The sequence below is a fragment of the Pararge aegeria genome, chromosome 5 (assembly GCF_905163445.1).
Source record: "Pararge aegeria chromosome 5, ilParAegt1.1, whole genome shotgun sequence".
Lineage (NCBI taxonomy): Eukaryota > Metazoa > Arthropoda > Insecta > Lepidoptera > Nymphalidae > Pararge > Pararge aegeria.
Window position 1 is genome coordinate 18,155,655 of NC_053184.1, and position 104,635 is coordinate 18,260,289.

Below are 104,635 nucleotides of genomic sequence, written 5' to 3' on the forward strand. Positions count from 1 at the left end.
ACGCAGGTTGGCGGGCTTAGTAAATGCAATGAAACTTTTCGTTTAAGATGCCTTTAAACCTTTCCTTTGAGGATACCGAACGAACCTTTAAGGTTTAAAGTTTCTTTGCCGTGTGCTACATAAAGACTTCAGTAAAAAGTAGAGTAGATAACTCTTTGTAAAAAATTTACTCCACTTGTAAAAGTTTAATAAAAAACGGTGAAGATAACTTAACTGTTCTTGAAGATAAACTTGAACGAACGACATTCAGATAAATGAAATTCCGCTTGGGTACTGCTATCAGTTGAAATTGAAATAATTATGAACTAATATAAATTATTGGAATCAACTCAGTCGGAATTATCTGCATATTCAGGTCAGTGATTGCGGTCTCAAACAGATACTTTAACAAACAATAAGGGTCTTTACATGATTTACAGTTAGGTTTAAATAAATAGGTTTAAAATGTCTGCCTTCTCCTTTCTATTGTTAAAATGTGAGGTTAGAGTTTGGGGTTTGATTTGGCATATTTTTAAGTGCCCGGAAATATCTTTGTTTTTTGAATGACCGCCACGGTTCAAAGGTAAGGTTAATCTTCTTTTAATCGCATTATGCAGTGTCTATCAACATCCGCATGATGTCATTCCGAACTCCTTTGGAGAAGTTTCTTTTCGCATCAAGCTCATTCTAATAAAAAGAATTTTGACATTGTAATTTATGAACAATTACATTTTAACTCTAAATGCTGCAGCTTAAGTTGGATGTGGACTGACTTTTGGTGTGCAAGTGGGGTTTTTGGTGTGCAAGAATGAAGAAATCTGTCATAGCCTTATATCCTCCACCTCGTGGCTTAACAATGAAGGCCGATATATCCTGATCGGTAATTTTTGCAATAAAATAATTTGAAGATAAAGAGTTTTAATGAATCCATTGATAAAATTTATATTTTCATAATTCAGGTTCTATATTTTCTTTCAGACGTGGCATTTACCTATACAGAGTTTTGGAAACATCCGGCAGTTCCTTGAACCGTAACAAAAAAGAAAACTTCGATAAAAAATAAAAACATTTGATGTTATAAATTCATCATGTTCACGTTTAAAATGTTCGAAGTCATTTTATTTTATAAGTGTAAATTTTTGTTGCATTTATATGATATGATGCGTTTTTTGTAAATTTGGGACGTTACTTGAGAATATAATAACTTTTCTTAATTGGGTATTTATAGCCAAACATTTTATATATTACTCGTATGTCTTAGTAGACGGGTTAATGCCCTTTTCAAATGAGCGTCTTTAAGCACGCTGTTCTAACAATGTAGATAATTTATTATTGATCAAATTAGATACCCTATATGCTATAGGAATAAGTAATACCTATAAACAGATTTATCTTTCGAGTGCCGTCTTATCAAGTTATCGTTTCACAGTGAAGTATACATTGTTTATCTTTGACAGTATTTTGTAGGGAGATTATGCTTACATCAAAGCTACCTATTATAATCTGAGTATTGACCTACCTTCTTTGTAAATTTGATGATAAGTTTACGCCCGACCGCATTCATCGTAAGTGGCGATGCGGCCGGATAGCGGGCAAACGAGCAAGAGGGTCACCTGATGATAAGTGATCACCGCCGCCCATAAACATCTGCAGCACCAGAGGAGCCACCGATGCGTTGCCGGCTTTTAAGGAATTTGTTTAACCCTAGATTGTCGTGAAAGGACCAATGTAAGATATTAGAAACGCGTGTTTTATGTAACATTACCGCACTTGTATTTTATTTATAATGTCCTGCCTAAGTTAAGTTTGTACCTCATTGCAACAAGTTCAAGACACACAAGTTCTGTGTATGAAGTAAGACCATTTTTAATTTATCCCAGTACTAGCTGTTGCCCGCGACTTCGTCTGCGTTTGATTTTGTTTTTTGAAGTGGCATTCATTTTTGTTTTAGTTCTAAAAAAAAATTAGCTAAGCGTTATATGAGGGGTTTGCTGCTGTCCGCTGAGGAGTTATGTCCTCTATCTCCAACCACATTCATCAGATCTACACAAAGTTTGGGCAAAATTAAATAACCTCTATAGTACAAAAATAATTATTTCAATCGGTTATAATTAGTCGGAGTTATGGTGTAAACTCGTCAAACACTTTCATCTTCTCACACAAAAGAACCAAGTTTAATTTCGGGATAAAAAGTATCCTATATTGCTTCTAACACTTCCAAGAAAATGTGTACAGAGTTTCATGAGGATCGGTTTAGTAGTTTTTGCGTGAAAGCGTAACAAACAAACTTACATTGACATTTATAATATTAGGGAAGGGAGGTGGAGGGAGGGATTAGTAGGGATAACCAATTCTTTTTTAATACCAACAAAGTAGTTTTTATGCGGCTTCAAAAGGGAAATAATTCATTCTTAAATGAAAATATATTTTAGACCTTCTTAGTTATAATAAATGAACGATAGATCAAATTATTTAAAAATTTTTTCGTATTTAAAACATTATGAGTGTTTTAGATACGAAAATATTCCCTTGATTATATTCTTAGTAGAGGCTGAACGGAAGATGCTGGCTGAAAGTCAACTTTCATTGGCGCGCGAAAAAAAAAATCGTCGCGCCGTTTGCTGTAATTTATTGTGTTCATATTTTTGCTTTGTGTTTGAGTTTTAATAATTTGAAATGGTCAGCTTAAGTCGGAAAGAAGACCAATAGTAAATTTGATTCAGCTGGAAATAATAATCGAGGCACGAATAAAATATATATATAGAGATAGCCTTTTGTAACTATCATACAATGGAAAAAGTATATGAATGCTTAGCCTGTTTTGTGAAGAATCTGTGATGAAATCATCGTATAAAACACGTATGCATTAATCATACACTCTCGGTTTTCTTATCGCGCTCGATTGCAGCTGTAATATCGCCTCGTCTGTAAAACTCAATTAAGCATATTTGAAAAATAATCAACTATTATACTAATTCCACTTTACCAAAACTTAGTACATTTTTCCGTAGCTCTTTGAAAGAGATCTGTGAAGAGAAAGAGATCTGTGAAGAGAAAATAAGGTGTTAGGAATGTAATAAAATGGAGAAGAAAAATCAGTAGTTTTGAGGAAAATTACAAGATTTAGTAAAATTAAAACATTTATTTCAAAACGTTTCATTAATGTTACATACATCGAAAACTAAAGGGAATGTTATACCATAATTAACACACATATATCATAACATCATTAATAGGTATATGTTCTTATCTTAGCGTATCAACAGCAGTAGCAAAATAATTATGCAGGACGGGTGAGAAATATTCAGCTAGATTTCATATAAATAATATAGTCTTTGTAATAGATTGACATCACAATCACATCTGTAATATGAACACACAATATATATTTTTTTAATAGTTACATTTATTAACAAATTAAACAATAAAAATAAATAAATAAATAAATATACTACGACAATACACACAACGCCATCTAGCCCCAAAGTAAGCGTAGCTTGTGTTATGGGGTAAGATAGCTGATGAATATTTTTTTTTTTATGAATGAAATACACATAAATACTTATAATATACAGATAAACACCCAGACACTGAAAAACATTCATGTCCATCACACAAACATTTTCCAGTTGTGGGAATCGAACCCACGACCTTGGACTCAGAAAGCAGGGTCGCTGCGCACTGCGCCACTAGCTAATATGTCCAATAACATCGTTATTTTAATAATACTTTAATTTTATGAATTCATAGATACGGTGAGCGCTGTGAATTTAATTCGGTAGTCCCGGGATCGATTCCCAGCAGGGGCAATTTGGAAATTTATTATTTCTGAATTTTCTCTGGTCTTGTCTAGTGGGAGGCTTTGGCTGGTGACAACCCTACAGACAAAGTTGTGCTTAAGCGATTTAGTGGCGTATGACTACCATACAGGTTACTCTGCACTCGAAATTGTAGACGAGTACATATACCTAGGACACACGATCCAGTTAGGTGAACCAATTTCGAGATAAAGGTGGACCGCCGAATCCATCTCGGATGGGCAGCGTTCCGGAAACTTAGAGACATCTTTTCGTCCAGAATCCCTCAGTGCCTGAAGACCAAAGTCTTCGAACAATACGTGCCAGTGATGACTTACGGATCCGAAACGTGGTCGCTTGCTATGGGCCTCATAAGAAGGCTCAGAACCACTCAGCAGGCGATGGAAAGAGCAATATCGTGAGTATCTCTACGTGATCAAATCAGAAATGAGGACATCCGTAGAAGAACCAGAGTACCGACATAGCTCAGCGAGGTGCAAAGCTGAAGTGGAAATTGGCGGGGCACATAGCTCGGAGAACCGATGGACGTTGGGTTTCAATGTGTTGGAATGGCGACCCCGCACAGGTAAACGCAGTGTCGGTCGGCCCCCAACGAGGTGGACAGACGACATCAAACGAGTCGCTGGGAGCCGCTGGAAACAAGCGGTTCAGGACCGTGGATTTTGGAGCTCTCTACAAAAGACCTATGTCCAGTAGTGGACTTCAATCGGTTGAAGTGTTGATGATGATGACCATACAGGTTAGCCCGCTACCATCTTAGACTGCATCATGATTTACCACCAGTTGAGATTGCAGTCAAGGGCTAAAAACTTTTTGGAAGTCTATCAGAAACCACAAATTATTTACAATAATTGTTATTTTCAAACAAATTGACGGATTAAAAAAAGTTTTTTTTATCTTAAACTCTATTTCTATATTCATTTTCATTATATTTATTAAGTAATTATTTCTCACCATACGATTATTTTTGTTACTATACAAATCGAGCATGTTTTATTTAAGGTTAAATGTTTTTTAATGATAAGTAACAATTACGCAATTAATAAATAAACTTTACTTTACAAACATTCAGCACTACTTCCCAAACTTACAGTTAGGTTATGTACGTACTTCATATAATACATTTATACATTTTTTTATTAAAAATATAAGTAATAAACTGATAGCTTTCATATTGTATAATCTGATCTACAACTATATACATTGATGCTGTAATAACTATCATCCTTTACAATCTTAAATTACTTTCCCAAAAGGTTGTCTGAGAGAGATTTCTTTAGCAGTAAGACGGCCTTTGCATATAAATATTTGTTTAAATATATATTTTATTTTTAAATATATTAAGTTATCATATTTTTTGTTTTTTCTGTGCAAAATGTTATCTATCTATTTATCTATTAATAAGAGTATAAATTAATTAAATAAAAAACAGTTTTATAAACATTAAACATAGAATCCTCTTAGGTATGTATCTTCTAATAACAAAGTAGAATACGATAATGTTATTATTATATTCTTGTATTATTTTATAGAGTATTAATAAAGTACCTAGATCATTATTAATAATATTCATAATATATTTTACCCTGTTGCATCACAGGTATCCATTATTATGGTCAAATATAATATGACGATATGATTTTATTATTTTAATAGTGCAAATGACGATAAAACACATAAAAAATTGCTTCAGTTTGAAATAAAAAATTAAATAATAACAAAAAAGTACAAAAAGTTGATCTTTATTACGTTAGCGATCATGTAGGAAAATTGGAAGTTTCTAGCAAGTTACATTAAATTCGTCACATCAATACTACGTAGAAAGTAGAGTTTAACAAAGGACTACCTAGATAAAATATTTTTTAGTACTAGTAAACGATCCACTTCATCCACTACACCGACTTTGCAACCACTGAATTATCACACTTATAGCATGTATATTAGTTGATTAGTCCCTTTTTTATTCAACAATGGATTTATTATTAACAACCCATTAAAGCAGCACACGGATCTCCTCCCTGAAAGAGTAGGGTTTTGGCCGTAGTCCACCACGCTGGCCAAGTGCGGATTGATGGACTTCACACACCTTTGAGAACATTATGGAGAACTCTCACCCATACAGGTTTCATCACGATGTTTTCCTTCACCGTTAAAGCAATTGATATGTAATTGCTACAACGGATGAACGTGATGTTTTGCAAGCGTCACCAGTGTTTTGAAATCTTAAACAAATCCACGAATACGAAGTCGGGGTAAAAGCTAGTCTGTAATAGAATACAATTATAACACTTCACTACACATCAAAGATTTAGCAATAACACTACTAATAACGAATGTTATTAAAGTTTTTACTATAGTGTCTCTCAGGGAAGGTTATTATGTACATTATAATATTTACACTTAAGAAGTTCCACACCGACAAGCCAACGTGAGTTTTATTCATAGAGAGGCTGTGTCGGTCCGGTGCCCTTCGACTGCCCTGGCCGGGGCCACGTAATGCGATACAGGAATTGACTCCCTTCCTCTCCTGTCTCGATAACCTGTCAAAATTATTAAGCGATTAATTATGATGTCATCATCAGACCTTTTTTTTATCATTTATTTGGAAAGCAAATAGCTATAAATATAATACATAAATAAATATACTACTCAGACACCGAAGAACATTAATGTTCATCACACAAACTCTTTCTAGTTGTGGGAATCGAACCTACGGCCTTGGACTCAGAAAGCAGGGTCGCTTCCCACTGTGCCAATCGGCCGTCAATATCTCTCTCTGCAGGCATATTTCCTAGCAATGTGACCTACAAAGTATCGGAACGCCGCAGACAGACGTTAGTAACCGCCTTTTTCTTAAATATGTTCAAGATGGAGACATAGGTAGACTACTGGTAGTTTCTAAATTGGTAAAAACTGTGAAGTTGGTAAAAAGCTGGTAGGACTTTAGTATAACCAGGTAACGAAAAACGGGACACAAGGACAAACAACAACTAAGATGCTTTGATATTGTGTTGCGAGTTTGACATTTGTGTTTGCACAAAAAAAAAATGAAAATTTATTTGTTCACATATAACAATAGCAGCTAAGGCGAAGAACTTCTGTTAGGTTTAAAACCTGTGACAACGTGGTTTCGTTGTTTGAAAACTTATTGCACACATTCATTTTACATACAAAGTGAACACATATGCAGAAGAAAATTAACATACAAAGTGAACACATATGCAGAAGAAAATTAGAGAAGAAAATGGGGCGTGCAAAGGCTGTTTTATCGCTAAAGAGATCTCTTCCAGATAACCTTTGACGTCAGGAATGACGAAGGAACGGTTTGGGATGGTTGTGGCCCTTATCACGTTAATCAATCAAGGGAAAATATGTAAGATTAACTTGGAAACTCAATATACAGAATTTAATATAACCTTTTGGCTTCAAGTCAAGGCTTAAGGTTAAGATTAAGGTTTTAGGGAAAATTATTTATGATATATTTTTAACGTGAATAGATTAGCGCAAAAAATCTCTCCAGATGGAAAAAGGTAGAACGCTGTAAATTTGACACTTGTTCATATGGAACTGTAAATTTTTCTGTCAGTTATTACACTTTAACAGTATCACCAAAATACCAATGATGGGCCTCTGAGGAGAGGGTTTGCATAAAACTACGCTGGCCAGACGGAGTAGTGATCGCAATATCCATATTTATTATTTTATATCATTAGTAATAGCACAACAAATCTGGATTAATTCTTAACAACTTAGATTCTTTAGCCTAATTCAACCAGAGCTGCATTCCGCATGGCTAGGAAAATGAAGCATTCCCATTGTTATATTTTTTTCCTGTCGTAACTAGTTCTCTACCTAACACATCTCTCGTGGTTACATAGGCTAACAGTTCGATCTGAATGAATGAATGCCAGAAAGGAATGCAACAATTAACGCCTGAATGATGAAAGAATAATTGAACGAATTAATTAATTAATTAATTTAAAAGGGAAACGTTAGGTTGAAAAAGCTGTGAAAGTCTGAGAAGACCATTTTATTCTTTTACCGGGAACAAAAATGTATCCTGTCTATACTGCGAAAATATTTTTGAATTTTCCTAGGTTCGGTCTGGTGGGAGGCTAGTTACCACCTTAATGGAAATAAGTGCCACGAAATGATTTAGCGTTTCAGTTCGATCCCGCGTTGAAACCGTGTCTAGTGCAATATATATACTCTTCTGAGACTACATCATCACTTACCACCAGGTGAGTTAGCAGACAAGAGCTAATTAATATATATAGTAGAATAAATTAAAATACAGATGAGGAAGACTTTTTCTTTAAATGTGTAACTATGCCTGAGTTAAGAAGGAGAAGAAAGAAAAACAAAAGGAATTAAATTCCTGAGTTAATAGCTGAATTTTAATAGCAAAATTCGCAGTAAATTTATGTGTACAATCCCGGAAATATTATTTAGGTACACGGACTTGCGCTGAGCGGTTCCTACTGCCGGATGAAATTATTTTGCGTACTGAGGGTGAAAACACGTTGCAAAATATGAATTTTTAATTCGAAACGCCCCGGTGCCTTGATTAAAGCAAACTAGATAGATTTTGTAACCAAAAGAGGAATTGAAGGAAAAATAAACTACCGTTTGCTGACGAGGTCGAAAAATCTCGACTAAAATTCACGAGGTTCTGGTTCGGTTCAAAAATTGTTACGCTTTTGATTTTTGTGTTAAGAAAATGTCAGTAAATGCATGGCCTTAGGAAATTGGCGATTTCTACTTACTATCTTGCCGTAAAGAGCGTGTTAAGCTATCTTGGTTATTGTCATTCCTGAATGATCCTCGAAGTCCGCAAACACGCAATAGAGCTGCGTGGTGGATTTGTGCTCTAAATCTCTTCTTTGAGAAAATAGGCCTGCTAGTCCAGGAGTAGGATATTAATAGACTGAGAATAATACAATATATCACACTATCATGGGAAAGCACGTTTGTAGAAATTGTTGTGAAGACTCGCGCGGGAAGCCGTGCAATCCAATGATGCCTAACGCCATGCAATTCATCTCAGCAGCCATGATCACTCTCTCAAGAGTGCACGACTAAGAAAAGAAATTGTATCGGTAACTGATGAGTTAACGATTTGTTCACAAAAGCTAGTAACACTGACAAGCCGAAGAAAAACGCAATTTTTTAGTATTTTTCCAGCGGCAATGCGATTAGTTGGTTTGTTTGTTTGTTTTAAGTCTTTATTGCACACACACATTTTATATAAATTAAACACAAATAGAAGAAACTTAAAATAATAAAAATAAAATAGAGCGTGCAAAGGCGGTCTTATCACTAAAGCGATCTCTTCCAGACAACCTTTGACGTTAGGAAAAAAAAAACGAAGGAACGGGTTGGTGCAGCAATTTAAGTATAAAAAAAAATATATATATATATATATTTATATATATATAAAATAATTTTAATAAACTACTTACTCATAAATTCTAATACTACATACATATTATACATAATATATATAAGTATATACATATTTAAGCAATATACTACATACTAGATAAAAAATGGTTTTCCAAACGCTTCTTGAAAACATTTAGGGATTGAGCCTTACGTATGTCAGCAGGGAGGGAATTCCAGAGTCTGACACAATTAACCGTAAAAGAGTTACTATAGTATTTCGTGCGACTGAATGGAACCTGGAGTTTGCCGTCGGTGCAAGATCGAAGCAAGTCCTGTTTGTCTTAGCTACCACAAAATTTCGATAATGTAATTAGAAATATATAAAATATTGGCGGAAAATCTTAATAATATTTAAATTTCAAAATTTTATACTCAATAATTTTATTTTTCGCGAGAACAAAAGATTTGTCTCGATTTTGTAAGGTAACATACGAGACTTAGCCAGATTTCAAACACCTCGTTTGAGTGATCAGATCTACATTTACTAAGAACGTCTTCGAAATAGCAAGAACGGCACGGATCTGAAAGAAGCTACAAAAATGCGCATATAATTAAAATAAAAATAAAGGCGAAAACTAGAATAATAAAATAAGTAAATTTTTTTTTACACTAAATAAAAAGTATGAACTCCTATAACTTCACGTACAAATAAACCTAGTAAAAAACCTTGTCGCAAAAGAATCATAGTACCAGCCTATTAACGGCCTACTACAGGGATTGGGTCTCCTCCAACAACAAGAAGGATTTAGGCCGTAGTCCACCACGCTGGCCCAGTGTACATTGGTGGACTACAAACGCCTGTGAGATAATTATGAAGAACTCTCAGGCATGCAGGTTTCCTCACGATGTTTTCCTTCATCGTTTAATTGACTGATACTTTAATTGCTTAAAACGCACATATCTTAGAAAAGTTAGAGGTGCTGGGATTCGATCTCAACCCTAGATGAAGCAAAGTTCTAACCACTGGGCTATCACTTACTATGCAAACTACTACCATTTGAAAATAGCACCAAATCATTATTAGAAGCATCGGTTCCAAATTTGAACCGTAACCAATGACAACCTTCGTAAGGACATAACAGGTGGCATGCTAAAAAGAAGAATTTACTGCCGTCGTCACCGATGAGTTTCATAAAAGTACGATAATCCATTGCATCAAAAGCGCCAAGCTGGTTAATGGATCAATTGGTAGTTGTCTACATCCATTACTTAACAATGACCTTTCCGATAGCAATCCTCTGCCTTCCTTATCCATCAAATTCCTGTAACTTTTTTAAGACTGTCGGTCCATCGCGCTGACATCCAACCTTACATTGCGCCAGTCTTCCATTGCGCGTCGCGATACGTGTTGTCTATTCCAGTACACATCTGCTCTAGCGGTCATCGGTTCTGCGACAGAAATGGCCTTCCCACTGCCAATTCTGCAATCTGATCTATTGGGATATGTGACTTTAGTTCTTCTACGGATTTCATCCTTACGAATTTTAGCCCGTTAGGCTGTATTAAATGTCTCTCACATTTAATAGAGCCCGTTCCATAGCACGCTGAGCGACTCCTAAATTAGACCAACTGTAAGAAACGCGTGCCCCTGTTGTGAACAGCATGGATCCTATCCTGTTGTCCAAGCAGGTATCTTGCAATGCTACTGGCGTATTCTCACACTCGTGATCTGAAAGCTTTCAATGGTAACGTAGCAGTAATTTCGCTTATTTGTTAGAGAGAGTTCCACTTACTTGAGTGACTGGCCTTGCGACGGCGGGCGCGGGCAGGGCGGGGTGCGCGCTGCTTCCCAAAGCAGTGCTTTGCGAGCCGCTGCTAAACACAATCCTCCCCTTCTAGTCCATCCAGCTCTGCAGACAAATAACTAGATCAATACCCATTTTCACTACCTAGGTATCGCCTCAATCGAATGCCTAATGATTCGATGTCTATAGACCAAAACGTTTCACCAACTCTTAGGTAAAAACTATTGGTGAAACGTATAATATGATGTATGCCTAGGAATCTCCTTAGATTAGGCGTTACTTATTTAGGCAGTCCCATGTCCTTCGTTAGTGAAAACGGGCATGAGGACCCACAATTGTGTTTATCTGACTACTACTCCCTGCTACTTGCTCCCTTAATTAAATCAAAATAACTGGAGAAAAATATGCTATAAAAACGATTTTCGTACTTATTTAAGTTGTGTCATAATATAAATGACTACGTTGAATTACTTATTAATATATTAAACTTTTTACTCATAAAATAAAAAATAATTCTTTTTTTTTGCCAATGCTTTTTTACAACATTAAAATAATAATAATAAATATACTACGACAAACACACATCGCCATCTAGCCCCAAAGTTAGCGTAGCTGGTGTTATGGGTACTACGATGACTGATGAATATTATTATGAACATTATACATAAATACTTAGAATATAAATATAAACACCCAGACACCGAAAAACATTCATGCTCATCACACAAACATTTTCCAGTAGTGGGAATCAAACCCACGGCCTTGGACTCAGAAAGCAGGGTCGCTGCAATCTGCGCCAATCGGCCGTCAATAAATAAATAAAAAAAGTAATCGCTTGTGTAATGGGTACTAAAATGACTGTTAAATATTTTTATTACTATACATAAATACTTATAATATACAGATAAACAACCAGACACTGAAAAACATTCATGTTCATCACACGAACAAGGCCAACTGGCAGTGTGGGCAGCGACCCTGCTTTCCGAGTCCAAGGCTGTGGGTTCTTTTTTTTTTCCTTCTCACCTGATGGAAAGTGTAAATGTGGTCTAAGATGGGACGCGCTTGCCTAGAAGATGCCTATTCACTCTTGTTTTAAAGATACTCAGGTTGTAAGAATTAGGAAACACAGGACTCGGATGGGTGTTCCAAACGCCAGCCATGCGTATAAGAAAAGTAGATGCAAGGTGCCTTGCAGTGCGACGGTAGAACGGTTCGATTCCCAGAACTAGAAAATGTTTGTGAAATGAAAAAAAACATGAAATAAAACACTTCGTATAATATTAGTAAGGATTATCTGTATCTTTATCTACTTACAATGAAGTCGAGTAAGTCGAAGAGCTTTTTGTGACAGAGCTTGTCCGAGCAAGTACTACAATACTACCAGCGTGCTTATTGCTGCTGCTAAGCTCCGTTGTTGCAATGCTGTGTTCCGGTCTGAAGGGCGTGAGTGCCGGTGTAATTACAGGCACATAAGTAAACAACGACGCCACAGGTCGATAGACAAAGGCGGCACGTTGCTCCTGGCATATCTTGCGAAGTGTAAAAATAAAGCCAGGTTCAGTTTTTATTTCATTATTATTACCTGTGCGTCCAGCGTGGCTGCCCCTGATCACGCACGCCGCCGTAACCTCTTGACTGGATGGCGGTGGAGTCGCCTGCTTGGCTCCATCCGCCTGCTGGGGGAAGCAGCACCTACAACACTATTCCACTGTTTAAACAGCACCTGCTAAGCTACCGGGATATCGGGCTACGGAATAAAAGTTGGTGTGCGTGTAACCTTTAAGCGATTGAATGAATGAATTAATACACTTTTATTGTACACCAAAGAAAAAAAGTAGTTACAGTGATATAAATACATATCAAGAGAGTACAATTTGGCGGCCTTATCGCTACATAGCGATTTCTTCCAGGCAACCAATGGCGTAAAAGGAAAAAAACATAGAAAAGAGGTAGGTGGTGCAATAAATAAGATTTAAAATTATACAAATATATAAATAAAATACATATATCTATAAAAATATAAATATAATATTAATTATAGTTATATTAAATTGAAGTAAAACTTTTATTATTATTTATTGATAAAAGAGTAAAATGTTGCTGGGACACTGAAAAACATTAATGTTAATAAAACAAACATTGTCCACTTGTGAAAATCTAACCGACTGCCTTGGACTCATAAAGCAGGGTCGCTGCCCACTGCGCTAATCGGCCGTCTAAATCACATTAACAACTTTTTTTTTACTCCAATACAAGTTAGCCCTTGATTTCAATCTCACCTGGTAATGACGCAGTCTACGTTGGTAGCTGGCTCACCTTTTAGGGGTATGGCAGATATATAGTTCCACTGTTAAGCAGCACTGGATATGCTGCTTAGATACCGCGCTTCTAATTTACATAACAACTTTATCAAGAACTTTTTTTCCATTACAACAAAGCCTATGGCTGCAATCTCACTGCAGTTTAAGATGGCTAATTTGTCAGGGGTATCGCAGTTATATTAAACCCAGTCAGATTCTACGCAGCATCGTATCGGAACGCTAAATAGATTGGCAGGTCTTTGAAGAAAGCATTGTCTTAACGGCCTAGCAATAGATACATAGATTCGACGTCGAATTTTTTAAAGCTCATGTACTTTTTATTACATTTAAACCATCAATATGAATGAAATACACTTTATTGTACACCAAATAAAATTAAAAAAAAAAAACAAGCATTAGAAAAAAGAAAAGGAGAAAAGGTACAATAGGCGACCAGGCAACCTACGATTGCTTTTATCCAAAGTTATGTTATAATACATTGTTATCAATGCATATGCATTGATAACAATGTATTATTATGTTATTTATGTATAATATTAAAATCAAATTAAGACAAAACGTAATTGTTGACATCATGGACTTCGATTGGTATACGAACGCAGCTAAATGTTTGTAAAAAGTCAGGTAGAAAATTCCTGCAATTCTGTAAAAGTTACATGTAATACACGTTTTTTTCAAAAAAAATTATTAAAACGAAGAAACAAATAAGTGTGTTCATACCCGTCTATTCTAATTTGGCTAAGGCAATATTATAACAGAGAACGAAAAACATTTTAATAAAAATTATTACACGAGAGTAAATGCGTGTGCGTGGGCACGGCTCGTAGACGATAAAATTAAAGTATAAAAATATTATCAGATCTTATTAATACCAACAAAGTTTCAAAAATTTGCTAATTAAACCAACCAATTTAAGCGAAACTTTCACAGTTAATAAGCATTTTATTGAAGCATTTTGTTTCTTGGCGTAATATGAAACCACAGTATCGATTGCGCAACTGTACTGACTGACTGAATTTATGGAACTGCTGGCCTAGATATTTTTTAAATCCTCGTTTCTGCACAGTACTACCTCGTACACACTTTCATAAATTTTATTTTATATCTAGAACTGCCAGTCTACCACGTGTACAGTATCCCCTACTAATGTTGTGTGTGAAAGTAGCTGCGTGAAAGAAAATAACAAACTCACTTTCGTATTTACCTGTATATACAAATAATAACAAAGTTGAAGCAATTCCTGAGCAAGGTACCTACTAGTGTCTAGATTACCCGATAGACGTTGTCACAAGACACAAGACAACGTTTATCCACCGCTATCGACATTCGGGTACAATGTCCGTCTTCACCACACCTCCACCGTCGTCTCACTTACATTCTCATAAAAACAGCTAATGGCTAATAATAAGCTATGTTTCCACATCTACGCCCTAAGTGACTAAGACAGTCTCCACGTCGCTTCGTCATAAAAAAATTATAAAGAAGAAACCCAATGACCTACTCAAACAAATTTCATCAAAATCGGACCAGTTAGTTATTGTTTAAGTTTTGAATTTAGATAGTGTTAAAATATTCCAATAAAACATGAGTTGATATTGCCGCAAGTGAATTAAAACACTCGCCCTAGTTACCTTAACATACAAAATAAAATGGGCCCCATATTTTCATTATGGTTGGACTAAAATAAGACAAATTAATTGTAGACGATTCGTTAAAAAATGTAAGTAAATGGATCATTTCACTAAACAATGAAGGCATTGACTCGGGTGATCTGGCACATTGCATACAAGCTCAATTTTTGTACCTGGAAAAATGGGAGTTAGAGACCAGTATCTCGTCCTACCTTATAAATAAATAAATATGCTATGACAATACACACATCGCCATCTAGCCCCAAAGTAAGCGTAGCTTTTGTTATGAGTACTAAGATGACTGATGAATATTTTTATGAATAATATACGTAAATACTTATAAAATACATATAAACACCAAGACACTGAAGAACATTCATGTTCATCACACAAACATTTTCCAGCTGTGGGAATCGAACCCACGGCCTTGAATTCAGAACGCAGGGTCGCTGCCCACTTCGCCACTCGGCCGTCAAAATAATAAATAAAATATAACTAGAGTTTATTATAATCTAAAAAAAAAAAAACTAAAAAATATTAAAAAAAAAGTATATATACGTGTATATTGCGTCAAATACGTGAGAAATGATTATTTTATTGTTTTTTTTAATTATGCATAATTAATACATTTAGCATTTATACAATTTTTTTTAACTACGCATAGTAATAAATATTTGTAATTGTATTCTACACTACCTCTCCTATATACTCGTAAGTGTGGGAAATTTCATACTCCTCCATCCGCGCAATTTTTGTAAAAAAGGGTACAAAGATTTGGCTTTACGTATACTACGACATTACACACATCACCATCTTGCACCAAAGTAAGCGTAGCTTGTGTTATGGGTACTAGTATGACTGATCAATATTTTTTTGAATAATGTACATAAGCACCCAGACACTGAAAGACATTTATGTTAATCACACAATCATTTTCCAGTTGGGGGAATCAAACTCAGCTTTGGACTCAGAAAGCCGGGTCGCTGCCCACTGCGCCGATCGGCCGTAAGTGTGCGTGAGAATGACATAAAAAACTTGAAAATGAAACATGGTTTAAATTTAAATAAATTACACAGAAACCATCGCTGAAATAATTGCGAAGGTTCAAAAAGTAGCCCCGTATAAAGATATGACATAATGTAGTCAGATACAAATTCCGCGTTAAGTTTAGTCAAAATTAGATAACTTTAGAACACGAGAGACAGCTTGGCCGGAATATTAAGCGTGCGTAGGGTAAAAGCTTTTTCCCCTAGACTCGTAAGTCAGTGAACACTCGGTTAATATGAATTATGTAACGTGAAGAGATACAGATGGGGTAGAGAAACGGAATAAATCGTCTAATAACATGTAGTTGTTCTAAGCAAAGCTTGTTTAGGTAGTCAGTTCGGCGACGGTTCATCTTCATGCAAAGTTCACGATTTGACTGACATGATACCTCTGAAACTATTATAGGAGGTGGATTTCTTCAAGAGCTAGACAAGAATGTTACTTGTATGATGGTCAAGATGACACGGTTTTTAACGTTTAAATGAAAACGAAATATAAGTACACAGGCTTTAGAGATACCTACATTATTCACTGTCTCTGTGACTTATCTGTGGAACCGAAACGCTAACAGTTTTTAAGTGAACCAAAGCTATTGTTTTCACTGAAAGAAATCATATACCACACTCACATCACAGGCAAAATTAAAATCAAGTAACTACTGTCACTTTGATAGGTCACTTTCGTCGTACTTTAATACGCGTCGCGTAGCTTTATGCGCATGCCGGTCATTTATCTTCAATAGGGTCTATATAAGTAAACCTTTGGAATGTTTTGAGTTATTTTGTATGGAAAAATGTGATTCCTTATGAAATATACTTATGCACTCTTCAACAGTATTTCGTTATTCGGTTACACGTTGTATTGAAATCCGAAAAGTCAATTCTTATAAAACGAAAGTGCGGGGCAGCTAATCTTCAATTTGGGTACAATTGGGGTATTGCACTATCCCGTTTTCTGTAATATGTTTCTTCAACCAAAGGTTATCTGGAGAAGATCGCTTCAAGCGATAAGGCCGCCTTTGTGCATATGTATAGTATTGTTTTTGTTTTTTTGTTCACCTGGCTTTCTAATTGTATGTGCAATAAAGACTTTTTCTTATTCTTCTTCTTCATTGTTTTATTCCACTACAAGTTAACCCTTGAATGCAATCTCTCCGGTTGGAAAGTGATGATGCAGACGGCAAAGTAGTATGGCAGATATTATACCCATCCCCTAATCGGTTTTTGCGCGACATCGTACCGGAACGCTAAATCGCTTAGCGGCACGTCTCTGTCTGTAGGGTGGTAACTAACCACGGCTTAAGCCTCCCATCAGAACTTTGAAGTGCTGAACATCGAACCTAGGACATCCAACTTAGAACCTTAGCGCTCACCGCTACGCCAGGAATGTCTTCACACCTACACTTGACAGACAATATAACACACACCGAGTAAAAAGCACTGCAATGTCTTGATTTAAAATTTTAACTAGCCTCGATAGCTAATTACATTTTTTTATCAAATAGACTGGCGCAGTAGGCAGCGTATACTTTCTTAGTCCCAGGCCGTGGGTTCGATTCCAACAACTGGAAAATGTTTGTGTGATGAACATGATTGTTTTTCAATGTCTGGGTATTTATCTGTGTATTATAAGTATTTATGTGTATTATATTCATAAATATATTCAACAGCTATCTTAGTACTCATAACACAAGGTACGCTTACTTTGGGGCTAGATGGCGATGCGTGTATTGTCGTAGTATATTTATTTATTTATTATTTCAATAGTGCCACTTTTCTTCCTGATAAACTTCCGTCTAAACTTTCGCATTTATAATAGTACCTACGTAGTAAGATTTGAGCGTACGAAATCGCAAGCACAGCTAACGCTTAATATTCTAAATGCCTTAAACCATACAATACGCGCATCTTTTGTAAGATTCAAGGTTTTGAGAGATTCAATGGAGAGGGTCAGCATTTTTATCACACAAGCGCGTCCCATCCTTTTCTTATGCAAATTTTATTTTCTTAGATCCGTTTATTGCTTTGTTGTAGTCACGCGGGGATATCGTTTTATTGCGGCTATGGAAAAGTGTTTTATGTAGTACTCAGGAAAATCTGTTATCTGCTCGTACAAACAATGTTAACGCAAATAGTTTATGAAATCGTCCTGGATAATTGTTATCTTCAATGGCAAATAAACACTGCGAGCGTTTATGTTATATTAGCTGCAGTCCTCAACTTCGTTTGGGCGCAGTGGCGTGCATAGAGGGTATACACAGGGTATGCAGATGATATAAAATGAAGAAAATTTCCAGTACGAGTTATGAAAAACTTAAGGATAGGTGTTGCAAGAGTTATAAAAAGCATACCCTTAAGTATTTATAACTCGTACTGGAGATTTTCTTCATTTTATATCATCTGCATACCCTGTGCATACCCTCTATGCACGCCACTGTTTGGGCGATATTACCTGTAATTACTATTCAAAATTCAAAATTCAAAAATTCAAAATTCATTTATTTCAAGTAGGCCTAATACAAGCACTTTTGAAACGTCAAGTCTGTCCGTGTGTAGTGACTCTACCACCGGTTCGGAAGGCAGATTCTACCGAGAAGAAGCCGGCAAGAAACTCAGCAGTTGCTCTTTTCCAACATCAAAAATTTACATTTTATATTTTAACATTCATTTTTCTATCTTGTGAGAGATGAAAGCGGAGCCGGATGCTTCCAAGCAACCTTGTCATTAAGAAACTCATCAATTGTATAATAACCTCGCTGTAATAAATGTGTTTTAACACATTCTTTAAACTTATGGATTGGTAGGTCCAAAATTACCTTAGGAATCATATTATAAAAGCGTATACTCAATCCCACAAATGACTTCTGCACCTTTCGCAGACGATATGCAGATGTCACTAATTTATGACCATTTCTTGTAAGTCGACTGTTTATATCCACTTTTTGTTTATAAAGACTAATATGTTGTCTTACAAATACTATATTGTTATAAATGTATTGTGAGGCTACCGTAAGTATACCAATTTCTTTAAATTTTTCACGGAGGGATTCACGTGATTTAAGTTTATATATTGACCGTACAGCTCTTTTCTGAAATATGAATATAGTTTCAATATCAGCAGCTTTGCCCCATAATAAGATCCCGTAAGACATCACACTATGAAAGTACGCGAAGTAAACAAGTCTTGCTGTTTCTACGTCAGTAATCTGTCTAATTTTCCTGACGGCGTAGGCAGCCGAGCTTAGTTTACCTGCTAGTGTATCTATATGGGTACCCCACTGAAGCTTACAATCCAAGGTCATGCCCAGAAAAACTGTGGAATCTTCCATTTTTAGTGATTCTCCATTTATTATTATATTTTTATTAACTTTCTTTACATTTGGTAAAATAAATTCCACACACTTAGTTTTTTTTGCATTTAAAAGTAAATTATTGACAGTAAACCAGTGCGACACATGCGACATAGCACGGCTTACATCGTCAGAGTTGTCTCTACCTCTATCAGTTTTAAAAATTAGAGATGTATCAGCAAACAGTACAATGTCACAGGTTTCACTGACATGGTGTGGTAGATCATTTATATACACCAAAAATAGAAAGGGACCCAAGATTGAACCCTGTGGGACACCCATTGACGTAGCCGACCCCTGCGACTTAATGTCTTTTATGCAAACCCTTTGGGTTCTGTCACTGAGATAAGAGGCAACCAAATTTAGTGCAACGTTTTTGATACCATAATGGGCTAGTTTAAGAAGCAAGGTTTTATGATCGACACAATCGAATGCTTTGGATAGATCACAAAAAACACCAATGGCATTCTGCGAACGTTCCCAGGCATCGTACACATGTTTTAAAAGTTTAGCGCCTGCATCCGTGGTGCTACGACCTTTAGTAAAACCGTACTGCTCCGGATGTAGTAAGTTATTTACATTGAAGTGATTCAAAAGTTGATTTAATATAATTTTTTCAAAGACCTTACTAAGAGCTGGTAAGATTGAAATGGGTCTGTAATTGTTAATGTCGTTTTTATTGCCAGATTTAAATAGAGGTATAAGTTTACTATGTTTCATTAAATTTGGAAAAGTACCTCTATCAACACATTCATTAAAAAGTATGGCTAAGTAAGGGGCAATAACGTCTATAATGTTAGATATTACCATTACAGACATACCCCATAAATCACCGGTTTTTTTCTGTTTCAACAACTTAAAATTCTTTATTATATCATATGCAGATATATGTTTAAAATTAAATAAAACGTTGCACTCATTAACGTTGTTCCTCAATAAACTCTGAGCTGCAGTAGGTGAAGAATTAAGTGAATCAGTCAACAAAATAGGAACACTCTGAAAAAAGTTTTCAAAGGTACTTGCAACCTCACTGTCAGCGGTAACTTTATTATCATTAATAATTAATTCAAAGTTTACGTTGCGAGATTTAGCTTTCCCAGTTTCATTATTAACAATTTTCCAGGTTGTTTGTACTTTGTTATCCGATTTTATGATTTGATCCTTAAAGTATAGCGACTTAGCATGAAAGCAAACGTTCTTAAACGTTTTAGAGTACATTTTTACGTGTTGTAGGAAAGCTGGAGTATGGTTATATTGTTTTTCACCATAGAGCTCATACAAATTATCTCTACTTTTGTATATGCCAATAGTTGCCCAATCGCTAAACTTTATTTTTTTATTGAAATCTATATGTTTGAAATTGAATATTTTGTTAAATTCATTTTCTATAATATTAAAGAGCGTACCATAAATGCTGTCAGGATGACCGTTCTTAAAGACAAGGGCAGGAATTTTGGATGATATTTCACCTTTGAATCGCGTCAATTTGCTCTTAGTTATCGGCCTACACTTGACGATATGTTTATCTTTGTTTATATTATTCAAAACAGTAATTTGTTGGCCACAATGATCTGATCTTAAGTTGGTTATTATCGATTTACCTAAGATCTCACAGTTGTGAAAAATATTATCTAAACACGATGCTGAGGTTGCTGTGATTCTAGTAGGTTCACTAAAAGCATAATTTAAATTAAAACATTTAAATAAGTTTAGCAACCTAGTCGTAGTTGCATTACTAAGTAAAATATCAACATTAAAATCCCCGCATACTATTGCTTTTTTTGTGGATACAGACAATCGCTTAAGCACATCTTCCATTACATCCTCAAAAAGGCTAAAATCACCTGAGGGGGGACGATATACACACACTATTATAAATCGCTCCAGCTCCACACAAGATAGTTCTACAGTGCGTTCAACAGAAAGACTAACTATGTCTTTTCGCTCCTTACAAGTTATATTATTGTGTACAAAAATTAAGGACCCACCATGAATTGCAGTCCTTCTGAAGAACACACTTGACATTTTGAAATTCCTTAAGATAACTGCTGGATGTGCACCAGTGAGCCAATGCTCAGTAATACACAGAATGTGTATATTGAGTTTTTCCACAAACAGTTCTATTTCAATTTCTTTGCCGGTTAAGCTCTGTATATTTTGATGTACAATGTTCATATTGGAGAGCTTCTCCGTTGTCTGGCTATCTAGTTTAAATAATTATAAGAAATTTTCTTAGTACTTGAACAAGTACTTGGGTCATTATCAGAAATATTGGTACCTAAAGTACAATTTGTAAAGTTGTCAATAGACTTAGTTACAACACTTGTAACTGTATCATTTAAATTGTAAGCTAATAATGAGGCTATATGTTGCTTACATTTTTTTGACAGATAAAAAGTATCCCTAGTCAATAACAGTGGTGAAATAAATTTATTCACATCAAAATAAAAAACTGCCTCACTATGACGGCATGTCAAGTTATAAATTAATAAATTTAAATTATAAATTTGCTTATTTCGCTTAGAACTAAGTGTGCCACAGTACGGAAAGGCACACATAACAAATCTACATTTAGATTTTTCATGCAAAGCCAGCAATTTTTCTACACATCTTATAATTTGTGTCTTTTTTACATTTAAGCTGTCTCCTAACAAAAATATAACATTTTTATTCACATCTAAACTGTCTATGTTCAAACTATCAATAAGATAGTCTAAATTAGCCCCCGGTGAACATCTATTAGTCACTGAGTGATCTAGGTAACAGTTCATAATAGGACCAAAACCTTTACCTAGCTTGTCTGAAATTACTAAAGTGTGTTTTTTATGCTTACTTGATAAATTATAATCTAAGGATGTAGTGACAGGAATAATACTTTCACACTGCTCTTGGCAGGTCTCTAGCTTATTAGAGGACAAAATACTACTACTTAAGTCTAGGTTAGCCGTAGGTATATCTTGAGAACATTGACATTTATTTGCCAATGACTCAAAACGAGCCATATTGTAGGTACCTAGAGCTAACAACTCATCAGCTGCCAGAATTTGTTCATCAATCTGCTTTTTTGACAGCTCATATTTAATAGTCATAGTTTTAAGTGAGTCTTCCAGCTGTTGAATAACATCATTTAAGGTTTGGATTTCACTCTCATATTTTTCCCTGCTACTTTGAAAAGAAAGAGAAAAGGTATTTAACTTATTTAACAAAACTGAACGTTCTTTTCTTAGTATCAGGTTTTCACTGCTTTTCTTCTGGTTTTTTACTAATTTTTGAGTTTTTTTTATTATTTTACTAATTCTAATGTATTTTTTTATTTTATTGTGGCTATTTAAAAAGGGGAGATCTATTTGAGGCTTGGTTTTTTTAACACAAGGGCTATCACAAGTCAGATCGATTGTATTGCTTTGGTCTTTATTTATAGTAATAATTGACGGAGGGAGCGGACAGTGGAAAATCAAGGCCAATAAACAGAGTACGCTAAGCAGTGCGTGCAAGGATCACATTCTACAAAATACCGTCCTGTATCCATTAAGCTGAGACTTATGTGTTCAGCCTCATTGGCCTGTAATTATTATTATTAATTATTATTAACCTCTTCATTTGTACACCATCATGAAGTTAGGAAATAAAATAATAATAGAAATACGACGACGGTAGTAGAATAATAAAGGCGGCCTTATCGCTTAGTGGCAATCTCTGGCAACCTTTGGATTAGGACAACATGAGCGACAGCGGACAGGTGGTGTAAAATTATTATAAACCTCCATCAAAATAGCTTAATACTAATACGTAAACCAAATTGCACAAATAAGAAAAATATGATAAATAAATATAAAATAATAAACTAATATATAATATATATACACTGGCAACCATGCCCTTCAGAGTGCTACGGCAATGTTGCTAGGCGGAGGAAATGAGCATAGCGACGGACGTACGAGCTCTGTCACAAAATGTTCTTCTACTACTACTTCTTTCTCCTACATTATTGAATTGCAGTCTGCCACGTGACATAATACTCTGTTCATATCCCTAGTGGAGACGAAGAACGACAAGAAAGAACGTCAATCGATTGTGATGTGACGATGATTATTCTTATATTTCTGTTCACCTGGTACGCCTTTACTAGGTATAGTATATTTACCCGCTAAATAAAAAAAGCCTGTCGTTCTTCGAAAATCATTTTACGAAATTAAGCTTAGTTAGCTTTATTCCGCGAATAGTAGGAAAATCCGTACGGTGTTATTTATAATTTCTTCTATCTTTATACTCTACACAAAATAGATCCACGGCAATGTGCTCTCTACGCACGTTTCTCTCCGACACCGAAGAATCCTCAGGAGATGTTGACTTTGCAATGAATAATTCTTAAGAAACAACAACTGCAATTTCACCAACAACAACAATTTTCGATTTGATGTGGAGTGTAAATATTGGATAGAAGCTGGCATTACTTTGCGGAAATCCATAAGATATTATGAAAATTAAGCTTAATTTGTTATACTTCGGGAACAGCAGGAGAATCTGTATGGTTTAATTTATAATAAATACTTTTAATAAACATATAAACGTATATTCATAAAAATATTCATCGGTCATCTTAGTATGACTATAACACAAGCTACGCTTACTTGGAGGCTAGATGGCGATGTGTGTATTGTCGTAGTATATTAACTTATTTGACGAAAGAAATATTTACTTAGACTTTGCCCTCACCCCAAACCAGTCGTAGTATATTAATTTATTTGACGAAAGAAATATTTGACTTGGACTTTCCCCTGACCCCACACTACGAGCATTTTATTAGCCATCAACTCACTATACATCAACATCATCATACTCATCCGCAGCCTATTATCATCCCACTGCAGGGCACAAGTCTCATTTCTGTTAGGAGAGACGGTTTATCAGAACCACCACGCTGCTCCAATTCGGGTTGGTGGGTTTTAACAACTATTATCACAAGTGATAAGGCAAGGGACATAGCTTAGCGTGCTTACTGAGACGCGCTTGACATTGCCAATTTCCTAATTCCGCTCTGGTAATGAAAATTCTTTAACCGAAAAAAAACAATCCATATCTATTTTTGGCCCGACCCGGGATTCGAACTCAAGACCTCGCGATCCGTAGTTGAACATGCTAACCTCTAAACCTACGAGGCATAGTTCACTATGCATGAACATACCCAGTTCCACGCAATCCATCCACCTCTTGGCATTCCCACTTACCGCAGCAATTTGCAGCTTTTGAAGAGGACAATGAAGGCCTGTCGGAACTTCCGGTTCATGAAGCAGTACGTGATGGGATTGCAGCAGGAAGAACAGTAGGCCAGTAACTGTAGACTAACGATGCCCTTGGAGCCGATGTACTGGTACAGCTCCTCGGGGTAGAAAAGATAAATCTGTCAACAAATGATTATATGTACATATCAAGAAGATATAAAGAAATATTTTAAAAATCATTCGCTTAAAACGCTTTGACACCTTATTTATTTAAAGCACCATCACATGTAATACATTGACGTTTTATAATAGCCTGAGCTATTAGAAACACATACAATTCAACTTCTAGGTAGCTACAACATGCTTATAACTATACAAGTCGACGCCAATGAAGATAAGAATATGTAAAAAAGGAAAAAAAAATTGAAAAGTGAAACTAAATATACAAGATTATATATACAAAAGGAAAAAAAAAAACTAATTCTAAATTAATAATTTTCAAAAAAAAAAAAAAAACAATATTTACGCACTTTTTTTAATGAAAAGTATACTATGTTATTTCTAATACCTCCAAGAATATTTTTTTTAAAAGTTTCATGTTTATTGGTTCAGTAGTTTTCGCGTGAAAGCGTAACAAACAAACTTACATTCACGTTTATAATATTTGAAGGGATTATTATTGATTCTTATAATATGAGAAGCGCAATGGATATAAACGATATCAAAATAGGAAAGAGATACAGCTAAAAAAGTTAACTCATATACAACAAACGAGCTGTGAGTCGCGACGTTACCCATAGTGATTGCAATAAAAAATAAGAATGATTTCCAGAACCATTAATAGACTATGTAATTTCCACACTCTTCCAACTATCTCTGTGCCGAGAATCAACTCGGGTTTTTTTGCTAGGACTTTTTAAGCGTTGGATTATTCTCAACCTTTTTTTTATAATTTAAGCCCTTTCTGAGTTTTAGCCAGAGTTACGAACAGTTCTTTGTGACGCATAGCATAGGTACTTCCCGAGACTTTCCAAAGAGATATCAAATATTTAAGAAAAGTACAACTCCACGCGGTCAAGTGTCCGGGTAAAATATGTTTTGATCATATTAGAACGTAGCAGCTGTCACCTTTTAGAAGTCGTAACTTCCACTTGCTTCCAAGGGCGTATACTTTGAAAGATTAGGCTATTTGCGTTAAATCGTCTGGCAGAGGAAAATTATTAACTTTGAATAAAAAACAAAAGTCGACTTTACTGTGCTTTTATACTACTAATGTTTGATAATGATTACATTTTAACTTTTTCCTATAAACTTAGGGCATAATTGCTAGGTTTGTCAACAGTTCAAGAGGGCCTGGTTTCGATTCCAGGAATCAAAATTCCGAAATAGTTCGATTTTGATAAACGCGCTAAAAGTTAAAACTTTTTTGATTTTCTTTTATTCCACTACAAGTTAGCACTGGCTACAATCTCACCTGGTGGAAAGTGATGATGCAGTCTAAGATGGTAGCAGGCTAACCTGTTAGGGAGTGTGGTGGTCATACCCCTAATTTGTTTCGACTCGACATCGCACCGAGACCCTAAATAGCTTAGCGGCACGTGTTTGTCGGTAGAGTGGTAACTAGCCACGGCTGAATCCTCCCACCAGACCAGACGAGAGAAAATGCAACATTTGGAAAATTTGTCCTTCATTAGTTAATCGAAGTCTTCAGAAAGGTTAAAATCACGCTAAAATCATATGGAGCCGAACGAAAAGACAAAGAGAGCAAAAGAACACCAATCGAAACCTAAAATCACGAGTTGGAAGTAGAATAGCAGCTGTAACTCTGTATAGGAAGTAAAATATTTATAGAAGTTGTACGTGTGCGAAGTAATACTTAAAATAAGTGTATGAATAAAACCGTGACTTCTACATCTAATGTTACCAAATTATATGGGACTCTGGAGGCATAATCGATTAAATTAAAGAACCATTAAAATAATATTCAAATTAATTAACATACAAAGATTGCTTCCAATTTGAAACCAAATAAAAGATTCGAATACGCCCTCATCTTTATCATAATTAGAGACAAAACTCCACTAATCACATTCGCGAAATGTTTCCACATTCAAATTAATGAGATTACTCGTTAGCCTTTAAGACGACAATATAAATAAACGTTGTACAGCGGTTGCATAGTAGCGCATTGTTTAGTCTTCTTCTTTTAAATATCAAATTATGGACGATAGAGAGAGATAGCACATTATCAAACTTATCACCTACAAAATTTTATTAGCAAGGCCCAATCTTTTCTTCTAGCAGTTTCTAGTATAGAAGATGTTCCTGTTCATCACAACTTTCATTCCATATTTGAATTTATTCAAATTTGGTTTTAAAAAAAATCCAGTGGTTTATTTATTAAAAAAAAGTCTTACAACAGATTTAAATGCTCTAGCTATAGCTCTATCAATGAAACAAACTTCCCTATGGAGTAAATTAAAGCTGTCAATATTTTTATGAATTGATAAATTTTGACATATTTAGGTCCTGCAAATAAATTTGACTTTCATTTAAGAAAACTTTCGGTCGGTTACTGTCACTAACTGTCGGTTTCTGTCTTAATTAATGCAAAAACTAATCTTATTTTACAAATATATTTCTTTAATTTAATATCAAATATATTATTGCTAGCAGACCCCAACCACGCGTTTCTTATATACTAAACAAATAAATTGCAATCAAACAATTTTGCAATTCTAAATTGATATAATATGAACTATCCTATCTCCTAAGTAAAAATAAAACATACGTCAAAGGTTAAAATTGGTTCGGTAGTTTCGGAGTTCATCCCGGACAAATACCGTGACACTAATAATAATAATAATAATCATTTATTCGCAAGAACGTTTGTACAATATCAAGATGTTGGTAAACAATAAACTTAGTCAGTTTAGAGAGCATAACATAATAGTTTGCAAATTTGGTTCATGGATTAAAAAGATCAACCTTGATTTAATGTCAAATTAAATTAAAATAAACACTACAAACACATGATAAAATTAAAAATGACAGTAAATAAATAAATGAATAACCAATCGTATAAAATGTTCCATAATTTATATTTAAAATTTTTCAGTTTATAATAAATATTCTTTAACATCATAATAACATTTTTCGAGAAGCGTTTTACTTAATTTATTCTTAAACATATTATATTCATGATATCGAGATCGGTTGGTAATTTATTATGTATTTTTTCAGCAATACCGCAAGCACATTTCATATATGTACTATTGCATAGTTTTGCAGTACAGAGCTTGTTGGGACATCTGACGACTTTATACGCATTATATTCACAATTTATTTTGAATTAATTTGGATATATTTTAACAAATATACACTTATATACATACAAGGCAGTGGTAGAATACCTAATTTCCTAAAAAGCGGTTTACAACTTTCTAATGGCCCTACGTTGCAAATAGCCCGTATGCAATGAAACTATAATAGATTTGAAAATGCCAGAACTGCGCCATTTCCTTCCGGTAGTGTTCAAACTGTGCTAGTTAACGTGACGTAAATTAGTATACCTTCCTTATATAATTATTTAATTTATAGCTTACAAGTCGTTTCATTATTCCAAAACTATTTCCTATAATAACTGAAAATGTGTTTTACATACTATCAGTGTATGTCCAGAGTTCAAAGTACAATAACTCCATCCATTTTCCTTCTCTAAGCATTACGTTTTCCATATTTGCAGTATTTTTGAAGTTATACTTCTTTTGGCGCATTAGGGAAAAATGGTGAGAGTAAATTTTTACGATGCGCGCGCACACCGTCACAAAAAACCGACACCATGAAGTAAGCTATAGTCAACATTTTATTTTTCTAATTTTTTTTTATTTTTATTTTTATTGTATTTTTTTATTTTTATTTATGTTAGTTTAGTTTTTTCTACAAACGTAGAATAAGGCGAAAGGACAAATTTTTGAAAAGATTTTTATCTTGTTACGCCAAAGACTTATAACTTCTTAGTTCTTACGCGTGTAAATAAGGACACACCAGTTTTTTTACAGGAGTACAAGTTGTAGCTTAACTGCAATATCACCTGATTGGTAGCGATGATGCAGACTAACATTTAGCGGGCCAACCTTTTAGATATGGGTATATTAAAACTATACCCCTACTCGGTTTCAACACGAGATCGCACCGGAACGTTCAATCGCTTGGCGGCACTTTATTTATAAGATAGTAACCAGACACAACTAACACCTCCCATTCAGACCAGAAAAAATTCAGAAGTTTTAAAATTCGAACTAGGGCTCTCCACTTATAAGACCACAGGCTTTTCAGTGTGCCAGAAAAGTCGTCAAATTTACTAAATAAAAAACAAATAAACAAAATTCAGGTTGAACCTTAAGATTTAATAAGTTTTACCGTGTTGATGACATGTAGCGGAGTCCAGCACACGAAAAACTCAAATATTATCACGAACAACATCCTTATGACCTGTGAAATATAAGAGGTATCAGTATTTTGACGACTTTCATTAGACCAACACCGAATCAACACTGGTATTTTATGAAAATTAAGCTTAATTTGCTGTATCTACTCCGCGTAAAGCAGAATTAATTTAATTTCATAATATATATACATGAAAAAAAACTGCTTTTTGCATGGCATTCCGCTAAGTAACGCCTGTATCTATTCAATATGCAACATTTGTAGTCCAGCCATGTATTATTGAATGTAACATATAATAAATAATAAACAATAAGATAAATTTGGTTATCAAACCAAAAATAGCTCAAAACTAACTTGCGATTATTATATTTATTTATTAGTAATACTTGCATATATGGATTATCGATTTATGAACCTTTTTATTTTTATTTTTATATAATTATATATTAGTTTTATGTTATTATTATAATATAGTTCGGGGTTGGTATAGTTAATTTAGTAGTAATTATTTTATTGCTGTATTTTTTTTTTACTTTTAGAAATTTATCTTAGTTTATTATTAAATTATAATATTAAATTGTGGTAACTGGGTGGGTAGGCATTTCCGTGGTTACACCTGGTACATGGTGCCGACTGAAAATCAGTGTCACAAAAAACGACACCCTGAAGTTAGCTATAGTCAACATTTTAGTTTGACTTTAAAAAGGGTTGACAGTGTAAACTTTCAATTGTCTGCGGGCTCATTCCGGTTTTTTAATTGTTTCAATTGTACAAAAATCTCAAATTTTAATGTTGAGTGAAACTTGGTTGTCCGATAATGAGATAACTAGATAATGCGTTATAATAAAACTTTCAATGTATCAAATACCGTTTTTCTATTGTTAGTTTAGTTTTTTCTACAAACGTAGAATAAGGGGAAAGATGAAATTTTTGGAAAGATTTTTATCTTCTTTATTTAATAGATTTATTAGATTATAAGAAGTTAAGTTCTAACGCGTGTAGATAAGTTTTTTATTAGTTTTGTGTACTTTAGTGTTACTACAATATTATTAAATTCATTACCTTTCGCTTAGCCTCGATGCTTTTGTCGATATGGGTCGATCGGACCACGTGCCGAAACTCAAAGTCCGTATGCACCCAGCAAGTCTGTGTTTTCCTCTCGGCATCCAGTTTCGATTCAGTTTCCTATTTGAAATAAATGAATGAGATGGTGATAACTAAAAGAACACCCGGCTAAGTTTGTTGGGGGTTTCTTCTTAGACCATAGTGCGCTTGGAACCCTCGTAGCTCTAGTTTTAAGTTAACGAATGTGGTTATCGCCATCAATACTCACTGCTATTGACACATTTTGTATGTAATCAACCCATCAAAAGTGCCAGCTATGTGCCTATTTGAATAAAGAAATATTTGACTGGACTTGAATAAGTCAGTTAACATTATGCTAAAGGGTGTTTGTTTCTTTGTTTGCTTGTGCTTTCTTTACGCCCTTACTAAGCAATCATTTAACTAGATTGTTGGCATACATTTAGTGAAAAGGACGGAGAGTAGGTAACAAATGCTACTTTTTATTCCAGGAAATCAAACGGTTCCCATAGGAAACAGAGAACGCGAGCAATCGCTAGTGAAAGTACGAAAGTATTGATCTAGTTTAAACCACAGAATTAAGAACATACAGAATCTGTGTACACGACTAATATTGAAGCAGCAAAAACCACTCCACTTCGTGTTTCTCGAACAGGTGGTTTAGACACTTCACTCTATTCAGCAGTTGAAAGTTATTATTTTACCTCTTATGTTCTAAACCTCAAACTCCTAGACAAACTAGAGAGTTATGGATTTCGCGGAAAAATTAATGACTGGTTAAAATCATTTCTAAGTGATAGGAAACAAAAAACTGTAATATCTAAGCGGGTAGATAAAACTGTGACTATGTTTCAATCGGAATACAAAAATAACAACTCTGGTGTACCACAGGGTAGTGTTTTATGGCCCCTTTTATTTATTTTTTATGTTAATGACCTATCTAAAAGCATTCAGTATCCGTCAATCTTGTTCGCAGATGACACGACAATTATTATACCATGTAACGATAAAACGAATCATGAATCGGAAATAAATAAATCCTTATATCAAACGATCCAATGGTTAGAGAGTAATAATTTATGTGTAAATGTTAATAAGACGAAATGTATACAATTTAAAACCAAACGACGCCACAAAAATGTGATAAAAATAATATATAAAAATGAATCGATTGACATAGAGAATAATGTAAAATTTTTAGGTATTAAATTAGATGAACACTGTGACTGGACATATCATATTAACGACATTTGTAATAAAATTAACAAATTTGTATACACACTTCGACGATTAAGACAGATCGTCTCTGTAGAAGCGGCGTTTGCTGCATACCATGGTTATGTTATGTCAAACTTACGCTACGGTATAGTTATATGGGGCTCATCCATTCATTTAAATAAACTTTTTATAGTACAGAAAAAATGTATCAGAAGCATTCTCCTAATGAATCCTACTGAATCATGCAGATCTGTATTTAAAAAACATAAAATCCTAACTTTACCTTCCTTATACATATATGAGGTATGTGTATTCGTACATAGAAATATTGAGTATTTTGAAAAGAAGACTGATTTAAACCCAAAAAGTATCACGCGATATCCAAATAAATTAGTAATACCAAAATACCGACTTGCACTGACTTTAAAATCGCCTTATGCAATGAGCTGCCAAATATATAATAAAATTGAAATAAATGTAAAAAAACTACCCTTGAAAACCTTTAAAAGGAAACTGTTTCTTTAGTTGTGTGACAAATCATTTTATACCATCGCAGAATACCTTAACTGCTATGGTTATCATGAAATATCTGTGGTTCCTGCTTAATTTTGCATGACCTCAATTTTCTGACATGTTATTTAATTTAATTTAATTTAATTTTAATTGCATTTATTTGACATTCAAACTTAGAATTGTGATTAAATAACTAATACAATGATTTAATATGACACTATAAATCTCAGAACATTATTTTATATAATTGAAAACAAATAAGATTAATATTAAGATGACTTAATGTCTAAACCAAATCTTAATGTCTAAATTTTGCATGTTAATGTATTAACAGAATATGTTGGAACTTTATATCCTAAACACCAATAATTAACCCATATTTAGCAAAATAAAATAAAATAAATAAATAAATAAATAAACGTTTACCATATAATGGGGAAAATGGGAAAAGTTTGTGAGCTAGCAGACGTGCGCAGGGCGATTTCATTGATTTTGGTCGCAATGCACTGCATGCAATGATGGCTGAATGAGGGTTCTGTCTGCTCCTAATTCTGTGGTATAAACCAGACTAGTTCGACACCGGTCATCCAGTATGTTTGCGAAGAACCAAGTTGACTTTGTTACAATTGCGTGGAAATACATTGCCTTGCTTAGAGTTAGAGTTAACAGCAGTTTCAATATTACTCTAGGAACCTCTAAGCTAACGGATGGTTAAACGCAATTAAGTTACACTGGCGTCAGCTCTCTGTTTCAGTTACTTATATATTTAACTGTGCTGAAGACAACATGAATGTATTTGAAACGTTTCTCTACATTCAAACATTTTTAATTTCGATTCGCGGAAGCGTTAAGTTTGTAACAACAAATAAGTTTATATGTAACGTAAATATTTTATGAATATTCGCTAGGATACAGAACATGTAACTTAATGACGTCACAGCAAACCTCCCAATTAGGACTGTTAACAGTTTTTTTTTATAGTCAGATTTGAAGGAGCATGCAGCTGGGTGACCTTAATGGTCAGAGGGAAACTATGGCATATGAACAGAGCAATACTTTGCAGGGCATGGAAGGAACAGATACTAATGAAGCCCTGTGTCCATTAACCAAAAGGGCAAGAGTTAAGCCTTTTATGAATGTAGTTATACGTGCAACCACAAACTCCAGACCGGAACACAGTATTGCTGCTTGGCGGCAGATAAATAAGCAGGGCGGTGCTATTAAAAGATTAAGCTTAATTGCTATACTCCGCGAAAAGAAGGAGAATCTGTATCGTGTAATTTATAATTTCTTCAATCTATATATTCCACACCAAACAGATCTGCAATGTACGCACGTTTCGCTCCGAAAACGGAGCATCCTCAGGAAATGTTTACTTGTAATTACTTGTGATAACTTATTTTTCTGAGAAGAAGCTGGAAAAACGCAACAGGTGCTCTTTTCCAACATCAACAATTTACATTAATTATTCTATTTGATGGAAAATGAAGACAGAGCAGCTTCCAAGCACTCTTGTTATCAGGAAATTCATTAATTGTATAGTAACCTCGCTGCAGTGGATGGGTTCAAACACATTGTTAAACTCTAGCATATACAATGAGATTGGCAGCAGTTTATGGGGTAAACTAAATTTTTTACAGATAAATTAATTCTATTGATATACACGATAAAAAAGCTTGGGTGTGATCTATTGCTCTAACGAGGTTGCTTTTTAAATATTTTCAAACTACAATGTGAGATGGTGATAACAAAAAGAATACCCGGCTAAGTTAGCTGTGTGCTGCTTCTTATACCATTGCGCGTGTGGAACCCTCGTGGCTATAGTTTTAAGTTTACGAATGTAGTTATCGCCATTACTACTCACTACTATGTACACATTTTGTACGTAATCAACGCATCTAAAATGCCATCCTTGTGCCTATTTGACTTTGACTTTGACTTTGACATTATCTTTGATAACTTGTAACATGCAATACTGTAAACACTAACTTCACTTTCAAGCTAGGTAATCTGGTTGGGTGTCAGGTAACTAATTCAGTTATAAAGTTTATGATATTAGTTACATGTTATCCGTTTCCAATGAAACTAAAACTTCGTTACAACTTTAGAACTTAGTGTCTTAATTTTCACTCGCGATTTTGTTTTGCTAGAAAGTTACAGAAGACGGATGGACTTTTAAGATGGAGTATTTTAATCTTAAGTTAATTTCAGTCGAAGTTGGTAACGGGCTGGCCTATTAGTATGACAGTTATATTAAACCTATAATAGGTAGGCCCTATCGATTTCTAGGCAACATCGATAAATCCCTCGGCACACGTCTTTCAGTTTCAATTTATCCCCACGCCGGGAATTGAACCCGGGATCTCCACTTATTAGTCAACAGCGCTCACCAAAGCGCCAAAGAGGTTGTTTTTAGTCAACTATATACTCCGCGAAAAGAAGGAGAATCCGATGGGTATAGAGATGAATGTTAATGTACAAAACTAACCTTTGTTATTTTCTTCAGATTGCAGCCATTTCTGCAGCAAAGCTCAGAATCGTTGCCTTGTAATATAGGCGTGGTGGCCAGTACGTGGTTGTTTTTACAGGCATTTTCATTCGTCACTGCGAACAAAAAGTTTACTGTATTCTAAACGAGGTGATAACAAGTACGGAATTAAAAAAAAGCGGTGATAGCCTAGTGGGTGGGACTTCGACTTGACTTTTGGGGGCAAGTAAGTTATGTGCGTTTAAAGCAATTAAAATACCACTTGGTTCAACAGTGAAGGAAAACATCGTGAGGAAACCTGCATACCTGAGAGTTTTCCATAATGTTCTCAAAGGTGTGTGAAGTCCACCAATCCACACTGGGCTAGCGTGGTGGACTTACACCCTTTACGGCCTTACTTTTCACTGTGGGAGGAGACCCGTGCCCTGTAGTGGGCCGGTAATGGGTTGATATGATGATGATGATAGTGATGAATTAAAACAACCAGATTATCGGACATTTTGCAAATTCCAACATTTATAAATAGATCCATGTTCTTTTTGTAAAAAAAATATTGTCGGTCTCTCGGGATTTTGTGAGTATTGTAATGATACCCCAAACATTAAAAATCTTTTCAGGCAATCGGAAGTCATGGTGTCTTGATGTAATTAAGACATTGTGCTGTAATAAATACAAATAAGTGTTTAATGATACAAAGAACACATCTTATATTAACAAAGGAACAGACCGTCTGTCTGTATCACCAGATCCAAAGGATGTAAACTGGATTTCTTCAAAATGAAGAATGTATTAAAGTGTTATTATTCGTAATGAGGATTTGAGCGCTTGCGTTGCGTGGTATTTCCCACATAAATTTGTAGGGTATTATTCGAAAGTACTCTGCCATATGATAAATCATAGCCATATATAAAATAAATTATCACTTATTTAACATTTTAAATAAGTGATAATTTAAAGTGGACATAAAATATTTTTGAAGTTATACTTCTTTTGGCGCGATGGAGAAAAACGATGAGAGTGAATTTTTACGATTCGCGCGCACCTGAATTCTACATCGTAAAGTTAGTTCTAGGTGGTATGAAAATCGATAACTATGTTTAAGTTGTATATTCTAGTATTTTATATTTAGAACACATGTTTCGTAACAGTACAAACAGTGTGAATAAATAAATATTATAACGTTAATAAAACCTTTTTTATTTAAATAAAATCTTTTTTATTAATTTTAATATTTATCGTTAATCACTACTGCATTTTAGTTATTGTTTTCCCATACGCTAAAGAAGTAAAACTTCTAACGCGTATACATAAGTACAACAACTCTTTTTTTTTCTTTATGTAGTTCTTTCCATATTTGACTTAGTTAGTTTGAAATTACGGAGTGTAACGTAGCAGAAGTCATCAGTTCTGCTTTATATGTAAAGTTATTTTGAAATTCTATAATGCCCTTAATAAGTTTATTTGTACAGCGACTAACTTGCAGTTTTACTAAAAGTAGATACTGTCAACGGGTTTTCGAGTATAGTTTAGTATGAACGGGGGTAGAGTTCATCCATTTCCTAAATATAAGAGCCTTAAAAAAACTTTTTAAATCTTTTTGAAGAATCTGTGTTTAGCCCAGGTAGGTTTGAATATGTTATAGACTTCTAGTAATAAATAAATTTAATTTCCCAGTTGTTAGGGTTTTGATTTTAAATTTCATTTCCGGGGTTTGAAACCGCTTTTAATTGGCTAACGCGGTCAGAAGTCTTGGTCAATTAAGCAAGTTTTGATTTAAAAATACCTACTCAGAGAAAACTTACAATTTTTTTGCCAGTTAAAGTTATGTTTTATCTCGTGTCTCATTCCCCTCCAAAGCTTTGTCACGATGAGGCAATATGCGAAGGACATGATGAAAAATGGAATCAGCAGGAGAGCAGCGTCCAAACCGAGGTTGAAGGCCCGCTCCAGCTCGAGGCTTGTCCAAACTTCTCTACATTTGAATGCTAATGAAACAAAAAAATATTTTTGTGTAAAATTTTGTTTGTTGTAAAACTTTATAACACACACATATATTACAGAAAAAGAAACAGAAAATCACAGTCAGAAAATACCTCAAAATAAACAATTTGCGTGCAAGGTGGTCTTATCGCTAAAGTGGTCTCTGCCAGACAACTTTGGCGGGAGAAAATCCGTAAGAACGGGATGGTGTGGCAATTAACTATCCATATTATTACCTGTCTTTGCTAACTAGCAAGCCAAATTTCTCATATTACCGATGCTTGAATTATACCTATTTACCAGTCTTATAATGACTGAGGCATCATCTTAAAAGCCAAACATTGTTAGGGCATATCTAAAAATGCTGTTAAGGCTAATTATATCGCTCAATAAAGACGACTATTACTATTAGTGTGTAGTCTTGTTTATTTATTAGTATGCATGTATTTAACAGTGTACCCTCATTTTCGTTTTAGTTTTGAAAAGAAAACCTGTTTGCCTGGTAGAGATCCCTGCTTAGCTATAAGGACGCCTTTTGTCACCACGCCTATATTACAACTACTTGAAACTTATACAGTATAAATAAAAAAATAACTCTTGATTTTCCAAATATTTAGTAGGTAAACTTTTAAAGTTAACAAGCTATTCTTAAAAACGTTGAAAATTCGTGAGCAAAACTTGGACATCGCGTGATAAGGCCGTAGTCTACCACGCTGGCCCAGTGAGTAGTGGTGGACTCCACACACCTTTGAGAACATTATGTAGAACTTTCACGGCATGCATTTCCTCGCAATTTTTTCCTTTACTGTTTAAGCAAGTGATATTTTAATTACTTAAAAAAAGCACATAACTTAGAAAAGTGAGATTAGCGTGCTGGGATTCGAACTCGTCCCTCCGAAAGTGAAGTCGAAGTCCTAACCACTGGGCTAATGCTGGGCACGTGATACAAATGCTCCTTAATTGTTATTATTTGATTGTGTGTTCATGGCCAGTCATAGTTCATAGAAGCCAGCCCATTAATTACGTTAAAAGCTGCCCTCTGCGGCTGATTAGACATGCACACTAGTTTATAATTCCCACTCACTACATTAATTGTTGCAATATTAAAACAATGCATTATTTTTCCATTGGAGTCATTTGATTATAATAGTTAATGTTTTTACAGACTAGCTCCTTAGCTTATTAATATCCCACTGCCATAGTGTTGCTCTTGGAGCTTTAATCACCTACTTATTTGAAACCTTCAATTATGTAAACATTGCCTTCGATCGCCATCGCAAATGCCCTTCCCGAGGACCTACTACCGTTTTGCCTTGCTGAAAATACTTTAAATTCTCTATAACAAATAACTGGCTTAACAACAGCATTACGTAGTAGTCGATAGCGCTGGGTAAGCATCGCCAAGTCAGAGTAAATGGAAGGATGAAAATTTGAAAGATAATTTGGTATCCATCAGTCTTAGCTCGTATCACTGACAAAGAATAGTAATCGTTAAAGGAAGAACCGAAATCGCATTGTTGGTTGATTCGTATGCTTTAAGTTAACCAAAAAAAAAACGTGTTTGTACTTATGTACACGCGTTAGAAGTTATACTTCTTTGGCGTAACAAGATAAAAATCTTTCCAAAAATTTTATCTTTCACTTTATTCTGCATTTATAGAAAAAATTACTCTAACAATAGAAAAAGGTATTTAATAGATTTATTATAACGCATTATCTAGTTATCTCACCATCGGAAAACCAAGTTTCATCATTAAAATTTGAGATTTTGCTTGTACAATTGAATCAATTAAATCACCGGAATGAACCCGAAGACTTAGACCTTTTATTGAAAAACTAAATTGTTGACTATAGCTTACTTCAGGGTGTCCGTTTTTCGTGACGGTGTGCGCGCGCATCGTTAAAATTTACTCTCATAATTTTTCTAACGCGCCCAAAGAAGTATAACTTCGAAAATCTTTTACATTTGTTATTTATTCCTAACACTGAAGTGCTCCTAAATCTGACAACTATTTACGTGTTCAGTAAGGGGTTTTCTGCTGTCCACTGAGGCGTCCTGTCCTCTATTTTCAATCATATTTATCAGATCTTCACGATATACAAGGCAAAAGTGATAGTATAACCCATCCAGTACAAAAATAATTATTTAAATCGGATAACATTTGACAGAGTTATGGTGATAAATCGTCAAACATGAGGCATGAAACCTCTCTCAAAAGAACTGAACTGAATTTCGGATAAAAAGTATCCTATGCCCTAGTATGGCTTCGAATCGTTCGAAGTTTCATTTGAATTCATTCAGTTTTTGCAGCGTGATGCGCGGCGGAGTTACAGATACACAGACACGAATGAAAGAAATGGAGTTTTGGATTCAGTATCGGTTATGGAGGGCCCTACAATTTTTTTTTACAAAAATCATTCAATGTACAATGAATTTGACTGTTACAGTTTTATTGTAATTATTGGTATTAAAAAAAAAATGAATTAAAAATGCATATTTATTATTTATTAACCCACACAAACTAATTCAAAACACTCTATTAGTTTACTAGTGACAACACTATTTTGAATATAAAAAAATTATAGATGGATAGAGAGAGAGAAAATTACTTACGGCTAAAGCTTTAGACCTCTTAGACAGATGGACAGACGAACGTACATAATAACAGGCAACGGTCGGATACTGACAGGGTCTCGTTTGGTAAAAAACTCTTAATATCAAACAAGAAATTGGTCTGGAAACCATATTCAATTTCCAATTATTGGAAAATTGTTGATAAGGTTTTAGCGAGTCATACCTAACCCTGTGTGGGCGTTACTCTGTAAAGGCGATTCTCGGGTCGATATTGGATAGTGTATATACACGTAGCAAAAAGTATTTTACTGTTGTAATTTTTTATTTTGTCTTTTTAAATTTTTCATCAATTTATATTGCATTTTAATTTTAATTCGATATTGTATATTGCTAAGTATTTCTTTTTCTTTTCACTAATTTTGTTATTTTAAATGATTCTTTGTTTTTTTATAGTAATAATTTATGTACCAAGCAGGTGAGGCTTTTTTTTTCTTTTTAAAAGTTTAATCGACTGTGGTTTTTCTGGCACTTAATGTAACACACATTCTTAACTCCCCTTTCTTTCCACTAACGCTTCGTCTGATTGTAAATAAAACACCATTGCCTATACTGAAATATATCACTGAAAGTGTTGCCTTCACCTAGCCTATATATATACGAAATGTGTATTTTTGTAAAAAAAAAACCCAAATCTTTTTAAAAGCTTTAGTAACATAAGAAATCCGAATAACATGAATAAACTTAAGTTATGTGTACCGATGCAAAAGCTCACCGTGACCAGTAAAAGACCGTGACCAGTAAAAGTGCACACTGTATGGCTGTACTTATTTACAACCACTTGCCAGATGCGCTATAACTTTTACCTGTTGCACATTTCAATTCAGTTTTATTTGATAAACTTTTGGATAGACTTTATTATGATATCAATGACTACCTAAATGCAAAATTATTATAATTATAGACATTCATGAATTTTAGTTTATTAAGTATTAATTTTCTATTTAATCAGATATTTTCATTTCCTTTTTTTTGTGTTTTTACTTTTAAATAATCATTTAAATGTGACTTGTTATTTAATGTAGAAAATTGATATAATCATTAACGAATAATTTTTGCAAGCCAATCTTGGCAGGATATTTTATATACTTATAAAATTTAATTAGCACCTATGTATACATGTTGCATGTACCATATTCAAGCAAAATAAAAAAAGTGTGAGTCAGCTCCGACGCACAACTGGAGTTTACTCCTTAAGTACGATTGTCGAAACATACACAAAAAGAGTTTATTTAACTGAATAAAGATTAACCCCATATGAAAGGGTAAATTAAAAATTCTGTGCGATTTATTCACACACGGCGGAAGTGTAACTTCTTAAAAGTAGCCTACGGGAGACTGAGGTGGATGTAGAGTATCTGAACTATTAGGATAAATGTAATGTTTATTATTTAGTTTCCATGGTAACTAGAATAGGTAAAAAAATGTATTATGTTTTATATCTCACTCTGTCCTATACATTTATGTGTTTGTTTCTTTATCTAGATATTATTCGGTTTCCTTGGTAACTTAAATAGGAAAAATAAGTTAATTAAACGAAAGCGACGTTGTATGTTTGCGCATCACAGTTGCCGGGCATGCAACGTCGCAAAGCGAAAACGTAACGAGGTCATTCATTAGTAGATTTTACTCCTCACATTTTTCTCATACCGGGTGCCTTATATACGAAAATCGATTCTTAAGGAGTAAACTCAAAAAATTTAATGATTGATTAATATAAATTGATCAAAACTTTGCAGGGCATGCATGGAATGCTCCCTACAAAATGGCGCCCTGTGTCCATCAACAAGAGGCGTAGGTCTTAAGCCTCATGCGCCTGTAATACCACCGGCAACCACGCGTTCCAGACCAGAGTACAACAATGTAAATAGTAGCAGAAATAAGCATGGCGGTAGTTTTTTCCCGGATGTGCTCGGAGCTCACAGAAAGCTCCACTACTACTCTCATCGGACTAAAGTCGGACGCTAGCCACAATTTCCTTGCAAATGAAAATATATGAATACTAGCTGTTGCCCACAACTTCGTCTGCGTTTGATTTTGTTTTTTGGTATGGCATTAAATTTAGTTGTAGATCTAACAAAATTTCAAGTATTCAGTATTGCTAAGCCTTAAATGAGGGGTTTGCTGCTGTCCGCTGAGGAGTTCTGTCCTCTATCTCCAACCACAGTTTGGGCTAAATTAAACACATATACCTCTATAGTAAAAAAATAATTATTTAAATCGATTATAATTTGTCGCAGTTATGGTGTAAAATCGTCAAACACTCATCCCCTCTCCCAAAGGAACCGAGCTTAATGTCGGGATAAAAAGTATCCTATATTACTTCTAACACTTCCAAGAATATGTGTACAAAGTTTTCTTGGGGATCGGTTAAGTAGTTTTGCGTGAAAGCTTAACAAACAAACTTACATTGACATTTATAATATTAAGTAGGGATTATTCTAAAAGGTAATAGCTTCACGTCAGTACTTGAATTGGAAAATTTAATCCGCTTGATTGTGGTATTCTGGTTTCCCGCCTAAAATCCCCCTAATGGCAATATGTAAAGGAAAATTCTCTTAGGAACTCTAAAGCTAGGTTTCCTAGGTCTATTTTACACTGACGCTATAGTGCCTAACCTAGCGAAAATAGCTAATTAACGTTGTTGAGATCTGGCAACTTGTAATGAGGGAACTGTTGACTTCGTGAAACAAATGTTCACAAATAGTTTATTTTGTGTGAAACACGCGTTGACTGGTTCTTAAGTCATGACATTGTAATACTTAAATAAAGAACTAGATTTTAGCACACGTCTTTTGGTTTTTCAAGAAACCTGTTTAGGTACATAGTTTCAAAAACATCAGGGTGTGTAATCCCCAGGCAAAATGTTGTCAAGATCGGATTTGTGGCTCGTTTATTTGTAGCAAAGTTACGTGCTTTCCGGAATAACACGTATCCCTAGTCCGTTGTCCTGGATTCATATGTTATCCTGGATATTTAGGTTCTGGATATTCATATGTTGTCCTGGATTTACATGTTATTTATAAGCCCGTCAAAAGCAGTGCAGTGGTTGCACCAAAACTTTTTCACAATTAAATAAACAAACACATACTTTTATATTAATTATCTTAGTACAGATGCGAGTTTATTAGTTCTGTCCTACTTTTACGCTTCAACATAGCATTTATTTATGGGCTAGCTGTTGCTTCATGCATTTGTTTTTGGTTTCAAAGCATCCCGTTGGACCATTTTATTAGAGAGCTGTGTGACAGTATCAGCAGCAAAAAATATGTCGATTGCGGTGGGTAAACAATGTTAACTAGATCAGGCACGCCCTCATGCATCTGGCACTTACTTATTTCGTCTTAAGTAAGGAGTTTTCCTTCCGATCGCTGAGGGTCTTAGTAGAGTAACTCCAACAATATTGACAAAATTTTCACCTTCATCTTGTTAATAATTCCTCCTTTGCAGTAAAAGAAAAAATATTAAAATCGGCTAAGGAATGGTTATGGAGTAAAATCGATAAACACTTTCATCGTCTATCCCGAATGAACCCTATTGTTTTCAAGATAAAAAGTGTATTAAAAATTGAAGTGGCTTAGGCATCGGCGTAATCTGCATGTCCTTTCAATCCTGTATTCTACTCTTTTTCATCCTTTGACACCACTCTACCTTAAACAACGCTTTAATTTCCTTGGCCCGTGTCCGTCTCAAGGATCTCAGCGTTCTGCTAGGGAGAATATTCTCCGAATGATGAAATGTAAGTCTCAAAGTTACTCGGAATCCTTCACAATAAAAGCTGCAACGCTGTGGAATGCACTCTCTGACAATATTCGTCGCTCTAAATCCCTAGCAATTTTCAAAAGCCGTGTTAGACATCACTATTTGTCATTATAAATTTGTTGTTCTTATATGTGTACTTATGTATCTATAGTATTATTATTATATATATATTTTAGCCATTTATATATATATAGATAAATGGCTAAAATGACTAAATAAATTATATATTTATATCTTATTTTATTTATCTCTTTTAATAATTTATTATATTAGTTACTAGCCGTTTCCAGCCCGCTTCGCTGGGCGAATTGAAAAAGGAAATAAATTACATTTTATGTTTCATTTTTATTTATTTTTTTCATATTTTTATTATTCTCCTTTTTTTTATTTTTGTATGAACATAAATAGGCCCCGCGGATAGAACTGTAAGCATCGATATTGTTTAGACTTACTCAAATTCCAAATTCCATCGATTTAGCCTGTATCTTTCATCCAGGTGATTTTTCTCACTAATATTCATTGTAACTTTCAATGTGCAATCATTATAACATTTCCGTGCCTTTCTTCCAAAAATTAATAATAATTGACATGAAGAAAAAAATTTGAAATGAGCATTGAAAGTTTAAGTTAAAGTCATTGCAAGCCTCATATGTGAAGTTGAAATCTGTCTAGGTTCAAGTGCGACGAATTTTCTGTTAACTAAAATTTTCTCCGTGACATCAATTTTTTATAGAAAATTAATTGTGCATGTTTTTTATGAATTCTATTGGAATAAGTAACTAAATTTCTTTTCCACATCTCATGTGCTTGGAAAATGCATTCATTTCAATCTGTTACATTTCCGCGATCCCGCAATAAAAGAATTCGTCGGTTATGTAGTCTGCAAAAGTAAAATGAATGTAAAATTCTTAGTCCGTTGATTGGATAGCTACATGTAAAGTTAAGTTTTTGAAACCTCTCAATGACTTTTTCTCCGCTGCCAAAAAGACGATTGTTTTAAGGAAATACACGAATATCCCTACATACACGAAGATCCCCACCAAATTTGGAGTCTGTAGAAGTTACAGGTTAGAAATAAAAATTTTAGATTTTAACACTCACCCCCGCAATTCCTGTCGGAAGTAGACTTTATTGAAATGCATTTTGAGATGTTCTTTATGTGAATAATAAAAGATTCCTACCATATTTAGAATTCTTAGAAGCTATATTTCGCAATTGAAATTTTTTATTGTTAACACCCACCCCCGCGAACCGTATTGGAGGTGATTCATTGTAAAATCCGCTCGAATATCATTTTAATATTACATATAGAATACTCTCACTAAATTTGCAGTCTATAGGAGCTATCGCTTGGAAATTGAAAATTTTCATTGTTAACGCCCCCGTAATCTTCTTTGGGGTGGGATATCGTAAAATTTGTTCATAAATCATTTTTACATCACTTATAGAAAATTCCTACAAAATTTGGAGCTTGTAGGAGCTTTAGCTGGAAAATTAAAAATATTAATTGTCAATACCCACCCCCGCAACCCCCTGTGGGGTGAGCTATCGTAAAATTCGTTCATAGCCTATTTCTACACCTCTTACAGAAGGTTCCTACCAAATTTGAAGTCTATAGGAGCTATAGTTTAAAAACGGGAATTGTTCATTGTTAACGCCCCCGCAATCCCCTTTGAAGAATGAATTTCTTAAAATCTATTCATAGCTGACCTCTACATAGCAAAAGTAATATTCCTACCAAGTTTCACGTTTCTAAGTCTTATGGTTCCCGAGATTTCGTGGTGAGTGACTATATAGATGGGAATTCTTCGATTATCATCGAAATTTTTAACTTTTTATCGGGCTTTTTTAAAATTTTCTTACATACAATACTTTCTCCTGACAATTCTGAAGATAAAAAAAAAGCCCAATTGGTCCAGCCGTTCTCCACTACTGTGAGTAGATTCTTAGCTGAATGTAAAAAACCATAATCCGTTTAATACACTCTGTTGAAATCCATGAAAACAAAAGAATCAAGAGAAAATGCTTATCTTTTGTTTTTATTAGCGGGATAAATGTTCATAAAAGTAAAACAGCAATAAAAAAATGAAGGAATGTTGGAATTCAAAAAATAGATAGCCATAAACCATCTAGGAAAAATTTCGCATCGAATGGTGGTAGTTTCATGTCGATACGATCAGTGGTTTAGGCGTGATTGAGCCTCAAAGGAAGACCATTTTCATTATATATATATATAGATTAGTAGTATGTACTTAAGTGTGTAAATGTATATATTGTATATTTTAATTGCGATTTCCCGTCTCTCATATATTATTGTGTACTATCGTTAAGGTTACCTGGCAGAGATCACTTAGTGATAAGGTCGCCTTTTGCTTTAAATTTTTTTAAAGTATATTTGTAATTTCTCCTTTATTACGCAATAAAGATGTTTAAATAAATAAAAAAAAATTCAGGAGTAAAATCAGATATAAATGTAAGAAATTGCATACAAATGCGTTTAATAATTTTGATATAAAATATGGCCCCGCGTCATAGAAAAATGCACGTCAAAGTAAATACCGGACCGTTATCTACGTAGATTTGTCTGGTTTTTATGCCCTGAATCATGTAAAGGCTGCCTAATTGCTTAAGTGATTTTGTCCCAAACAATCTTTGATGAGAGGGGATTAAAATTAACGCGAAATGTAAAAATAAAAACATACTCCACGGCGATACTCTTGCATGAAAGATCTCGGGCAAGGAATTTAAAACTTTAAATATATTCTTAGACTATAAAACTTTGAATGCATACCATTTCCTCTCATTGGTTGAAGCGTAGAGACGACCAGTATAGGGGAATTGAGCGCTATTGAGAGTATCCATACGGTTGCTATCATCTTGTATGCGTGGCATTGAGTCTGCCATTTCCTGGACTTGAGAGGCCGGCATATCGCGAAGTACCTCTCGAGAGATATAGCTACAAGCGTCCAGACATCTACGGAAACGGAAACGGCTGTAACAAATAGTGTTATGTTAACTTCAACTTCACAGAGTCATATATTTAAAAAGACATAAGGATTAAGAAGAAGCGATTTCTTGTGTGCAATTTCTACATAAAGCAGAAGTGAAACAAAAAGAATAAACCACAGTATTAAGATAATAGTAAGGTTTATTCTTTTTTACCAAAACTAAAAATTATTCAATAAAAGTGGTCCCTCGCGACTTTGTCCGCGTATAAGTCAACCTTAAAAGACAGGCATATGCTGTCGCGGATGTTTTTTAGAACTTTTAAAAGGGAACAACTTTGTCATACATGATTTTATCGATAAGTTAACCGTTTACGCAGCGCACGAAGCGGAAGATCTCATAAAAAACCCCGATTTTAAAACATATAATAGTGCAATGCTTCTATTGGCCTTGGCGTGATGATATAGTGTACCTTCCTCGAAAAATGGGCTATCTAACACAGCAAGAATTTTTCAAATCCTATCACTAGTCCTACTGGTTCCTGAGATCATCGCGTTCAAGTAAAAAAACATACAAACAAAAAAGTATAAGATTTACTCCCATCTACCGCAATCACTAAACCGTCTGTCTAGCGAAAATATTTGCTTGATGAATTTTAATTGTTTTCAGTGGCCCGATGTTTATCTGTAAATTATAAGTATTTATGTATATTATTCATAAAAATATTCATAGCGATGTGTGTATTATTGTTGTAAATTTATTTATCTCTCTCATAAATTTAAGTGTTTGTTTCTTTATTTGAAAAAATAAGGGAAATGTATTCGTATCTCGTTTTCTCCTGCACATTCATGTATTCGATTCTTCGCATTTTTGAGTCATCGAGTGTCAAATCACGTTTCTAAAGAAGTTTTAACTCAGAAATATATTTTACATACCTTGCAAAAAAGGTATAAGTTTGCAGAGCGCAGCCCCGAAGAGGAACCTCCTGTATATTTGACCGACGAGTGTGAAAGGCAGGCAGAAAACGCCGAGCAGAAAGTCCGATATTGCCTGAAACAAAAATATCACTTAACTTCTGCTCCTTTCGCTCTTCAATAAATTTAGCCCAATGGTAAAGTGTAGAAGCAAATTCGCGAGCTTTTTGAAAACATCGTTCAATGGCATACCATCATCATCTTCAAAATATAAACACATTACTGGCCCATAACAGGGCACGGGTCTCAATGAGAAGAGATTGAGACCTTACTTACTTACAATGGTATATATTTTGTTTAAAGTAACTAAGTTATCTGGAAAAATATGTATGATATTAAAACCTTAGCTCTAATGATATGTTCACATCAACATATCATAGGCCTAATTGGGCCTATTGAAAGCAATAAAATAACTAAATATATATTTTTTAACAGATATCTATATATTTTTTTCTCTCAGCCTTTTTGGTATTCTTTAGTCTCTTCTTGTCCAAATTTCTGTCCAGCAAATGTTGTTTCAATCGACTGTAATGACGCTTGTCGAAAAAGCGTCGCCTATAGATATTGAAGGTGAATGCAAATACAGTAAGTTGTGAAGTCATTTTTGCACCAGTAGAGTCGCACTGTGTTTTTCTGCTAAAGCTGATTTAGAATAACGATGTAGGAAAAATACACATTTACAGTCTTATATTTTCTTACTAAAGGCAGAAACTTTCTCGGGCGTAACTTACGCCACAAAGTAAAATAAAGGTGCAAATTTAACGTAAATATTTATTCTTCCACGCCAGAGTGCGAAGAGTTATGCAGAGCCATAAACTTAGTGCTAAAGCGTAGCGTTTACGGTAGTATATATCTCGATTTGAAACTAAGTTGAAAGGGTGCGTTTCTTGAGAACTCTAGTAGCTACTTCAGTGCGCTTTAAAGTTTATTTGCGGTATCCTTAAGGCCAGTTCACAGGGGGTGTTGCAGCAGCGGAGTGGTGCCACTGCGGCCTTATGTATAAAAAAATTATTTTATGCCAAATGGCGGAGTCCGTGTCACCATCTAGTAACCATTGAGACGAAGAAGAAGAAGGAATACTTTATTGCACACAAACATAAAAATATATAATGAAATAAAGAATAAACAAAACAAAATAATACAATAATTTGTGGGCATACAAAAGCGGCGTTATTGCTGCAAGCAATCTCTTACCGTCAACCTTTGGCAGAAAAAAAAAAACGAGATGGAAAGGGAGAAACTACGCGTTCAAGGAGTTTAAATTCACGTTTTGCGTGCGACCTATAACAAGAATATTTCTTAAATAGCGAGCACCTATTAATTTATATTTATTTATTGATTTATTTACGAGCCGTATATTTTTCTGGGATAATTAGTAGCCTATGTTACTCTTCGTTTTTACTTGTAACTTTTTACAAAAATCAAGTTGATCGGTAGTTCAATTAGGGTGTGAAGGAAGGACAAACAAACAAACGCGCATTTATAATATTACTAAAGATTTATTTTACAAATTTTGCTTCTTGTATTCTCTTGTTCTTGTGATTGAGATGCAGGATAGCTGGAATTTAGCAACGAGTTGCTCTGGTGAACTATTCGTGTTGGTCGCAAATGCATAATTTTTTTAAGGTTGCGTTTCCACAACGCACCTTGTGAACCGGTCGTCGGAGACCACAAATTACGACATATATTAAGGAGGTGGAAAGGTCAACAGGGGCAACAGGTTGCCTCATAGATTTATCCACCATCGTTTCAATGCGGATTTATAGATTACTAGCTTCAGCCCGCGACTTAGTCTGCGTGGACTTCAGAATTCGGTTTAAAGCTTCACTCGTTAACAATTTTTAATCCTAGCACGGGAACTTTTTGAGAGATCGGTATGGAAAGTACATGTCTTTAACATAGCATAGGTGACATGCATACCAAATTTTAAAGCTGCCTGCCCGCGGCTTAGCTCGTATACATTATTCAATTTTCCCTCGGAAACTGCTAAAGGAATCGGGATAAAAGGTAGCATATGTTCTTTTCCATGTCAAAAGCTACATGCATGCCTAATTTAATCAAAATCCGTTCCGAAAATTTCGTGTGATTGAGTAACAAACATCCACACTTTCACATTTATAATATTAAGTAGGATTTTTTTATGCTAGAAATAACTTTTAGTTCCTATCTTTTAGCGGCGGGTTCAGCGTTCAAGTACGATACCGCGTTGAAATGTATTAGGGTTATTAACTGGTTTAATTAAACTCCCATACCCCTAAAAAGCTAGTGGTAAATGATGACTCAGTCTAAGATGGCAATAGGCCGCCAAATCAGACAACACAGACACTTTGCTTGCCTTGCGCGCTTGACTAACATTTGATGTTTCTTAGTTATTTTATGATTAGATAAGTTATTTTATGCCGCATGTCTTAGCCTATACTTACAATAACATTCATTCTACAGAGGAAAGATTTGTTTGCTCCGAAAGTAATGGACCGATTTTAACCATTTTAACAATTTCTTCGCCAAGAAAAAGCTATATTTTCAAGAAGCACCTATACATAGGCTTTAATATATTTTCAAAAATATTGGAGATCTTTAACAAAATGTAACCCTAAGTTACATTTTGTTTGCATTACTTGGCGTAAGCTGAGAAAAATATTGGTTATACATAAAAATTATGTACTACATAATTAAAGTACTTATTATTGCCTACAAAGAAGTCCGCGAGGTAATATATCTAACTATCATAGTAATGTGACAATAGCTTTTGTGTTTTTAAACTTTATTAGATCGCCAAAACAAACAAAAGTGGATAACGCGGGTAGCACAACACATGGCAGTATAATATTTTATACATGTAAATTATTGATCACCATAGGTATTTATAGAGCAGAAAATATTTTTTAAATCAAAAAAATCGGAAATTTGATTTAGAAGTTATCGCGAATTTAAAAAATATACGGACTACACCTTGATAGAGTAACACCTAATTGAAAAAGTTCTTTTTTATAAAATACACGCCATTTGTTTATAAGAAAACATAACTAAAAATATCCGTAGAACTACATCTAAATTGAATGCTTTTTACAGAAAACATAATACTCATTAATTAAGTATCTTTATTTGAGTCAACTAATGTTCTCGTAATTTAACAGTTAGCAGTTGTAACAAAAAAGTTTGTTGTGGGCTCTTTTCAGGCGCTTTTGGAATCTTAATAGCTTTTAAAAAAAAATCGTGTTTGTACTTATGTATAGGTTAGAAGTTATACTCCTTTGGCATAACGAGATAAAAATTTAAAATATTTCGTCTTTAGCCTTATTCTACGTTTGTAGAAAAAGGTATTTAATGCATTGAAAGTTTTATTATTACGCAATATCAATTAGTTATTTAGTTAAATATTAATAATTTTATTTGATATCACAAAAAAAATCTATATAGTTAATGAAATGAACATAATTAAATTTGGAATTCTAATAGACTTTTTATCGGACCAACATTAAAATTTGAGATTTAGGTACAATTGAATCAATTGAATAACCGGAATGCGCCAGCAGACTTTGACGATTAAAAGTGTACACTGCCGAACCTTATAGCTAACTTCAGGGTGTCGGTATTTGGTGACGGTGTGCGCGCATCGTAAAAATGTACTTAAATTCTACTTTAATTATACTAACCTAATAGCGAATGTAGTCATCACTGTCACTTAATTATAATGTATACTTTTATACATAAACGCTTCTTATGTGCCTGTGATAGGCCGATATGAATAAGTCGCTATAAGACTGACATTTATAAAAGTATGGCAGCTATTTTAACACATAGGTAACCCTAATAAATTTCTATGTGACATCGTACCGGAACGCTAAATCGTTAAATATAAATGATAAATTCACATTGTACCGTGCAGCACCAAATGAATTATACAAAAGCTATAACTAAGTCGCTAACATTAAATATAGTATAATGAAATCTGATAACAAAATACAAACAACCTGGAAAATAGTTAATTACGAGTCAGGAAAAACTAAATCTCGTGATGTGGATTTTGAACTTATTGTTGATAACAATAAAGTGACGTCTGACAGGGAGGTTGCTAATACTTTCGAAAACTTCTTTCAGAATGTTCCCATTTTGTTAACAGATTCTCTAAGCTCTTCACCAATAGCAGCTCAGCGTATATTGAGAGATAATGTTAAAGAGTGCAATGTTTTATTTAATTTTAAACATATATCTGCAATAGATATTGTAAAGAATTTCAGGTTATTAAAGTTGAAAAAAACCGGTGATCTGTGGGGTATGTCGGTGATGGTCATTTCTAACATTATTGACGTTATTGCCCCTTATCTAGCTGTAATTTTTAATGAATGTGTTGATATGGGTATTTTTCCGAACCTAATGAAATGTAGTAAATTAATACCCCTTTTTAAATCCGGTCATAAAAATGACCTTAACAATTACAGGCCTATTTCAATCTTGCCAACTCTTAGTAAGGTCTTTGAAAAAATTATACTTTATCAACTTTTAAATCATTTTAATGTAAATAACTTACTTCATCCGGAGCAGTACGGCTTCACTAAAGGTCGTAGTACAACGGATGCAGGCGCAAGACTCATAAACGATGCCTGGGAACGTTCGCAGAATGCCATTGGTGTTTTCTGTGATCTGTCCAAAGCATTCGATTGCGTTGAACACAAAACGTTGTTATTAAAACTAAGCCACTATGGCATCAAAAACGTTGCACTCAATTTAATTGCCTCTTATCTAAGTGATAGAGTTCAAAGGGTATGCGTAAAAGACATAAAGTCTAAGGGATCATCTGCCTTAATGGGTGTCCCACAAGGCTCAATTTTGGGTCCCTTATTGTTTCTGGTGTATATAAATGATCTGCCACACCATGTCAGGGGCACTTGTGAGATTGTACTGTTTGCAGATGATACATCTCTCATTTTTAAGACTGATAGAAACAAAGATAATTTTGACGACGTAAACCGTGCTTTGTCACATGTGTCAGACTGGTTTACTGTTAATAACTTACTTTTAAATGCAAAAAAAACTAAGTGTTTGGAATTTGTTTTGCCTAACGTAAAAAAAATTGATAAAAACATCATAATAAATGGAGAAACACTTGAAATAGAAAACTCCACTGTTTTTCTAGGAGTGACCTTAGATTGTAAGCTACAGTGGGGTACCCATATAGAAAGCCTAGCGAGTAAACTCAGCTCGGCTGCATATGCAATCAGGAAAATTAGACAGCTTACCGATGTTGAAACAGCTAGGCTTGTTTATTTCGCATACTTTCACAGTATTATGTCCTATGGGATCTTGCTGTGGGGAAAAGCTGCAGATATTGAAAGTATATTTATACTACAGAAAAGAGCCGTACGATCAATATATAAACTTGGATCACGCGAATCGCTTCGTGAAAAATTTAAACAAATAGGTATTCTTACAGTAGCTTCGCAATACATTTATAGTAATATAGTCTTTGTGAGGCAAAATATTACTCTTTATAAATCAAAAGCTGAAATTAACAATCGACTTACCAGAAACGGTCATAAATTAGTGATATCTGCATATCGTCTGCGAAAGGTGCAGAACTCCTTTGTGGGGTTGAGTATACGCTTTTACAACATGATTCCTAAGGAAATTCTTGACCTACCAATGCATACATTTAAAAAATGTGTAAAAACGCATCTAGTACAGCGAGGTTACTATACATTTGATGAATTCCTCAATGACAAGGTAGAATGGAAGCAGCCAGCCTCGCTCTCATCTCCCGCAAGATAGCAAAATGATTGTAAATGTTGATGTTGGAAAAGAGCAACTACTGAGTTTCTTGCCGGCTCTTCTCGGTAGAATCTGCTTTCCGAACCGGTGGTAGAGTCACACAAACATGCATACTTGACGTTTCAAAAGTGCTTATAAAGTAGGCCTACTTGAAATAAATGAATTTGAATTTGAATTTGAATTTTTTAAGAAATCCAAAGAATCTTAAAAAATTACATTTTTCAGAAAACCAATAAATGTTTTTTAATTTTTTTCTTGATATCAATTTGAATTTAGATGTGTTTGTATGCTGTCTTTAGATTTAACTTAATAATGAAAATTAAAAATTTTAATTTAGTTCCTAAAATATTTGCCACCCTCTAGGGCCATCACACTCGGTTTTCTCGCATGTCTGAAGATTGGCTGGAAAGTGTTTGAGCATTACATCCGCATACGTTTTGTACACCGTTTTTCTTTGGTTGTGCAATAAATTGAATAAATAAATAATATTGTTTATCAGAATAAACATTGCAAAATTCATGTTCTCTATGAGTTTCAATTTTGTTATGTTTATTACAGTACACATATTCGATTTAAAGACACGTGAGTCACTGCGAGTAATTTATATCTTGTAAAAATAAGAAAATATATCGGCCTCTGCCTACGTATTTTTCGCGCCTCAAGTGCGGTGAGTTCAATTCGTTCAACTCTGTAATAAAAGTTTTTTAATTAAAGAACAAATTACAAAAAATTGATACAACAATATACAAATTATTAAACTTCTGCTGTAGAAACACTAATTATTATTATGCTTTTGTATAACTTTCGTAATGTTAGGAATAAAATAATTGTTTTTCCTTTAAATTAAAATTGAAAGCGTGGGATGTAGAAATTAACACTTTAAATAAAGGTGGGAGGTTGTTTTGTTTATGAAAGTCAGAAAATTGTTCTCTAATTCATTGTACTGTAATTATCTTATCCAATATATAGAATTAGTAGCTTAATTTGCTTTCATTAACATCACCAATAACAACCTAATACCCACCCACTACGAGCAATAGTCTTCTCTCAAAAACAGAAGGGTTAGGGCAGTAGTCCGCCATATTGGCCAAGTGCGGATTAGTAGACTTTACACGCCTTTGAGCATATTATGCAGAACTCACAGGAGTACCTACATTTTTTTTTTTGTCGTGGTGGAAAAGCTTTATGGCTACCCCTGTCCTTTTGGGCAGGGGTAGCCATAAAGGGGTAACCTCTGTGGTTATGTGGGACTCGTTTAGCGACGGGTAGCTAGCTCAATAACTACCCGCCGCCTCCCAGGGCAAGCAGACGTGCGGCATATTCCCGCCGTCTCCTTGACCCCTGTCTACGCCGGAGCGGATGTGCGTTTACAGCTTCTTCACGCATCCGCTCCGCGGCTTCCTTCTGCGAGATAACTTCTTCGCAAACAGGAGTACCTACATGTTTTCTGGCAATAATTTTCCTCTCGCTAGAATATGTGGTAGAGTCACAAAGAAAGCAAGAGAAAGTCGAGTCAAGATGGCTCGGTTCGACGTTCGAGTTACGTTAATGTGAGGGTTGGTGGACTTTTGAACTAATTATTTTTTAGTTTGAACGCCCCAGTGACAGTGTTAAGGGTCCACGTCAAGATGACGTCAAAAATCGGGGCCATCATCTTCGCAGGCGAAGACGCTGAGAAGGTTGTGTGTATGTGTGTGTGTGTTCTTGGGACACATTTTCGGTAGTTATTTGATCGTCTGGGTCGTCACGGACGTACTCCGGACGTCTCCGCTTGAGCTATACTTTGGGGGGTGAAAAATGCGCGAAATGCGTCGCCTTTTATACCTTTCTTACCCCAGCCTTATCCATCAAACTCCCGCGGCATTTTTAAAACGGCTTAGCGGTCGATTGGCGCAGTTTGCAGCGACCTTGCTTTCTGAGCCCAAGGCCGTGGGTTCGATTCCCATTACTGGAAAATGTTTGTGTGATGAACATGAATGTTAGTGTCTGGGTGTTTATATGTATGTTCTATTTATTTACGTATAAAATTCATTAAAATATTCATCAGACATCTTAGTACCCAAAACACAAGCTACGCTTACTTTGGGGCTAGATGGCGATGTGTGTATTGTCGTAGTATATTTTTTCAACTCCTATCGTGGGGATAGGACTTGTAATAATACTAGTTTTCTCCCTACAATTACTTAATACAGAATGAATGCTCGAGAAGTTAATGCTTCTACTTTTATACGGCTCAGGTACCGTTTACCATGTTGACAACAAAACAAACCAATAATAATATTTTTCGATATTAGTTTCCGGCAAGTTATTTCACAAAATATATTGTACTAGCCGACCCTCGCAACTTCGTCCATGTATGAGTCAATCGAGAAACTAGAATAGATCTGATGCTAACATCATAATAATCGTGGCTAGCTATGTATATTATTTTACGTGGTATACAGAGTTAGCAAGTTGTCGTTTTTTTATTGTCGCAAGTTTGTGAGTTTGGATGGATGTATGTATGTATCAATACATACATCCATCCAAACTCACAAACTTGCGCATTCATAATATTTATAGGATTGTACGCATGCATTCCATCGTTGTCCCATATGCCTTGCGAATTTTTTTTTTGTTGAAGAGTTATATCCATTATCTCCGACAATATTCATCAGATCCTTATTAAAATAAGACAATAACAGTATACACTTTCAAATAAAAAAAATAATTATTAAAATCGGTTCAAATTTAACGGAGATATGAAGTAAAATTGATAATAATTGTCATCCAATTTCCCGGAGGAAACTTATTGTTTATCGGGATAAAAAGTATTCTATGTGTTGACCCGGGATATCAGCTACCACTGTACCAAATTGTATTTCAATCCGTTCAGTAGTTTTCACGTGATGCCCGGACAGACAGACTGACAGACGGACAGACAGACAGACAAAAATTTAATAAAAATCTGTTTTGGACTCAGTAAGATTATAAATCATCCTACAGTCTCAATATACTAAATGTACAGAAATCTTCCAGTTACAGTCTTCCAGTTTTCAAATAGAATAATCTATTATAAGAATAGATTATTCTATTTGAAAACATTAAATATTTAGATAAGTATTATTACGAATTATATAAAGTAAAATAATACTATTAACGCAATTGTATATTAATGAATCTTGTAGTGACGTCACATGTTTATGGCGTAGCGTAGGTATCAGCCAGGTGGGCAACCGCTAACAATAACAAACGCGGGCAACACCTAGTGTTCATTATATTTTAGTTATTTTTGGGTAAGTAACACGTATACGTGTTTACGTCGTCGTGAGTTTTTCACACATCGCTGTTATATTTTGCTTGTGTTATGGGTACTAAGGCTACGCAGAATAATTTATCAATAACATACATAAAACACACAAACACACGTCACAGAAAAACATTCACGTTCATCACACAATCACTTTCCAGTTGTGGGAATCGAACTCAGCCACATTTTACTGTGTGACGCCAAACAAAACGTAGAGTAGCGATAACCCCGTAACGTACGGGGACGGACACTCGTGTTTGGTGCGAAATGTAAGAAGACTTCAATAATGAATTCAATCTCCCTACAATAGCACGATATTTCAAACAGCTTTTCAAAAAGTATTTCGGGAAGATTGGCCAGACATCCCGATCGTCTAAGGGTTGAGGCGCGCTCTTACTCCTGACCCCAATATTAATTCGTTCAGGAGACGCCCCAACCCGACCTTTACGAGCCAGACAATCAAACATCGTGCTGCCATCCCAATCACGACCAGGGCTGATACAAACTCTGCACACCTTGTCCAATGACAAAGATGACGTGTTTTTTTTTTTTTGATGTGAAACATCTATAGGCATTGGGTAAAACTAATTTTTTGGCGTGGTGACACAGGCCGTGACGACGCATGGCCACGCCATATGATTGAATGTTTGTATTGCGTATGTAACAATAAAAATGAATATTAATTTTGTAATAAAACAGTCATTAATAACCGACTTTCAAAAAGGAGTGGTCATCCATTTGGTTGTATTTTTTTTTTATTTGTGGAACAAATTTGTAATGCTTTATCTAATCATTATGCAATTTCTGCAATAACTTACAGAAAACAATTTCGACGTTTCACATCTGCCAGGCGTCCCGTGACGTGACTTAGTTCTTTATTAATAAACCAACGAAAAATATATTTTTCTAGGGAAATAATAATTACAAACTAAAATTAATATTTACAATAAATATAAGCCGTCTTAATGCTGGTGCTATTGTTCTTTGAATTGCTAGACTTAGCCGTTGGGCTAAATAAACGCCAGCTCTTGGGTCACCAGACGTAAGGACCAATTATTGTAAGTTTTGTAATTTTTGTAACTTGTTGTTTGATCAGCGATCTCAGGGGCATACGGTTAGGCCGCTTTTTTTATATTCCACTACAAGTAAGCCCATGACTACTTTCTCACCTGCTGGTAAGTTATGATGCAGTCTAAGATAGTAGCGGGCTAACCTGTTACCGGTTCGGCAGTTATATTACCCACACCCCATATTGGTTTCAATGCGACATCATACCGGAACGCTAAATCGCTTTGCGGTGCGACTTTGTCCGTGGGGTAAGCGAGCGCTGATGGGCTTAACCGTAACAATAGCAAGATAGTCTTCCGAGGGGTGCTCTGTGCTCGGAGGCCGAGATCCAACTGTTCATATTTGGAAGATGTATTAATGGTCATTACTTATTTGTGAAAACTTCATAAGTGCGATGCAGGATCTTTGTGGCGCCATCTAGTTAGGTAATGTAGAGACCGCCCACTAGCCGTGGCCGAAGCCTACGGACATTGAACGGACTTGACAAACCAACAGACTCAAAGCCAATGGGCCCTAGCCCCTAGAAGGATTAGACCTTCTAAGAATTAATTCCACGGCAGCATAGCTGCCCTGCGAATATGACGCGGGTAAGGAGGCGTTGCCTCGGGGCCCGTTCCCCCGACCGGTATATTGGCCGCTTGGAGATGACCCGCACGCACACTGAAGCCTACAGTCGAGACCAGACCAGACCATTATATTCTCAAATCCTCTGCCGGTAATGGAAACCACCCCCAGTGCTCACCGCTACGCTAGGGATGCGGTCATAGCCGTATAGAATCTATATAACTTGTAACCCCTTCGTGCAAGTTCGCCATTAAAGTTCAATATTTTTGGCGTTTACCCGTCTTATTATGTAACGACATTGGTCTCCGATCGTAAACGTTTCTCAAACTAGTCGTTTATCGATCCTTTTTACATTAACGAGGCTTTCGATTGGATTCGCTTGAAAAAGAACGCCGTATCAATAAAGATTCGTTTAACTACATACATTTAAGTAAAGAGAAGTGCTTGGGCCTCCTTTTCGGGGAACTGAGCTTGATCCGTGGTATGCACCTCTAACATTTCGGAGTTATGTGCGTTTTTAATTTCAGCAAGTAAAAATCACTTGCCTTAACGGTGGAGTGTGAAGGATACCAATCGGCAGTTGGCCAGCGTGGAGCACTACGACCTTAACCCTTCTCATTCTGAGAGGAGCCCCGTACCCTGTAGTGGGGCTGGCAATGGGTTGTAATAATGCAGATGAAGTAAATATAGGGGGAAAATTAAAAAGAAGGCTGATCAAGAATGAATTCCTCATTAGTGGTTACGTAGTAACCGTTTAGGTAGGTTAGGTAGGAATGGGTTGAATAAAACTGCCATACCCCCTAACAGGTTAGCCTGTTACCATGGGCGTACCCAGCTACTGGGCTAGCGGAGGCAAATGCAAGTCAGATTTTTAGGCCAAAACATTCTAAGCCATAACTTATGACAACCTTATTGAAGATAAAATACCGACGCGTGCATAGTAGGTACCTAAGCTACGCAACGCGTACCTAATCAAGCGACATGAGTCACTTGGATTTACTTTTGCATCTACGCATGCATCTGTTTTATCATGCGGCTGTATATGATTTATTTCAATAAAAACTATGGCAATGGTTTACTCAAAAACTTGCAGCATTTCGGTTTTTAATTACACGTTGAATACATATAGTGAAGTGAGTAGTGTGTAGTAAAAACAACCGCAAATTATCCTGCTATATAGATAGTTAATTAAATAAATGTAAATTGGACCATCGACGCCGCGGCGGCTGCTGGCGGCTGTACGGCTTGCTCACTGCGCGGTTTTATTTTATGCCATTATCACCTTGCATTTTGCCAGTGTCTACTGAACGGTTTATTTATAAGCTAGCACATAGTGTCTTTTAGAAGCAAGCAACTTAATGGGCATACTTAAGGAAAACTTCGAGTGTTGCTTTGCCACTTTTTATTGACCTCCGTGAATTGACAAAGAAAAGAGCTCTCAATCTGAAATTCCCGAACCATATTTTATTTCACTGGTCTATGAAACAAAGGCCCAAGGTAATTAGAAGGTAAGGTATCCTAATGTGAACATCCCAAAGGAAATTGAGTGCCTTTAGCTCACCTGGCACATACAAACTGAGTTCAAACTCTTTGTAATGAACATTCTTTACGTAACAGTAGTTTTTGTAAAGTAATAGTGCGTGGAGTCCCTCCGCGCAAAAGAAGTGAAAGCTTCGTAACGTGGAAACGAAAATAGGAAGAAAATGATTTATGGAGAAATCATTGTTTCTTTAAGGCAAACTATATTAACATTTCTTACAATTCACAATTGATCGCATTTTATAATTATCATTTTCGAGTGGAGAAATTTATTAAAAGATCTGGTTGAAAGAACTCGTTTCACATACAAGTTATAAAAAAAGCCAACATCAAGCGGTGTTCCCAGGCGGTCACCCATCCAGGTACTGACCAAGCCCGATGTTGCTTAACTTCAGTGATCGGACGAGAACCGGTGTATTCAACATGGTATGGAGGTTGGCGACAGCTGCACCGAATTATACAATCAGAATATGGCAATCTGTCAGATAATATAAATACCCATCAATGCTAGCGTTAAACGTTTAACGCAACCTTGTTGGAAGTCTCATTAGAAGTTTCACTTCAAAAGTTTGTAATTGCAATAGATAGAAATGTATGCGTCAGATATTTTATCGTTCACCCAGAAATTTCAACACCAATGCATGGTATTGTCGCGGCTGGGCAAATACGTAGATCCGGGACGCCGTCTAAGTATATGAAAAAGGCTTTATATTTTAAATTGGAAACACCGCTGTGCCACTATCTAAAATATCCACGTGATAGTATCTTAATAAAATTTGGTGTTTATTGACTGTCTTGGCGAAGAAGTCACTATTTTGACGGGAAATATGTAAATTTAAAAATACATATTAATTGTTTATTTATTTATACAAACAGAACCGACAAAATGCAACTCTGATACCGAATAATAATTAAAAAGCATTAAAACTATGTATATACATATAGATCGAAAATACAATGTATCCTATGAGATGACGCAGCATTCGCTGTAAGGTAGATAAAAAGATATACCGAGTGTAGGTAAAACACTAATAAAAATTATAAAATTATAAAAAAGCAATGTGTCATCTCTTGTTTCAAACGGGTCTCATTGTAATATAGACCTTTGAAAACGTAGATCGAAACTGCAACGATTCCTACTACAGTCGCTATAAGACGGATGTAAAAGGCATATACTAATTTCGGCATCGATGGTAGGAGAGCCGTAGCTTAATTGGAAAAAGCGCTCAGGCCGCGATTGCCAGAGAGTCGCAGGTTCAAATCCTGTCGGTTCCGAAAATTTTTATATCCATTATAAATTTATAACATCGTCATTTATTAAACGATTTAAAAAAAAAACATCTTTGTTTGAAACTCTATAATGCCAAGGTGGTCCCATTGTCATCAGGTTTGGTTAGCATTTACGATAAACATTGGGTAAGTACATTTCATACATCTCATGTTGATTTAATTTTTATTCATGTACGAGTACCTACAAGAACAAAAGATGTCTCGCTAAATATTGACACACCTGTATAAATACTTCTATAAATAATATATTTTGTATTTGCAATATTAATGATTAACACTTATACCTATTTCATGAAATGTATTCACTCGATAAAAAGGATTTTTTCATCTTCAGGATACCAACTAGCTTTATATCGGGTCAGCTGCAAAGCCCCCCAAATCGTTACCTTGGTTTATTTCCCGGAATAAAAAGTATTTCATATGCATATCCAGGAGCTATATATTTGCTAAATTTATCAATATAGTTGCAGTGGTTGAACCTAACATAGTTAAACAGACACACTTTTGCATTTATAATAAAGGATTATGGATTGCGATGTTTCTCATTACGTTACCCTTTATTTTTCTAAATTAGGTAATGAGAATTCTATACAGACAAAGTCGCGGGCATTCGCTTATATCACCCACAGGGTGCACTCAATATCCTTTTTTTCAAATTTTGGGAGTATCTTTTAAAACTTCGCTTTTATATATCAGATGTAATTTTATAGGGAGTATGTATTTCTGTCTGACAGTGACCTGATAACGTATTTAACATTGAACAGGCTGGAAATAGGCGTAGGCAGTTCCGCAGATTTCATTTAATTTTGGACAAATCAAAATTTCATCGCGGAGGAAACTGTTAGTAGAAAATTAAATAGGATAATACAAATTTTCAACTTAAAAATTAAACATTTTGTTATGTGTGTACGACTGTACCATTTTTACCGTATAGCGAATCTGTCTAATCAAATCAAACTGATTGTTCTTTAATCCAGAATCTGTCCAGTACCTAGTAAAGGATATCAATGTGAATCCAAAATACTAAAATTGCATGTTTTCCGTGCCTTTGGACAGGCGGGTTTTTAATTACAGTCGCAGTATTTGTTCCGCAGCGCATAAATCCATTAAGGCTGCTCAGACTATCATAACGATGACAAATTTCACGATATCTCATCTATCAAAATGTATCAACCCCTTTTAGGCTGTGATATATAACCGCGTAGTAAGAGCTTAGGTGTTGAATTTTGGTAGCTAGTGTTCGTCATTGTCCACCAGGATATCCCCTGGCCTGATCACCCAGGAGATCCAATTGAACTCATCAGTACATCAAAACCCATCATCCATCCCTTTGAATAGACGTAAGAATAAATAGATGCTATCACATTAAGTTCAATTTTTATACGTCACGCTATTGAAAACACAGAGGACGATGAAGATAGCTATACTAGGAGTATCTCTACGAAATAAGTAGTTCCGTGGAAGAACTACAGATAGCAACATAGCTCTGCGAAACGTTAAGCTGATGTGGCAATGGGCGGCCACATAGCTCGGAGAACCGATGGACGTTTGGGTCCTAAGGTGCTGGAATGGCGACCCCGCATCTGTAAGCGAAGCGTTGGTCGACCCCTAACGAGGTGGACAGACCCAGCGACTCGCTTGACAGCAAGCGCTGGAAACAAACGGCCCTGGACCGTTTTTTTTGGAACTTTGTACAAAAGACCTATGTCCAGCAGCGTACCTCAATCGGTTGTATTTATGATGATCATTATAAAAATACAAACACTCAATTTAAATTTAGAATAACAATAGTACTCTTAAAGTTACGAAGACCTAAGGAGTTGTATAAAGACGACGAGGTGTAGAAAATTGTTGGAAAAATGTACTTCTATAAAATATCATCCGTACGGAGGTTTTCCCAACGGGTTTCTTTAAAACTTCACTTTAAAAAATCCGTACTTTTTTTATAACATAGTTGTACTTAATAGTCCACCAATCCGCACTGGGTCAGCGTGGTGGACTAAGCCTTAAACCCCTTCTCATTTTGGAAGAAACCCGTGCTCTGTAGTGGGCTGATAATGATGATACTTAATTGACCAAACTAGCAGATCGCCGATCTGATGATAAGTGGATAACCAACTAACAACACTTCGGAGAACGTTCAAGGAATACGTCATACAAATAAAGAAAGTCCAGGAATTATGAATTACCAAACATCTGCCTAGCGTCCCATTTGATTTATTTCAGCAGTGGACTGTTAGAGGCAATTGATTGATTGATATAGCCTTTAGTCCAGAAGTGGGCTTTGAAAGGCAATTGATTGATTGATATTACCCCTGCTTGGTTTTGAAACCGAGATCTCCATTTTTTTCTTTCTTTATGTTTATAGTAATAAATGGAAGACCAAGCAGATGGCCCACCTGATGGTGAATGGAAAACCATGGCCTATAAAAAGAGCAACACCTGACAGAGCCTGCAAGGAGCACGTCCTGCAATATGCCGCCCGTATCCACCAATTTGAGTCTCAGTGTGTATTTACACCGGTAACCACACCTTTCAGACCGGAACACAGCATTGCAACAAATGCTGCTTAGCGGCAGAAATGGCCATAGTACTTCCCCAGCCCTGTCGCAAAAAGCTCTACTTTATATATATATATATTATATATCATATCACGCGCTTAAGACTGCACCAGCGTGTTCACAAAAGTTTTGTATGGTTAACGAAATACATAGTTCAACTTACCAGGTTCAGTAAATACACGTTGGTAACTGTTCGCATCCTCCGATTGCTGGCTAGGGTCGCTATCACCAGGCAATTTCCCGATATCGACAGCAAGAAGATCAGGAAGTACGGTGGCAGTACAAAACGCCACTCGTAGGCGTTGCTGGCGATTGTTGTGTTCCGTACAACACTTAATGCTTCAGTTGTTGTTGTTGTCTCCTGGAGGAGGAGCGAGCTGGTGTTGTAATCCAATGTCATGTTAGGATCCATAGTTGTAAACTGCAACAAAATAAAACTCCATCAGTTCAATAAAACTGCGGAGCCTCCTGCAAGAAGGACTTAGTCTTCAAATTAAAAAAATAAATCAATATACTAAGACAATACACACGTTGCCATCTAGCCTAAATTAAGCGTAGCTTGTGCTACGGGTACTAAGATGACTGATGATTTTTTTTTTTGAATTGAATACATAAATACTTATAATATACAAGTAAACACCCAAACCAAAAATACACGTTCATCACAAACATTTTCCCAACAAGCCAGTTGTTATCGCTCCCGAAATCGTTAGGCACCGTCGAACATTAAGTGTCGATGTGTCTGAGTTTTGCTGCGTAGATTCATAATTAAGAAGTTCAACAGATAGTTGATTAGTTGTCTGTTAGTTTATTTCTGTTTATTTATCATCTTGCAATTACCATTTAATATGCTTTAGACTTTTTAGGAGGAGATTCGTAGAAGAACTAAAATTACCGCCAACGAGTCGCGAAGCTGAAGTGGCAATGGGCGGGGCACATAGCTCGGAGAACCGATGGAAGTTGAGGTTCCAAAGTATTGGAGTGGCAACCCCGCACCGGTAAATGCAGCGTTGGTTGACCAATCAGGTGGACAGACGACCTCAAGCGAGTCGCGGGTAGCCACTGGATACAAGCGGCCGAGATTCGTGGAGTTTGGAATGCCCTACAAAAGAGCTATGTGCAGCAGTGGACATCAATCGGTTGATTTTATGATGATGATAAGGCTTTTTAGTTATACGGTTTATTTTTAAAGTTTGGTTAATAATTAAGGATATAAAATTGATATGATTAATTTTACTACTAAAGTTCAGAGGCGCTTCTTCAGTTTATTTCTATTTAAAATGTAATGGATATAGACGCACTTAATAACATGTACACACACACTCACACACAAACACACACTCACGCGCGCACACACACAAACATAAACACACCATACACACCAAGACACACTACTCAATCGTTTTATTTTAATTTTATCTTGTTTTTGCTATGGAAGAGTAAGGCCTCCTGACACAGGTATTTTGATGCTTACTAGGAGGTCTTCACAACATGTATAATTTACAATGTAAGAAACGAAATAAACGATTTTTATTTTTTTATTTTTTTTAAAGTTGATGTTGATGCTTATAACGGGAAATTCACGAAACAAAAACCATGGAATTTGGTGCAAAAAAGTTAATGCTAGCGATATCTACTAGAGTTAGTAGTAGATAGCAACATGGTTATAAATTTAAAGCTAATTACAGCGTCTCCTACTTGCTATAAGCCGTAAAAAGATAACCCGGCCAGAAGGTATGAGATAACAAAACCAGTCGAATAGCATATCGTTTAAATAGGTGCATATGCAAATACACTCAAATATGTCCCCAAAGACATAACGTTACCGCTCTTTATTGGTAAGAAAAAACACAAAGAAGTTACAGAGATTAAATAGTGCGATACGATAACGTTCAGAAATATTCGCATCTGATCTGCGGACTTCTAATTCCAAAACTTTACTTGAACTGTTCAGTTATTGTGTCGGAAAATTGAAAAGAAACATTAAATGAAACTAATATATTAAATTTAGCTTGTTAAAAATTAATAACCATTATTATTTCAATCATTAAAATACGAAAAAGAGAAAATATTGCCATAGCGGCATAAAAGAGCGTCTTGTCGTTCGCCGTGACGGCAAACAGGTCAATTTTAATGCCAAGGTGTGCCAATAGATGTTTTATGTAAAAAAAGAAGTAGAATGTCGCAATAAACCAAAACTTTAGTTGGCTAGCATCAACATAACAAAAGTCGGTTCAAGCTGCACGTGACTGTTGGTGGCCAAGATTTTGTTGATTTATGACATTTATACTAGAGAATATTATGCTAACTTGACTTAGCTAGCAATCCTACTAATGTTATTAATGTGTGTGTTACTCAATCGAGCAAAAACGACTGAACGGATTAGGCTGAAATTTGGCATGGAAAAGAACATAAGCTACGTTTTATCCTGGAAAATAAGAGAGTTTTCATGATTTCTTAAATATTTTTCAACGGGTACACACCACGATAATATTTTTGGACGGGACTCCCGTTCGTGACCACGATCCCTGCAACTGGGTCGAAATATCGACAAATCCAAAAATATTATTGTGGTATGTACCCGTAACTATATTTAAGAAATCTTGATTAACCACGAAACTCTTAGTTTAAAACCTTTAAGAGTTTCCATGAGAATAAAAAATCTTAATCCACGCAAACGAAGTCGCGCTATATCAGCTTGTTGTACTATAACTGAGAAGATCCCTAGAAGATATAATTATAAGTTAGCGCTTGACTGCAATCTAACCTTTTTTTTCCTGGGGAAATCTTGATGCATACGAATGTCGGTATGAGAGTTAAACTTAATTTTTCTAGGTAGGGGGCTAGGGCATTATCCTCCCATAGACTAGACGAGACATAACTGAGAAATCTTAAATTTGCCCCGTAAAAGACCGCCTCTCTCCACTGCTCCGGGGACGTTATCAGAAGTATCAGAGTTACGGTAATAGATTAACGATTTGCAAAGCCAAATTGACACTGGATGGCCCTGAAAACATATACTAGTTTACTGGAATAAAGAACCTGCATCGGAAATACCAGCGACGTGTTGATACGTAAATATAAAATATATAATAAATAAATATACTTCGAAAATACAGACATCGCCATCTAGCCCCAAAGAAAGCATAGCTTGTGTTATAGGTACTAAGATGACTGATAAATATTTTTATGAACATAGATATGATACATATAATATATTGAGAAACATCCAGAACCTTTAAAACATTAATGTTCATCACACAAACATTGTCCAGTTGTGGGAAACGAACCCACGGTCTTGGACTCAGAAAGCAGCGTCGCTGCCTACTGCGGCAATCGACCGTCAATACATCCGTTATTCTTATATATTTTTCCTCTCGAAAAAATAAAACAGATTCTTGTGTTAAAGGGCTCAGAATTTAATTTTTTAATTTTATATGTGAATAAAAAGAACAAAAGTAAATAAAAAGCATTATTTGCTTTTGTTCAAAATTATATCAGTCATTGTTTATTATGTTATTTTTAATACGTGATTATGCTTTTTATTAAATTAGTTATTTTGTTATCTACAATATAAACTCAACATTGAATCTGTTACTGCTTACTTATGGTAGCACAGAACTTGTTATGTTTTATTATAACATCAAATTTGTTATCCTGCAATCACGCAAATAAAGATTTAAATTTGAATTTGGGCAAGAAATACACAATTACTGCATTTTATGAGTTTTTTAAGAAATCTTTTAATTGTAAGCTGTTCTTTTTCAATCACGGCGCTTAAGTTAGTAAGTATACTTATGACTTACTAGACGAATATTTTTTTGTTGACTTTTATTTCATTATCTAAGTTGGGGAAACTTCATAGGTTTACGTGATATAAAAATACGGCATTACTTTTATGTGTTAAGTACTGTTCGTTTCCCTTGAAAAGCTAAGAAAAAAAAAAGTAGTAAGTACTTAATTAACGAAAATAAACTCGACAAAACGAGTTCAGCTAGCACACACAACAATAGTCCCAGCTTTTATGTGTGTGCTATAAATATGTGCGAATAAGGCCACAATTAAAATGAACCTGTCATCAGATACCTTTTTTTTTCCACTAAAAGTTGCCCTTGACTGCAATCTCACCTGGTAGGTGATGATGCAGTCTAAGATGGTAGCGGACTAATCTGTTAGGGAGTGTGGTAGTCATACCCCTAATCGGATTCCACGCGTCATAGCAACGGAACACTACATCGTTTAGCGGCACGTCTTTTTCGGTAGGGTGTTAACTAGCCACGGCCAAAGCTTCCCAGTAGAAAAGACCAAAAAAAAATCAGAAATTATAAATTCCCAGATTGCCCAGCCGGGAATCGAACCCGGTACCTCCTACTTAAATTTACAGCGCTCACCGTTGCGCCAGGGAGGTCGGTCGCCTAATCGCTGATATAACATTGTCCTTATCTATACTATTATAGGTGTGAAATTGTATCTGTTTGTTTATTACATATGTTCAGCTAAATCGCCTGTCTATTAATAAATTTGTTAGCTTGATAGCTTGAATCCTGGAGACGGAGATATGTTTTAGCCCGATAAAATAAAAGTTTCACGCAGCATTTTACTAACTAAAATAAACCACGGATATGTTGAATAAACCTCCGGCTCCCTTTTACCTTTCAGAGTAATGTGCGTTTTATATTTAGGCAGTGCTTAACTTGCTAACAATAAGAAGCATCGTGAGAAAGCCTGCATGCATGAGAATTCTCAATAAGAGTCTCATGGTGTCTACTAATCCGGAAGGTAAGCTCGGACTACAGCCTAAATCCTTCTGAATAATGATACACGTACGTGCGTACAGATAGCTTGTATTCATAGCCTGAAATTAAAATAAACAATTAAACCACAATCTTGAAATGGCTTTTTAAACGCATCTACAGAGACTTTTGTTACAGTAAATTTATAAAGTGGTTAAATAATTAAACTTTTGATAACTATAAATTCATATTTGCAAGATTTTTTTTTAATTAGTTAATAATAGTTTTCAAGAAACAATCAGAATTATATTTGATTAACAACCAATGTTCATGACATTGAGTTGGTGGGTATTTCACAAGCAAGCAAGGTTATTTATTTATTTATTTTGCATCCATACCTTTACATAGTCATGAGGCCCTGTTAGGGCATAGCAATAACAAACAGTTTGACACTTATAACTTTCGACCCTTTGAACCCTATAAAATTTCTATATAAATACGACTGCTTATCGATGCACCTCAGTCCTACATGGACTCGAACGATGCAAAGATACCTTCCGGTGTCTTAGTCGTTTATCACTTTATATATATATGTTATCCTTTTCTTTTCCGTATCCTAAGGTTGCCTGGAAGAGATCGCTACAAAGCGATAAGGCCGCCTTTTGTATACTTCTTCTGTCTGTGTTTTCTTTTATTCTTTTTCTGTATTTTTATTTGTGTGCAAATAAAGAGTATAAATAAATAAATAAATATATACTCCAGAATATGCTACGCTTACGTTTTGTGCTCATACCGCAGTTCATTAAGTATATACTGATAACAAAGCTAAGTAGTTGGTTTTGTGTTCGTTTAAACGCACTAATCTCTAAAACTACAAGTGGGATTAAAAAAATCTGTTGAACATATTCTCGAGAGAGCATAATTTTTTTAATGATATGCTGTAAAGTACAATTATTTTGGTCCCTTTGAAATGCACAACGTATCTATTGTATTTAATCGGATAATAATACCTACTGTATTGTTTAAAAAAGGTTTGTAAATAACCCATAATTTTTTTGTAAAATATAGTATCATAGATGGTTATCCTTTGGAGGTAAACATATTCTATCACAGACTTTTTTGTAGAGATTTTTACAGTACAATACAGTACAGTAGTACATTCTTTTGATCTATATACTAGGGTTTAGCCAGCGTTTGCAATGTAAGCGGATATTACGCATGTATTATACATATTAACAAGCTTTCTCTCGAATCACTCTAATCTTTTAAAAAACATGCTTAAATCCATGTGTGTGTAGTTTTAAAGAGCTAAGCATATATAAGCACATACAGACAGCGGGAAGCGATTTTATTTTTAAATACTATTTGTAGTGACGGTCATTCTTTGCTATCGCGGATTTTCGCCATCTTGAACATTGGTTAAGCACAAATAGTATACGTCCTTATAATTCCCTCAGTTTTGATTTATTAAAGTGTTTGAATTTTATTAAGGCGAGGAATGATTGAGTCATATAAATGAAGTAATATAACAATCGATTTAAGTGGGGTATCATTTACTGACGTGAGAAGTTTGAAGTTAAATGATCACTTAACTGACTATTCCACTGTTTATACTGTCTGTTTTTTAACGCTGAATTATAATTGTTGGCAAAAAAAAGAGGCTAAGCCATATAATTAATAATCTGAATCAATGCGATTTCGAAGGAGGATTATTTAGTTAATTATTAAATTTATTCTTTGAGGATTTTTATATAATTATAGTAAGAAAGTATTGATGTTTATTTTAATAAATATGTTTTATTACTATAGTGTCGTTAATCTGTTACAGTAATTTACTTTTGTCTAACTTGGGTTTTTGGTTTTCTATATAAAAAATAGTACAAATATTACTATATGTTTTTATAAAGACACTTGACGGAAGGCATTAATGTATAAATTGAGCCACTAGGAGTTATTTTTTAAACATCATGTCTAGAGGCTTAATTAAGTTTAGCATATACATAGTTTGACTTACCGTTGTTATTAATTACAGCGGCTTCCAAATATTCTACTTTTATTTCACCACAAACTTTTATTTGAGCAAGTGCTTCGCAGTTAGTTATATTAACAAAACACACACACTCAAGTAGAACCTACACTTATAAAATTCAACCTAAACTTTATTTCCTTTATTAAAACATCACCTTCATTTAATAAACTTAAAACAGATTTAATTTCACATCTTTTTACACTTACACTGTTTAATAGTTTAAAATGTTTGTAACACAAAAATATCCATGTTTGATCTAACACTACATTGTCATTTTAAATCCACACCTTGTTTCAGTTTTAAGTTAAAAAGTTTAAAAATGACAGAAAAAACAATGTCTGAAACTTTTTAAAGTAAACATTTTATATTAAACAAATAAAGGAAACTTAAGTCTGTATTCGTGTGCACAAATTAACAGTGTTTTATCAGTGCGTGAATAAAGTTAACGCTATTTTCCGGGGGAAGTTCTGTGAATACTTGCCAAACCCCGGGCCTCTACGATCCGTGAAAGCGCCCGAGAAACTGCCGTGTTCTCTTGTATACAATCCTTTGTTATTTCACTACGCATGCGTGATTTTGGAAAATTAATTTCCTCTTGAAATAATATTTACTCGTACTTCTATATATTGTTTTTCAAAAGTAAAACAAAATAAGAATCGTGTTAAAATATACATTAAACCTTTGAGTTCGTTTCACAGATTTCTAGTCATAATTTGAACCGTCTGAACATAGGTCTTTTGTAGGGAGCTCCAGAATACACGTACTTGGGCCACTTGTTTCCAGCGGTTACCAGCAATTCGTTTGATGACTGTCCATCTTGTCGGGGGCAGATCAAAGCTAATCCAACATCCATCAGTAATGCGAGCTATGTGCCCCGCCCATAGCCACTTCAGTTTCGCGACTCGTTGAGTTATTTATTTATTTATTCGAAATAATTAAAAAAAATAAAAACAGAAAGAAGCCGTATATAAAAGGACTTATCGCTTAGTAGCGATCTCTGCCAGACAACTTTAGGATAAGGAAAACAGGAGCTATGTCGGTAAATCTAATTGTTCTACGGATCTCTTCATTTCTGATTTGATCACGTAGAGATACTTCTCCATCGCCCGCTAAGTGACTCTGAGCCTGCGCAACAGAAATCTGGTATGCGTGGTAGAAAAATACCAGCCATCCACATTTAAATCCATAATATATTCAACTTCAAGGTACAATTAGTATTAAAATATTCCCACGCAATCACGTTTATTTATTTATTTTTATTTATTTATTTGGTATCTATAACCCATCACTACCCACAACATTAAATATTAACATGCAATATAAATAAAAAAAAAGTTACTAAATTAAAATTTCTGCGTCCAGGCAGCCCTACGTGGAGTTTGTATATTAAAATATACAAAGTATTATTTATTTAAGTTTATGTGGATGTTATATTTTTTTCCTTTTTTTTTTCTAACAATTGAATTGATTTTAATCAAATATAGGATGATGACTTATATTTCGCCGACGCCGGTCCGACGTGGTGATTTAAGCTAAAACTATAGATACCTATATTTAAAATTAATTAACGCGACTAATAGACAATTTTATAGATAGACTTCCTTCAGTTTTTTCCATAGGTTTTATTAATTCCAACTGTTTTATTTTCAAGTTAAAAAAAAACTTATTTGAAAACCATTACAAACAATGAGTTTTAATTCAAACACTGTTCAATAATTGTCGAATTATCGTTCGACAATAATCAATTTGGCCTATTAGTTTTATCATTGCCACTTTTGTCAAACATTAATGTAAAAAATTACCGACGTTGTCATATCGTACTTAGTTCTAATTAACCTTAACTATAACAATGCGAAAGTTTTTTTTTATTTTATTACAAGACCTCTTAACCTTTGACACCAATCTCGTTATGATACAGTTTAGCAGTTCTATGAAATCCATACTTATAATCTGTACCTACCCGACATCGTACGGCGTACCGGTACGCTACATTGCTTGGCGGCACGGTTTTATCGGTAGAATGGTAACCAGCCATGGATCGAACCCGCAACTTTCCATTTTTAACTGAAATCAAATTAGTGTGCTGGAAATTACTTACTAACAAACACATAATCTACTATTAATCCTTGACCGTTATTTGAAACTTTTGGTTGAAGAGGGCACTACTGTTTTCTGCTTTATCTATGTATAATCTGTCCCAATTTATTGACCTCTCGCTCGCACATCTCCCATCTCACCTGGCAGCTCAGCGGTTTGAACCGCGTAAACTTCTATCATTGGCGTCTTGTTTTCTGCGACGCACAGTCGAGTCGTGCTTGAAGGGGTACCTACGTACTTGCTATATTTTATTGCAACTTTGTACATTCAACTCCTTACAATACACGACGTTCTTTGTGAGGGAACCTATCACGTGAGTAATTTACTTATCTACTTTCATGCTGATAATATTTAAACGGTATTACCGTTCGATATAGTTTTATCATTTGGGTTATGTAGATTTGAACAAGAGCTTGCGTGTTCGAATTTCAATCTACCCTCTATTTTTTTTTCCGATTTTATAATTGTGTGTGTTATTTGCTGATTTGAGTTTATTCTATTGTCCCAGATAACTTTATTGCGTGTTAATTGGTTAGAAATGAGTGATAAAGAAGGTGAATTATTTAGCGATAATATTTCGACGAATACCATCAGCGGCGGGTTACGTACCGATAAGCAATCTAAAAGACGGCGTAGCTCTTCTAGTAGTAGCTCCTCGAGCTCCTCAAGTGCTCAGAGTACTTCTTCATCAGCTAGCTCAAATTCTCGAAAGCATAAAAAAGGCAATAAACGTAAAAAGAGGGGCGGCAAACGTAATCGTCATCGTCAACGTGACCGCCGTCTCTTAAACAAGTTGACACAGGAAGTTCAGAAACTTCGAGAACAAACAAATTTAAATTTTTTGAATTCGGATTTAGTTGATGGCAATATTAGCGGGGAACTTTACATCGATGGCAGTGAGCACGAATATTATATATTGACCATTAATAAGCAATCGGAAGTACTTACGGAGCCGAACTTCGTATTTGAAATCGAAACGAAGCTCAAGGAACCCTCAGTTCCCAAAGCTCCTCAGAATTATTTAGCGACATTAAAAGAGATTCAACATTTTGAACGTAGTGAGTGGTGTGAAGTTCGATACGCGGAGACTCAGAAGTTATATAATCACACTCCTGGTTTTGTCGAGCTAGAGGCCAATGACGAGATTAAAGCCTATGATTCATTACGGCATCTAGCCCATTCCGATAAAGCATACGCTGGCTTAACGTTTTGTGTTCTGAAACAACGCGAAGTTTTACAAACTACCCTCCGTAAACTCTTACAATGGGCCCGTGACTCTGAAGTTACTTATGAAGGGCTAAGTGAGAAAATAAACGAACACTTTTTAAATGGTGAGTTTTATAAGACTTCATCGGAACTGCTACAACTAGTTTGTGGCCATCGGGCGGAAGTTGTTCAGATGAGGAGAGACGGTATAACAAATTGTCTACGGGATCCTTTAACTAAGGTTGCCGTAAAGAAAGTACCCCCCTCCTGCCGCCATTTGTTTGAAGCTGAATCACTGACCAAGGTACTTGAAAAAGCTGGTGGCGTCCGGAAAGCTTTCCTGCCCTTGAACAGACATGGTTTAAATGCTCCCGCTTCGCAAGCTGGACCGAGCAAGCCTGTACACCACCCCTCGCAGGGGCAGGTGAATCAAAATGTACCTTCTCATGGATGTTGCGCTTCCGGGCGCATTTCCCATACAAACCAACCCTCGCAGGGTTGTTTTCATTCTCATCCCTCGCAGGGACAGAGATATAATAACTATAATGACAAACGTCATACATTTTCGAATAGCCACAGAGGTTCCTTTCGTCAAAGAGGGGGCCGTCAAGGGAGCAAGACTCTGGACAGTAACAAAGGACAATTTAACAATCCGAAACGTCATTCAACCTCCTCGGAGAACAACTCTAGAGGAAGAAAACGTAAGTTTTGACAATCAGACATTCAGGGCGGGTCAACTACTTCTATACCGCCGTCGGTGGGCTCAACTGGGGGCTCCGATCTTCATTCAGAAAATATTACAAGGGTATCGCATACCATTTTTCCAAAAACCCCCTCTGGTATTGCCAGATCTAGCGGGCAAGCGGTTCTGTACTCGGACATCAGATCAAATGACAACCGTTGTAAACCAAATGATAAATCACGGTGTTTTAGAAGTAGTCGACCATGCACCAAGTTTTATTTCGAACATGTTCTTGGTTCCAAAGAGCGACGGATCTCACCGACCCATTTTCAACCTGTCGGCTCTCAACGATTACGTAATAACAGACAAATTCCGACTAATAAACGTTTACCGTGTTCCCGATTTTCTACAGTCCAAGGATTGGATGTGCAAAATAGATTTGTCACATTTCCATTTACCGATAAGTGCGTCCCACAGGCGATTTCTTCGACTAGTTTACAGGGGCGAATTGTTACAAATGTCATGCCTACCCTTTGGTCTCAGCACGGCACCAAAGGTGTTCGCTTCCCTGACAAATTAGCTCAAACTCTGAGAGAGCAAGGGATACGTATTATCGTTTATTTGGACGACTTTCTCCTGGCCCATCAGAGTCCACAAGTCCTACAGTCTCAAGTACAAATTGTTTTAGAGAGGCTTCGTTACCTCGGTTGGCAAGTAAACCTAGGCAAGTCAAAGCCTAAGCAAAAGCTCATCTTCCTAGGAGTACAATGGGATACTCGGAAGAACGAAAAATCTTTACCATCAGAAAAAGGTCTCAGTCTCTGTCTAAAGATCACAAATATTCTGAGCAAGGGCTTTGTTACACTAAAAGAACTGCGAAGTTTAGTCGGCTTTCTGAATTTCGCGAGTTTTGTAGTCCCCAAAGGGAGACTACACTATCGAGGCCTTCTCGACCTTCTCAATGTAGCATCCAAAAAGACCACAAGCAGCCGGAATCCGCTTTCAAAGGAGGCATTGAAAAACCTTACCTGGTGGCTCCAAAACCACTGTTTACCGAGTTGTGTTCATTTACCAGCCCCAAATCATTTTCTGGTGACAGACGCATCCGACCTGGCCTGGGGAGCACAATTGGACAGTCGAGCGTTTTCAGGACAGTGGACCGATCAGGAACAGGACTTGCATTGCAATCAGAAAGAACTTCTTGCTGTATTGAAGGTTTTGCAAGTTCAACATCGGTTTCTGAATCGATCCACAGTTCTGTGGCAAAGCGACAACCGAACAGCGGTTTCCTACATTCGGAACGAAGGTGGCACGAAATCTACAGCTCTCATGAAAATTACATTCAAAATTTTTCACTTGTTAGAGCTTCATCAGATCCATCTCTCTGCTTATCACATACCGGGAAAGTACAACAGCCACGCAGATCATCTATCTCGTTACCGATCACCCCCAGAGTGGCACCTTGCACAGAAATAATTTTCAGAAAATTTGGAATTCCTGTTATAGATCTGTTTGCCTCGAAAAATGCACATGTAGTGGCCAATTATGTCTCCTTAGATCAACACGACAGTCAAGCAATGTTCCACAATGCTTTTTCCCACCAATGGAGTTACCAGCTAGCTTGGGTTTTTCCTCCACCTTACTTGATACCCAGGGTGCTAGCACATCTCAATCAAGCACAAGGGACATTTCTTTTGGTTGTTCCTTGGTGGAAGCGGGTGTTTTGGAGATCAGACCTCAAATCCAGGGCGTTGGCAGCGCCATTCACGATACGTCGTCTGGATCGGTACCTGATAGACAAATCGACAGGCCTACCACCTCCCAACGTACGAGAAATGACATTAGAAGTATGGAAATGTGGGGCTGGTCGGAAGATCTAACTGGCTGGGATGATTCTCAATTAGAACTATTATTGTCATCCTGGCGTCCGTCCACACGTAAGACTTACAAAGCAGCATGGAATAGATGGCTTGCTTGGAAAAAAAAAAACTTGTTCAGTCAATCCATTTAGCCCTAGCGGTTCTAATGTAGCAAAGTTCTTAGCAGACTTACATTTAAAAGAAAAATTATCATACAACACTATTTTATTGCATAAATCTGTTGTATCCACGTTATGCAATACGGAACTATCCGGTCATTTAAGCTCACACGTCCTAGTTAAGCATGTTTTAAAATCAATATCATTGCAGAAACCTGTGAATCATAAGAAATTTGTTTGGAATATTGATATTCTCGTTTCCTATTTAGAAAGATATAATATTGATGAAAACAACTTTTTTCAAACATCTAGACATTGCGCGGTCTTGCTGTTGTTATGTTCAGGTCGTCGTGTACATGACCTAACTTTGCTGGCCGTAGATGATAATCATTTTGAAAAGAAAAGCGACTATCTCATTTTATGGCCGAATTTCGGTTCTAAAACTGATAATTGTGATTACAGACAGTCGGGGTGGAAATTACTAAGAAGCCCTAGAGGAAAGAAAGTTGACCCGGTTTTTTGGGTAAGCCACTGTAAGGAGCTCCTTCACGACAGGCGTGAAGCAGCAAAGTGTTCTAACTTATTTGTACATTTAAGAGGTCAACCTAAAGCTGCATCTAGGACAGTGATTGCTGGATCGGTAAGGACATTATTAGCTGAAGCTGGAATCATCGCGTCCCCGGGTAGTATTCGATCAGCGGTAGCTTCAAAGAACTGGGCTGACAACGTTCCTATAGACGACATCCTATCGCGAGGAAATTGGAGATCTGAAAATACTTTCAGACATTTTTATAGACGGGAAATTATCAAAGTCCCTGCGCATTATGGTATTACTAACTCTTTGTTCCATATCATTAATTATTTTTCAAATGTATTTGATTGCATAAGTTTTGCTACTTGCCTATATACCTACTAATCTTAAGTAGTAAGGTAAATTATTTTCATGTTGGAGTAACAAGTGAATACCTTTTTGTGTATTTTAATTTTTAATAAATATTTTTCTCATACAATCTAAACCCCTTTTAATAGCTAAGGTCCTCTTGGATCTACGTAAAGCTGTCGTATGAGTACCTACCTACTTTAATCTGTATTTACACATTCTTTTAAGTATAGGTAAAAAAGTCACATTGGCGTCCATCTCCACCAGGCGATAACAAACACGTCTTCAACCAAAAGTTTCAAATAACGGTCAAGGATTAATAGCAGCGTTTTACCTGAAAAATAAAACGCTTATTAATACTTACCTTATTTGAAACTTTCCATTTTATTTCTGCCTGGGTGGGTTTTCGACTCAATGATAGAAGTTTACGCGGTTCAAACCGCTGAGCTGCCAGGTGAGATGGGAGATGTGCGAGCGAGAGGTCAATAAATTGGGACAGATTATACATAGATAAAGCAGAAAACAGTAGTGCCCTCTTCAACCAAAAGTTTCAAATAAGGTAAGTATTAATAAGCGTTTTATTTTTCAGGTAAAACGCTGCTATTATAAATTATTATTATTCCTTATAATAATAGTCCATGTACAGGGGTTATGGTGATGCAATGCTCAACCGTAACCATAGGAAATATTCCTCCGAGTCGGTGATCGTGCTCGGGGACCGAGATCCAAACATTCAACATTCATGAACACTTCGTCAGTGCGATGCAGTATCTATGTGGCGCCATCTATTTTGGTAATGATAAGATCGCTACATCTATAATATCATAATAGTTATTTGTGGTGGGTTATCTGTTTCCTATGCAAATTATTAAAAAAACTAGAGCGTCTCGGGACGCCCTGCAGAAATAATAAGCTAATTTAAGTTAACCTTTTTAATATTCAAATTGTTTAACTTGAGAAAAGCTTAGGTTATTAATTAAATTTTTATTTAGCACGATCACCGGCTCGGAGGAAGATTTCCTATGGTTACGGTTGAGCACTGCATCATCATAACCCCTGTACATAGACTATTATTATAAGGAATAATAATAATATTATAATTTAAGGAAAGGTTATTTATTAACAAAATCTTTTGTTGATTTTAAAATATATTTTAAAATATATAAAATCGCTTTGGAATAGAGTGTGAAAGAAGAAGCCTGCCTACCGCTGCCATATGCGTGAGAGAAAGGGAAGCCAGACAGACTGGCGCCGTAACGCATTACGTAACGAAGTGGTTTACCCTCCCATAAAAGTAATCACTTCTAAATTTTATGTTCGATTTTTGTTACTTATTATTCAAATCACTTATTCATTTTCTGAACACCTGCTAGTTAAATATTGTACATTTACAAGCAAACGTCACAAATTTGTTTAACAATGATCCACTATCCATAATGTAAGTAGGCAACATTATGTAAACATTATATTATCGGTGTATAAAAACGCAACAGAAGTGAAAATAAATTATTCTCGTTTCGACTGCCTTTACTCCTCATTATTGTGACGATGGAAGTGTTTTACAAGATTTTAACAATGTTTCTGTTCGTTTACAGTATAAACGCGGAGATTACCAACAACCGCTACTATCCACTGTATCACTTTGCGCCACAGCAAGGCTGGATGAACGATCCCAATGGCTTCTCAGTATTCAAGAACGTATACCATCTCTTCTACCAATATAATCCCGTATCATCTTTGGAACCTGGCACAGCTCATTGGGGTCATGCGACGAGCAAAGATCTCGTACACTGGAAACACCTTCCAATTGCAATGTATCCAAATAACACATACGACAAAAATGGAGTATTCTCAGGTAGCGCCTTAATAGAAGACGATAAGATGTATTTATATTATACTGGTCATATAAACCATCCGGGAGAAACGCCTGACCATGAGGAGCATCAAGCTCTTGCTACAAGCACAGATGGAGTTAATGTGGTGAAATATGAAAATAATCCTATACTGTATGGTACTGGCCGCCAGCCAGATATCAGAGATCCGAAAGTTTGGAAACACGGCGACACCTATTATATGGTTTTAGGTAATAAATTTACAAAAAATAATACCTCGCTTGGTCGTGTACTTTTATACTCATCAAAAGACAAGTACAACTGGAAAGAAGTTGCTGTTATTGGTGAGTCTGACGGATTTCTCGGTTATATGTGGGAATGCCCCGATTTCTTCCAGCTAAACGGCCATTTTGTATTTTTATGGTCTCCACAAGGAATGGAACCTCAAGGAGACAAGTACAGAAATCTTTACCAAACAGGCTATATAGTTGGAGATTTTGATTATAAAACTCTTTCTTTTAAGCCTATAACAGAATTTCGAGAATTGGATCACGGACACGATTTTTATGCAACGCAAACCATTCTTGATAACAAAGGAAGAAGAATAGTGGTGGCATGGTTTGATATGTGGAAGAGAAACTACCCTGAACAGCTTGATGGCTTTACTGGGCAGTTAACACTTCCGAGAATTTTAACGCTAACAAAAGACCTGCGATTGATCCAAAGACCTGTGCCTGAAATTAAAGTCGCTAGAACTAAAACTCTATGTACTGGACAAGCCAAAGGTGGCACTAAGGTTACATTGAAAGACAAGGCTGGTGAAATCAATATTAGAGCACGTGTAACAAATGATATGGAATTGTTCATTGACGGAAGAAATACATCAATGCGTATTTACTATAGCGCGTTTTGTGGCGAAATATCCCTGGACCGCGGTGGTGAAGATGGTCTTCGGCGCACAGAATGGCGACCAAAGAAGGAGCTTATGCTTAACATTTATGTCGATGCCAGTTCCATTGAGGTATTCTGTGGTACTGGCGAAGTGACAATGTCTAGTAGGTATTTCACAGATGGCCCGGTGAGTGTACGTCTCGGGGATACCAGCTCTGTTTGGCAGTTCAAAGTGACCAACATGAGATCAACTGTACCATTAAATGGATCTTATGAAAGACAATAAAAATAAAGAGGTACCGCTGGTTAAAACTATTATATATAAACAATATTGTACACTATTTAATAAATTATTGAACTTGCTTATTGATATTACTATGCCGTTGTGCTTTGAGAACATCCATCCTTTTCCGAAGATTTGATTACATTATAATTTTTTAATTTTTTTTTTTTATCTATCGAAAATAAAATGATAATTGAGCTTAGCCCCTTATTTAAGTTATTAAAAAGGTAACTTCAAATTAATAAATATATTTCGGCAATACACCGCTATATAGCCCAAAGTTAGCATTCTTTGTGTAATTGGCACAAAGATGAATAATTTATGAATAATATACATACATTGACGGCCGACTGGCGCAGTAAGCAGCGGCCGAGCTTTCTGAGTCCTTGGCCGTGGGTTCGATTCCCAAAACTGGAAAATGTTTGTGTGATGAACATGATTGTTTTTCAGTGTCTGGGAGTTTATCTGTATATTATAAGTATTTAATAATAGTAATAATAATAATAAAGCCTTTATTTCCAACTGTAAGACAATAACAATTTTTAGTCGTACATAGTAATTCATACATTTATTCATTGTAATTTTAGTCAGTTTGTATATGTCAAAATTTTACAATCATTTGCTATCTTAAATTTAATCTTAATTATTTTTGTTATTTTTCTTTGTCATTTATAAAATCGTTGTATGTCAATGTTAGGTATTTAATTTCAATGTTAGGTATTCTACGTCAATTGGAATGCCCATTTTTGGGCAAAGGCCTCCTCCATCCTTTTCCACCTGTTTCTCTCTATCGACGCCGCGATTATAAGTATTTATGTGTATAATATTCATTAAATTATTCAACAGTTATTTTAGTACCCATAACACAAGCGACGCTTACTTTGAGGCTAGATGGCGATGTGTGTATTGTCGTAGTATATTTATATTTATTTATACACGCCTAAATAAAGATACATAAAATTATTAATAAAAATTATTCTATTTATTAGTTGTTTATGTTATAGTTTTAATGATGAAACTGAAACTGAACTGTAGAAGTTTTAGTATTAAAAGTAAATAATCAAGTTTCAGTAGGGCAACTACAATAATTTGCTAGTACGGGACATTAGCGCCATATTTACTTAGCGTACCTAACTATAAATCACTTTTCTTGATGAACTGCAAGACTTACATTGTTGGTAGAAATTTATTGGTGATATATTTTATTTATTTATAACAAAAAATCATCATCATCATACCCATTTACCGGCCCACTCAGGCCACGGGTCTTCAGAATATGATACGTTCATTCCATAGTCCACAACGCTGGCCAAGTGTGGAAAGACTTCACATGCCATTAAGAACGTTAATTCCCACAAAACGTTAATCACTTTACATATCCCCATATTTTAAGTAAAATAATATTTGATTTTTTGACGTGACAACATCTTATAATTCGATGGAGCCGGCTGCACGCTCGAAAAAACATGACGTATGCGGCGTTACCTCGCTCTGAGGCGTTCCATTCAAGGCTTGAAGTGCAAGCGAGAGCGCGGAACGAGCGACAAAGAGGCACAGTCGGCCTCCGCGTTCGACATCTGTCTCTCTCCTACTTGAGAGAGCGATGCGTACGCGTGGACAGCTTCTATACAATAATACATTTACATGTTTTCGGCAAGGATGAAGTGCAGTGAAAAGTGAATGTGGTGTTTATTGTTTATAGCAACGATAATATCTATCAACCATTCCATCAGTATTTTCTTACGACGTTGTCACGTTCAACTATCGTCAATAAGCCGACTTTACAGACAACCAATTTTTTAATTGAACTAATCGATTTGAATTGCTTAAAACGCACATAACTAAGAAAAGTTAGAGGTTCGGAGAGACAAGTACGAATCCCATTCGAACTTGGCTCCCCGAAAGTGAAGTCTAAGTCTTACCCACTGGGCTTTCACTAATTCTCCACTGAGCTATCACCGCTTCTATTTTAACATTACGGCACGAAAACCAAAACAATTTTTCCGTACCCCCGTATGTCCCTAACAATGTTGTGAAGTAGAATGAGAAAACAACTTGGTTGCCTTTTGTCTTTTTAGTAGCAAAGTATAAAAACAAAACTATTGCTATTATTTTTTTAATTGTATTTTTTTCATTTCACAATAAGTTAGCCCTATACTGCAATCTGCAATAAATAAAAAAAAAATATACTACGACACTACACACATCGCCAATTAGCCCCAAAGTGAGCGTAGCTTGTGTTATGGGTACTATGGCAGATGTGTACAGATGGCATATGAATATATATTTATATATTTTTTTATGAAGCGTCCCGGTGAACTTTTTTTGATGAATGTTAAATTTTAATACTTTTTATACTATTCCGGTCTAAGAGGAATCCAAAAAATCAAATATCTAACTAACACAACTTTCTTTTATATATCCCCATCCCTATCCCTACTAATATTATAAATGTCAATGTAAGTTTGTTTGTTACGCTTTCACGCAAAAACTCATGAAACTCACGATCCTCATAAAACTTTGTAAACATATTCTCGGATGTGCTAGAAGTAATATAGGATACTTTTTATCCCGATATTAAGCGTGGTTCCTTTGGGAGAGGGGATGAAAGTGTTTAACGATTTTACACCATAACTCCGACAAATTATAACCGATTTAAATAATTATTTTTGTACTATACAGGTTATAATATGTGTTTAATTTTGCCCAAACTTTGTGAAGATCTGATGAATGTGGTTGGAGATATAGGACAGAACTCCTCAGCGGACAGCTGCAAAACCCTCATTTAACGCTTAGCGATACTGAATACTCAAATTTTTTTTAGAACTACAACTAAATTGAATGCCACATAAAAAAACAAAATCAAACGCAGACGAAGTTGCGGGCACCAGCTAGTATAGATATACATAAATACTTATAATATACAAATAAACTCCCAGAAACTGAAAAACATTCATGTTCAACACACAAATATTTTCCAGTTGTGGGAATCGATCCCACAGCCTTGACTCAGAAAGCAGGGTCGCTGCCCACTGCGCCAAACGGCCGTCAAATAAATGGTCCAGAGTAGCTTAGGAGTAGTAGTAGTTGTCCTATTGCACATTTCGTGACCCCCGTAGCGCAGTGAAGAGCGCTATGATCGTATGATTCGTTCCCGGGTTTGACTCCGGTGTGGAAAATTCGAGAATACATAATTTCTATATTTCCTCTGGTCTGCTCTGGTGGAGTTGAGACGCTTCGCCCGGTGGTAGTTACGCCTACCGACCAAGACGTCGCGCCAAACGATTTAGTGTTGCGTGACGATGTCGTGTAGAAACCGATTATGGGGATGGGTTTTATATAGTAGTTTTATTTGTTCTCTTTTACAGTTTATTGGCTTTGTTTTTTTTTTTTTTAAATTTACTCTAGTTATAGTAATAACGCAACGAGCGACGCGTTTGTTTGCTCAGTCTGATACTGGTGCAGACTAGAAAATCAGCGCTGAGCATTGTTGCTTATGCAATGCATAAGGCTGAGTTTGCGGCCATTTGCCATATTGTTAATATTAATTGATAATCATTTAGTCAATAATCTTGTATTAACAATAGTGTATGGCAATAAAGGATTTTTATTATAAAACTGATATAAATGCTTACCTTTGACGGATTGGTCTGTCACCATTTGCATCGTTAGTAATTTTAAATACTAGAGCTTTATGTGCAGAGCTCGTCTAGAGAAGTACTAGTGCAATGCTTACTTCTGCCGCCAAGCAGCAGTGCTGTGTTCCGGTCTGAAGAGCGTGGTTGCCGATGTAAAAGCACATGGTGCTAAGCACCTTTGCCTTAGAATGATGGACTAAACGCTGTACTTTTCAGAAACAAAACCACCAGGTCTTCATAACTCTCATTACTCTGCGTAATTATTTTACACGAAGCTATCAGACACTCAGAACGTGTTAAGTTATATCTATAATATATAAGAGGTGTTTTATGTTATGGTATAATACAGCAAACACAATATCTACACGATTGAATATTAATATGACGAAACGTGACCGATTGGGTGGACCGTGTTTTATATAAATCCTTCCACCAAGCCAAGCTTAATCCCGTTTCCGTTGAAACGTTCTGTCAATGAAGGCTTCGGTCGTAGCTAGCTACCTGCCATACCCACAAAGATAATATACTGTGTTGTAACATTATGGTATAATTCCCAGTGGCGTGCACTTCATACATGCACAAAAACACTGCATACATTACATTTTCATGTAACTATCAACGGAGTAGGATTTTATTATTTATTTATTTAAACTCTTTATCTGTACACCACTACACAGTTAGGAAAATAAAGGACGGAATAAGAGAAACACAAAGACTGGAGTAGAATACAAAAGGCGGCCTTATCGCTTAAAAGCCATTTTAGTTTCTTTTTGCTTACCCTGGTCCAAATTTCTGTGCACGCCACTGATAATTCTTCTTAATATAGCCCTCATAGTAAGTTAGCCCGCTTCAATCTTAGACTGCATTATCAATAACGACCAGCACAGCTGACATGGGCAGGAGACAATTATATCCCCGGGGAATGGATAAAAAGGTATCTTCTCCCACAGCTTTATCAACTCTCAGAGCACTGGCGGACAAGTGGAAATAATATCCAAATTATATATGTGTTTTAATAAACGGAGATAAACTTCTCCTATTCCATATTCCTGTCCTGAAGCAGGTGGACACGTTGATTATATCCCTAGTCAGAGGATAAAATCGGGGGATAACATTTTGTCTCCTGCCTGTGCTATTCCTGTAGATCACGTAAGGAGGCCTGGGCCCGGAAATGAGAAGTTTGCGGATGATGATAATGACAATTTGAACAGACCTCACAACGCTAAGCTAATTAAATGTTAATATGATACTAGTATTACTAAACTTTAGTAGATACTATTAGTATAATAGTGGTTGTGAACCTAATAAAGAAATATTGTCAGTAGACAATATTTCTTCTGCTAGTAAGCAGATCCCGCGACTTCATCAGCGTTTGTTTCGCGAATCCTCCGGGAACTGTTATTTTTTTCGGACTAAAAGCTATCTCAGATAAACATAAATTGGTCAAGATCGGTTTAACTCTTCACATTTTGTTTGGTAGATACCGCGGGAATGGCTAATCGCTGCTTTTCTGGGGTAGAAATTATAAAGGATACTTTCTACCCCAGAAGTCCAAGTTGTAAGCTATCTTCGCATCTAGTTTGTTATATTAGTAACAAACATTTAAATAAATAAACGAAAAGTGTATAGATAACTTATATATGATTCCAAAAAAGTTATGACATTGTCCTAAAAAAAATCATATTAATAACTATTATTGCGAGATTATTTATTGCAAATATGGTTACATCAAGTAGGTTTCCTTATATTGTTGACCTTTTCCCTGAATCAAGTAAGCAGGCAAAAATGTGGCAGATACAATCGTAGGATGTGCTTAACGAGGCCGTATATTGTATTTTCCTTAAACATCACACCTGTAATACAAAAACTATTGCGAGCATGTTTTCTCTATAAGCACTATCCTTATATTGTTGTATTTGCAACCACACAGCGTCACAAATTTGTATAACAAAAATCCATTATCCATAATGTATAGTAGGTAAAATTATGACACGACTTTTCCAGCTATATAATAGCGCAACCCAAGCGGAAACAACTTATTCTTATCTCAACTGTCTTCTTGTCATGATTGTAAAGATGGGAGCGCTTTGCAAGAATTTAATAATATTTATGTTTGTTAACAGTATAAACGCGGAGATTACCAACGACCGCTACTACCCGCGGTATCACTTGGCACCGCCGCAAGGCTGGATGAACGATCCCAATGGCTTCTCAGTGTTCCAGCAAGAATACCACGTCTTCTACCAATACAATCCTGACTCCGCTTTAGAAGCTGGTACAGCTCATTGGGGGCACGCGAAGAGCAGAGATCTGCTCAACTGGCAACACCTTCCGATTGCAATGTATCCAAACGAAACGTACGACAGTAGTGGAGTATTCTCAGGAAGTGCTTTAATAGAAGACGATACGATGTATTTATACTATACGGCTCATACAAACCATCCGGGAGAAACACCTAATCACGAGGAGCATCAAGCGCTAGCTATTAGTACAGATGGAGTTAACGTGGTAAAATATCAAAATAATCCTTTAATAGAGGGTGCTGATCGCCAGCCGGACTTTAGAGATCCAAAAGTTTGGAAACACGGAGATACCTATTATATGGTTTTAGGTAATCAATTTACAAAAAACGACACCCGGCTTGGCCGCGTACTTTTATATTCATCAAAAGACAAGTATAACTGGTCGGAAGTTGCTATCATTGGTGAATCTGACGGAAGTCTCGGGTACATGTGGGAATGCCCTGATTTCTTCCAGCTCGATGGCCATTTTATACTTTTGATGTCCCCACAAGGCATACCAGCTGAAGGTGATAAGTACAAAAACCTCCACCAAACAGGCTATATAGTTGGTGATTTTGATTATAGAACACTGACTTTCAAGCCAACAACAAGCTTCCAGGAATTGGATCATGGACACGATGTTTATGCAACGCAAACTATTCTTGATAACAAAGGAAGAAGATTGGTTTTAGCGTGGTTTGATATGTGGGAGACAAACTACCCTGAACAGCTTGATGGTTTTACTGGACAGATAACAATACCGAGAATTTTAACGCTCTCAAAAGATTTTCGTTTGGTCCAAAGACCTGTGCCTGAAATTAGAGCCGCTAGAACCAATATCGTTTATACTGGACAAGCTTCAGGTGGCACCGTTGCTACATTGGAAAACAAAGCTGGTGAAATTAATATCAGGGCGTCTGCATTATATGATTTGGAATTTTTTATTGAGGGAATAAACGCGTCAGTACAAATTTACTATAACGCATCATCTGGTCAAATATCCCTGGACCGTGGTGGTGACGATGGTCTTCGTCGTACAGAATGGCAACCAGCGAACGTGCTTATTCTTAACATTTATGTAGATGCCAGTTCTATTGAAGTGTTTTGTGGTGCTGGTGAAGTGACACTGTCCAGTAGGTACTTTCCAGATGGTCCGGTGAGTGTACGTCTTGGAGACAGTAGCGAGGCTTCGCAGTTTCGTGTTATCAATATGAGATCAACTGTACCAATTAATTAATTTAGCATAAAATATTACAAATTATTACAAATGGTTAAAATATTGCTATTAATTAAATTATTGTACTTACTTTACTTAATCCTACTTGCTGTTTTCAGTGGAGAAATTCAACCCTGCAGATTTGTATATTATAATCCGATCTTCATTAGTCATTAAACCTAACGAATAAAACAACAAATATTCATTTTTTTTTAACAAATAATAAGTTATCCGTGAACATTGTCGTAGCTCAAAAGTAACTAAATGTTCGTTTAAATTTCACTTTGTATACATATTGTGTTTCTAGCTGAGTAATAATATCTTTATTTATTTATTTAAGCATACGGTTTAAGTTTATAGCTTACGAAATGACGGCCGACTGGCGCAGTGGGCAGCGACCCTGCTTTCTGAGTCCAAGGCCGTGGGTTCGATTCCCACAACTGGAAAATGTTGGTGTGATGAGCAATAAGTGTTTTTCAGTGTCTGGGTGTTTATATTTATTTTCTAAGTATTTATGTATATATAATTTATAAAAAAAAATATTCATCAGTCATCTTAGTACCCATAACACAAGCTACGCTTACTTTGGGGCTAGGTGGCGATGTGTGTATTGTCGTAGTATATTTATTTATTTAAATAAAAAATTAAGAAGTTTAGGAAATGGCTATTGCGGCATTGCTCTAAGCACAGTGTCCTGAAGTAGCTACAGGAAAACCTCAAGGTTAAAGTGAAGTTGCCCGACCTCATTACTCTTCTAAAAATGTATTATAATGTCACAAACATTTTAATAACTATAGCGGAATATATAAAATTAAACCAGTTCATCCCAGTAAGGTAGATGGACCACCATAGTGTTTGGATAGTAAGATTCTTGCGTAATCACAGCCTTTTTTGTAGCGTGGTGGTATCCATGGGGATTCCACTATAAACACCTACGCCTCAGATTATATACTTGTGTTATGGGTACTAAGATGAATGATGAATATTATGAGTGGTTACCATAAATAATATACATATAAACACCCAGACACTGACAACATTTTTGTTCATCACACAAACAGTTCCCGAATGTGAGAATCGAACCCACAGTCTTGGACTCAGAAAGCAGGGTCGCTGCCCACTGCACCAAACGGCTGAAAAAATTAATTAATGGACACAGGGCGAGTTCTTTGGTTCCCTTCACCGCTAGCAAGAGATATATAACTAATTAAATTAAAAACGACCCTAACTCCAAAAAGTTATAGGATCCATGCCAAAGAATCCGAAGCCTTTTCGTCCGTAAATTATTACCATAAGAAACTCTATAAATAATGGCATCGGTATTGATGCATCAAAGCTATCGTTTAACATATTTACTTCCTGTAAATTTTCTTAATGTATAGCCTATACAAATATTATGAAATTCTTTTAAACTGTACTATGTAGTTATTTCAAAGTATGACGCGGTTCAACTAGCGTAACGTTGTAATTATTGTGTTCTAAGCAGTTTGTATCAAGGTGAGCAGTCATCATAAATGCATTATGATAATAACCATCTTTGTGAAATATTACCGTCAAGTCAAAGTATATCTGGTCCATTGGAAAGGTTCCGTAGGCTTTACCTTATCAACGTCTAACCATTACCGGCCCACTACAAAGCACAGGTCTCTCCAGACTGAGAAGGGCTTAGGATATACTTCTACTACTACTGCAACTTTATCTCATGATACTGGAAATCGGAGCCACTTTTTTAATTGTGTGTTTACAGTCAATAGTTAGGTTTATGATAAGATGTTAGTATGTTAAAAAAACAGTAGTATGCAAATTTAAGTTTGTCTTACACACGATTTTGACACATTTTCATGTGAAACATATATAGGCGGAGGGTGAACCTGATTTTTGGCGTGGCGACACAGGCCGTGGCGGCGCTTCGCCACGCTTAATGTTTTTTTTTTTTCGTAAGTAACCGACTTACAAAAAGGAGTAGTTATCCATTTGGTTGTATTTTTTTTTATTTGTGGAACAAATTTTAATGCTTTATCTTTTCATTATGCTATATCTGCAATAACTTACAGAAAACAATTTAGATATTTCACATCTGCCAGGCGTCCCGTGACGTTTTTTTTATATTAATTTGCCAATGTTAAGTTCATATTATGAAAATTAAGCTTAATTTGCTATACTCCGCGCTATATTTATATAAAAGCAGGAGAATCTGTATGGTGTAAATTATAATTCCTTCAATCCTTATACTCCACACCAAACAGATCTTCGACAATGTACCCTCTACGCACGATCCGCTCCGAAACCGGAGCATCCTCAGGAGATGTTGACTTTACTATGAATAATTGTTCAGTAATGCAAGAATGTTAAGTTCTCTTTCGTAGGAGTTTTCAAGACTGTAAGTTATGGGATCCTAAAAATATTATTATATATTTGAAAGAACACTTCAAAATTATATAAATTTTTTTAATGTTGAAAAATGGAAAGCATTCCTCCGTATATAGATTCTTGCCATATTTAAGCCTTGTTAACTTGTCTGGGTAGTAGCACATTCCTCTTAACCCTTAACACATCTCGTGGGGAGGTAGGCTCCCCCACTACAAGCATTTGCGTAACCTTTTTTACTATACGTTAGTATCGTTTGTTTTCTTTTAACTCGACACTGACAATGTAAGGGCGTTGTTTTTTGCAAACGCTGAAAATGTTATAATATGTCTTATTTTAATAAAACTATTTTTCGGAATTCTAAGTTAACGTTTCATTAATTTTAAAATTAATCAAACTATTTGTATTGCAATCAGGTTCTAATTTAATTGTAAGGCTAAATAGTGAGAGGCGAACAGTGGCGCGCACGTAAATGTTTTTCAGTGTCTGGGTGTTTGAATGAATGAATACTCTACACTTTTATTGTACCCCAAAGAAAAAAAGTAGTTACAGAGATATGAACAGAGAGCAAAAGAGTACAATTTGGTGGCCTTATCGCTACATATAGCGATTTCTTCCAGGCAACCAAAGGTGTAAAAGGAAAAAACATAGAAAAGAGGTAGAGGCAATCAATAAGATTTAAAAATTATAAAATTATATAAATATAATATATAACTATATTATATATGTATATTATAAGTATTTATGCATATTATTCATTAAAATATTCATCAGTCCTACAAGCTACACTTACTTTGGGGCTAGATGGCGATATATAAGGTACGAGACCCTAATAACGATCTTTATACATTTTGTATGTAGGTATATAACTTTAAAAATACTTCTAGAATTGCGTAGGTCAATACTTCCATTTAAATTAAAAACAAAATATTCTATGGATAAAAGATTAAAAATACTTGAAATTATTACAGGTCTACATGTATATATTAGTATTACAATCTAATCTTTATTGATTTGCTTGTTAAATTATATAAATAAAATTTATAAAAATAAACTTCCAGTTTTTCGTTTGCGGGGTTTGTGGGGTTTTTAAGCATCCGGCGGTCAAGGCTCCAGAGTGAGAAACCTCCTCACAATTCTTAGAACTTTCAGGCGTGCACGTTTCCTCACGATGTTTTCCTTCACCTTTGAAGCAAGTGATATTTGTGTAGGTGAAGTTAGCAGAGCATTTGCCAGCAGATCAAAAATAAAACGGAGTTCTCTTCGCATGCAGCTGAGTTCTAGAGTTCCTGATGATTTTTACGAATAGTTCTGGCATTTTTACCCCCAAAAAAAGGGTGTCAAAAAATGATCTGCTAACTTCCGATAGCAGATCATTTTCGAGCAAATCAAAATTTGATGCTTCTTCTGGACGCATGCAGCTTAGATCTATAGTTCCTGATACTTTTTAATAATAGTTCTGTCGTAAATACTGAAAAAAAAATTCTAAAAGACAATAACCCTAAACATCCTATCGTACACAAAGACCTTTGAATAAAACATTTTTTAGACCCGTACTCTCTCGAAACTCTTTTCTTTCTCACACATCAGTATATAAACTGCAATAAAAAAATATTAAAGTTCTTATAAATCAAGTTTCAGAGTCACCACAACAAACATGAAAATTTATTTTCTTAAATAATTACATAAAATAATACAAAACATTTGTTTTTGAAAACCCTACCTATTAAAGGGGTAAGAACTCTTTTGTTTCTGTTGAAGCATCATAGCGCCTGAAACATAACATAAAACCAAGCCTCAAACACTATTGTTCGAGACTGCATATCAGACGTCAATATTTTAAAACCAAAAGAATTATATGAGGAATTTTTTTTTTGAAAACCCTTTAAACCTCACAGCTTAGAACTCTTAAATTTCTGATAGAACGCTACTTACACTATAACACGATTAAAATTCAAGCCTAGAACACACGTACTTTAGACTGCATATCACACGTCAATATTTTAATATCGAAAAAATTAAATAACAGAAAGTATAATTATTTTTGGCAACCCTATAGACTACACAGCCTAGAACTCTTTAATTACTGATATAACACTTCTTACACTATAACATAATTAAAATTCAAGCCTAGAACACTCGTACTTTAGACTGCATATCACACGTAAATATTTTAATGTCTAAAAAATTAAATAACAGAAAGTATAATTTTTTTTGGCAACCCTATAGACCACACAGCCGAGAACTCTTTAATTACTGATAGAACACTTCTTACACTATAACACAAATAAAATTCAAGCCTAGAACACTCGTACTTTAGACTGCATATCACACGTCAATATTTTAATATCGAAAAAATTAAATAACAGAAAGTATAATTATTTTTGGCAACCCTATAGACCACACAGCCTAGAACTCTTTAATTACTGATAGAACACTTCTTACACTCTAACATAATTAAAATTCAAGCCTAGAACACTCGTACTTTAGACTGCATATCACACGTCAATAATTTAATATCGATAAATTAGATAGCTTGAGTTGTATTTTTTTAAGAAACCCATCCTACAGCCTAGAACTCTTTAAATTCCGATAGATCACTACTAACACTAAAACATAATTAAAATTCAAGCCTAGAACACTCGTACTTTAGACTGCATATCACACGTCAATATTTTAATGTCTAAAAAATTAAATAACAGAAAGTATAATTTTTTTTGGCAACCCTATAGACCACACAGCTGAGAACTCTTTAATTACTGATAGAACACTTCTTACACTCTAACATAATTAAAATTCAAGCCTAGAACACTCGTACTTTAGACTGCATATCACACGTCAATATTTAAATTTCAGAAAAAATTTATTACTTGAGTTGTATTTTTTTTTAGAAACCCTTGACATACCACAGCCTAAAACTCTTTTGTTTCCAATAGAACACTACTAACACTATAACATAATTAAAATTCAAGCCTAAAACACTCGTACTTTAGACTGCATATCACACGTAAATATTTTAATGTCTAAAAAATTAAATAACCGAAAGTATAATTTTTTTTGGCAACCCTATAGACCACACAGCCGAGAACTCTTTAATTACTGATAGTACACTTCTTACACTATAACACAATTAAAATTCAAGCCTAGAACACTCGTACTTTAGACTGCATATCACACGTCAATATTTTAATATCGAAAAAATTAAATAACAGAAAGTATAATTATTTTTGGCAACCCTATAGACCACACAGCCGAGAACTCTTTAATTACTGATAGAACACTTCTTACATAATTAAAACTCAAGCCTAGAACACTCGTACTTTAGACTGCACATCACACGTCAATAATTTAATATCGAAAAAATTACATAACAGAAAGTTTAATTATTTTTGGCAATCCTATATTCCACACAGCCTAGAACTCTTTTGTTTCCGATAGAACACTACTAACACTATAACATAATTAAAATTCAAGCCTAGAACACTCGTACTTTGACTCGTATTTTAGACTGCATATCACACGTCAATATTATAAGGTTGAAAAAATTTTACATTAGGAAGTTTAATTTTTGTCAACAACCCATAACAACCCACAACCTAGAACTCTTTAGTTTCGAGTTACATACATAACATTATCATATGTCACACAAAATATTTGTTTTTTTGGATTTCTACGATTGTTTTACCACATGTGATACAAAGTTCGTCTTAAGAACATAACATTTAAAAACATTTTAAATTAAAAATTCACTTAAATAAACATTATTAATTAATGGTAGTTTTATGAATTCTGTAAACAAATCGGTAACACTGAAACGTGTGATATGCAGTCTCGAATACAAGTGTTCTAGACTTTGTTTTAAGGCATGTCATATGCTTAAAAGGGTTCTACTCGATACTAAAGAGTTCTATGCTGTGGAATGTTTAGGGTTGCGAAGAAAATATATTCTTCCGAATTTTTTTCGAAATTATAATATTGACGTGTGATATGCAGTTTAAAGTACGAGTGTTCTAGGCTTCAATTTTAATTGTGTTATAGTTTTAGTAGTGTTCTATCGGGACCAAAAGAGTTCTAGGCTGTGTGGAATATAGGGTTGCCAAAAATAATTCAACTTTCTGTTATGTAATTTTTTCGATATTAAAATATTGACGTGTGATATGCAGTCTAAAGTACGAGTGTTCTAGGCTTGAATTTTAATTATGTTATAGTGTTAGTAGTGTTCTATCGAAAACAAAAGAGTTCTAGGCTGTTGGATGGGTTTCTTAAAAAAATACAACTCAAGCAATCTAATTTTTCGATATTAAAATATTGACGTGTGATATGCAGTCTAAAGTACGAGTGTTCTAGGCTTGAATTTTAATTGTGTTATAGTGTAAGAAGTGTTTTATCAAAAATTAAAGAGTTCTAGGCTGTGTGGTCTATAGGGTTGCCAAAAAACTGTCTGTTATGTAACTTTTTCGATATTTAAATATTGACGTGTGATATGCAGTCTAAAGTACGAGTGTTCTAGGCTTGAATTTTAATAATGTTATAGTGTTAGTTGTGTTCTATCGGAAACAAAAGAGTTCTAGGCTGTGGTATGTCATGGGTTTCTAAAAAAAAATACAACTCAAGTAATAATATTTTTCTGAAATTTAAATATTGACGTGTGATATGCAGTCTAAAGTACGAGTGTTCTAGACTTGAATTTTAATTGTGTTGTAGTGTTAGTAGTGTTTTATCAAAAATTAAAGAGTTCTAGGCTGTGTGGAATATAGGGTTGCCAAAAATAATTAAACTTTCTGTTATGTAATTTATTCGATATTAAAATATTGACGTGTGATATGCAGTCTAAAGTACGAGTGTTCTAGGCTTGAATTTTAATTGTGTTATAGTGTAAGAAGTGTTTTATCAAAAATTAAAGAGTTCTAGGCTGTGTGGTCTATAGGGTTGCCAAAAAACTGTCTGTTATGTAATTTTTTCGATATTTAAATATTGACGTGTGATATGCAGTCTAAAGTACGAGTGTTCTAGGCTTGAATTTTAATAATGTTATAGTGTTAGTTGTGTTCTATCGGAAACAAAAGAGTTCTAGGCTGTGGTATGTCATGGGTTTCTAAAAAAAAATACAACTCAAGTAATAATATTTTTCTGAAATTTAAATATTGACGTGTGATATGCAGTCTAAAGTACGAGTGTTCTAGACTTGAATTTTAATTGTGTTGTAGTGTTAGTAGTGTTTTATCAAAAATTAAAAAGTTCTAGGCTGTGTGGAATATAGGGTTGCCAAAAATAATTAAACTTTCTGTTATGTAATTTATTCGATATTAAAATATTGACGTGTGATATGCAGTCTAAAGTACGAGTGTTCTAGGCTTGAATTTTAATTGTGTTATAGTGTAAGAAGTGTTTTATCAAAAATTAAAGAGTTCTAGGCTGTGTGGTCTATAGGGTTGCCAAAAAAAATTAAACTGTCTGTTATGTAATTTTTTCGATATTTAAATATTGACGTGTGATATGCAGTCTAAAGTACGAGTGTTCTAGGCTTAAATTTTAATTATGTTATAGTGTTAGTTGTGTTCTATCGGAAACAAAAGAGTTCTAGGCTGTGGTATGTCAAGGGTTTCTAAAAAAAAATACAAGTCAAGTAATCATTTTTTTCTGAAATTTAAATATTGACGTGTGATATGCAGTCTAAAGTACGAGTGTTCTAGGCTTGAATTTTAATTGTGATATAGTGTAAGAAGTGTTCTATCAGTAATTAAAGAGTTCTCGGCTGTGTGGTCTATAGGGTTGCCAAAAAAAATTATAATTTCTGTTATTTAATTTATTCGATATTAAAATATTGACGTGTGATATGCAGTCTAAAGTACGAGTGTTCTAGGCTTGAATTTTAATTGTGTTATAGTGTAAGAAGTGTTTTATCAAAAATTAAAGAGTTCTAGGCTGTGTGGTCTATAGGGTTGCCAAAAAAAATTAAACTGTCTGTTATGTAATTTTTTCGATATTTAAATATTGACGTGTGATATGCAGTCTAAAGTACGAGTGTTCTAGGCTTGAATTTTAATTATGCTATAGTGTTAGTTGTGTTCTATTGGAAACAAAAGAGTTCTAGGCTGTGGTATGTCAAGGGTTTCTAAAAAAAAATACAAGTCAAGTAATAATTTTTTTCTGAAATTTAAATATTGACGTGTGATATGCAGTCTAAAGTACGAGTGTTCTAGGCTTGAATTTTAATTGTGATATAGTGTAAGAAGTGTTCTATCAGTAATTAAAGAGTTCTCGGCTGTGTGGTCTATAGGGTTGCCAAAAATAATTAAACTTTCTGTTATGTAATTTTTTCGATAATAAAATATTGACGTGTGATATGAAGTCTAAAGTACGTGTGTTCTAGGCTTGAATTTTAATTGTGTCATAGTGTAAGAAGTGGTTTATCAAAAATTAAAGAGTTCTAGGCTGTGTGGTCTATAGGGTTGCCAAAAAAAATTATACTTTCTGTTATTTAATTTATTCGATATTAAAATATTGACGTGTGATATGCAGTCTAAAGTACGAGTGTTCTAGGCCTTATTTTTAATTGTGTCATAGTGTAAGAAGTGGTTTATCAAAAATTAAAGAGTTCTAGGCTGTGTGGTCTATAGGGTTGCCAAAAAAAATTATACTTTCTGTTATTTAATTTTTTAGACATTAAAATATTTACGTGTGATATACAGTCTAAAGTACGAGTGTTCTAGGCTTCAATTTTAATTATGTTTTAGTGTAAGTAGTGTTCTATCGGTAACAAAAGAGTTCTAGGCTGTAGGATGGGTTCCTTAAAAAAAATACAAACCAAGTAATCTAATTTTTCGATATTAAAATATTGACGTGTGATATGCAGTCTAAAGTACGAGTGTTCTAGGCTTGAATTTTAATTATATTATAGTGTTAGTAGTGTTCTATCGGAATTTAAGGAGTTCTAGGCTGTGTGGAATATAGGGTACCCAAAAATAATTAAACTTTCTCTTATGTAATTTTTTCGATATTAAAATATTGACGTGTGATATGCAGTCTAAAGTACGAGTGTTCTAGGCTTGAATTTTAATTATGTTATATTGTTAGTAGTGTTCTATCGGAAACAAAAGAGTTCTAGGCTGTGGTATGTCAAGGGTTTCGAAAAAAAAATACAACTCAAGTAATAAATTTTTTCTGAAATTTAACTATTGACGTGTGATATGCAGTCTAAAGCACGAGTGTTCTAGACTTGAATTTTAATTGTGTTGTAGTGTTAGTAGTGTTTTATCAAAAATTAAAGAGTTCTAGGCTGTGTGGAATATAGGGTTGCCAAAAATAATTAAACTTTCTGTTATGTAATTTATTCGATATTAAAATATTGACGTGTGATATGCAGTCTAAAGTACGTGTGTTCTAGGCTTGAATTTCAATTGTGATATAGTGTAAGAAGTGTTCTATCAGTAATTAAAGAGTTCTCGGCTGTGTGGTCTATAGGGTTGCCAAAAAAAAATAAACTTTCTGTTATTTAATTTTTTAGACATTAAAATATTGACGTGTGATATGCAGTCTAAAGTACGAGTGTTCTAGGCTTCAATTTCAATTATGTTTTAGTGTTAGTAGTGATCTATCGGAATTTAAAGAGTTCTAGGCTGTAGGATGGGTTTCTTCAAAAAATACAACTCAAGCAATCAAATTTTTCGATATTAAAATATTGACGTGTGATATGCAGTCTAAAGTACGAGTGTTCTAGGCTTGAATTTTAATTATGTTATAGTGTTAGTAGTGTTCTATCGGAAACAAAAGAGTTCTAGGCTGTAGGATGGGTTTCTAAAAAAAAATACACACAGAGTAATCTAATTTTTCGATATTTAAATATTGACGTGTGATATGCAGTCTAAAGTACGAGTGTTCTAGGCTTGTATTTTAATTATGTTATAGTGTTAGTAGTGTTCTATCGGAAACAAAAGAGTTTTAGGCTGTGTGGAATATAGGGTTGCCAAAAATAATTAAACTTTCTGTTATGTAATTTATTCGATATTAAAATATTGACGTGTGATATGCAGTCTAAAGTACGTGTGTTCTAGGCTTGAATTTCAATTGTGATATAGTGTAAGAAGTGTTCTATCAGTAATTAAAGAGTTCTCGGCTGTGTGGTCTATAGGGTTGCCAAAAAAAAATAAACTTTCTGTTATTTACTTTTTTAGACATTAAAATATTGACGTGTGATATGCAGTCTAAAGTACGTGTGTTCTAGGCTTCAATTTCAATTATGTTTTAGTGTTAGTAGTGATCTATCGGAATTTAAAGAGTTCTAGGCTGTAGGATGGGTTTCTTAAAAAAATACAACTCAAGCAATCAAATTTTTCGATATTAAAATATTGACGTGTGATATGCAGTCTAAAGTACGAGTGTTCTAGGCTTGAATTTTAATTATGTTATAGTGTTAGTAGTGTTCTATCGGAAACAAAAGAGTTCTAGGCTGTAGGATGGGTTTCTTAAAAAAAATACAAACAGAGTAATCTAATTTTTCGATATTAAAATATTGACGTGTGATATGCAGTCTAAAGTACGAGTGTTCTAGGCTTGTATTTTAATTATGTTATAGTGTTAGTAGTGTTCTATCGGAATTTAAGGAGTTCTAGGCTGTGTGGAATATAGGGTTGCCAAAAATAATTAAACTGTCTGTTATGTAATTTTTTCGATATTTAAATATTGACGTGTGATATGCAGTCTAAAGTACGAGTGTTCTAGGCTTGAATTTTAATTATGTTATAGTGTTAGTAGTGTTCTATCGGAAACAAAAGAGTTCTAGGCTGTGGTATGTCAAGGGTTTCTAAAAAAAAATACAACTCAAGTAATACATTTTTTCTGAAATTTAAATATTGACGTGTGATATGCAGTCTAAAGTACGAGTGTTCTAGGCTTGAATTTTAATTGTGTCATAGTGTAAGAAGTGGTTCATCAAAAATTAAAGAGTTCTAGGCTGTGTGGTCTATAGGGTTGCCAAAAAAATTATACTTTCTGTTATTTAATTTTTTAGACATTAAAATATTTACGTGTGATATGCAGTCTAAAGTACGAGTGTTCTAGGCTTCAATTTTAATTATGTTTTAGTGTAAGTAGTGATCTATCGAAAATTAAAGAGTTCTAGGCTGTAGGATGGGTCTCTTAAAAAAAATACAACTCAAGCAATCTAATTTATCGATATTAAATTATTGACGTGTGATATGCAGTCTAAAGTACGAGTGTTCTAGGCTTGAATTTTAATTATGTTAGAGTGTAAGAAGTGTTCTATCAGTAATTAAAGAGTTCTAGGCTGTGTGGTCTATAGGGTTGCCAAAAATAATTATACTTTCTGTTATTTAATTTTTTCGATATTAAAATATTGACGTGTGATATGCAGTCTAAAGTACGAGTGTTCTAGGCTTGAATTTTAATTGTGTTATAGTGTAAGTAGCGTTCTATCAGAAATTTAAGAGTTCTAAGCTGTGAGGTTTAAAGGGTTTTCAAAAAAAAAATTCCTCATATTATTCTTTTGGTTTTAAAATATTGACGTCTGATATGCAGTCTCGAATAATAGTGTTTGAGGCCTGGTTTTATGTTATGTTTCAGGCGTTATGATGCTTCAACAGAAACAAAAGAGTTCTTACCCCTTTAATAGGTAGGGTTTTCAAAAACAAATGTTTTGTATTATTTTATGTAATTATTTAAGAAAATAAATTTTCATGTTTGTTGTGGTGACTCTGAAACTTGATTTATAAGAACTTTAATATTTTTTTATTACAGTTTATATACTGATGTGTGAGAAAGAAAAGAGTTTCGAGAGAGTACGGGTCTAAAAAATGTTTTATTCAAAGGTCTTTGTGTACGATAGGATGTTTAGGGTTATTTTCTTTAAGAATTTTTTTTTCAGTATTTACGACAGAACTATTATTAAAAAGTATCAGGAACTATAGATCTAAGCTGCATGCGTCCAGAACAAGCATCAAATTTTGATTTGCTCGAAAATGATCTGCTATCGGAAGTTAGCAGATCATTTTTTTACACCCTTTTTTTGGGGGTAAAAACGCCAGAACTACTCGTAAAAATCATCAGGAACTCTAGAACTCAGCTGCATGCGAAGAGAACTCCGTTTTATTTTTGATCTGCTGGCAAATGCTCTGCTAACTTCACCTACACGTGATATTTTAATTACATAAAACGCACATAACTAAGAAAAGGTAGAGGTGCGTGCGTGTTCGAACTTGCCTTCCCGAAAGGGAAGTCGAGCTCCAGCCCAATCCGCTATCACCGCTTAGGTAATAATCAGATATATAATTTTTATGTTATGGCTTTCCATATAAGGGCTACCTGCTTGGACTATACAATTTTTTATAGCTATATTTAAAAAAAAACGCGTAGAGCATTCCACATCGTTGACGCTATTGTAGTGAACGATCTGATGCCCGCGGCTACTTCAACGTTATTAACGGTTTTTTACAAACCCCGCGGGCACCGTCCGTTGTCCCGCTTATTTGCAGTTTTTAACAGCAGGAGAATCTGTATGGCGTAATTTATAATTTCTCCAATCCGTATACTCCACACCAAACAGATCCTCGGCAATGTAGCCTCTACGCACGTTTCGCTCCGAAACCGGAACTTTTGGTTATATTATTTGGTTCATATATGGCTTACGCAAATATGACCATGTATCTGAACATCGTCAGAAGCTTAAGTGGCTCCATATTCGCCGTCGCCAGGATCTGCATGTTCTTTCACTTCTGTACTGTGTGTTATTTAATCCTAAAACTCCTTCTCATCTTAAGAAGTTTAGATTCCTTGGAGTGGAGTCCGAACTTTGATCAAGTCGCTCGCCGACTTTAAGCATGCCGTTCCACAAAACGAAGTTTAACAAGCATTCGTTCACTGTCAAAGCTACTGAATTGTGGAATGCACTCCCATTGAACACAAGACGGGCGAAGTCACCGGGCATATTTAAAAATGCTGTGAAGGCTCATTATCTCGCTCAATAAAGACGACTATTATTCATTTATCTACTCTAAATATTTAAGTATGCATTGTATGTTAAAGTATGTATTAGTATATTTATTTATTATATTGATCAATAGTATTGTTGAATTTATGTAGTCTGGTTTATGTATGTTTGTGTTAAATAGTGTACTTTTCGTTTTTTTTAGTTATCCTTATTCTAAGGTTGCCTGGCAGATATCGTTACTTAGCGATAAAGCCGCCTTTGTTTCCTACTACATTTTTAAGTGTTTTTTTCTTTTTTCTTTGTTTTTCTGAATGTAGTGGTGTACAAATAAAGAGTATAAATAAATAAAATAAATACATTATTTAAAGTGCACGTGTTTATTACTATAACTTAGAAATTAATTAATAAACTTTATTTATTGCAAGAATCTAAATAACTAAGCTTTCTACTGGTAAAAAAATGTTAAAATCGGTCCTGTAGTTTCGGAGCCTATTGGCTTATAAGTGCAAATAAAGGTAAGTGCTGATAAAGGTGTCCGAGTAGCATTGAACATGTTCCCTGGAGGATCGCTGACAGCCTTAAGGTGTGCATAGGCCAAGGAATTTGAAGCGTTCATAAAGGTTGGTGCCGTCCAAGGATAATAGACAGAAACTAAAGTAGATTGAAATTGAAAGTGAGAGTATGTTATCTTATACAAATATAGCCTTCTGCCATGCTGATGAAAAAGGCAATATTTTGTAATTTTTTTGAAAACTGGTTTTAAGATAATACGGGCGGAGGTAGGCTTAGTGGATAAGGATTCGATCCCCGCCATGAAACTCAAAATTTTCGAAGCTTTATGCGTTTAAAATTTTTGCATTTAATATTACTATGACCGGTTAGGAGGCTTATGCAGTGGGTACTTAGCACCCTTCCAATAAAGACGTGCTGACTACTAACTAAGCGGTTTGGCGTTCCGGTACGATGTCGCGTAGAAACCTATAATTAATTATATGTATTTAATTTAATTGTATCACCGGTTGCACTATCCCGTTTTGCTTAACCTAATTCTCTACCATAAAGGGTTGTCTGGAGGAGATCGCTTAAAGCAATAAGACCGCCTTTGCGCATCTTGTATATATATATTTTTATTGTTTTTGTTATTTCTTGTTTTCACTTTAAATATGTGCAATGAAGACTGTATCTATCTATCTATCTATAGAAATGTCCAGTGGCGTGCATAGAGTATGAAGATGATATAAAATGCAGAAAATCTCCAGTAAGAGTTATAAAAAAACTTAAGGATAGGCATTGTAAGAGTTAAAAAGCCAACCCTCAAGTGTAACTCATACTTCAGTATGAGTTATAAATTTTCTTCATCTTTTATCATCTGCATACCCTCTATGCACGCCACTGGAGATGTCCATGAAGATTTCTCCTCCTAATTATAAAAAAAGGGGCAGGCACACATCCTCCAAACGTGCTGCACTGTATCCATTAACCTGAAGGTGCTCCTGTTATTATACCGGCAACCACATCCTTCAGAAGGGAACACAGCATTGCTGCTTTACGGCAGAAATGAGCATGCTAGAAGTACCTACTTCTACGGACGAGATCTTTCACGAAAAGCTCGACTAATTCAATAATAATTTCAGCCTTTTTCTAGCAGAATGTCACAAAAGTCACCCTTTTCATAAGCACTGCAGCTGTAACTGACGTTCAGATATATGAATTGCAAATGTACCCTGTAAACTCTGTGACAAACACGTTTTAAATAAAATTTATCCCCAGAGGAAAGTTATGTATTTTCTGTATTTGTTTTTATACGCTATATTTTATATGTCGGTTGCCTGGCCTATGCAGCGAAAAGGCCGGCAAATTGTAAACGCTTATTTTTATTTTTAATGTACTTTTTGTGCCTTCAATAAAAGTAAGTATATTCATTAATTCATTATGTAACTGAGCCGAAATTATTTTGATGTTCTTAGTAGCCTAAATCTAAATCCATTAGCAACTTCCAAATGACAACAGTTTATGAATAGCACTTGAACATTTAATGGATTTCCAAGATGCTTAAAATTAATATTCCGAGTCTTCAAGCAATTTAGTGGGCTTAAGATTGAAAGCTTTAACTTTACAGTCTGCGAGGCAGTAGTGAAGTTTGATAAAGGGACCTACTTATTTTATATAACCTCAATGTCATATCAGAGCAATGTGATTTGTATTGTTGCGCTCTGAGTTAATTCACAAGGATCGTAGTGTGGGTTATTTGTTACAGGACAAGTTAATGAAATATTATCATGTTAATATTATTTAAAAAAAAGAAAAAGTTACACTATCGCATTAGGTTTAAGAATTCGGTAATGATAGTGTTAGAATAAGAATAAAAAATAAAATAAATAAATAAATATGTAATTTTTTTTTTTTAAATACATAGTATATTATTTTACTAGTCAAGCCAATTAATAATGGTGTAGTAATAAAGAGCAGGGGCGTCCAAAGGGTTTTTGAACAGGGTATGCATTAAAAAATTAACAAAATGGAATAACGAAGAAAAGCATTACGGGTTTTACAAAATGTTTTGATGAAGCAAAACATTTTGTAAAACCCGTTTTGTGAAGTTTATTACACTTATGAAATACACACATACCGCTGCTGCTTAGTCATAAATCGTAGTATTTCATTCTATACTTTTCAAAACCCTGATATGCTCTGAGGCTAGGGTATGCTGTGCCTTTATGCATGTATGCTGTGCACTGATAAAGAGTATAAATAAAATAAATTATCGTCGTTGATAATTTCAAAGCACATTGGTTAGGTTAATAGGTTCAATTTTTATAATCTATTAGCGGTATTCTTTGAAACAGTTCTTTTTTGCGTGTACAAAAAACAAAGCTTTAACTATTCAAAGGGGCAATAGCGGGTAACGTGCCCAGAAGTGAATAGTTAGACGGCTTATATGTATTGTAAATATTAATAATAGTTTGTAATTATTATTTCCCTAGAAAAATATATTTTTTGCATGCACTATATTTATTTTCTTCTTAAAAATGGTAGCTATACGATGTTTGACTCTTGTGGTAAGTTATATTCAATCAAATAAAACAATCACACTATTTATTAATATTTTAAAATCATAAAAAAATTATAAGTAAGTAAATTATTTATAACTAGCTGTTGCCCGCGACTTCGTCTGCGTTTGATTTTGTTTTTTTGAAGTGGCATTAAATTTAGTATTCAGTATCGCTAAGCCTTAAATGCTGCTGCTGTCCGCTGAGAAGTTCTGTCCTCTATCTCCAACCACAGTTTGGGCAAAATTTAACATATATAGCACAAAAACAATTATTTAAATCGGTTATAATTTGTCGTAGTTATGGCGTAAAATCGTCAAACACTTTCATCCCCTCTCCCAAAGAAACCGATCTTAATGTCGGGATATAAAGTATCCTATATTACTTCTAACACTTCCAAGGATATGTGTACAAAGTTTCATGAGGATCGGTTTAGTAGTTTTTGCGTGACAGCGTAACAAACAAACTTACATTGACATTTATAATATTAGTAGGGATAGGGATAGGGATAGGGATTCCTGAGAATTTTTTCCTGATAGTTCAGTTCAATCTTGTTTAGTATTCGTATGTTATTGTTTTAAAAATATTACACTACTAGCTGTTGCTTGCGACTTCATCTGCGTTGGATTTGGTTTTTGATGTGGCAATCAATTAAATTTTAGTTCTAAAAAAAGTATTCGCTAAGTATCGCTAAGCCTTAAATGAGGGGTTTGCTGCTGTCCGATGTGGAGTTCTGTCCTTTATCTTCAACAACATTCATCATTTACACAGTGTTCTGGCAAAATTAAATACATATTATAACCTCTATTGTACAAGAGTAATTATTTAAATCGGTTATCATTTGACGGCGTTATGGTGAAAAGTCGTCAAAAACCATCTACCCCTCTCCCAAAAGAACTGAGCTTAATTTCGGGATAAAAAGCATTAACCTATGTCTTCTGGATTATGTTGTCCCAATCCTAAACTTGTCTTGCAGATTGCTTAAGGCCGCCTAAGCGACAAGGCCGCCTTTCGAGTTTTGGTTATGTCTGTGCTTTTCTATTCTCCTTTTACTTTTTTCTTTTTAATTATGTGAAAATAAAGAGTATAATATTAAATGAATTGTCATCGTTAATAATCTCTGACCGCATAACCAACATTGTTCAATAGATAATGTACATTTTTTTTTTAAATAGGTAGCTTAATTCTTTTGAACAGTTCTTTTTTTAATTATATTTTTTTTCTTGAAAAATCTTAGTTATGTGATATTGGAGTCCATTGATAAGTTGCATTAAATCGAAATAAAACAATGTCACTATTTATTAATATCTTGTAATCATTACAACAAATACAACCAACTAAATTATTTTCTTATTATTTTTAGAGTTCACTATAAAAATATAATATAATAAAATATAATAAAATTTAGGTTCCTTAGTACAAACGAAACACCATTTTGTGTACTGCTCTCAGCGTAATTATATTATTAATACTGTAAATTTTAACATGGCACGACTGGAAAGTTTGGTGAACTACATACCAATTAATCTTTACATATATATTTCTTGTGTGCGTGTGTATGTCACTGAACTCCTCTTAAACGGTTGGACCGATTTGAATGCATTTTTTGGTATGCGTTTGGGTGGCACCCTGGATGGTTTAGATTCACGAATTAGCGACAGATGCCGCTGGGGTCCGCCAGTTATATATAAGTATGTATACTTACATTTATGACATTTTATATATAATCGAGTCATATAGTAACGTTATTGAAATAGAGCAAACTACGTTGTAATAAATATGTAAGTTTACAAAACAATCTTTAGGGTAAAAGACAAAAATAAGTAACTTTTTCTATTCTC

General features: G+C 35.0%; 4 protein-coding genes and 1 pseudogene across 4 annotated transcripts; 3 read left to right on the top strand and 2 right to left on the bottom strand.

Moving 5' to 3' along the window:
* Positions 1-5,904: 5,904 nt before the first annotated feature.
* Positions 5,905-63,097, bottom strand: LOC120623832 (cholecystokinin receptor-like). Its single transcript, XM_039890096.1, has 11 exons — positions 62,849-63,097; positions 46,567-46,681; positions 45,477-45,677; positions 36,114-36,296; positions 34,312-34,427; positions 30,072-30,194; positions 28,983-29,054; positions 24,567-24,739; positions 12,573-12,682; positions 10,976-11,092; positions 5,905-6,337 (listed from the first exon to the last, which is right to left on the bottom strand). The coding sequence occupies exons 1-10, from the start codon at positions 63,095-63,097 to the stop codon at positions 11,058-11,060; spliced, it is 1,377 nt and encodes a 458-aa protein (XP_039746030.1). The 3' UTR covers positions 5,905-6,337; positions 10,976-11,057.
* On the bottom strand, positions 59,156-59,274 carry LOC120624169 (annotated as a pseudogene).
* Positions 63,098-71,740: 8,643 nt separating the features above from the next.
* Positions 71,741-76,239, top strand: LOC120624119. Its single transcript, XM_039890475.1, has 3 exons — positions 71,741-71,857; positions 72,604-73,451; positions 75,873-76,239. Exons 2-3 carry the CDS (start codon positions 72,944-72,946, stop codon positions 75,893-75,895), a joined length of 531 nt encoding a protein of 176 aa, XP_039746409.1. The 5' UTR covers positions 71,741-71,857; positions 72,604-72,943; the 3' UTR covers positions 75,896-76,239.
* A 1,619-nt stretch (positions 76,240-77,858) lies between these two features.
* LOC120623982 (sucrose-6-phosphate hydrolase-like) lies at positions 77,859-79,299 on the top strand. The gene has a single exon (XM_039890280.1). It carries the CDS (start codon positions 77,866-77,868, stop codon positions 79,297-79,299), a length of 1,434 nt encoding a protein of 477 aa, XP_039746214.1. The 5' UTR covers positions 77,859-77,865.
* A 5,689-nt stretch (positions 79,300-84,988) lies between these two features.
* Positions 84,989-86,631, top strand: LOC120623883 (sucrose-6-phosphate hydrolase-like). The gene has a single exon (XM_039890163.1). The coding sequence runs from the start codon at positions 84,999-85,001 to the stop codon at positions 86,451-86,453; it is 1,455 nt and encodes a 484-aa protein (XP_039746097.1). The 5' UTR covers positions 84,989-84,998; the 3' UTR covers positions 86,454-86,631.
* The last annotated feature ends 18,004 nt before the right edge of the window (positions 86,632-104,635 follow it).

Excerpts from the sequence above, each read along its gene's own strand:
- LOC120623832 (XM_039890096.1), bottom strand. The coding sequence starts at position 63,097 with ATGGATCCTAACATGACATTGGATTACAACACCAGCTCGCTCCTCCTC. Across the intron at positions 36,297-45,476 it reads TCAACCAATGAGAGGAAATG|CATTCAAATGTAGAGAAGTT; the intron begins GTATGCATTCAA and ends TTGTTTCATTAG. Across the intron at positions 24,740-28,982 it reads CGCTACATGTCATCAACACG|ATTTATCTTTTCTACCCCGA; the intron begins GTAAAACTTATT and ends ATTTGTTGACAG.
- LOC120624119 (XM_039890475.1), top strand. The coding sequence starts at position 72,944 with ATGAGGAGAGACGGTATAACAAATTGTCTACGGGATCCTTTAACTAAG. Across the intron at positions 73,452-75,872 it reads CAACTCTAGAGGAAGAAAAC|ACAGTCGGGGTGGAAATTAC; the intron begins GTAAGTTTTGAC and ends TTGTGATTACAG.
- LOC120623982 (XM_039890280.1), top strand. The coding sequence starts at position 77,866 with ATGTTTCTGTTCGTTTACAGTATAAACGCGGAGATTACCAACAACCGC.
- LOC120623883 (XM_039890163.1), top strand. The coding sequence starts at position 84,999 with ATGATTGTAAAGATGGGAGCGCTTTGCAAGAATTTAATAATATTTATG.